The sequence below is a fragment of the Poecilia mexicana genome, unplaced genomic scaffold, assembly GCF_051168715.1.
Source record: "Poecilia mexicana isolate PSO_F unplaced genomic scaffold, ASM5116871v1 scaffold_8, whole genome shotgun sequence".
Lineage (NCBI taxonomy): Eukaryota > Metazoa > Chordata > Actinopteri > Cyprinodontiformes > Poeciliidae > Poecilia > Poecilia mexicana.
The window spans coordinates 28,301,872-28,440,988 of record NW_028263377.1 but is presented as its reverse complement, the minus strand read 5'-3'; the positions used below and the strand labels follow the sequence as shown (position 1 = coordinate 28,440,988).

The 139,117-nt window shown below is 44.1% G+C and overlaps 11 protein-coding genes and 4 long non-coding RNA genes across 21 annotated transcripts in view; 8 read left to right on the top strand and 7 right to left on the bottom strand.

The window, feature by feature from the left end:
* The window catches only part of LOC106908464 (transmembrane protease serine 9-like), an 11,171-nt gene extending 3,568 nt beyond the window's left edge, over window positions 1-7,603 (top strand). Inside the window, exons 4-10 of the mRNA XM_088007860.1 lie at window positions 50-315; window positions 3,845-3,993; window positions 4,073-4,508; window positions 4,631-4,799; window positions 5,020-5,273; window positions 5,360-5,457; window positions 6,875-7,603. Coding sequence (XP_087863986.1) covers window positions 50-315; window positions 3,845-3,993; window positions 4,073-4,508; window positions 4,631-4,799; window positions 5,020-5,273; window positions 5,360-5,457; window positions 6,875-7,213 — 1,711 coding nt within the window. The 3' untranslated portion in view covers window positions 7,214-7,603. The remainder of the gene's footprint in view (window positions 1-49; window positions 316-3,844; window positions 3,994-4,072; window positions 4,509-4,630; window positions 4,800-5,019; window positions 5,274-5,359; window positions 5,458-6,874) is intronic.
* A 392-nt stretch (window positions 7,604-7,995) lies between these two features.
* Window positions 7,996-12,514, bottom strand: LOC148158189 (uncharacterized). 2 transcript variants are annotated; one of them, XM_088007876.1, is made up of 5 exons: window positions 11,671-12,514; window positions 11,515-11,570; window positions 11,084-11,194; window positions 9,444-9,584; window positions 7,996-8,660 (listed from the first exon to the last, which is right to left on the bottom strand). In XM_088007876.1, the coding sequence occupies exons 2-5, from the start codon at window positions 11,518-11,520 to the stop codon at window positions 8,574-8,576; spliced, it is 345 nt and encodes a 114-aa protein (XP_087864002.1). In that variant the 5' UTR covers window positions 11,521-11,570; window positions 11,671-12,514; the 3' UTR covers window positions 7,996-8,573. The 2 variants fall into 2 exon arrangements, with proteins under 2 accessions (XP_087864002.1, XP_087864003.1); XM_088007877.1 differs by having other exon boundaries at window positions 11,849-12,514.
* Window positions 12,515-12,927: 413 nt separating this feature from the next.
* Window positions 12,928-14,514, bottom strand: eif1 (eukaryotic translation initiation factor 1). Its single transcript, XM_088007878.1, has 4 exons — window positions 14,316-14,514; window positions 13,723-13,886; window positions 13,523-13,624; window positions 12,928-13,362 (listed from the first exon to the last, which is right to left on the bottom strand). The coding sequence occupies exons 1-4, from the start codon at window positions 14,344-14,346 to the stop codon at window positions 13,318-13,320; spliced, it is 342 nt and encodes a 113-aa protein (XP_087864004.1). The 5' UTR covers window positions 14,347-14,514; the 3' UTR covers window positions 12,928-13,317.
* A 5,513-nt stretch (window positions 14,515-20,027) lies between these two features.
* On the top strand, window positions 20,028-29,122 carry mfsd11 (major facilitator superfamily domain containing 11). The gene is made up of 14 exons (XM_014974577.2): window positions 20,028-20,269; window positions 21,072-21,204; window positions 21,274-21,329; window positions 21,395-21,502; window positions 21,577-21,656; window positions 21,731-21,827; window positions 25,466-25,524; window positions 25,592-25,751; window positions 25,957-26,000; window positions 26,072-26,137; window positions 26,322-26,447; window positions 26,539-26,713; window positions 27,847-27,982; window positions 28,055-29,122. Exons 2-14 carry the CDS (start codon window positions 21,109-21,111, stop codon window positions 28,214-28,216), a joined length of 1,365 nt encoding a protein of 454 aa, XP_014830063.2. The 5' UTR covers window positions 20,028-20,269; window positions 21,072-21,108; the 3' UTR covers window positions 28,217-29,122.
* A 3,610-nt stretch (window positions 29,123-32,732) lies between these two features.
* On the top strand, window positions 32,733-58,983 carry LOC106909157 (uncharacterized). The gene is made up of 22 exons (XM_088007857.1): window positions 32,733-33,854; window positions 36,102-36,176; window positions 40,023-40,097; window positions 47,431-47,502; window positions 47,743-47,820; window positions 48,313-48,414; window positions 48,600-49,704; window positions 49,819-49,904; window positions 49,984-50,099; window positions 50,183-50,276; window positions 50,347-50,643; window positions 50,730-50,852; window positions 50,980-51,048; window positions 51,180-51,344; window positions 51,415-51,533; window positions 51,617-51,682; window positions 51,766-51,858; window positions 52,147-52,251; window positions 52,349-52,490; window positions 58,428-58,533; window positions 58,622-58,744; window positions 58,820-58,983. Exons 1-22 carry the CDS (start codon window positions 33,519-33,521, stop codon window positions 58,909-58,911), a joined length of 3,639 nt encoding a protein of 1,212 aa, XP_087863983.1. The 5' UTR covers window positions 32,733-33,518; the 3' UTR covers window positions 58,912-58,983.
* A 2,545-nt stretch (window positions 58,984-61,528) lies between these two features.
* On the bottom strand, window positions 61,529-62,979 carry LOC148158188 (uncharacterized). Its single transcript, XR_015763984.1, has 2 exons — window positions 62,191-62,979; window positions 61,529-61,771 (listed from the first exon to the last, which is right to left on the bottom strand). It is a non-coding gene; the product is annotated as an uncharacterized LOC148158188 (long non-coding RNA).
* A 5,300-nt stretch (window positions 62,980-68,279) lies between these two features.
* LOC148158187 (uncharacterized) lies at window positions 68,280-69,998 on the bottom strand. The gene is made up of 2 exons (XR_015763985.1): window positions 69,758-69,998; window positions 68,280-69,500 (listed from the first exon to the last, which is right to left on the bottom strand). It is a non-coding gene; the product is annotated as an uncharacterized LOC148158187 (long non-coding RNA).
* A 3,552-nt stretch (window positions 69,999-73,550) lies between these two features.
* On the bottom strand, window positions 73,551-76,569 carry ubald2 (UBA-like domain containing 2). Its single transcript, XM_088007875.1, has 3 exons — window positions 76,314-76,569; window positions 75,635-75,688; window positions 73,551-75,113 (listed from the first exon to the last, which is right to left on the bottom strand). The coding sequence occupies exons 1-3, from the start codon at window positions 76,431-76,433 to the stop codon at window positions 74,811-74,813; spliced, it is 477 nt and encodes a 158-aa protein (XP_087864001.1). The 5' UTR covers window positions 76,434-76,569; the 3' UTR covers window positions 73,551-74,810.
* A 105-nt stretch (window positions 76,570-76,674) lies between these two features.
* Window positions 76,675-82,138, top strand: foxj1a (forkhead box J1a). The gene is made up of 2 exons (XM_088007866.1): window positions 76,675-80,370; window positions 81,022-82,138. Exons 1-2 carry the CDS (start codon window positions 79,894-79,896, stop codon window positions 81,769-81,771), a joined length of 1,227 nt encoding a protein of 408 aa, XP_087863992.1. The 5' UTR covers window positions 76,675-79,893; the 3' UTR covers window positions 81,772-82,138.
* A 2,168-nt stretch (window positions 82,139-84,306) lies between these two features.
* On the top strand, window positions 84,307-89,444 carry amdhd2 (amidohydrolase domain containing 2). 5 transcript variants are annotated; one of them, XM_088007869.1, is made up of 12 exons: window positions 84,309-84,513; window positions 85,328-85,481; window positions 85,837-85,973; window positions 86,042-86,181; window positions 86,262-86,316; window positions 86,665-86,877; window positions 86,953-87,041; window positions 87,124-87,268; window positions 87,352-87,459; window positions 88,340-88,408; window positions 88,731-88,832; window positions 88,904-89,444. In XM_088007869.1, exons 2-12 carry the CDS (start codon window positions 85,399-85,401, stop codon window positions 88,981-88,983), a joined length of 1,221 nt encoding a protein of 406 aa, XP_087863995.1. In that variant the 5' UTR covers window positions 84,309-84,513; window positions 85,328-85,398; the 3' UTR covers window positions 88,984-89,444. The 5 variants fall into 5 exon arrangements, with proteins under 5 accessions (XP_087863996.1, XP_087863995.1, XP_014825389.2 ...); XM_014969903.2 differs by having other exon boundaries at window positions 84,309-84,540; XM_088007867.1 differs by lacking the exon at window positions 84,309-84,513 and adding an exon at window positions 84,552-84,953.
* Window positions 89,445-94,808: 5,364 nt separating this feature from the next.
* jmjd8 (jumonji domain containing 8) lies at window positions 94,809-98,306 on the bottom strand. Of its 2 annotated transcripts, XM_014979100.2 has the most exons (9): window positions 98,173-98,306; window positions 98,004-98,099; window positions 97,009-97,057; window positions 96,844-96,940; window positions 96,706-96,774; window positions 96,517-96,636; window positions 96,106-96,173; window positions 95,230-95,364; window positions 94,809-95,148 (listed from the first exon to the last, which is right to left on the bottom strand). In XM_014979100.2, exons 1-9 carry the CDS (start codon window positions 98,241-98,243, stop codon window positions 95,068-95,070), a joined length of 786 nt encoding a protein of 261 aa, XP_014834586.2. In that variant the 5' UTR covers window positions 98,244-98,306; the 3' UTR covers window positions 94,809-95,067. The 2 variants fall into 2 exon arrangements, with proteins under 2 accessions (XP_014834586.2, XP_087863998.1); XM_088007872.1 differs by lacking the exon at window positions 96,517-96,636.
* A 2,547-nt stretch (window positions 98,307-100,853) lies between these two features.
* Window positions 100,854-101,460, top strand: LOC148158186 (uncharacterized). Its single transcript, XR_015763986.1, has 2 exons — window positions 100,854-101,214; window positions 101,347-101,460. It is a non-coding gene; the product is annotated as an uncharacterized LOC148158186 (long non-coding RNA).
* A 9,110-nt stretch (window positions 101,461-110,570) lies between these two features.
* On the bottom strand, window positions 110,571-131,476 carry LOC106912124 (trypsin-like). Its single transcript, XM_088007871.1, has 6 exons — window positions 131,322-131,476; window positions 122,959-122,979; window positions 112,620-112,791; window positions 112,036-112,304; window positions 111,650-111,780; window positions 110,571-111,569 (listed from the first exon to the last, which is right to left on the bottom strand). The coding sequence occupies exons 1-6, from the start codon at window positions 131,470-131,472 to the stop codon at window positions 111,306-111,308; spliced, it is 1,008 nt and encodes a 335-aa protein (XP_087863997.1). The 5' UTR covers window positions 131,473-131,476; the 3' UTR covers window positions 110,571-111,305.
* Window positions 113,264-114,817, top strand: LOC148158185 (uncharacterized). Its single transcript, XR_015763983.1, has 2 exons — window positions 113,264-113,896; window positions 114,422-114,817. It is a non-coding gene; the product is annotated as an uncharacterized LOC148158185 (long non-coding RNA).
* A 1,607-nt stretch (window positions 131,477-133,083) lies between the features above and the next one.
* LOC106906759 (heat shock 70 kDa protein 1) lies at window positions 133,084-135,961 on the top strand. The gene is made up of 2 exons (XM_014972177.2): window positions 133,084-133,300; window positions 133,600-135,961. Exon 2 carries the CDS (start codon window positions 133,623-133,625, stop codon window positions 135,540-135,542), a length of 1,920 nt encoding a protein of 639 aa, XP_014827663.2. The 5' UTR covers window positions 133,084-133,300; window positions 133,600-133,622; the 3' UTR covers window positions 135,543-135,961.
* Window positions 135,962-139,117: the final 3,156 nt, after the last annotated feature.

Genomic DNA, 139,117 nt, shown 5'->3' with positions numbered 1-139,117 from the left:
GGCAAGGTTTACAGTCTTCTGTGTTTGTCTCTTCTGGCAACTCTTCCAGCAACATAGGTTCAGCAAGACTGGTTCTGGGTCTTCAGAGTCTGACAGGGACCAACCCAAACAAAGTCACGCGGACAGTAGCACAGGTTATCCGTCACCCTAGCTTCAGCATTTCCACTCTGGACAACGACATCGCCCTGATAAAGCTCTCCTCAGCCGTAACGTTCAACAACTACATCTCGCCGGTCTGCCTGGCGGCGGCGGACAGCACCTTCTACAGCGGCGTCAACTCCTGGGTCACCGGCTGGGGCAACATTGGATCTGGTGGTAGGTCTCACTACAGAACAGAGCTACTCTGTTCAACTTATGCTCAAGTTGGATATTCTTATAAAACAATCGGATGCGCCATGAAAGAACAAGCAGAAGCATAGCTGGCTGGATCCTGTAGAGCAGATTTCAAATCAGTATTTGTCAAAACATTAGAAGGTGCTGTCTCGCTCCTTTTTTACAGCTTCATCTCAATATCTGAGTAAAACTCTTGACTATTCCAACACTTAGCAAAAAATGTAACAGTGGTGATCCTAACTGACCTGAAACAGGAAACATTTAGCGTGATTTATTATCACACAGAGGGAAGCAGATTTTTTTAGTCTTTTAAACAGTGATGGTCACTTCAATGGTACCAGTGCCCAGTGGTGGGCTGTCGGGGCCAGCGGGGCCTTCTCTGCTAGCCCTAGAAAATTGAAAAGTGGAAAATGTTTTAATCATACTTAATTGTATCTATAATTTCAGTTTTATTCTACAAACAAGTTGCTTATTGGTAGTATTGAGGTTTCACTTTAATTTCCTACTTTAAAAAGTGGCTTAAATGCATCTGGCGAGCAGCTCAGCCTCAGGCCCTGCTGTACTAAGTCAGAAACGCCGAGCAACAGGCCACAGTTGGCATGACTGACAGAGTAATCAGCCAATCAGAGCTGACATACAGTGCCGGTCCGTCCCACAGGGCCAGATGTAAGTAAAGAACTTCCCCTGCTTTCCCATCGCTGTCAAGTACACCGAGAAGGACCTCTCTGCAGCAAACAGGAAGGGGCGGACGGACCACTGTCAGTCTCTTGCCTTATTTGGAAATGGGACCATTGCACTCCGGAAGTGAAGGGGGCGCTATTCCCTATACTTCCGTTTTTATTTTCTTTTGAAATCTGTGATATATTTTCACCTTTAGGAAGGAGTTTCACCCTCAGCATGTATTTGAACTTCAATCTTTTATTTACTTCATGGCAGCTCACAGTTTTTAGCAAATTCTGTAGCTTTTGGTGTACTTCTAAATCTGTTCCTTAGTCGCATCTTTTCGGTCCTGCTACTGCCTCTAGTGGCGTGGGGGTGGTAACACAACTAATCTAATTACATTACTAAATCAGAATACCACAAAGTCTTTATTATTTACTATTAATTCTGGCATTACTGGAGCAGTAAAAGATAAATTCCCTCACAAAAGAACATACCTTTTCATTTTCTTAAGGAAGTAGAGCTAACTAAATGAGATAAACAAGAACTGAAAGTGATTTCAGTTATACTTGATGGCCAAGTTGAAACTGTGGCAAATTTTAAATACCTTGAGTCATTCCTGGACAGTCAGCTCATATAGCATATATAGTATATTATAGTTGATCATGTTGTTTTTCAGGTCTCCTTATGTGTTTTGTTCCTCCCATAATTTATATATATATATATATATATATACCCTCACCCTCTGCGGGTGGTCTCTCTCTCTCTCTCTTCCTCCTTCTCTCTCTCTCTCTCTTCCTCACTCTCTCTCTCTCTTCCTCCCTCTCTCTCTCTCTCTCTTCCTCACTCTCTTTCTCTCTCTCTCTCTCCCTCCCTCTCTCTCTCTCTCTCTTCCTCCTTCTCTCTCTCTCTCTCTTCCTCACTCTCTCTCTCTCTTCCTCCCTCTCTCTCTCTCTCTCTTCCTCACTCTCTTTCTCTCTCTCTCTCTCCCTCCCTCTCTCTCTCTCTCTCTTCCTCCCTCTCTCTCTCTCTCTTCCTCACTCTCTCTCCCTCTCTCTCTCTCTCTCTCTAACAGAGGCCTGGGAGCTTGAGGTTCTCCTCCAGTATCTTGGCTGTGCCTAGAACTGCACATTTCTGGACTGAGATGTCTGATGTTGTTTCTGGGATCTGTTTGAGCCACTGCTCCAGTTTGGGGGTGACTGCCCCGAGGGCCCCGATGACCACAGGCACCACTGTGGTCTTCACCTTCCAGGCCTTCTCCAGTTCCTCTCTGAGGCCCTGGTATTTCTCCAGTTTCTCCTTTTTCCTGATGTTGTGGTCACTTGGTATTGCTACATCAATGGGCGAGATATATATATATATATATATATATATATATATATATATATATATATATATATATATATATATATATATATATATACTTCTAAAAGAACAGAGGAAAGCCATTGTGGTGGATGTAGCAATACCAAGTGACCACAACATCAGGAAAAAGGAGCATGAGAAACTGGAGAAATACCAGGGCCTCAGAGAGGAACTGGAGAAGGCCTGGAAGGTGAAGACCACAGTGGTGCCTGTGGTCATCGGGGCCCTCGGGGCAGTCACCCCCAAACTGGAACAGTGGCTCAAACAGATCCCAGGAACAACATCAGACATCTCAGTCCAGAAATGTGCAGTTCTAGGCACAGCCAAGATACTGGAGGAGAACCTCAAGCTCCCAGGCCTCTGGTAGAGGACCCGAGCTCAGAGGATGAAAGAGAGAGAGAGAGAGAGAGAGAGACCACCCGCGGAGGGTGAGAGGGGTATTTTTTTTTTTTTATATATATATATATATATTGTGATTTAATTAGCTCTACATCCTTAAGAAAATGAAAAAATATGTTCTTTATAAGATCATTTATCTTTTACGGTGCCAGTAATGCCAGAATTAATAGTAAAATAAAGACATTGTGGTATTTGGTTCAAATACCTGCTGAGAGTGAAACTCCTTCCTAAAGGTGAAAATATATCACAGATTTCAAAAGAAAATAAAAACGGAAGTATAGGGAATAGCGCCCCCTTCACTTCCGGAGTGCAATGGTCCCATTTCCAAATAAGGTATGAGACTGGCAGTGGTCCGTCCCGCCCCTTCCTGTTCGCTACAGCAAAGTCCTTCTCATCGCTGTGGTGAACTTGGTGTTTAAAAAATTCCTCCGCTTCCGCTTCAGATCCGGTTTATCAGTTGCTGACTTTTCAAAATCGTCTTTTTATAAACACTGTTTCACCGATAAAAAAAATAAATAACTACAAAAAGAAAACCCGCACCAAGCCTGGATTCATTAACAGACCAGTAAGAACTTTGTAAGGCATTTTAAAGACTATCTATGAGCGCTACGAGTGGCTAACAGCTAGCACTGAGCACAACAACCTGTGGATTTTATTTACAAGAATCTGGTGAGTGTTAATTTCTGTTACATTCTCATACAAATTTTACTTAATTTCTTTTTTTAATTGTTCACATGTCCTATTTCAGCAGTTTGGATTGATGTTGAGCTTCACGGGGGAACACAAAAGTTAAGCTAAATTGCTGGCTGTTCAGTTATTTGCGCTTTTGCTTGTGTATTTTGTTAAGCATTGATATATTGCTTGATATTTCCATTGTTGGGCTGGATTGTTGCTTTACTTTGCATATTTTAATTTATTTGTATATTATTTGGATGCATAGTTTTGCATTGTCCTGCACAACATATGTATTGTTGAGGTGTGAAGTCTATTGAAGGCCCTGACTGAAACCCCAGGCTGCCGGTGCCTTTAGGTTCACTTCTTCATCCTTCACTTTCAATAATCCTAATGTGAATCTGTGTCTCCTCAGATCCTCTTCCATCTCCTCAAAACCTCATGGAGGTGGAGATACCAGTTGTGGGCAACAGACAGTGTAAATGTAGTGGCTATGCACCGACCACCATCACTGACAACATGATCTGTGCAGGATTACTGCAGGGAGGAAAGGACTCCTGTCAGGTGATTATCTTTGCTTGTTAGAATCTGGTTTCATCCAGCAGATCATCTCATCTCCTCCAACACGTTTCTCATTTTAAAGGGAGACTCAGGAGGTCCGATGGTGAGCAAACAAGCTGGCCGCTGGATTCAGTCAGGAATTGTGAGTTTTGGCATTGGCTGTGCTAACCCAAATTACCCAGGAGTCTATGCCAGAGTCTCCCAGTATGAGAGCTGGATCAAAACCCAGATCACCACCAACCAGCCGGGCTTCATCACCTACACATCTACCGGAACCAACAGCGACCTGAGCGTCTCCTGCACTGGCGTGCCACCAATTTTGTCCCCAACCACCACCACTCCTACTACCACCACTAATACTACCACTACAACAAGCACTACAAAGCCAACAACAAAACCACTGACCACTACGGCCTCAGCAGCAATAAAACTCACAACAACCAACATCATCAAACCAACAACAAAAGCTACAAGTACCATAGCACCGTCTCCTACAACAACCACATCCATGCCCAGGCGTAAGTACTGATCACACGTAGACTGGAAAGGTTTGTGTTCAACCTTAGACTTGGAGAAACTGAGTATGAACCCATTTGATGAACCCAGAGTTTTATTGACTGTTTGACTGCTGCCTCTCCAGCTGTAGCCTGTGGCGAAGCCCCATTAAACTCCGGTTCTCCGGATGGAAGCTTGTCAACAGAAGGCGAGTGGCCGTGGATGGCGAGTTTGCAGAAAGGAGGAAAGCATGTCTGTGGAGGGACGCTGGTGTCTGAGGACAAGGTTCTGACCAATGCCGACTGCATTCCAGAGTGAGCTCCAGTAGAGGACGCTGTTCAGCCTGACCTCACTAGTTGTACCATTTTGGGTCAATTGTGTTTTATTCTTCACTGTTTAAAAATGTGTTTGAAAGCCTCAAATGTCAGCCTCTGTTGTAATGCCAATCCATTTTTTCTATGAAAAATTAGAGAAGTGCTTCTTGACCGGCTGTATTTCAGCGGTTCTTCATCTTGACTCCATTCTCTCCATCAGAGACTCTGTTGCGTCTGAATACACCGTGGTGTTGGGTCGTCTGAAGCAGAACGGATCAAACCCTTCTGAGCAGTCTGTTGCTGTGGGAAGCATCACTCGGAGCAACCTAACAGGTTCCAACATTGCATTGCTTCAGCTGTTAGCCAAACCCAAACTGACCGACTACGTCCTGCCCATCTGCCTGGACAACGGAAGAACCTTCCCACAGGGATCCACCTGCTGGGCTGCTGGCTGGAGCTCTGTGAATGGAGGAGGTGAATCAAACACACAGCTATGTTGACATCAACAATCAGACATAAACATACGGTTATTAAACTAAAGTTTCCTTTCCATCATGTAGCTGATAAAGTTCTTCTGAAGTTCCAGACCGAGATTTTAAGTTGTGGGATTGATTCAGGAAATGACACCCTATGTACCGGAGTGTTTACACAGGAACAGGTGAAAAACTTCACATTACTGTTACACATGCAGATAAAACCTTTTTAGCTCTGTTTGTTCACAAATATAACTGCAATTATAACTGATTGTTTTTAGTTTGGTCAGTTAAACTCCTCGTCTCCCAGATTAAATCCAACACAGAAGCTGTTAGAGCTGCTGATGGGGCCCCTCAGTCAGATTCTGCCCCAGGCCTCATCCAGCCTTGGACCGGTCCTGCAGGATGAGCTAAATCTGCTGCACTGAGCAGAGATGAGCAACAAACAGGAGATTTAATTCAATGCTGTTAATGTGGCTTTAGCAGCTCTAACATTTCTGTCTGTTGAGTTTTAATAAGAGTCTCAGAAACTGTTTTGGTTGCTGGAGTTTATGGGACGAGTTTCTCAGATCTCCTCGCTCATTAACTCTAAGTGGACAAAGCATCTGATACGGTTTGATTCATCATGTAACCGGAAAAAATAAAATAATATAAAACCAGCGTAAAAAGTGACTACGAGGCTAAAGCTCCTCACCTGGCTGAACCTGCATGATGAGGTTAGCGCTGGTTCGTTAGCCGCTAAGGCTCCGACCAACCAGGAACACGGACATGAACTTTACAGGGCAGACAGCGCCACACGCTGGGCAGCGTGTTGAGATGGAAACGCTGCATAATGTTTTGTTCATAAAGATAAATCATTCTCATCGCTGCTCTGAAATCATCTACAAGTTATTCCTGTGGTTCACATAGAGCTGCTCAACCAGAGCTAACACGGCGGGTTTAGACTCTTACCTTGAGGTGGAGTTCTCTAAAGAATCGTAATTCCTCACAGGGGGTTGATGTAAATATGCATACAGGTCAGCCTGAGTCCAGTTTGACTGATTAAAGGAGCGCGATCCCTGCTGAGGTCAACTTGAGATCAAGCAGCGCCGAGGCGCCGGCTGTGATTGGTCCGCTCTGCCGGCTGTAAATAATAACCTATAAACTACTTTTAGAAATACATTTTCTCCACCAGTGAATCACTCAGCAACAGAGACGCTTTCAATCTGGATTAAATTTTTTAAAAAAATTGTCTTTTTTTGGTTTATTTTTCCAAAAACAAAAGTAAGCAACACTTGGCCTGGTAGCTAGTAAAGCATGGCGGGCTGCCAGACTTATAATACCCTGGGGGAAACGTAAAGGAGTGGTTTGAATCACCAACAGATCTAACCCTGTGTCATGTCAGGCCAAACTAATAATATAGTTATTACCTACCAACCATTATTCCTCAATAAGATCCATCTAAAGTGAAACTTTAAGGTTCTTATAAGGAACCAGGGAACGATTTACAGGACACCAAAGTTTAATCAGTGTGTGGCAAAAGAAGCAGCAGCAGTCAGGAAGGTCTTACTGGCTTTCAGAAAGTAAATGTGTTTAATGACCTCTGACCTCTGGTGTTTTCAGGGCTATTCTGGCGACCCGCTCATGTGTCAGCAGGAAGGATCTTGGTTCCAGGTGGTCGTGCTCTCGTCTGCTGAAGTCTCTACCAGATATAAGCGCCAGGCTCATTTTATGTCCTTTGAGAAACTGGACCGCTTCCAGGACTTCCTGATTCGCTCTCTGGGGTCGTTTCTGACTCCAGTCATCAGAAACAACACCGCCAGCACCAACAGCACCGCCAACAGCACTGCCGCCGCTGCAACCATCCCCATGACGACGAGCAGAGCAACCCAGAACCCCTTTGCCTCGGTGCTCTGCCTGCACCTGTTCCTCCTGGCAGCGTGCCTCCACCTCCTCCCATAGACGTCCAGCTCCGCCTTTACATGATGTGACGCACAAATGAATGTAAGCTGTGGGTGCAACCAGTCAGGTTCTGGTTCTGGAGGAGCTCCATCAGCCTTTCCATCCTCAGGAAGACTTTGTTTGTCCTGAGTCATGTTTGGTTAGTTTGATGCAACAGCGTGGATCCAGAACCTGCTGACAGACGTCAGCCGGACTGAACTACCTCACCGCGCTGCGGCGGACATTTCCACCTGAAGCTGCGACGTTCCTAATGTTTACATGAATGTTTGCACTGAAATGATTGTAAGAAGCGAGCTTCATCTGATCAAATCAACGGCTGTTCCCGTTTTCTCATGCTTTGATTGCACTTTACTGTAAAACTGTATTCAGAATAAATCTGTTTTTCTCTAACCTGTGAAGACGTGTTGCTTGCTGTTCCTGTGGTTGGTTTCACCTGCTGAGGTTAAGGCAGCGCGACCTGAACAGACCACCTAACCATGACTCGCCCCAAGCTGCACGGCTTCTTCTAGTGCGGAAACATCAGATTGAGAGAGCAAAACGTTTCCCACTTGAGCTGCAGCTCCTCCAGAACCACCAGGCTGCTTCTCTTATCAATGCTCCCCTCCTCCAACCTGTCAGAGGTCAGCAACCTTCTCGTTCCTGCACCTCTGCCCCATTAAAAGTTTTATAAACAAAGGAATTAAACAAAATGTTACGTTCAGATTTCAGAACAAATTAAGTTTTACCCTAAACGCTTAAATTTGTTTAAGATTTGCAGCCCACCCAAAAAATGGAGCACACAGTTTGATGCATTATCAACATTAAATTATATTCAAAAACAAAGTATTGATGTATAAAAACAGAACTGGTCAAACCAGCCCTTCTTTTTGCTTTTAGAATAAAAAACTTTTTAATGAGTTTCATAAGGGCCACAGTGAAGAGGCCAAAGGGCCATGTGTGGCCCAGGAGCCACAGGTTGAAGACTGCTGGTCCAGGTGGGAACAGCTAAAGCTCTTTTGCTTCTTTCTTACCGACCCGTCACAAACAATCAGTAGCCGAATGGGCAACATAACAGACTGAGGCGACCCGGCAAAGTCGGGTGTGACGACTTTAGCGGAGGAGGGTCCAAACCGGCCGGGTTCCTGGTGCGGTTCCTGCTGTCGCCGCATGCTTCATCCCGTTTCAGGCTCCGCAGAAACCCAGAGAGTGGAGTGACAGCACCATCTGGTGGTCAGACTGGGTGCTGCATCCAAACACACCGGCTCAGAAAACGAGTTGGAACCACAGATGGGTCGGTGAAAACGGGTCAGGTCGGTTTGTTCAGCAAAACTGGGTCGGCTCCATGTCATTCCTCTGAGCGGGCAAGAACCGGTCCTCGGTTCTACTTGATCCGGATCTCGAAGCAGAGGCAGTTACAGGAGTCACACTCTGGAGGCTGGCAGGTGCAGGCACAGTCCATGCTGAAGCACTGAGGTCAAAGGTCAGAGGTCAGACTGACCACAGAGCACACTGGAGGGCCAGCTGTGGCCTCCACATCCATCCATCATCCATCAATCATCCATCATTCATCCATCAATCATCCATCATTCATCCATCATCCATCAATCATCCATCAATCATCCATCCATCATTCATCCATCATCCATCCATCATCCATCCATCAATCATCCATCCATCAATCATCCATCAATCATCCATCCATCAATCATCCATCATCCATCCATCAATCATCCATCAATCATCCATCCATCAATCATCCATCATCCATCAATCAATCATCCATCAATCATCCATCCATCATTCATCCATCATCCATCCATCATCCATCCATCAATCATCCATCCATCAATCATCCATCCATCAATCATCCATCAATCATCCATCCATCAATCATCCATCCATCAATCATCCATCCATCAATCATCCATCAATCATCCATCCATCATTCATCCATCATCCATCCATCATCCATCCATCAATCATCCATCCATCAATCATCCATCCATCAATCATCCATCAATCATCCATCCATCAATCATCCATCATCCATCCATCAATCATCCATCAATCATCCATCCATCAATCATCCATCATCCATCCATCAATCATCCATCCATCATTCATCCATCATCCATCCATCATCCATCCATCAATCATCCATCATCCATCCATCAATCATCCATCCATCATTCATCCATCATCCATCCATCAATCATCCATCATCCATCCATCAATCATCCATCCGTCTCACCGGAGCATTGGAACATGAGTCTGGCAGGAAGGTGCTGACGCCTGGCAGACGGCAGTCGCACATCTCAGCAAGTCTGAAGCATTGGTCGCAGACGGAGACACTGGGACAGCAGGGACAGCAGGGACAAGGGGGACAGACGTCCTGAGGCGGAAATCGCACACAGAGACCAGGGTAAACATTTAGTCCCTGGGACACCTGGTGCTCACGTTAAAGCGGTGTACGCACAAGAAATGTGTGGCAACATATTTTATGCACAAGTCGGCGTGTATAAAGATGAACTTTTCATCAAAGTCACTTTTTCCCTGTGTGAAAATTTGCAGCAGCCACACAAACTTTATCTGTGAACAATATCAAACTACAAAGTGTCAAAACTCTCATAAATCCACTGAAACCTGATGACATTCAGTTATTCAGACCAGGAATCAAACCTGATGATTTTATGACTTTAATATTTTATTGTTTAAGTGATGAAACTGAACCACATTTATCCTCAGACAATAACCTGAAAAATAAAGAAATAAACTAAAGGAAGGTAAAACTTCCCTCTGACGTGAATAATAACTTCCTCAGTTTGTCTCATGAAGATGTAACTCATCGTCTGAAAGCATCTGAGGCTCATTTCATTCTGACTGGAGAGAAAACAGGCCGACCCGGAGGCTCTGCAGCAGCAGCAGGTCCGACCCGGAGGCTCTGCAGCAGCAGCAGGTCCGACCCGGAGGCTCTGCTGCAGCAGCAGGTCCGACCCGGAGGCTCTGCTGCAGCAGCAGGTCCGACCCGGAGGCTCTGCAGCAGCAGCAGGTCCGACCCGGAGGCTTTACTCTTTACTTTGGAGGGTTTCTTATTTATTATTTTTATTTTTGTGCCCTGAAAACACCTTTTAAATAAAATATATTGTAAATAACCCCAGGGTAAGCTCCTTATTTGTTGTGTTCTTTTTTAGCGTTTATTGCCTTTATTTTGTTAGTTGACTTCTGGTTTTTGAATTTAATGCTTTTATTTTGATGGGAGAGCTTCCGCTGTTTGTGTTGTGCAGCGGCTGCGTGGCAACAGAGAGAACAGAAGAAAAGTTGCAACAGTGTCATAAATATATCTTATTATTAGCGACACCCATGACAGAGGCACAAGGTACGTTTAATTTATTAATAGGATATTTCTAATATTGATCAACTGGAATTGTGATTTTTGGTTTATACGGTATAGTTTTTGAATCGGTTGATGTTAGTAATGAAGGTTGTTTTCAGTTTTTGAAATGTTACGATTGTAAGAGGATGGTTTGTATCTTACACTGTCTATGAGAGCATGCGTACGATTTTATACATCCAGATTTTCTTTTCTAAATTTGTCCGAACTCCAAGTTTTAGTGTGAAAACTGCGCAGTGTTTCATACATGAGGCCTCAGGTGTCTAGTTAAAGTCTGATCATTCTTCATTAGCGCTGCATTGTCTGAGTCACGCTCTGCCTCCTGATCAGACCAGCTGCCGCACTTTTCAGGCTTTTACTTGTAAAACTGTCGAAAACCAAAAATTATTTTCTGGTTCAAAAACCCAATAGAACCGTATTCAGATGGTTGTTCAGGGTGTGAATATTAAAGCAGGGCACCATCAGAACCAACCCTGATCCAACGAGTCATCAGCACCAACCTTGAGGCAGTAGCGGATCCACAGCCCGACCCCCAGAACCATCATATAGAGACTGACGGCGATCAGCATCACTGCAGGGAGAGGGAGGGCGAGGCCCCAGGGCGGCAGCACCTGCAGGGCAGCCCCAAGCACATCTGTCAGTGTAGATCCACCAATATAGATCTGTTAGTATAGATCCACCAATTCTAGATCTTCAGGCCTGCTCAATCTAGACCAGGGGTGGGCAATCCTGGTCCTGGAGGGCTGGTGTCCTGTAACTCTTAGACGTCTCCCTGGTCCAACAGCTGAATCTCCTCAGTGCAGTCAGGTTCTCCAGAGTCCTGCTAACGACCTCATTGTTTGACTCAGAGATGCACCTAAAAGTTGCAGGAGACCCTCCAGGCCTGGAGCTGCCCACCCCTGCTCTAGATGTTTCTTTTCTAGATGCTGACCTGCATGCTGCGTCTTCTCCTGCGTCTGGAGCAGAACCTTCAACAGATTCCTGAGCCTGAAACAGCAATCACCGCCAGATCATCAATGTTCGATTATGTATCACTATCGACGATGCATTCAGGGTTAACATGTTTCTCCTGTTTTAGATGTTTTACCTTAAAATCAGTGAAATAACACTTTAATCGACCTCCCAATCAGAGGCCAACTTCAGCTCCAGACTCCGGAGACTGTTCGCATGAAAAAGCTAATCTAGAACCCTAAAAAGAACCGGACCTGGTCCACATGAACAGAACCGGCTCTACCGAACCTTTTCTGGAAACAATTTAAACTCACCGCTCAGAGAGAGAAACTCAAGTCTAACAGAAACCAAATAAAGTCGCTTTTCTTCTTCCTCATCCTGAAATGTCGAAGAAAAGCAGGAAGAGCGAAAACAAACGAGCGATGGCGGCATCAAAAACGTTACCATGGAGACCGACGGAAGCCTGCGAGGGACCGAAGAGGTGAGAGCGAAATTTCTTCCTTTTTTGCCCCTTCACTTTGAAGAAAAAAAGAGGGGTTTTTGAATTATTTTAAATTTAATTGGGCAATTTTTATTCAAAGGAGCAAATTTTCTAAAATGTAACCAAATCTTAAGTGTTGGAAACAATTTAATATGCAGGACTCCATGAAGAAAAAGCAAGTCAAAGTAATCTGTCAGGTAATTCATAAATGTAGCATTATTCCCCCTTAATTTACTTTTTTATAAAGCATAAACTTGTAATACATATTTATTAGGTCTGTTAAAAAAAAAGTTTTGTTTAAACCTTTATTTGAAAGGAAACCAGATGCTGGTTCTGAACACGTCCAGACAAGAACCACCATCTTTAGGCAGACTCTGGGTCACGAGGTCAACAGGCTCCAGAGCCAGAACCTCTGCTAACACAGTGCTGCCAGGATTCAATCCTATTTTTACAGCTCGAGAGAAATAACCAGCAAACAGATTCAGTACAAGTCTGGTTCTGCTGAAGCTCGTTTGTCAGGTACAGAACCAGTTTCCTTCAGGTCTGAAAACCCAGATTGGATCTTCCTGGTTCTGATAAGTTGCAGTAAGCGTGTAGAGCAGATCGGGTTTTCACTCCAGATTGATCAGAACCATCCACACAGAATCGGCTGTAAAAGCTTTATTGAAACCTTCCATCTCAGTCAGCATGGCTTTAATACTTCTGCATAAATTATTGCATTTTAGGACATGAAGCTCATCCAGAAGCACATTTAGTTAAAATCGAACCGGAAAGCGGGTCAGCACCAGAACCGCTCCATCACAGTGAACCGGCTTGGATAGCTACAACCAAACCATTTGCTGCAAACTAAAACCTTTCGGTCAATCAGACAGCTCCGACCCAACCCCCCAGGACAACACTCCACCCAGCAAATGGAGACTCATCGTTTTATTGAAACACCTTAAAGTACAAAACAAAAACGTTACATGAAGCAGCGCCTCCTTGTGGCACCTAAAAGAAAAACCAGAGGGACATGGAAGGAGGAAGTGTGTGAGGGAGGGTCGTCACCACTCATCCCTGATGTGTGGAGCTGCAGCGGTGTGTCTTTGTGAGAGCAAGACTGCCCCCTGGTGTCGCAGGGCGGTAGTGGAGGTACAGAGTCCCATGTTCTTCAGAGGTAATTCGCCCGCTGGCTAAGAGGAGCTGGTGGGGTCGCAGAGGAGGGAGGAGAGGGAGGAAGAGCAACAGCAGCACATAGGAGGGGGTTAGGGTTACAGGGGTCGCGATGGCCGTCCAGGAGAGAGGGGGGGCCGCCGGCCGCGTCTAGAAGCCGTGGACTTTGAGCTGCTCCTCCTTGGCCAGATCAATCTGGAGAGAGAGAGAGAGAGCGAGCCATGAAGACCTGAGACTAACTACCTCCGCAGAGGGGACTAGGACTAACTACCTCCGCAGAGGGGACTAGGACTAACTACCTCCGCAGAGGGGACTAGGACTAACTACCTCCGCAGAGGGGACTAGGACTAACTACCTCAATCAGGAACTGGCAGATATTCTTGCGCTGATCTCCCTGAAGTTGGATCACTTCACCATACTCCGGATGCTCGATCACTGTCCCATTGCAGGCGAACTTCTGTTAACAGAAACAAGCTGCAGGTCGGCTCACTGCACAACCAGGTAAACGTTCAGGGCAGAAACGGCTGCAGCTCCAGATGTGCTGCCACATGTTACCTTCTTGAAGGCCTTGACTAGCTTCTTCTTGTCATAGTCGGCCGAGATGCCCTGGACAGTGGTGAGGGTCTTCCTGCCGTTCCTCTGTTGGATTCTTATGTGGATGTAGTCCTCAGTCCCGGCTGGGAGGCGGTCATCACCCTTAGTTGCATCAGCAAAGGGGTCTGAAAGAACAAGACGATCAGAACCGGGTCTGGACCTGATCCAACTTCCGGAACAATAACAGACATATCCGTTTTTATGAGGGTGATCATATTTCAAACTTACTCCACAAAATCTATATATTTATACAATAACTGGCCCTATTAATTGACCCGGGGATCAGAGCGGTCCCAGTTCGGGGAGCCAACAGCCTCAATAGCGGGGACCGTTAGCTTCTTTAGGCCCAGTAATGGCGGATCTTGGTCTGAAGGCCTCAATCCCGATAGAAAATAAAACCCAACAACAAAACGTTTTTAGAGTTCTACTCTTTAACATCAAACCGCTCATATCAACTTAAGACAGAATTAAAGGAAATCAATTCAAAAAACAACAAAATCCTCAAAATCCTCCCGCCCTTCCCCCACCTTCTGCGTCGACAGAAAAGCACTCACCAAAAGTTTGGAGGTTCTGGATAGCGGACATACGATAAGATTTGCTTTCCTTTCGGATAATAACTTGGTTCTGGGGCGGTTCGGCTGCTGACTGTCTCTTTTCTCTCCTGTTCTGGTTGTTTTAGTGGGTTCTGCTCGCTGGGACGCCCGGTCGGCTCGTTCTCACCAGCTCTCACAAAATGGAGACAAGAGCTGCGAAAACAAGGCTTTATAGACACGCCCCGAAACTGACGTCAACGCGTAACTGTCGTGCGGCTCAGAAGTCCCGCCCCGAGAAGGTTTCTCCACATTACCGGAAAGATTACGTCATTTTCTGTGAACGTGAAGTCATCATCACAAGGAGGCAAAAACATACCTATTGACGACTATAAGTATAAATTACTGTAACTATTGATTACTATTACTACGGAAAACTATAAAGATTACTGGCATATAATGATCACAATAACTACTGAATTACTGATTAATCTAAGTACTGCTGGTAATACAGCATGTTTACAGAAATGGGTTTCATTGGAATATTTATGCTTAAAATAATATTCAAATGTTACTAGTTGTGGCACTTATGGCTGTTGGAAAGGAAGTGAATCTTCAGGATTCATCAAGTCATTTATGTAATATTTATATATATATATATATATATATATATATATATATATATATATATATATATATATATATATATATATACAGGAACATCTGTGCAGAATATGGACTGGAAGCCCCGAGGTCAAAGTGGGGAACACCCCCAAAGGTGGTGGAGAATGACCGAGCTAAGATCCTGTGGGACTTCCAGATCCAGACAGACAAGATGGTAATGGAGAACCAACCGGACATTGTGGTGGTGGATAAACAACAGAGGAAAGCCGTTGTGGTGGATGTAGCAATACCAAGTGACCACAACATCAGGAAAAAGGAGAAACTGGAGAAACACCAGGGCCTCAGAGAGGAACTGGAGAAGGCCTGGAAGGTGAAGACCACAGTGGTGCCTGTGGTCATCGGGGCCCTCGGGGCAGTCACCCCCAAACTGGAGCAGTGGCTCAAACAGATCCCAGGAACAACATCAGACATCTCAGTCCAGAAATGTGCAGTTCTAGGCACAGCCAAGATACTGGAGGAGAACCTCAAGCTCCCAGGCCTCTGGTAGAGGACCCGAGCTCAGAGGATGAAAGAGACCACCCACGGAGGGTGAGAGGGGAATTTTTTATATATATATATATATATATATATATATATATATATATATATATATATATATATATGTGCTGGTCATAAAATTAGAATATTGTGATAAAGTTCATTATTTTCCATAATGTCATGATAAAAATTAAATTGTCATATATTTTAGATTCATTGCACACCAACTGAAATATTTCAGGTCTTTTATTGTTTTAATTTTGATGATTTTGGCAAACAGCTCATGAAAACCCAAAATCCCTGTCTCAAAAAATTAGAATATTATGAAAAGTGTGTATTATGAAAAATATTAGGAAGGAAAAAGTGTGGCAGAAAACGCTGCACAACGAGAAGAGGTGACCGGACCCTGAGGAAGATTGTGGAGAAGGGCCGATTCCAGACCAAATTAAATTTTCATCTCCATAAAACTTTTCAGCAGATGGAAGCATGAAGCGCTCCAAAATCTTCTGATAGCTGCTGCATTGATCCTGCCCTTGATAAAACCCAGTGGACCAACACCAGCAGCTGACATGGCACCCAGACCATCACTGACTGTGGGTACTTGACACTGGACTTCTGGCATTTTGGCATTTCCTTCTCCCCAGTCTTCCTCCAGAGTCTGGCACTTTGATTTCCGAATGACATGCAAAGTTTGCTTCCATCCGAAAAAAGTACTTTGGACCACTGAACAACAGTGGTCCAAAGTGCTGCTTCTCTGTAGCCCAGGTCAGGCGCTTCTGCCGCTGTTTCTGGTTCAAAAGTGGCTTGACCTTTGACCTGGGGAATGCGGCACCTGTAGCCCATTTCCTGCACACGCCTGTGCACAGTGGCTCTGGATGTTTCTACTCCAGACTCAGTCCACTGCTTCCCCCAAGGTCTGGAATCGGCCCTTCTCCACAATCTTCCTCAGGGTCCGGTCACCTCTTCTCGTTGTGCAGCGTTTTCTGCCACACTTTTTCCTTCCTACTGACTTCCCACTGAGGTGCCTTGATATAACACTCTGCAAACAGCCGATTCGTTCAGAAATTTCTTTCCGTTTCTCACCCTCTTGCTTGAGGATGTCAGTGATGGCCTTCTGGACAGCAGTCAGGTCAGCAGTCTGACCCATGATTGCGGTTTTGAGTAACGAACCCGGCTGGGAGTTTTTAAAGGCCTCAGGAATCTTTTTCAGGTGTTTAGAGTTACTTTGTTGATTCAGATGATTATTTTTATTGCTCGTTCAGAGAACCTTTTCATAATATTCTAATTTTTTGAGACAGGGATTTTGGGTTTTCATGAGCTGTTTGCCAAAATCATCAAAATTAAAACAATAAAAGACCTGAAATATTTCAGTTGGTGTGCAATGAATCTAAAATATATGACAATTTAATTTTTATCATGACATTATGGAAAATAATGAACTTTATCACAATATTCTAATTTTATGACCAGCACCTGTATTTATTTATTTATTTATTTATTTATTTATTTATTTTTTAAGAATCTCAGAGTCCTCTGTAAACTTACTGGTCAGATCTGATTTTCTAACAGCAGATTCTATTGGTTAAAGTTTTTTATATAGGCAAATTTCCTTCTACCTTTTATCCGATTTAGGGTTAGGGTTTATATTAACAATTATATTGTTATTAATTGTTTTTGTTGTTGAAGTTCAAAAAAGTAAAAAAAGTTTAGTCATCTGCATTAAGTAAAAATAAAACCACAGATGTTCTTGCAGATAAAAACATGTATATATTTTTTAAGATATGACATTTCAAAACATAAATGTAATATTCTCAAGGAGTGTTTTTACAAGTGCTTAGTGTATTGTTAAATTTGTATGTTATTTGTAATGCAGACAAAAGGAAAATGTAGCAAATAGAGGGAAAAAGTGGACTTGAGTTACTTTGCACTAAGTTCCTTTTGTATTAAAAATAATAATTAAGGCAACGCACTAACAGTAAACAACACTTAACAATGAACATCTTGGGTCCTACTTCCGCTCTTCTGCTAAGCCCGTATCCAGGCGGACTTCGGCGAATTACCCACAATTCATTGCTGCATGTGACATATGAATTCTGGCAATGTGTTTTTTCAAAGAAAATAGTATGACAAGGCACTCATCAGTAACAAAAGAGTCTGATCTGATAAGCTGAGTAGAAAAAAGAATAGTCACAAGCTAACTGTGAGGAAAGTAAAACAAAATGTTAATAAAAGAGGAACTTCAAATCTTAAATGACATATTGGTATAAATATTGGGCTTTTGTGATGTTGCAACATTTAAACACTCTCTTAAATAAAATTATTTCACTTTAAAAATGGAGGTGATTTTTTAGAAAGCAGTATTTATGAATTAAACTTTGCCAGATGATTAAATATATCATAATTTACCTCTTCATCTTTGTTAGACTCAGTTTTATGATATTAAAACTTAAAAATGGAATAGACTTCTTGTACAAGATCCACTTCTGAAACCTTGAAAAAATGTTTATTGTCTCAAAATGCAAAAATAGATTTTTATTTTGAATTTCTTTTGCAGAAAGTCATTACAGGGAAAAATTCACACATAATTATGAAATTAATATGTTCATTTTTTGTGGAAGTGGAATACAAAGATATTTGGTTTCTATTTTTATTTTTTAAGAGATTATCATGATTTTTAAACGTTTTCTTCATAGAGGAAGAATATTGATGTCAAAGTTCCTGATGAATTTCTCGTAGATCTTTGGTCTATAAAGTCACAGCATTCATAATCAGAGATTGCATGTTGTTTTTTGTTTGCTTTGGTTTTGTTTGAGTAATGACTGAATATGTAATCATGTCTGCAGAGTTGCAGAGGAAATTGCCTTTAAGATTGAATATTAGAACATTTGAGTGTGTATTTTTATCATATGACAAAGTTCACAGAGCAAGCTGTGTCTGTTGCTAAAAAAATCAGTTTTCATATTAAAATAACTTTTGTTTGACTCCCCTGAACATGTGATTCCATCTAATTTTGATCCATATTCAACAAGTCATAACACACATTTGAACAGCAAAATATCTCTTGCAATGAATTTTGGAAGCAAAAATATGTCTACTACATTTAAAATGGATTTTTGTTGTAGTTGTACTTTTTAGCAGCACAAATATGGATGTGGAAGTTGTGACACAGAAGCCTTCTGTCCCAATTCTCATTCTTGCTGCTTGTGACCTGAACACTAGAACCCTTGTTCACTTTGACGTCATAGAGGGGCGCAGGGCGATGTCTATGATTGGAACACCTGGTCATAATAATTTTTACGTCAACAGGTTCTTCTTGTTCTTATTCCATTTTTTTTATAGTGGTTGGGCAAGCAAAGTTCAGATGTGCATCACCGCCATCTACTGGAATGGAGTGCGGATCGAGACGCTAAATATATACTACACAGATTTTAAAACTAAAATAAAACTATATATACGGTACATAGTTTTTCTATTATCTTTGTTTTAAGATACTGTAATAAGATTCAGAAGAGGAAAGTGTATTAAAAAGTTCTTGTACTTTCACTGTTTCATTCTTGAAAACAAAAACCGGATCTTCTTGCAGGATGTTTTCCCTCTTTAAATAATATCTTGCTTAACATGTATGACCACTAAGTAATCTAGATATTAATGCTATAAAGCCACCTGAGTGCTATGGTTAGCTGTACATAAAGTGTTTTTTTTTTTTCGTCGTTGTTGTTGTTTTAACTTTATTTAAATAAATGACAAGTATGCAACAAATAAACGAATTAAGTATACAAAATTATGCAGCACTAACATGAACAAACAGCCAGAGGTGTTAATTAGACAGACATACAAAGAGATAGAAATTGTCATTTTCATTGGTTGGCTCTGTTATTGTTTTCATAATTCCATATCTTGAATAAAATGAGGAAAATGTGGCGTCTTGTTAGTAGTTTCATAAATTAGCAAGTTTATTAAAGAAAACACTTAGAAAGAAACACTAAAAGCACTTAGCATTCTTTCTGGAGAATCTAGAAAAAGAAAGTAAGACATTTTCCCAACATAAGGAGCGATTCCTTAAAATCTGGTTATTAATAAACCTGCTAAACTTCTTCTGAAAAGGCAGGGCTAAGAAAGATGCATCACAGTTTCTGGAGGGCCACTAAAAAGCTATAATTAATATTTATGTCTTTTTAAAATTTTACCATATAGGGTTTGGCAGGGTAAGTTTTATGATGCAGATTAAATGACACGTCATACACCTTGTTTACAATTAAATATTTATGGGGGATCATTCAGTTTTTTAACGGCTCTAATAAAAGGTTATATATGGACGAGAAATGATCACTTCTTGAAACGACCTTCTCTTTCTTTCTCCTGTGAAAAGCAGATTTTCCCACTGATGGCTCAGTGAGGAAAATCACTGAGTGGGATAGTTAAAGTATTATTAGCGTTTTTAAACAACATTAAGGTCAGTTAGTGTTTCTTTAAAAACAGGAAGTTGTAGCTTCTTTATGACGTAGATTCCGGCTGCAGTTGAAACGTCTCCACCTGGTGGTCACTTCGGGATGAATTTAAACTGGGTTCCTGCTGGTTCGGCCGGAAGCGGCTAGCAGCATTAGCAGCATTAGCTTTTCCAGCTGCGTGTTGGTCAGCTGACTGATCATGTGACTCCCGGTCGGTCCGGTTCCCAGCTGAGAATATCTCCGTTTCTCCTCGAACTTCCCGCAGCAGGGAGGCATGAAGCTGGAGACCCAGTGAGCAGCTGCTGGGTTCAACAAGCGAGCCTGGTTCTGGTTCTGGTTCTGGTTCTGGTTCTGGTTCTGGTTCGGGCGGTGAGTCATTTCCTGCTACTTATTATTGTATCTTTAGATCACCTGACTGGAAGCCACATCCACCTTAATCATGCCAGAGAGCCGCTCTTCTTATTAAAACGACGAAAGAGAAACATCTCCAGTTTCCCATCTGGGTCATCTGAGCTGAACAGAACCTTCTGCTGTTCCGGCGGGGGGTTGGACCTCTCCGACTTTAATATGGATCAGAACATCTTTAAATATCTCCCCAGACAGAACTGATCTACTTTGATCCAGTTCGGTCTGGTGTGGGATCACGGACCAACTGCTGGTCTGTCCCTTTAATTGTGCTTTAACTAGACCAGATGATGAGAGCTGTGTCCATCAGAGCCGGTGGATTTCTGGTTAAAGCATGTTTGGTCTTTATTCAGTGAAGTTACTCAGTGGTCAGAGGATCCAGTGATTGTAGAGATACTTCAAGATAATATTTTTCAATAAAAGAAAAACTAGATTGTAGTAAAACTACTTTTTCTGTATAAAATGTAAGTAGTTCCCTGCCTACTTCTCCAGCAGAGAGCAGGTGCTCTCTGCTCGAGGAGCTGCTTCAGGTCAGAATCTGCTGCTTCCAGCTGGGCCTTCCTCCCATCTCCATCACCAGTTTCTAAAACTGTAGCTAGCAGCATCAAACTGTAGCTTTATTACGGCATGGAGAGCCTGATGCTACTTCCATCCCTAGCTTATAAGGTGAGAGCAGTGAGGCTGCAGCCCAGTTCTGGACCCACCATTCTGTTGGTTCTGTTGGTTCTGATGCAGCCTGTTTGTCTCTACTTCCTGTCCTCTGCAGGAAGTTTTCCTAATTTGGGTGTGGAAGATCCTCCAGGATGGGTCCAGACGGGAAGAAGCTGCTGAACATCGTCATCCTCGGCTTCGGCTTCATGTTCATGTTCACAGCTTTCCAGACATGTGGAAACATTGAGGTGGGTCGGTTCTGGTTCTGGTTCTGGTTCTGGATCAGCAGCTGAAGCTCCTCCTCTTTGTGTTTGCAGCAAACCGTCATCAAGAGCTTCAACAGCACCGAGTTTCATGGAAGCGGCTATACAAGGTAAGGTTCTGGTCCTGGTTCTGGTTCAGGGCCAGGTTCTGGTTCTGATGGTCTCCTCCTCCCAGCATGGCGATCATTTACGGCGTTTTCTCCGCCTCCAACCTGATGGCGCCCTCCGTGGTGACGCTCATCGGCCCGCAGGTCTCCATGTTCCTCAGTGGGATCCTGTACAGGTACCACTTCCTGCCACACACCTGAAGGTTCTGACCCGGTTCCGACGCGGTTCTGACCCATCTCCTGTCTCCAGCGGCTACATCGCCATGTTCATCCACCCACTCACCTGGAGCTTCTACACAGCCTCTGTCCTGGTGGGCGTGGCCGCCGCAGGTACAGCTGACGTCCCTCCTCGTCCTCCACGTCCTCTTCCTTGTCCTCTTCCTCTAACCTCTCTCTCTCTCCAGTCTTGTGGACGGCACAGGGAAATGTTTTGGCGATCAATTCCACCGATCGATCCATCGGGAGGAACAGTGGCATTTTCTGGTCGCTGCTCCAGTTCAGGTAAACCGGGTCTTCCAGCTGAACCAGAACCAATGCTAGCGCTTAGCTGGTTGATGCTAGTGAGGGTCTGGTTACCAAGAAAACCACAGAGAGGGTTTTACCAGAACCCTGAAGAAAAGTATTCACACCCCTTTCTCTTCCTACTTACCCTGTTCTGACCCATTTTTTACTGAGTTCTGACCCAGGGAGTTGATGGGTCGGTGTGGATCTTTCCAGCTGGAGCTTTGATCTCAGAGTTTCTCTCATGGGTGTTGTCCTTTCTCCAAGTTTTCCAGTCACTGTCAGTTTATTCTCAGTTTTTTCCATGATCAGCTTCTGATCATGGAAAATAAAAACCACCATCATCGGTCCTCGTACGGCAGATTTACCTGTGAGCGATGGCGTTCGGCTCCTACAGGTGATCCTCTCGTCTCGTTCCGAGCCTGTCGCCTGCTGATATTCACTCTTCTATTTTTGCATAGATAAGATTTTTATTTCTCATCCATCCATTTTCTTCCGCTTATCTGGGGTCGGGGTCGTGGGGGCAGCAGCTTCAGAAGGGAGGCCCAGACTTCCCTCTCCAGCCACTTCCAGCTCCTCCAGGAACCCCAAGCCGTTCCCAGGCCAGCTGAGAGACATCGTCCCTCAGTGTGTCCTGGGTCTCCCCTCCTCCCGGTGAGACGTGAACTCCTCACCAGGGAGGCGTCCAGGAGGCATCCTGACCAGATGGTTGAGCCTCAACTGGCTCGTCTCGACGTGGAGGAGCAGCGGCTCTACTCTGAGTCCCTCCCGGATGGCCGAGCTTCTCCAGCCACCCTGCGGAGGAAACCCATTTCAGCAGCTTGTATCCGTGATCTCATTCTTTCGGTCATGACCCAAAGCTCATGACCATAGATGAAGGTGGGAATGTAGATCGACCGGTAAATCAAGAGCTTCGCTTTTTGACTCGGCTCTCTCTTCACCATGACGGACCGGTGCAGCGCCCGCTTCACGGCAGACGCTGCCCCAATCCGCCTGTCGATCTCCCGCTCCCTTCTTCCCTCATTCGTGAACAAAATCCCCAGATACTTAAACTCCTCCACTTGAGGCAGGACGACCCCCCTGACCCTGAAAAGGCTCTCTATCCTTTTCCAGGTCAAGACCATGGCCTCGGATTTGGAGGCAGTGAGCCTCATCCCGGCCGCTTCACACTCGGCTGCGAACCGCTCCAGCGAGAGCTGCAGATCACGACCTGATGAAGCCAACAGGACCACATCATCCGCAAAAAGCAGAGATGCAATCCTAAGGCCACCAAAACGGATCCCCTCAACGCCTCGGCTGGTCTAGAGATTCCGTCCATGAAAGTACTGAACAGAATCGGTGACAAAGGGCAGCCTTGGCGGAGTCCAACTCTCACCGGAAACGAGCCCGACTTGCTGCCGGCAATGCGGACCAGACTCTGACACCGGTCATACAGGGATGTGACAGCCTGTATCAAAGGGCCCGATACCCCATACTCCTGGAGAATCCCCCACAGGCCCCATAGGGACACGGTCGAACGCCTTCTCCAAGTCCACAAAACACATGTAGACTGGTTGGGCGAACTCCCAGAACCCTCCAGGACCCTGCTGAGGGTGTAGAGCTGGTCCAGTGTTCCACCAGAACCACACTGCTCTTCCTGAATCCGAGGTTCGACTAACCGACGGACCCTCCTCTCCAGGACCCCTGAATAGACCTTACCAGAGAGGCTTAAGAGTGTGACCCTCTGTAATTGGAGCACACGCTCCGGTCCCCCTTTTTCAATAGGGGGACCACCACTGCAGTCTGCCAATCCAGGGGAACTGCCCCCAATGTCCATGCGATACTGCAGAGTCGCGTGAGCCAACACAACCCTACAACATCCAGAGCTTTAAGGAACTCCGGACGGATCTCATCCACCCCCGGGGCCCTGCCACCCCCGGGGCCCTGCAACCGAGGAGCTTTTTGACCACCTCCGGACCTCGTCCCCGGAGATTGGAGACCCCAAACCAGAGTCCACAGGCTCAGCTTCCTCAACAGAAGGCATGTTGGTGGGATTGAGGAGGTCTTCGAAGTATTCTGTCCACCGGCCCACAATGTCCCGAGTTGAGGTCAGCAGCAGACCATCCCCACCATAAACAGTGGTGGTGCTGCACTGCTTCCCCCTCCTGAGACGCCGGATGATGGACCAGAATCCCCTCGAAGCCGTGCGGAAGTCTTTCTCCATGGCCTCTCCAAACTCCTCCCACACCTGGGTTTTTGCCTCAGCGACCACCCGAGCCGCATGCTGCTTCACCCGCCGGTACCCATCGGCTGCTTCTGGAGTCCCACAGGCCAGAAAGACCCGATAGGACTCCTTCTTCAACGGGTTCCACCAATGGCTTCGAGGGTTGCCGCCGTGACAGGCACCAACAACCTTGCGGCCGCAGCTCCTATAAGCCGCCTCGGCAATGGAGGTACGGAACATGATCCATTCAGACTCAATGTCCCCTACCTCCCCCGGGACTTGTTCGAAGTTCTGCCGGAGATGGGAGTTAAAGCTCCGTCTCACAGGGGACTCCGCCAGATGTTCCCAACAGACCCTCACTACACGTTTGGGCCTGCCAGGTCTGACCGGCTTCCTCCCCCACCACCGGAGCCAACTCACCACCAGGTAGTGGTCAGTGGACAGTTCCGCACCTCTCTTCACCCGAGTGTCCAAGATATTCGGCCACAGATCCTATGAAACGATGACAAAATTGTTTCATAGGCTAGGCTGCAGATCATCGAACTGCAGCCTAGGGTGTCCTGGTGCCAAGTGCACATATGGACACCCTTATGACTGAACATGGTGTTCGTGATGGACAATCCGTGATGAGCACAGAAGTCCAACAACAGAACACCACTAGAGTTCAGATCGGGGGGGCCGTTCCTCCCAACCATGCCCCTCCAGGTCTCACTGTCATTGCCCACGTGAGCGTTGAAGTCCCCCAGCAAGAAAAAGGGAGTCCCCAGGAGGAGCACTCTCCAGCATCCCCTCTAAGGACTCCAAGAAGGGTTGGTAATCTGAACTGCTGTTTGGCCCTTAAGCACAGACAACAGTCAGGCTACCCTCTTTTTCACCGGGGTAAACCCCAATATGCAGGCGCCAAGATGGGGGGCAACAAGTATGCCCACTCCTGCCTGGCGCCTCTCACCGTGGGAGACTCCAGAGTGGAAGTACGTCCAGCCCCTCTCAAGGAGACTGGTTCCAGAACCAGAGCCATGTGTTGAGGTGAGGCCGACCATTTCTAGCCGAAACCTCTCAGCCTCGCACACCAGCTCCGGCTCCTTCCCCACCAGAGAGGTGACGTTCCACGTCCCAAGAGCCAGCTTCTGCAGCCGAGGATCAGACCGCCAGGGTCCCCTCCCTCAGTTGTCGCCCATAACACAGTGCGCCCGACCCCTTTGGCCCCTCTGACAGGTGGTGAGCCCATTGGAAGGAGGACCTTCCAATAGGCTTCTCTTCGGGCTGAGCCCGGCCGGGCTCCGTGGGTAAAAGCCCGGCCACCAGGTCTTGATTTTTATTTCTGTTGTTGTAAATATGCTGAGGACCTTTGAACAAGCTGAGTCTGTTATCAGTTTAGTTTCAGCTGCAGCCGCTTTGGTCCAAAAGTCTCTGATCTGATCTCCTCTGGTTGCAGCTTGTTCTTCGGGAACCTCTACATCTACTGCGCCTGGCACGGCCACGTCCACATCACAGGTAGGAGGCAGCAGCAGGCAGCGCCTGACTCACCCCGACTCACTCCGACTCATTCCGTGTCTTTTAGACAAAGACCGTCAGACCGTCTTCATCTCTCTCACCGTCATCAGTTTGGTCGGCTGCTTCCTCTTCTTCCTGATCAGGAAACCCGACCCGGACTCTTCCTCTGGTTCTGAGGCGACGGAGTCTCTACTACAGACTGAGTCCGGAGACGGGTCCACAGACAGGTGAGGTTGTCGGTGGACAGTAAAAAGTATTCACCCCCCTGGATGGTAGGCACCAGTTTCCTCTTTGGCATTGAAGACTTTCTGAAGGGAATCCTGGCAGGGGGCAAATACAGCCTGGTTTCCTGCCAGGCTGTATTTGCCCCCCACCAGGCTGATGATGCTTTGGGTTTCGAGGATCTGAGTCTTGTGTTTTCTGTCTCTGCAGTTCATCCAGACCAGATCTCTGCACTCAGGCTCTGGACGCTTTTGGTACCAACAACACACTCTTCATCATCCTCCTCTTCCTCCTCTTCCTCCTGACATCTGCTCTTTGTCTTCAGTCCAGGCCTGCAGGATCTCCGTCACCAAGGAGATGCTGCTGCTAAGCGCCTCCATTGGATACACAGGTGGGTTCTGCTGTAGGACCGTTTCTGAGACTTTTAACCGACCCAGTTGGAACCACCTGAAACCAATTGGACTCAATTTAGTTTCAAGGTTCTAAAAGTCTAATAATCCTGCAGCTCAGTGAGTTTCTGGTTCTCCCGGATTAATGATTGGGCCTAAAGAAGTTCTGGTTCTGTTCCCTCTCAGGTCTGGAGCTTACCTTCTACAGTGGTGTGTACGGAACCTGCATCGGCGCCATGACCCGGTTTGGGTCTGATGCTAAGAGTCTGATCGGCATCTCCGGGATCTGCATCGGTCTGGGAGAGATCATAGGTAAGCAGCCAGTCCGGTCCAGTTGGAGTGTCTAGTCCGGTCCAGGCTTTGCAGCGGAGCTGTTTATCCAGCAGTTTCCCTTTCCCTCCAGGAGGGGGCATCTTTGGGATGCTAAACAAGAAAAACCGGTTTGGGCGGAATCCGGTGGTTCTGCTGGGCCTCATAACGCACTTTGTGGCGTTTTTCCTGATTTTCTTGAACATCGCCAGTGACGCTCCGTTGGCGCCGGAGGGTGGCACGGATCTGGAGGCCTTCATTACTCCCAGGTAGGAACTGCTGCCCCCTGCTAGTCAGAATCATTCTATGCTTCCAGTATCTCGCTACCAGAGGGAGCAAAGTCTGCATCCAAAACATTTTCAAAAAGTTCAGCAAATAACTGGTCTCTGCTGGTCTCTATTGGTCTCTGCTGGTCTCTATTGGTCTCTGCTGGTCTCTGTTGGTCTCTGCTGGTCTCTGCTGGTCTCTATTGGTCTCTATTGGTCTCTGCTGGTCTCTGCTGGTCTCTGTTGGTCTCTGCTGGTCTCTATTGGTCTCTGCTGGTCTCTATTGGTCTCTGCTGGTCTCTGCTGGTCTCTGCTGGTCTCTATTGGTCTCTATTGGTCTCTGCTGGTCTCTGCTGGTCTCTATTGGTCTCTGCTGGTCTCTGTTGGTCTCTGTTGGTCTCTGCTGGTCTCTGCTGGTCTCTGCTGGTCTATTGGTCTCTGCTGGTCTCTGCTGGTCTCTGTTGGTCTCTGCTGGTCACCTGATCAGCTTAAGAAAATTGTTCATCCACACGAACCACTGAATTACACCATCTTGTGTTGTTTTAAGCATTACAAACCCATAGGGGGCAGTGTAGCTGAAACCTGTCAGCCAATCCCAATCCTTCAAAACAACCTTCCTGTTAGGATTTAAATATTTCATCAGGAGAGGTTGGACTAGTCTTTTTTTAAAGGTTTTGTTGGCTCTAGTTGCCTTTATTTGAAAGTAGCCCGACATGAAAGAGGGTAATGAGAGACAGGGAAGATATGCAGCAAATGTCGCCAGGCAGGGAATTGATCCTGCGACTAAGGCCTCCATTTGTGGGTCGTGTTTTCCCCCTGCGCCACCACAACACCCCAGGTTGGACTAGTTTTAAACATCAGGTTGGAATGTAAAGTTAACAAAACGCAACTGGGAATCCTGTCAAACCAGTATGTGGTTTGACAGGATTCCCAGTTAACCCTGTTAAACCAGTATGTGGTGTCATGTGGAGGTGGAGCAGAGTCGGGCCTCCATCTTGGGGAGGGATGGCTGGTGTAAAACAGCTGACTTCCAAGCGTTTTCTCTCCTTTACAACTCGACATACTGGAACAGTTTGGCTTTTGAGAAAAACCCAGTAAAAAGTTTTGGGACAAACATAAACCTCTGTGTGTTGCAGTGTTGCCGTGGCGATGATCTGCAGCTTCCTGCTGGGCCTTGGCGACAGCTGCTTCAACACGCAGCTGCTCAGCATCATCGGCTTCCTGTTCCGGGACAACAGCGCCCCCGCCTTCGCTGTCTTCAAGTTCATCCAGGTTCTGGTTCCGGCCCGGACCTCCAACTCGCTGGAACCGGACTGCCGCTAACTCTTCTTCTTCTCTCTGCAGTCCATCATGGCCGCCGTGGCCTTCTTCTACAGCAACTTCCTGCTGCTGCACTGGCAGCTCCTCATCCTCGTCGTCTTCGGCTTCCTGGGCTCCGTGTCCTTCTTCGCTGCCGAGTGGCTGGCCGAGTCCAGGAGGAGGGACTCGGACTATGGCAGCATTTGAAGCGTCCAGCAGACGCCCAGATGGACGGACACCAGGAGACGCTGTCATCCCAGATAAACTGGTTCTTTCTTTAAGCTCACCTTGCTGATTGGGGAAGGAAAACCTGGAGTGGATCAGACCTGAGGAAACTGCTGCTGTAGATGTCTGGAGACTACAGGTCACCCAGAGGAGACCGTGGACGTCCAGGTGGTCCAACCTGTCTCTGGATACATCCCTCACCTGCTTTAAGCAGAACGTGCTGCTGGTTCTGGGTTCTCTGCAGAACCTCTGAGACCAGAACCAGAACATCTCGGTTTAAATGACACACTAACTGGAGCTAGGTTTATTTAAGGGTGTCAGCATCCATCAGTCCAGATATAAATGCACACCACACTTTTCAGATTACTAAAATATAAAAAAAGAAAAATCAATCAATAGTTTTGGGAATCTTGGATCATTTTTTTCCCTTCGCATAGTTCTGGTCCCCGAAGCTTGGGTTTGGACTAGGCCAAAATGTGATGAAATGTTGTGTGAATAGTTGTAAGTAATCGGGTCAGAACCTTTGAACTGGAGTTTATTCAGAGTTTGTCCAGTTTAATCCAGTTTAGTTGAATTGATCTCAAAGGGAAATTAGAGTGTAGAAACTCAGTTTTATTGTTCATGCTAAGTTTTGAGCTCTGCCTTCGACTTCCTCTGGACCAGCACAGGAAGAACCAGTTTAACGGCACCAGAACCAGTTTTCTGCACTGGTTCCAAAACCAGCAGATAATCCAGGTTATCGCGCTCCGGCCTTCATCTGGCTGATTTCATGGTTCGTTTAATCTGAGTCAATAAGGGAAGTAATCAGTGGTGGTGATTTCATATTTATGAAATGTAGTAATTATGGATGATCAATTGTTTTTGTTGCCAATAAAATCATATCTAAAACATCAGCTGCTTTTCTGGTTACAGCAGGAACCAAAGGGTTAAAGATGGCCGACGTGAACAGAACCAGCTTCAGTTCGCTGGTTTCTGGATCTCAGCAGAAACGAGTCAGATTTTATTCTGGGTCATAAAACCAAGACAGCAGATTAAGCCGATATTTTCTGGCTGAATTGAGCCTCGATTCAGTTTCACCAAAGCAGTAGCGCTTTAGTTACCATGGCGATTTATCCTGTGCTAGCCTGCTCCTGACCAGGCTAACAGGTAGGCTAACAACCAGGCTAACCGCCAGGCTGACAGAAGATACCGTTATCAATTTAAAACTTCTCCATAGAAAACCTGATTGAGTCCAAGAGTGAAATCGAACTGCTGGTCGTTTTGTAAAGGTTCCTGTCAAACCACAGGTGACGTTTCTGTCCTTTCTGTTTGTTTTATTGCTTGACACTGTGCAATAATTAAAATACTTTACCAATATTTTTCATTTTGTTGAATTCCAAAATTCTGTAAGTACATGGATTAGTCTGTCAGCCATTTTGCCTCTGAAAGGAGCAGAATGATGGCGTCACCATTATCCTAACGGCGGCCAGCCGCTTTGACCTCAGGCTGGTTTCCATGGTTACCGCAGCACTGAGCACTGGTTCATATAAATACAAATGGGAAGAACAACCATGCTGGTTCTGGTTCTGTTGGACCTCATGGTTGGCCATGACATATCACTTAGTCAGACTCTCAGCTCCAGTCCGGACTGGAGCCAGTTTGACATGAAGAACTGAGATTCTTTGTTTCCATAGGAAACTTCCCATGGAAGAGGTCAGAGGTCACATGTGGGGTTCCCTGAGGCTCTATCAATATATACATGGTCCCACTGACTCAGGTTATAACAGGAAATAAGATCAGTGACCATGACAACGCAGATGATACACAGTTCTACATTATGTCACCAGGTGACCTTTGACCCCATCCACTCACTGAACAGACGGTGAGAACAGATAAATGTGGGGATGTGCCAAAACATTTTGAACAGAAACTGAAGTTATTAAAGAGGAATGATCTAGAATTATAGATCTACACAGCTTCAGTTATTACAGCTGGAAACTAGAGATCTGACTGACCTTTGACCTGAACCTTCAGACAGATATACAACAGAAACGGTTCCTTTTGTGGATTAAAAGTATTGTTTCTGTGATTTCATTTATTTGACTCGTTATTTATTTACTCATTTATGCCTTAAAATAAGTAATCATCATGCAAGCCTTAAACATCAAGGGGGCGGTGGTGGAGCAGCTTCACACATCTCCAAGGGTCTCACCTGGACGACCGTCTGCTCCAAACCGGTCAGGAAGGCTCACCAGGCTCTTCTGTCCTCAGGATCCTGGTGAACTTTTACTGCTGCACCACAGAGAGCATCCTGACCAACAGCACCGCAGTCTGGACCAGGAGGCGCTGCAGAGGCTGGTGAAAGCTGCCCGGCACATCCTGCCATAGAGAACATCTACAGGAAGCGGCGTCTCCACACAGACTCCTCACCCTCCTGCCCTCTGGGAGGCGCTACAGGAGCCTACGGACCAGGACCACCAGGTACCGGAACGGTTTCCTCCCCACAGCTAGTGTGATCTCACGTCAACACGTTAAATCTAAAACCCGCTGCCTTTGAGCAGCAGTAAACGAATCATTGATCAATTTGGTGTTTTGATTATTTTAACGACAGCACTTGACAAAACGTAATGTCTGTTACATTGGACTGTATGATGTGTTTATGTTTTCAGGATGTAAAGCCCTTTGAACTGCCTTGTTCCTGAAGATTGATTGATTGATTGATTGATTGATTGATTGATTGATTGATTGATTGATTGTCAGACAAAAATGACCCACTAGAAGTTTAGCTGTAGAAAAAATACCTTAAACAATATTTTTCCAACTTCAAACTTTATAACTTTTCCTAAATTGACCCCATCATTAGAAAAAGTGATTCTTTGTTTATGTTTCCATGTGGGCTGTACACCCCTCAGGTACAAGGATTGTCTGATGGGTCTTTTCTGACCCATGAATTATAAAACCATTTAAACAGCAGAAAAAAGTTCAAAGGTCACACAGAAACTGTCTCTAATACGTACACACGCACCCACACACACATCAAATAAACTGGATTGATGTATGAATTGAACTTGTATTTGACCTGCACCAGTATAACCTTCCTCGCTTTGTTGTTTGTCACCTTCTAGCACGACACAGAATAAATCACTCTTCACAATGTGACTTCTAACTGCATGCAAGTGGCCCCACAGCTGAAAAATAAAAGAAGACACAGTCAGCGTCGTGACTGAGTGGTCAGCCACCAACACCAACTGGCACAGCTCCCACTCAGAGGGTCATATTTTTCCAGCCCAACCACAAGAAAACTTTACAAATGATATTCATAGATCTTAGGTTTTCTTACAGTATTTCGTTAATTATTGAACTAGAAAAATATGACCCTAAGTAAAAGTAGTGAAGAGCTGCTTCACTCGCACCTCCTGGTGGGGGAGCAGTGAGAGCCTGAAGGACCCGTTGCATGCAGTTTCCCATCACACCACTAGGTGGTTCTAAACATTCGCATCATTAAAAATATCACCACAAATGCATATTACTATTATTATTATTTCGGGCAAAATTCAATCATCCTATCAATATACACATACACACACCTTTCTCTCTGTTACACCTGCTGCCATCCCCTCACATCACACAAGCTCCCAAACAACAAACGCAATCTCAGAAAATAAAAACACATTCATGGAGGATATAAAGGCCCTAAATCAAAGTAGATGTTTCACTGTCCAACAGGTCATAAGTTGTACGTTCATACTGTCCTACACAAGATGCTGAACATCTTATTTAATTTTGCAGGATGTTAAACATCAAACCAAAGTTATATTTCGTCACAAGATTTTATTTTTTACAACTTGCAAAACACTCCGACTAGATTTCCCACTTCAGGACGCGAAGTGACGAGTTTCTAGAAAGATCTCGATTTACTTTATGGTTTTTGAATTTCTGATGTTACATTAACCTCATTTCTGAGGTTATAATTAAATGCAGCGTTGCTAGTTTTTGTTGCTTAGCAACGGGTAACTGTGTGTTGTACGTGGAAATGTGCCGTGTAAAGCAAAAGTCAGATGGTGATTTAATTTCCGGTTAATTTTTACAAAATAAAAGAACTGCTAGAATACTCGGAAAGATCAGGTTTTTCAATCTTATTTGACGCATTTAAAGCATCTTTGATTAACTCAAATCATCAGCAGTTCAACAAAAATATCTGTTACAGTTATCTACAGGATATTTTTAAATTAGACTCACTGTTATGAACTGGCTTTTAGTCCATGTTAATCCAAATAACTATAGTTCCTGTTGACTTTTTGCTTATTTTAGCACTATGCTATATTTAACTGTACTAGTTTTATTATTATTATTATATTATAATTATTTTTTCTCTCTTCTTCTCCTTTTGTAATGTTTTATGCCCACTATGAAAAAACAAGCTTTTAATGCAGTTTGAATTTAATTGTTATTTATTCTTACATTCATTTAACTTGTAAAGTTAAATGAAAACGGTTAGAGCAGTTTTAAATGTGCTACGTAAATTACACTGACATTAGTTACGTCAGAGAATGTGGGAACTGCCTCCTGATAGCCCACGTTAGGATTACTGAACCCTACAGAACCGGTCTTCTGGCCATCTGGACCGGTTCTGGAGTCCAGAGTGACATCTTGTTTGACCATAAAAGGAGTTCACTGATTTAGAGATCTGTAAAAAAAAATAAGAAAAAAAACTCCTGATAGCCCACGTTAGGATTACTGAACCCTACAGAACCGGTCTTCTGGCCATCTGGACCGGTTCTGGAGTCCAGAGTGACATCTTGTTTGACCATAAAAGGAGTTCACTGATTTAGAGATCTGTAAAAAAAAATAAGAAAAAAAAACTCTAATAATTTGTTTTCTGTAAAATGTTTAAATAATGCTTTTCTCTAGATGAATAAACTGAAGTACTTAACCGACAATAAGTAAGGCAGAGTTGTTTGCTTTGTTTTTAAAATCATATAATTCCTCAGAAACACTTCGTTGTTTGATATGAAGTTTATTCTGAAAGGTTCGTGACGAGTTTCCGCTGAATGCTGCTAGCTTTGCATGCGGATCTTCTTTTCAGTTTAACGGATCCAGGTTGGATCAAAGTTCCGAGATTCTCCCGCAGACGGAGTCCAGAACCGCGGGGCTGCTCACTCGCACCAGAACCGGACTAGAACTACTTATACCGATCAGAACCGGCCCGTGTTCCGGTCCCAAAACCCGGGGAGGCTAAGGTCTCCTCGCCGCCGATGCTAGCGTCTCTTTAACCGTCCAGCCGTTAGGTTCCGTTGGTCAAAACATGGAGAAGAACATCAGCCTGTTCGAGCTGCTCAACCTGTCCATCGGTTCCCCTCACAAAAGTTCGGTGAACTTCAGCGCGCTCCACGCGCTGCTGCTGGAGATGCTGAAGCTGCTGGACCTGCGGGAAGCCACGACCTGCTTCAAGTTCAGCCCTCCCGGGGACCGAGTGCTCGACGCCCCGCTGGGTGCTCCGGTGAAGGTTCCGACCCACCCCTCCGTGTCGGACCAGCTGGTTCCGCCTGGTTCCGACCTACAGAAACTGACAGACTCGGTCTCCGTTCTGGACGGAACCGGAGGGGACGACTTCCGAACCTCCGGGGACGGAGTGTCACAGGTGAGGAGAACCCGGCCAGGTAATAATAATATCGATAATAATAATGATGATAACAATAATAATAATGATAATGATAATAATAATGATGATAACAATAATAATAATGATAATGATAATAATAATGACTGTCAAAGTTTTGCAAACAGTTATCTCATAAATAAGTTTGTCTCTCTACTCTAGATGAACCATGTTGTTGTTGGAGTCCTTCGCTTCCCCTTTCAGTTAACCAGGCTGTCCTGAGACTCCGCCCCTTTGGCTGCAGTGATGCTGCTCTCTGTGTGGTTCTTTATATGAACAGGTTCAAATAGCCAACAATGATAATACTGATAATTATGTGGATATTAGTAGAAAGTTTACTTTAGTAAAAATAATTTACAGATTCTGGTTGAATAAAAACTGAACAGTTTCACATCAGAGTGAAGAACTACAGCCTGGGCTGCTTTACTGGGTTGGGCTGAACCGGAACCAGAACCGGTCCGCTGCTCAGTGGTGTGAATCCTTTTCCACAGCACTGTAGTTGCCACGGTAACCCAGGATGGCTGTCTAGATCAGTGTTTTTCAACCTTTTTTGAGCCAAGGTACACTGTTTTAATTGAAAAAATCTCGAGGCACACCACCAACCAAAAATGTAAACAAAGATACTCTGTAGTCGCCTATATTATATATATAGTCATTCTTATCAGTGTCTTGAATAGGAATCAAATAAACACAAAAATGTATTTTTATCACATTTTACATTTCTTATTTCAAATTGCACGTAACATGTCCACTTCAAAAATACACCTGAACACTGCCACAACACTGTGGTCTTAAATTTAAAGAAGTTGTAGAAAACTTCAAAGTGTTGTACAAACTAATCCACAAGCAATCTTAAAGCCGGAATACAGAAGATAATTCTTATTCTGAAAGAAGCAATAATATTTGGGAAAGATTTCACTGTTACAATATGAAGATTTGCATATACAAAATGTCAATATCTGTATATTTTACCCATCTAGTGTGAAACCTGTGCATGTTTGGATGAAAACAGCTGATTTCCTGGCAGAAATTGAAGAAAGACAAAGCTCTTCCTCAACAGCTCTCAGTCTCTCTCTGGTTTTAGTTTTTATAGTAGCCAGGCTTGAGAAGCTCACTTTACACAGATATATTGTGGGAAATAGACCCATGTTCTTTCTAGCTACTGCTGAGCTTCACTGTCTTTTCCATCACCTTCGTCACAGTCTTGCTAGATACGATGCTCTCACTGCTACCTGTAACATCACTAATTCTCTTGTTTTAATGTAAAATGCTCTGTACCTACTGCCATCTAGTGGTAAGAAAATTACATGATTACGTCACTAGCCACTACTAACCATGGTTTCGTTCACACCGAGCTTAAGTGCAGCGGCTTTATTTCCCTCCTGTAGTGCCAGATCGATACTCCTCAACTTAAAAGCTGCATCATATGAGTTTGAAAACATTTCTCCGTCGTGCCTGCTGCTAGCATGTGGTTGTTCTAAATGAAAATTAACGCGTTCTTCTTTGATTTACAATTTTGACTTCTAATGATTCACTTCCAGCTAGAGAGCCCCCTGGTGGTTGAAGAAAAATACACAGAAAAGCCTCACCGGGCTACAATCCGCATGGTTCAAAGTTTAGGAAAAAAGTAGCAGCTTATAGTCCGGAAAATACGGTACCGTAGGTGAAATTGAATAATTTCCACGGCACACTAGTGTGCCGCGGAACAGTGGTTGAAAAACACTGGTCTAGATGATCCTCTGTGTCACGTCATAATTATTCCCCAGGGAAACGGACAAGGCGTTCCTGGGAGCTCCAGGGGTCAAAGGTCATAATTTCTAATGAAGGTCGATGGTGGAGCTGCTTGGTTCTGCTCCGGTTCTGCTGACCGGACCAGAACCGGAGCCAGTCTGCCCTAAGCCGCTGACAACAAACAGACGGCTCGCTCAGGTGATCTCAGAACCCACGGACCGGGTCGGACTAGGCCGGTCCCTCTGGGCGATGAAGCCCATCAGACCCCCACAGAGCCACGAGCAGCGGACCGGTACCAGCTGACCCACCGGGCCGACAAGGAAACCTGCAGGTTAATGAGTGACAGAGCTCTGGAGCTCAGAGCTAACAGAGCAGAACCGGGGTGGAGCCCAGACGGACCGGCTGAATGTTGATCATTTTAAATGAGACCCGATTAGACCCGGTCTATCAGAACCATCAGGAAGGTCCAGATTAACCCGGTTCTTTCTGTCCCTGCAGGCCTTGAATCTCATCGAGGAACTGCAGAAGAACAGAGACGATATAAAACAGAAGACGGAGCACCTGCAGTCCAAGGTGTATTCATGTGTTTATTCATGTGTTCATTTCAAACATGTTTTGTTAAAACACCGAAAACAAGCATTCACTCATAACTACAACAGATTAATGAGCTTTATGGACAAGTGAAAACTTGTTAATTCAACATAATGAAATGTGAGACACTGAATTCATCAGAAATGAGTCATTAAAACATTCATGCACCTGTTCAAGTCACTGCTAAAGAACCAACAAATAAACTATATTACATCAAAACAAAATAATTACAACCTGACTCATAGCAGAACAAGCAAATTTACAGTCTGATGACAACAATAATAATAATAATAATAATAATAATAATAATAATAATAACAGACTACAGCATCAGTAAGGACCAACTTCTTCACCAGGCTGAGGCGCCGTGGCAGACGGGACGATTGGCCTGATTGTTTCCCCCAGTTGTTTTTCCAGTATAGCCATCATGGCTGCTGGTTCAAGTTGAGCTAATCCCTTTGAGGAAGTAGCTCACCTAGTTGGTGGACAGACAGTGAGCTCAAGTCATGGCAGTGGCAGCTGCCACAAGGTGTCGCAGCTTTGGTGGTAGCTGTGTACATACATATATTGATTTGTTTGAAATAAACTTATGTATATTCATATATAATTTTGCTAGTTTGGCAGTAAGTAGTACAGAAAATATCACTGCCCTGTCCTCCTCTTTGGACTTTGTTTCACTTCAGCACTCCACCCAGGGCCTGCTTGATGCATCTCTGCAGGTTTTGGCTCTTATGATGAAGGAGCTTGGATGCACACTCTACACTGGTCCACACTTACTGAGCCTTGTAAACTACAGGCCCTTCCTGTTTGGCTCTGGATGCCTTGGATCATACAGCTTAAGCCTCTCAAACAAGGCAGAAACTAGCAGGGCTTCACAGATCTGATCGCCAACCAGTGGCACTGCTGGTTCCTCACTGAAATCCTTGATCCCATCTACTTTGTTCATTGACTGTCAGGGTCCAGTTCCAGGACAGAGATCAGTCCAGAGACCTGCTCCAAGTCAGGCAGATTAGGCTGGTGTCCAGACTTCACGCCCCTTTCGTGCTGCACAGTCTGGCTGGCACCCCACAGGTTTTCAAGAGGCCAGGGGGCCTGCAGAGGATGTTTCAGTTGATTATTTTACCCCAGGACAGCTGGGTTGCCCACACTCTGGCCTTGTGTCCACCATGTCCCTGGGGTACCATCTGTAATTCTGATCCTGTCCCTGACCAGGTCAGGATGATGACCATCTGCAACCTGGTGAGGGGACAGGTACTGCACCAGGAAATCTGGTGGCCGAGGGCGCTATAATATCTGTGAACGCCCTGATGAATCCAGGGGAATTTTATTCTGATCATGTTTTCGTTCTGGTGAAAACCGGGGTCTACCTCCAGTCTTGGACCTCTGAATACATATCTTAAGGTCATACCTTTTCACATGCTGATCACCAGGGAAGTTTTGCTTCCATAGACCTTGCAGAAGCTTATTTTCATGTCCCAATTGCTCTGCCTCATTGGCGGTTTCCTTGTTTTGCTTTCCAAGGGAAGCATTTCCAGTTCAGGGTTCTTCCATTTGGATTTCTGGTGTCTCCCAGCGAGAATTCACCGGTGTGTTGCAGAGACCCTCTGCCTGCAGGTACAAGGGTTAAGAATCCTCTCGTACCTGAACGACTGGCTCATTTGAGAAGTGACCCGGAACCAAGCGGGCCACCAAGTTGGTGCTCGATCATGTGGGGAGCCTGGGGCTGCTTTTCACATTTCGTTTGTTTTTTAATATTTTTATTAGGAGGGAAGGGGACATTACAAGCAAAATTTGAACTATTAACGACATAGTATGCCATATGGTAAACAACTTTTGTGGCATCGACAGAAAAGAACAAAACAGGTACAGAAGAGGTAAAAAGTATATAGATGAAAAAAGGCTTACAATTTACCTCCTATGAGTATTTTTATTTTTCTTACACAAGTGAACAAGACAACATGTACAAACCTACTGAAGAAAAAATAAATTAATTAATGAAAACAGAGGGAAAGAAGGAAAAAAATAAATAAAACTAAGGAAAGGTGTGGGGTGTATCACTCAATCTGGGAGAAGAGACTAAAGAGAGTGAAAGAATGTCATGAAAGGGCCCCATAAGTTATAAAATTTAGCTGAATTGCCTTTCACTGAATATCTAATTCTCTCCAATTTTAGAAAAGACATGGTGTCTTTAAGCCACTGACCGCTAGAGGGCGGTTTAGTTAGTTTCCAATGGAAAAGAAGACGGCGTCTTGCCAGTAAGGAAGTAAATGCTCAAATATCCAATTGATTAGAAGTGAACTGTTTGTAGTTTCACTGGAAGCCCAAATATGGCAACATGAGGAGAGAGTTTAATGACACTGAAAGTATCTTTGACATTGTATCAAAACTATGGAGTGATGAACAGGAATAAAAAACATGAGTTAAATTACAGGAAGGCGCACGACATTTGTCACAATTGTCAGAAACGGAGGAGAATTACGACAATCGATTTTTAGAGAGATGAACCCTGAAGAGAACTTTAAACTGTATAAGAGAAAGTCGAGCACAGATTGAACTTGAGTTAATTTTCTTAAGAGCATTATTCCACCAGTCCTCTCCCAAATTTAGACCCAGTTCGAGCTCCCAAGCCGCCTTAACCTTGGTAATGGGTGAAGAATCAAAAGACAGAATTTCATTGTAAACTTTAGAGATATATGACCTTTGAAGAGGATCCCAACTCAGAAACATCTCCCAATGCAAGTTCGGCGGCCTGGAAGGGAAACCGGGAAACAGAGCCCTGGCACAGTTTCTAATTAGAAAGTACTGGAATAGAAGAGGAGGAGGAAGATGAAATTCTGATGAAAGGTCTGCAAAGCTGCGAAAGATACCTTCTTTGTAAAAATCATTAAAACATGTCAGTCCTTTATTACCCCCTGACAAAAAGGTTGGATCTGTGAGTGCTGGTCAAAACAAGCGATTCTTCATTAAAGGAGCAAGTGTAGATGCTGAGTTAAATTTGAAGTGCCTCCTAAACTGGCACCACATTTTTAAGGATTGTTTGTAAAGCCAGAGGGGTTGGATGTAACAGGGGAAGTGAGAAGAGCAATTAGTGAGGATTGGGAGCATGATTGTGTCTCCAACTTGCACCATGGGGAGTCCAAGGATCCAAACCAAAATGAAATTTTGTGAATATGGGCTGCCCAATAATACAGCTGGAAGTTTGGGAGTGACAATCCACCACTGCAAATATGAAGTGTGGATTTGTGGATCCTGGGTGATTTTCCACACCATAGGAAGCCAGAAATAACTTGATCCAACATTTAGAAAAATGTTTTGGCAGAAACAGTGGAAGACTATTAAACAAAAATAAGAATTTGGGTAAAACATTCATTTTAATTGCATTGATTCTACCTATAAGTGAGAGAGGTAAACTAATCTTTCTCACATTTCTGTGAGGTAGACAGATAAACAGTCTGACTCCCTCACAGGAGACAATCTTCCTGGGTCAATGACTGCTTCCACTCGCTGTCCCTCACTTCTCACATCCATCAGGCTCCTCCAGAGATTCAGTGACGTAGCTGCAAAGGGTCAGCAGCATACTTACAATCTTAGTTTTATCATAAACAAATAAAATAAGGTGGGTGAGAACCTGTGTCAGAACCGGGATTAGAACCTCCCTGTTTGGACCGCAGTCAAGTCGAGTGTTTGTTCTGCAAACAAACCCTCCGCCCTGGCAGGAAATCCAAGCCGTTCTGCTGAAGTGGACTGGTGTCTGACCCAGTTAGGCCCAGTTTTTCAGAACCGTCAGGAAGGACCAGATTGACCTGACAGCTCATGTTCTCCCTGCAGGCCTCAAACATCATTGAAGACCTGCAGAGGAGCAGTGCAAATCTGAGGGAGAAGGCAGAGGAGCTGCAGCACAAGGTGAGTCAGAACCAGAGGACTTTTTTCTTCTCCGTCAGCATTTTAAAAAATCGTCATGTTCTATTTTTACCCGTCAAATTATAATCATATTAACATGGGCTACTTAGCGCATTTTTATGTGGTTTAGTTAATATTCACCTAGTTGAGCTGTGAATGCAGATCCCATCACACATGAACGCATCTAACTTTTTCTCCTGACAAAAACCACTAACTGAGGCCCCAATAACTTATAATTATATTAAACAACTCCACTTAAATTACCAGCCGCACAAATTCCTCCTGGTTCGCATCTACAGAGAAATCTGCACTAGTTCAGTCAGTTGAATCCGTCGGATCCAAACCAATCAATTGAACTTTTTTTACCCTGTGCGCGGTCCGTGCGCTTTTATGAGGATTTTTGTGTGGTTTCACTTCCCCGAAACGGACAGATGTTACGTCTGCCGCGCTTCTGAGCGCCACCCTCCTTCTGGGCGGGAGGGGAACCCCTCCAGCTCCATTTGTTAAAACCGCAGGGTAAGTTAAGTTTAATTCTTCTGCATTGGTTTGCAGCGCACTGCGCATGTTATGGTCTAATTAACCTACCTGCAAGCATGCCTAGGTGGGCCCCATATGGGGGAAAGGAGGGCTGACATATGGGTCCCATATGGGTTTGTCCGCGGGTTCCACGGTGGGCCCACATGGGTTTGGCCATTTAGGGCCCATATAGGGCCCACGTAAGCTGTGGCCCTACATGGGCAAACCCATGTGGGCCCACTGTGGAACCCGCGGACAAACCCATATGGGACCCATATGTCAGCCCTCCTTTCCCCCATATACAGTGGCGGAGCCAGAGGGGTCACCGGGGGGCCAGTGCCCCCCTGTCATCTGATGATTGACATGTAACAGCACCAGGTCATTCCTGTACATTATTTGGAATCATTCTAAGCCACCTGATGTCTAAAGAAGAAAAAATAATAATAAATATATGAAAAGAAGATGTATAAAACGTTATATAAGTCCATGTGATGACATATATAAATAGATTTATGGGTCATTGACATATAAGGATTTCCACAGAGCTAAATTAAAAATATTTAAAATATTTACATCCATTTCAATTACTAGAATATTTGAAATGTTGTGCATACAGAAATCATAATTTCACATTTAAATTAGACCTTTTCAAGGCTTTTTTATCAATATGATTTGGTTGTGGTCTTAAAAAATGTCATGTGGTGCGACCGTGATTCATCTAAAAATAAGGTATTTTCCATGATATACTAAACATTTGTTTTATAAGTTTCCATTTATTTAAGGTTTTTAGAAACAAAGTTTTTAATTTTATTTTTATTTTTCTGGCAATTATGACAGTTTTCACCCCCCAAAAACCTGCCAAATTCCATTTGTAATTGATTTGACCAATATTTTTCTTCACCATTTCATCAAAATGTGTTAAAAAAATAAATAAGTACCAGTCACTTAAGGATACTGTATTAGTGGTTAATCTTTATCTTCCAGATACTAGATATTCTATTTTGAATTCAATAAATGTACTTTTTTAATCGGTCGCACCACATGATTTATACAATAAACGTAGGCCAGGAAACTGGTCAAAATCCTTTTAAAACATGAAAATATAATTACATTCATTTACAGTACATTACAAAATAACAACACAAATAGAACACACCAGTTTAATTTGCCTAAAAATGGATGCAGTAATCAACTTTGTAGTAAACCTTTCAAACACATCCCTCATTAAATCAGAATGTACTGGAGATTGCTTTAATTTCCTAATTTTATATTAAAAAAAAACATGAAAAGACATTTTCAATCTCCCAAATGTAAGTACATTAATGAAAATATAATAATTCAGTTTAAGTTTAACCATTTTAAACAGAACCATGTATAAGTAATGGTTTCAAAACGTAAAAATTTAATGCACTTAAAAACCATCATGTTACTCTTGGGTAGAGACGCTCCGATTAAGTTTTTTCCTGCCGATTCTGATCACCCATGAGGGCTGATCACTGCCAATCACCATTACTGATCACATGGATTGACTGTTAATTTTTGGCATAAGGCAAATATAACATTTATAATCAAAACAGAAAATAGTAGGTATATTTAAATATTAATAGTTTTTTGGTGGTCGCACCACATGACACCCAAATATGGCAACTGCATACCTACTGCTAAAAGTGACACTTTTTCTGAAATTTAAGAAAAATAAACAAACCTGTTTGCTGTCTCCAGTGATTCTTGTCAGACTGTTGGATGATCCAACCTCCTGTTTTTGACTGGATTTCAAAATTTAAGTCCAAAAATGGGAATTTCTTGTTGGTCGCACCACATGATATTTTGTTAAATGACATTTTCGGACAAAGTTTGTTTAAATGTTATAATGGAATTATAACTAAAAATGCTTTGAAAATTTGTACAGGATGAAGAAAAGACTTTGAAAATCATGCCAAACAGGAAAGAAAATATATTTGAACAGATTTAATGTAATTTTAAAGACATTTTTGAAACAGTAATTGAGTTTGGACAGTCGCACCGCATGACATTTTGACCCTTCAAAGACCCCAAAAATGGCCAAAAAAGAACAGCTTTTGAAATGTTCAATAAAGTGTTTATGTGGGAGATATATTACATATTTATGGTTTCTTTTTATGAGTTTAAACCTTTTTTTAACTGTAAAAAGTAGAGCCGGACAAAAAAATTGGACCTGAGTGAAGTGGCCCCCCCACCTTCTTCAAATCAGACAAAATTGGTGTCAAACGTTTGTGCTACGTTTGTGCTGGTTTGTGCCGCTATCATTTTAAAGATATAAAGAGATGTTTCTAGAGGTCATCCAAGGTCAACCAGCCCCCCCACCTTCTTCAAATCAGGCAAAATGGGTGTCAATCAACTCGGCTACGTTTGTGCTGGTTTGTGCAGCAAAAATTTTCGTTTGTGCTGCTTTGGCTTTGAAGATATTAATGAAAGTGTAAAGGTCAAAAGGTCAACCAGCCCCCCCATTTTCTTCAAATCGGACAAAATTGGTGTCAAACGTTTGTGCTACGTTTGTGCTGGTTTGTGCAGCAAAAATTTTCGTTTGTGCCGCTATCATTTTAAAGATATAAAGAGATGTTTCTAGAGGTCATCCAAGGTCAACCAGCCCCCCCCACCTTCTTCAAATCAGGCAAAATGGGTGTCAATCAACCTGATTATTTTTGTGCTGTTTTGCTATGGCTTTGAAGATAAAAATTTAAATTTAAACTTTTTGATGTCAATGGTTTGCTTTGAAAACATTATTGAAACCTTAAATTAGGGAAGCTTCACTTATTTCATTATAACAAACTCATGATCACAATTGTTTACAAGTGACTTTTATTTATCTTGATTATCTGGCTTTACAATTCATAGCACATAATATTCAACAACATTCTACAATAAAAGATTAATTTGTTTAAAGAACACTACATTAAACCTTTATGTTGTATGTCACCGAGCACTGAAAGTTGCCCTTCTGATACAATAAATGGTATTTTTGGTGTTATCCATGTTGAAAGACCTTTATCAACTAACATAACGCCCTGTCATCTTAGTATTATGTTCAGAGAAAAAGAAGTGTTGATGATTGCTCTTGATCATAACATTAAGCTCAAAATGGCTGAGTAGATGCCAAGCACATTTGGTTTTATTCTTATTTTTTGTATTTCAAATGTACAGTTTGTCTAATGGCACCCTCTAGTGATCAGAAGCTACGATACAGGTCACCGAGATTGTTTTGAGAGGCGTTGTACCCATACACATAATATAAGAGTAGGGTAGGGTTAGACCCTATTAATCATTATTTATTTGCGTCATTATTAATCATTTTTATTTGTGTTTGTATAGTCATATGAATATGTATTGCTATTACTAAATAATTTATTAAATAAATTATGAACGGCTGTGTGGTTTGTAAAATGCTCATAATGCATCAACATCAGAATATTCTATTCCTATTCTATTGTTTTCCCCACTAAGCATATTTAAATAGACTGAACTATGTATCAATGGAAATAAAAAAATATTTAAAAAATACAATTGTTTATAAATGTAGCTTTGATAGATGTTTGAATAAGGTTTCCAGCAACAAAAAAGTGTGTTATGATCGATTAAATACATTATGTTATGTGCCTGCCAGACACATAACGCTGAGTGGAGTGGAGTACCGCTCCAAGATGGCTGCCCTAAATCTTGTCAGCGGCAATAGGCGAGAGCGGTGCATGAGGGTCTATTCTTATATTATGTCTATGGTTGTACCTACCTGTTCATTCTAAATAAGACCTAGTATGAAATGAATTTCTTCCAGGTTCAAATTTAATTATTCATGTTCATAGGTTATATATATTTAAATGAAATTCACAGTTTTCACCATGAACAGGTGTTCATTGACCTTGGATGACCTCTAGAAACTTTTCTTTTAATATCTTCAAAGCCAAAGCAGCACAAACGAAAATTTTTGCTGCACAAACCAGCACAAACGTTTGACACCAATTTTGTCTGATTTGAAGAAGGTGGGGGGGCCAACTTCACTCAGGTAAAAATTGGGCGTCACGTCTTTGAGCCTTATACCAGCCTCCTTTATACTTGTACTCATAAAAACAAGCTGACATTGATCTCCTGGATGTTCCAGTTGTGCTGCGCTGTGGTGCAACTCAAAGGCTAAAGCCCTTCATACCTGGTGATGGTAAAACACCAAGAGGTCATTTACTGATAATCCGCAAAAAAAAAGAAACCGAAGAGGGCCGACAATGTTGGGAGCAGAGGTGGCGCTGGAGGTTTTTCGTTATCCGTCAAAGAAAAAAAATCATTTTATTTCCAATTTGTAGTCAAACAAAACATTTAGTATTTCTCTTGAAATCAGGTAACATTTCACGAAATGACGTGATTAGAAGAGGCAGAACTCTGATCGTTTCCAGATCCCGCATCACTTCCTTCGGCCTGCGGGAGAAAAACCCAGCAGGAGCGGATCAGCTGCTGGTCGCTCCAGAGCCTCTGGTCCGTTAAAGCGTCCAGATCAGAGATGATTCTCTGACAGATATTGTTGTTAGTATGATTAATAATGAGCTCCGCGATGTTCTCTGTGCGTAAAGTTGAAACTGCTGCGCACCAAGTGTCAGCTTGATCACAGTCTGGACAGAACCAGCGGACTGCTCTGTTCTTATCAAGACCAGGGTGAGGAGGGAATCTGACATATTAACTCAGTTAAGTTTTTACTGGTTTTGTTTTTAAAACACCATTAATGTAAGCAGTGTAACTATATACTTTATATTTGGAGCATTTATTGTCCAGCGCACTGCGCTGGTTTCTGCCCGACGGATCTGCACTTTAATTTCTTTCCTCCCTCAGCAGTCAGCTGCTGTTCCTTAAACTACAATAAGTAGATCAACACAACTAGATCACACATTCTCTTTAGGTTTTCTCTGTGTGCTGCAAACTCATTAAATGTAAACTCATTAGAAGCCCGAGCCTTCATCAGGCAAATAATTCTGGTCCGACCAGAACTATTTTTACCTGTCAAATTACATGTCAAAACATATTAACAGACTATTTAGCCCCATTTTTATGCGGTTTAGTTAATATTCACCTAATTGAATCCAGATCCCATCACACATAAAGCAGATAAATGCATCTAACTTTTTCTCCGTAGTGACACAAACCACTGACTGAGGCTCCAATAACTTAGAATAAATTAAATTAAGTGACTCCACTTAAATTACCAACACTTCACCTGCGGTGGTCTGAACGCACAGGCTCACAAATTCGTCGCATCTGCAGAGAAATCTGCGCCGGTTCATCGATGCAGATTTCACAATGCAGATCTGTCTGATCCAAACCGAATAATTGAACTCTGCGGGATTTTTTTTTTACCCTGTGCGCGGTTCGGTGTGCTTTTGCCAGGATTATTTATTTTATTTATTTATTCTTTTGCGTGGTTTCGCTTCTCCAAAACGGACAGATGTTACATCTGCCGCTCTCCTCCTGGGTGCGGGACGGTAACATCTTCACCTCCATTTGTTAAGACGAGTTAAGTTTAATTCTTCGCAGCGGCGGAGCCGCGTCCGCTTTGGTTGTGCAGCCGCAGCGCATGGATCTAATTAACTTCTGAACCTTTATTTCCTCAAAATAAACTGGCTCCTCTTTTTACTATAAATGGATTAAAACAACGTTGCATTGTCTTTTTCTTTGTTCTGTACTGGAGTTAAAGGCGCCGTTTCAACTAAAGGTTTGTAATGATCTTCCTGACCAAGGTGTCCTGTCCATCACCCTTCAACCGCCGTCAGCTGCCGGTCAGAAAGACGCATTTAGTTCAGAGTCCATGAGATGATATGCAGAAAGGATTTTTTATCGGTTGATTTTAGTGATTCAATCTTTTCGTAAAGTCTATAATGTCTGCACATTATAGACAAGGGTGTGAGTTATAACCTGTCATATGACCAACGGGCTTCAAATTTTCCCGTCATTTAAAAAAAAAAACCCGGTTAAATACGGAAAATATTCCGCTAACGCGACCGTGGGACCCAAGTGGTAGATTGTAATAAAAAGTGCTGGAACTGTGAGCAGGGCTTTAAAAACGAGCCGATAAAAGTTAATAATTTAAAAAGGGTGCAGGGCAAGAATGTGCGGCAGAGTCAATGGATAAGTCTGTTTAAAGAAGAATGGAGTCTTAGCTGGCCCAGGGGAGGCGGTCCTCTCCGGCACTCAGACCCTTCCTGTCGCCAGCCGACCGATCCCAGCAGCAGGATCCTCCGCGGCCACGGGCGAATCTAGGCGGCGATCCAGCCACTCGTACTCCAACACCCAGTCGGCCGTTCCTCGATGGCGACCAGTTGGATGAATCTCTGCGGCAACCAGTCCTCAGGTCCCGCCGCTCTGCACCTGTGATGTGTCCAGTTCCTTCAACTGCACAGCTCCCACTTTATTACTGGCTTCCGGTCTGCACGCTGCTTACCTAATGGAGAACACCTGTGCTGCTGCGGTGGGCGTCTCCAGGTATGAAAACATGCAACATAACAACCCCCCGCCCCCCCCAAAAAAATAACCCAAATCTAATTAAAAAAAAGTAAATTACTTCAAAATATAACAAACAATTTAAACAGGAATGTAAAAAACATGAAATCAACTCAAAAAAGGAAAACAAGCCCACATTACCACACGATCTCTGGTCAGAACCTACCAGAACCACGGTTAGCAAACAGGTCTGCAACCCTAAGAGGGAAATCCAACCCACACCCTGCTAATATGGAAACGGTGTCTGCACTGGTTGATCAGCACTATCAGGAAGGTCCAGATTAACCCGAGGGTTCATGTTCTCCTGCAGGCCTTGAAGGTCATCGAGCAGCTGCAGGACAGCAAAGATCTGAAGGAGAAGACCGATGACATGCAGCACAAGGTGGGTCACAACTAGATTTAGTACCAGTAAGAACCTGGGTCAGAACCAGGGTACTTTGGTTTGCTTTGACATTAAATTCTTGAAGAAGCAAGATATATTCTGCCAAACATGGATACATTTACTGGTTTTGACCAGCTTAAACCAGTAAAACCAGTTGCTGCAGTTGTTTTCATTCCTGTTTAAATGAATAAAAATCCAGAATATTTTGATTATTCTCAGTCCTCCGCCTTCTGTGTTTAGGGTGCAGCGGAGCAGATGGAGATACAGGCAGGCCTGGAGAAGTGCTGCCAACGTCTGGACGTCCTGGACAAGGCAGTGGTGAGTCTGTAGGGCTGGACTCTCACCTGTGGGGGTGCTCTAGACAAAACTTCTGCAGATGGTCTCTGTTTCTGATTTCTACTGGAACCTGGAGGGAATGGGCTTTTAAGGCACAGACATTGTCCGTTGGAATGTTTAGGTACTTAAATAGCAAATTTTAACAAGAACAACGTCAGAGAATATTGCCTACTAGCATAAGCCAAGTGAAAGTAAAACTCACCTTCGTGTCCGTGAATATAACGAGGCGAACATCTTAACCTTTCTCCAGCTGACTTGTTGGGGCTTCGGATCGATGTTCATCATCGGCCAAGCCCTGCAGCACCTGGTGTAAAATGACATTTCCAATAGATCGGAAACAACGAGCCGCTTTTCCCCGAACGGGGAAGCTGACATGCAAACAGCCCTTTGTTGCTGAGCTGAGCAGAACCGTAACCATGAACTGGACCTGAAAGAGGTCAGAACTTCAGTCATTCTGTGTTATGGTTCCAACAGGAATCCATGCAGGAACTCTTCCAGATGTATCCGGACCCAGAGGAGCTCAACCAGTGTGTGACCTGGGTCCAGTTGGTTCAGAAGGACATGGATATAGAGAAGGTAAAGACAAGAACCGTAGAAAGGAACCAGTTCAGTGAACTGTTCGTCTCAAAGGGATTCACTTTCAGAATATCAGAAAACAACCATTTCTGGCAGTTCTGACAACAGATCTGAGAATTAGTCAGGAAGTACTGTACACTTCTGGGTTCCATTGGTGGAAGTTACCCTCAGATCTGTTTCTGCAGGACCTGGGGACTTCAGAGGCTCTGGACCAGCCCTGGTTGGAAGAACAGACTGGACCTGACCCCTCAGCGCCGTCCTCTGGTGTCCCAGTGCCATCAACTGGTGTACCGGTGCTATACTCCAGTGCCAATGAGCCGTCCTCCACTGCCCCTGAGCTGTCCTCTGGTGCCTCTGTGCAGGCCTCTGGTGTTCCAGTTCCGTCCCCAGGTGCCTCTGCACCATCTTCCCATCCCTCAGCACCGTCTTCCGGTGCCTCTGCAGCGTCTTCTGGTACCACTGTGTTGTCACCCAGTGCCTCTGCACTGCCTTCTGGTTCCTCTTCACCGTCCTCTGGTGTCTCAGTGTCGTTGTCTGGTGGTCCGCTCCACACAGATAGCTCCTCCCCGTCTGCTGCTCCATCTTTTCCAAGCATATCTGCAGAGGATCAGTCCTTGGAAGCAGCAGCAGACTCCACTCAAGCCTCCTCTGATGGGTCCGAAGGCGGGACAATCACCGGGGACCAGGGCAGGGCCACAGAACCACAACCTGTGACCTCATCTGTCCTTCCAGGGTCCACCCCAGAGACTGTACCACAGCCTGAACCACAACCTGGAGCACAGCCTGGACCACAACCTGCAGGACATCCTGGACCACAACCTGCAGCACATCCTGGACCACAACCTGCAGCACATCCTGGACCACATCCTGCAGGACATCCTGGACCACAACCTGCAGCACATCCTGGACCACATCCTGCAGGACATCCTGGACCACAACCTGCAGCACAGCCTGGACCACAACCTGCAGGACATCCTGGACCACAACCTGCAGCACAGCCTGGACCACAACCTGCAGGACATCCTGGACCACAACCTGCAGCACATCCTGGACCACATCCTGCAGGACATCCTGGACCACAACCTGAACCACAACCTACAAGGATTCGTGGGGATCTGAAGAGACTCTCAGACTCTCCTGAGAGTCGGACCCACAGCATGCAGATGGAGGAGTTTTTGAAGAACATCAGGAAGTTACAGGAGAGGGTCACCCAGCTAGAGGCCCATACAAGGATTTTGGAGGAGCAGAAGGTGGACTGGACTGGGTTGGCCCAGTTTATCAGCTCCAGAGGTAATGTCAGAAGTTAGACGAACATCTCCAGATCGTACCTGGTCAGGTATTTCACTAGGTGCCCTGCCCAGATAGACCAGGTTGTCCACAGGTGACCAGGTGTTTTCTCCTCAGGTTCTCTTGAAGTCCCTGGCAGCATGATGGATCAGGTGCAGCAGCACCAAGCTCTGATGGAGAACCTGAAGACCGAACACGAGAAGGTGAGAACCTGCTGCTCCACTCAGCCTCCCATCACTCTGTTCCGGTTCTGGTTCTGATGGGCTGACGTGTCTTCTGAAGCTGGAGCATCTGGAGGACATGTTGGGCAACCTCATGACCCAGGAGATGGGCAGCAGCATAGCAGATCATCTTGATTCAGCGATTAAAGATCTCACTCAGCAGGTGTCTGACCTCAGGTAAAGATAGAGAGGCAGGGACAGAACCCGAAACCCACCTGGTGGGACCAGGTGGTGGTCAGGTGGGCTGCTCTCCTGTGCAGGTCTTCCCTGGTCCAGGTGGAGCAGGAGGTGGAGCTCCTGAAGGAGAAGCAGGCTCAGAGTGAGGAGAGAGCTGCAGACCATCTACAGGACCAGGTCAGAGGAGAACCTCCTTCCTACCGTCCTGCACCCTTCTTCCAGTCTAACCTCTGACCTCTGCCCTCAGCTGAATGACCTGCGGGGGACGTTGGAGGACACCATTGTGTCTCTGACGTCCCAGCTGTCCAGCAGCCTCCAGCAGGAGGTGGAGCAGGAGACGGAGAAGATGGAGAAGCCGGAGGAGACGGAGGAGGAGGAAGAGGAAGAGGAGGAGGCATTCAGCGACTCGGTGGAGGTGGGCCGGAAGCTCAGCCTGCTGTTCCAGAACTATGAGCAGCTGGAAGACACGGTCAACCTGCTGGTCCAGCAGCAGCAGCAGGGCGCAGCTAGGGACGACCTGGACGAGGACCGAGACATGGGCAGGGTCAGTCAGGGACAGGGACAGTGGCGTGTCTGCCACAGGGATGCAGCCGGACCTTGATGGACGCTCTGTGTCTGTGTTTGGGTCAGAGCCTGGACCTGGTGTACGACGTCCAGAGGGCCATCCAGGAACTGCAGGCCGAGTGCGAGCGCCTGCAGGAGGCAACGAGGAGTCTGCATGAGGACAACCAGCAGAAGCAGGGACACATCGAGGTAGGCAGGCCAACACCTGGGTACTGACAAGCTGGACCACAGACATTGGGCTGACGGTGGACCAACTTTGCACACCTGGAGACGTCGTCCACCTGGAAACACTCAGTGATGGCAGCTGCTTCCACAGGAGCTCTACAAGACGGCAGAGGAGCTGCAGGTGAAGAAGGCCGACAAGCTGATGGTGGAGAGCGAGATTGTGAGTTCTGCTCCTGGTTCTGGTGACCTTGAATCTCTAGTTCCAGTGGAGATGCTGTTAGCTGCATCAGAGGCTGATGACAGGTTTACTGTCCCCCGTCCCCCTGCCTGTCCCCTCATCTGTCCCCTCAGAAAGCAGACAAGCTGGCCCTGGACAGCAAGGTGAGCCGTCTTCAGTTCGACGCAGCGACGGAGCAGCTGACCTCCATGTTCCATGAGCTGCTCAACAAGATGACGGGTCAGGAGCACGACTGGCACCAGCTGGTGGACAAGCTGTCCACCGACATGGAGTGCAAGGTACCAGTCCTCACGAGAAACCCAGCCCGGTTCTGGTCCGGTGCAGAGGTTCTGATCCGTTTGTGTGCAGCTGAACCGGATGGAGTTGGACTCAGTGAAGCTGCAGCTGGAGGAGCGCTGGCGCAGCATCCTGAAGAAGCTGCAGGCGCAGAGCGCGCCTCCGGAGGATGACGCCGCCGGCATCAGGAAGTGAGTCCGGCTGGTTCCGGTTCAGGTCCGAAGTTCCGTTCATTATGGAACAGTATGATTTGAACTGTCTCTCTGTCCCCCAGGAAGCTGCTGGAGCGGTTCCACTGCCTGTCCTGTGACCGCGTCATCATGAAGCAGACCCCCGGCCCGTGAGTCGACCCAGAAAGCCCGGATCTGTTGTCGTGGCGTCCGTCCCTTTAAAGTGACATCACAGATCTGTCTCCTTCCCCAGCATCGTGCTGACCCTGCCGACTTTCCCTCCTTTCCCCCCGCCAAAGTCCGCCCGGCCGTGGACCATGGAGCAGATCCGCCAGCACTACCACAGGTGGGTCCGGGACCAGAACCAGAACCACAGCCAGTCCGTCCCACATTCTGTCCCAGCAATAGTTTTCTATCAGGCTTGATCTGAAAAGTGCGGCCAGCGTGTCGGTCTGGCCGACTCCACCACACTTTTCAGATTTCTCTCAGTGAATTGTTTCGTCAGGTCTGACCCGGTTTGGGTCAATCTCAGAACATCAGAGAAAATGAGAGGTTAGTTTGTAGAGGGGAACAAAATGAACAGCAGGTTCTGCCACATTGGACCTTCAGAACCAGCTGTGTGTTGCGATTCCAGCCTGACGCCCGGACCCAGCCAGCGCCGGGTCCAGCTGCAGAAGAACCACGCCGACATGCTGCAGCAGCTAGACAGCATCGAGCGCCAGCGCCGCCTCCGCCAGCGGTGAGTCAGGCCACTGGTTCTGACCCGGTTCATTCCTGGATCCACAGCAGAACCTGCAGTCGGAACCAGCTCTAATCTCTTCCCGGTCTCTGTGCAGCCCCAACCGGGTCACTGAGGCGCCAGCCCGGCAAGCCCGGCCAGTCGGAGGGCCGCACGCCAGCACGTCTGCGGGTCAGCGCCGCAGCGGCCCGCAGCACCACCGACTGCCGACCCGGGCCGAGGACGAGAACCTGATGCAGGTGTGGTGGTAAATTTATTTTCCGGTTCGTCCATTAAGCTACACTAAGCGTATTCAGTCTATCCGCTCAGCTTTATTCATGCACCCGCCGCGCTCTTCACTGCCACCAGGCAGCAGCTCTGGCAGGAGGAAGGCTGCCATACCCCAGGCATCGCGCCGGTCATTTAAAGGAGTGGTTTTCAACCGCTGTGCCACGGCACACTAGTGTACCATGAGTGATCTTCAGGTGTGTGGAAATTATCCAATTTCACCTACCGTATTTTCCGATCTATAAGCTGCTACTTTTTTCCTACACCTTGAACATACGGCTTTTCTGTGGATTTTTCTTCAACCACCAGGGGGCTCTTTAGCAGGAAGTGAATCATTGGAAGTCAAAATAGTAAATCAAAGAAGAACACGCTAATTTTCATTTAGAACAAGCACATGCTGAGAGAAGGGGAAGATGGCGGAGGAGGTAGGAGCATAGAAAGTTAGCTCACCACTCACCAGAGTCGGGTTAAAAATGCCCATAACTAAACTGGAACTCGATAGATAAAACTAAGGCATGAGTTTGTTAAGCAAGAAAAGAAACCGGAAAAACTATAAAAAGCAAAACGGAACCGAAGAGCTTCCTGTAACGGAAGAAATCTCTCAACACGAAGCTAGATGCCACGGAAAAGTCCCAACGGAGAAAATGGAGGAACACGAGGACAGAGAAACGCTGCAAAATGGCGGACAGCAACTAGAAGTGATGTTAAAGTCCTTAAACAAGAGCTGTGGAAAGAGCTAGCCGCGTTCAAAGACGAACTGAAGAAAGAAATGAAGGAAGAAATAACGAATCTTCGACAAGAAATAGACCGTAAGCTGTCCGAGAATATCGGGAGCTACAGGCACAGCAAGGCAGCATAAGCGAGGCACAGACACAGATAGCGGAGATGGAGGAGAGGAAGACGGAGGCTAACGAGGTGCTAACGAAGATGGCGGAACAAACATGGCGAATGCAGGAAAAACTAACCGATCTCAAAGGGAGATCAAGGAGAAACAATATCCGAATCTTCGGTTTACCAGAAGATGTAGAAGGGAGATCCACAGTTACATTTCCGGAGCAACTTTTTAAAAAGGAGCTCGAACTTCCGGAGGGGATCGATCTCCAGATTCAACGAGCTCACCGAGCCCTCAACCCAAAACCGAGTCCAAATGCAGCACCGAGGTCAGTCATAGTTAACTTTCTACAATTCGGGACCAAAGAAATGATCCTGAAGAAAGTCTGGCAGAAAAAGGTCCAAGTGACGGGCAAACAAATCTGTTTCGACCATGACTATCCGACCGAGATTGGGTCGGCGAGGGGCCGCGGGGCGGCAGCGAGTGAAGGGGAAAGAACGGGAACGAGACGCGGCACATCGAGCGAGAGAAAAACTACGAAGCTTCCAGTGAAAATCTTAAAATGTTTTGCTTTCAGAATAAGTTGAAACTGCGGGGAAAGAGGTATGGACACAGGAAAAACCAGACCACGTTATCAAACTTGGTACTTCACCATACAGAAGAAGAGACGAGCAGAGAGAATGCTTAAAATTATTCAGGCTTTTTTTTATTATTATTTTATTTTATAAAATTTAGTTAAAAACCGACTGAGTGAGGGTGAGAGACAGAAGTTGGACATGTCTAGATGGAGTGGTACCCCACAGCATGGGAGTAGTACTAGATCTAGGGAGGGGCCCTCCGTAGAGGTGAGGATTTCCTCTCCACCCACCAACAGGGACCTGGGGAAGAGAGATACCCCATGTTAGAAAGTCCATCGGGACTTTGGTTTATGTTTGGTTAGCAAAAGTTCATGCTGGTTCTGTTTTGAGTTGCTTGGGAGCATATTTACAGGGACTGGCAAACCATAGTTATGGCTGATATCAAGATAATGTCGCTGAATGGGAATGGTTTGAATGTATTGAGTAAAAAAGAAAGGGTGTTGACAAAACTGAAAAAGGAAAAAGCACAAATTATATTCCTACAAGAGACCCATTTACCCCAAACAGAACATGAAAAATTAAAAAAATATGGCTACAGGAATTTATACTACAGTTCATATAAAGAGGGGCGTAGAAGAGGAGTTGCAATATTAATTTCGAACACAATACAATTTGATTACAAAAAGGAATTAAAAGATAAAGAAGAAAGATACATAATATTGAAAGGAAGAATAGAAAATGAATTTATAACCTTGGTAAACGTATATGCTCCCCCAGAGAGTAACAAAAACTTCTTCAAGAACCTTTTTGATTTAATAGCAGTAGAAACAGAAGGAACTCTAATTTGTGGAGGTGATTTAAATGTAGTTCTGAACCATAATATGGACACAACGAGTCACAAAAAAACTAAAATGCAGATATCAAAATTTATAAAAGTCTCATTAGAAGAAATGGGAATGACAGATATATGGAGAAGCCTACATCCATTAGGAAAGGACTTTACACATTATTCGGCTGCTCATGGAGTTCATTCAATAGATTATTTTTTAACTAAGGCAGATGACAAACACAGAGTGAAGGAAAGCAGGATAGGGGGTGGCAGACGTTTCTGACCATAATCCAATTTATTTAAAGATTTGTTTAAGTAACAGGAAACGAAATACGGGATGGAGACTGAACGTGGGAATACTGAATAGTGAACACCTGAGAGAAAAGATAAAAGCAGAAATAAAACAATATAATGAAGAAAATAATAACGGGACTGTAGACCCGACAGTTTTATGGGATGCAATGAAGGCTGTCATCAGGGGAAAGCTAATAGCTGAAACTGCGCATGATAAAAGAATTAAATTACAAACATACAGGGTGAATACAGAGAGACTTAGGGAACTAGAACAGGAATATCAGAAAACAAAAGACCCAAAGGTATACCAAGAAACAAAGATGGTAAGAAACAAAATAAACAACATACTAACAGGAGCGATTAAAAAAAGACACATTTCTGAAACAGAGTTACTATGAAGCAGGTTCAAGGGCAGCTAAACTGTTAGCTAAACGGATACGCAAACAACAAACGCTTAATGCGATATATAAAATTAGAAACCCCTACACAGGGGAACTAACAGATAATCCGGAGGAAATGGAGGGCATTTTTCGAGAATATTATGCGAAACTGTATACACAGCCTGAATTTGCACGAGGAAGAAATGAGAATCTTTTTAAATGCATTAGATTTACCAATAATTGGTAAATTACAAATGAGACACTGACAACAGCAATCACAATCGAGGAAGTAAAAGAGGCAATAAATACATTAAAAAATAATAAATCGCCAGGCAGTGATACCCGGCAGAATGGTATAAGACCTTTAGAGAAGAGTTGGCACCGATACTTACAGCCTCTTAACAAAATGCCTCCATCATGGAGTGAAGCCATCATCTCAGTCATACCAAAACAAGGAAGAGATAAGGAACACTGTAGCAACTATAGACCAATCTCATTATTAAATGTAGATTACTAGATATGCACATCCATTATTTCTAATAGATTAAATACCTTTGTAACATAATTGATAGTAGTAAGTGTTGATGCAGAAAAAGCATTTGATTTGGTAAACTGGGAATTTCTATATAAAACATTAGAACGATTTGGATTCAGCAATAAATCAATACAGTGTGTAAAGACATTATATCAACACCCCACAGCGAGAATCAAAGTAAATGGAAGCCTGACCGATAAATTCAACATACAAAGATCAACAGACAGCGGTGCTCTCTGTCACCTGCTGTTCGCCCTCTTCATAGAGCCTCTGGCACTAGCAGTACGACGATAAAAGGGAGTTAAAGTAAATGGAGACGAACACAAACTTTTTGCAGACGATGTAGTAACTTTTCTTGAACAGCCAAATGAATCTCTACCAGAGTTGATGAATCTTTGTGGAAACTATGGTTATCTTTCAGGATATAAAATTAATGTCACCAAAACACAAATTCTAACACTCCATTACATCCCAACGAAAGAAATACAGGAGTCATTTCCCATCAAATGGAATATGAAGGAAATTAAATATCTAGGGGTTAACATTACTAAAGGGTTATCTCTGCTGTACAAAGCAAATTACGATAAAATAAGCCAAGAGATGCAAAAAGATATAGACAGATGGACTACTTCCTAGATCTGAATTCAAGAATTGATATTAAAATGAATTTGCAAACAAAACTATTATTTGTTTCAGGCGTTACCAGTAGAGGTCCCTCAAAATCAATTTGTGATCTGGGACAAGATAATATGAAGATTCATTTGGGCTGGCAAAAAGCCTAGAGTTGGATATGAAACTCTTCAGCTACCAAAAGATAAGGGGGTATGGGTCTCCCAAAATGAAGACAGTACTTCTGTGCAGCCCAACTCAGGCATATTATATGCTGGTGCGCACCAGACTATGTAGCTAAGTGGAAAGATATGGAAAAAGAGTTTGGAGGGTACCCAGTTCAAAGTGTTATTGGGGATGAAGATAGGTACGAGAAAATCAAGAAATACATGGACCCAATCACAATGTTTACACTGGATTTATGGTTCAAAACATTAAAAAATGCAGGATAAAAAAAGAAATGAAAGTGCTCAGATGGGTAGCATATGATGGCGATTTCAAACCAGCAATAAATGATAAAGGGTTTAAACAATGGATAAGCAAGGGGGTCACAGGATGGTACACACTTCAGAATGATGGGGAGCTGGAGAGTTTTCAAAAAATGAAGGATAAGTATAACTTAGATAAACACGAATTTTACAGGTACCTGCAATGAAGAGATTATTATATAACAGAAATCAGGTGGGATCCCTCTGTGGAAGTGAATGGTGTGATTCAAATTGTGATAAATTCATTCAGTGGAACAAAAATTAAAATCATTTCTACTCTATATCAAAAACTGAAAATGAATAAACATTCGACTAAATACATAAAAGAAAAATCTGAAGGTACGGTTTATAGCATGGTGCGCTCATAGTCCGGAAAATACGGTAATTGGTCTTAAAAGATTTTTTTGAAAACGAATTAATTATCTGCAAATGATGCCATCTTTGAGTGTCTGCCGTAGCAGTGACTAGAGGCGTAATCATGTAATTTTATTACCACTAGATGGCAGCAGGTACAGAGCATTTTACATTAAAACAAGAGAATTGGTGATGCATGAACATTACTACATTCATGCTTCACACCACAGTGTTGTGGCTGTTCAGGTGTATTTCTGAAGTGGACATGTTAAGTGCAGTTTGAAATAAGAAATGTAAAACATGATAAAAGTACATTTTTGTGTTTATTTGATTTCTATTCAAGACACTTTGATAACAATGACTATATAATATAAGCGGCTACAGAGTATCTTTGTTTACACTTTTGGTTGGTGGTGTGCCTCTGATTTTTTTCAATTAAAACAATGTACCTTAGCTAAAAAATGGTTGAAAAACACTGATTTAAAGGAAGCTTATTGGTCCCCAAAAAACAATAAAAAGCCGGACATTATTACAACTTGATGACATATCGGACCGAACTTGAAAATTGGACATTCTGCTGCTAACACTTGGCAACAACTCAGAGGCGGAAGTGGTGCGCTAAATAACAAAACATAATTTAACGAAGCTTTGAGGTAGATAATTTGCCCCAAGAAGGGTGCCAGCAGGGGGCCCTGGCGCATGGCAGCCTGGCCTCTGTCAGACTGCCCCGGGGCAGCTGTGGCTACTATCCAGTAGCTCCACCATCAGGGGAGCAAAGACTGACTGAACGCCTCCCTGTTGCTATGGTTACACATCATGGCAACAGAGCAAGGAAAAAAAAGTTTTGGCAAAAATCAGTCCAGCTACACAGACCCCAAAGCAAGAAGGAACGGCTGTCCAACAAAAGCTAATTTTCCCCCATAAAGGCAGGAACAAAAGTTTCTTACAAACAGAAAGTAACACACCTACCCAGACTGCCACCTGAGCGACCTTTGACCTCTGGGTTCCAGGAAGCCGACATCATCGGACGAGACGGACGGATCTACAAAGGACGCTTCAGCGTCGACCAGCTGAAGAGCCCAGAAACCAAGCTGCCCAACATCGCCTCCAGAGACGGTGGGTTCTACCAAGTCTGGACCCAGCTCCGGTCTTTCTGGACCCAGTTCCGGTTCATAGTTTAGAGCTCTCTCTCTGATGGCTGCAGGTAAACTGAAGGAGAGGACCAGGAACACCCCCAAAACTCCTGCTGTATCTCCCGAGGCAGAGCCTAGCCCTCTGGCCACGCCCCCGTCTCTCAGCACCAAAAGCCTGCAGCCCAGCCAACCAGGTGAGACCTGGAGGTCCGGTTCTGGTCCGGTTGGTGTTAGCCAACGCTAACACCATGTTGTCTTCTTCTCTGCAGCCTCCAGCGGTTCTGGTCCGGACTGGGCTGTGTCGCCTCTGGGCTCCATCAGTCCACCGTCAGCAGCAGAGAGCGAGCCGCTTGGCCTGTAGGGGCGGCGCTGAGCCGAAGCGCTACTGCTATTATTTTCATATCAGTTCAGGAATAAAGCTCACTGAACACTTCTTCCCATCACTCGCTTCCTGAATTCACCCCCAGCAGAACTTGATGTGTCCAGGAGGTTCTGTTACTTATGGTGGTTCTGTGGCCACAGGTTGGTGTTCACGGCCTGGTGTTCCTGTTGGCAGAAACACCAGGCGGCAAGCCGAAAGGGTTCTACTGTGGAAGCCCAGTTCCACTCCAGTTCATGTCTGATCAGATTTTTTAACGCGACCCAGGCCACTTGCATTTCCGATCTGTATCTGAGCTTTCCAAATGTGACCTGTGATCCATCTAACCTGAATGTCATTCATACTCGACATACGTCACCATTCTGCGTCGCGAAATGGGAAAAACATAGACATAATATAAGAGTAGACCCCGCATTGGCTGCTCCGGCGCAGGAAATACGGCGGCCATCTTGGAGCGGTATACCCTCCTACTTTGCTCAACCAAAACAGCAGCAGATGCCTCAGCACTGAGGGATATTGTTGTTCTGGTCGATGGATTATTGATGTGAGGGCTCCACAGACAACATTTCACAAGTAAGATGGACATATTATTGTGTATATATTGTGATTAGAATATTACTTTACTGTATTTATGTCCACCGGCGAGATACCAGCTAATATTAGCTACAGTGCTTGGTGTAATACGGGTTCAGCCCCGCTATGAAGGCTGACTGAGATTCTGTTAATCTAAAAAAATTAATTATTCTCTAACATTGACTTAGATTATCTGACACAAGGGCCTATATTAGAAATGAAACAATATAACACATATTATAAAACTTATATTATGAGTTATAACATTCATCGGCAAAGTTTACACAGGTGGTAAAGACTATTATTTATATTCTTTCACTCTGTCAAAGTAAGATACAACCTAAATCTTCCGTTTTTGTTTTGAAAGTTTCCTAAAGATACGATGTGAGGAAGAAGAGGGAGATATCTATAAAGAGAGACGGATTCACTGCAGCACGGATGGATCTCACTGGATTTTGGACTCAATCTCAGCTGCTGAATCTCTGAAGCTAGAATTCGTCAGGTGAAAAACAGCTGATGGATAATATGCATTATCCATCGGATAATATCGGATAATGTATATTATCCATCGGATATGGATGGATAGCCTAATGTATGTTATTCAGTATTAATCATTACTTATTTGTGTTTATATGTTTATATAAATATGTATTTGTAGTGTAGTTGATTCTGTCTTGTGGGAAGTAACAGCCAGACAACAGCTGATCTGAAGGCACTTTTAATGCATTCAAATAGCAGAAAATAGTCAAAACAGGCTTTTTCTCATCACAGTGCTCCACAGCGCCTGTTTAACCATGAACAATACTATTTTCAGCACATGGATGTAGCATTTTCATTAGCAATGTTTCATGTAGCATATGAGCAGCTAAATATCTGCTAACACAGTTCTAGCACTGTTTAACAACGTTCAAGTGCTCCAAAGTACATTATTTTACAAGAACAGTAATCAAACTATTGAACACAGAAAACAAAACTTCATACCTTCTCCCACGGAATCCGAACAGAAAGAGCGCGACAGAGAGCGCGGGAAAACCTTTCACGGACTATAATGGTACAATCCGTTAATTTCTCTTCTTAAACCCCGAACTGACACTCAAAACAACAATCCATGAACTCAATATGTTTGGCAGTAAAGATAATAATTCACATTTTCATTCACAACACATTAAATTTGAATAAAAATAAAAATTTTGAAACAGGAAGTTACCCGCTGTTTTGCAATGGATCTGTCGTCTTTTCAAAATAAAAGCTGCAAGTGTTCATATGTGTTCCTACCGGAATAGCTTCTCACTTGACAATCTAGTGTAATAACGTCACACTGCTACATATTGATATTACTAAATAATTTATTAAATAAATTATAAACGGCTGTGTGCTTTGTAAAATGCATCAATACAGTATTATTATATTCCTATTCTACTGTTTTATCCACTAAGCATATTTAAATATGCTGAACTATGTATCAATGCAATTAAAAATACTTTAAAAATACAGTTATTTATAAATGTAGCTTTGATAGCAGTTTGTATAAGGTTTCCAGTAACAAAAAAGTGTGTTATAATCGAATAACCCCTAACCTAAAAATAGATCAAAGAAAAATGGGTAAATAAAAAAGGATACATGAGAAATTAATAAAACTAGAAAATAGAAAATGGGATTAATGAAAAAGGGAAATTGAAAAGTGGTTAAATAAAAAAAATAGATTAATAAAAATGGGTAAATACATAAAGGGATAAATGAAAAATGGACAAATGAAAAATTGATAAAAGGGGAAATTGAAAAATGGATAATATGAAAAATAAATAAAAAATTGGGTTAATGAAAAAGGGAAATTGAAAAGTGGTTAAATGAAAAATAGATTAATGAAAAATGGGTAAACAAAAAAGGGAAATATTTATATTGGACAAATTAAAATGGGAACATGAAAAAGGTTTAATTAATCTGGGAATAAATAAATGTATAAATGAGCAAATATAAATGGGAATAAAAATGACAATTTATCTAACTAATTTTTTTATTTCACTCATTTTTTTCATTTATTGGTTTATTTTACTCATTTGTTTATTTATTTCACCCATTTATTTATTTATTTAATTTTGGCTGAAATGGCTCTCCATACACTAATACTTCAGACTGAGATATTTAAAAATACACAAAAAGTGAAAGAATAAAACATTTATTTATTATACTGGGAACACTGGTCACAGGCTTCAGTCTGCTGGTCTCACTGGGAGAACTCAATGACTTCTGAGACGTCCTGGTACACAGACTGAAGCCAAGGATAAAAGAGAAATTATCAAAAAGTGTAATAGAAAATACATACGATATGTTTCGTATATGTTTCCTTCACATTCATAAAAAGCCATTTTCAGCATGTTGGGCTCTGACTCGTAGCATCTTTATAGCTAAATACCGACATGGAGAAGCTGAGCTGGAAACAGACTGAAGAGCAGCAGCTCCAGCTCTGATCCTGACTGACCTTTCCTCACTAAATCCTCTGGTTTCTAATGAACTTCTCCTCTAGCAGCGGTTTCTCATCAGCTCTCATTAGAAAACAGTATGAAAACGTTAGCTGCTAAGCTAACAATCAGCGGTTATTTCGGGCCAATTTAGCTACATAGGAAATATTTCTCTGTTGTTTAGAAGCGAATTTCTGGCTCCAAAGTAATTCTGATCTTTCATCCTTACCTGGGGAAGGTAATCCTAATGAATCCAGTTTGTTTCGTAAAACGGTTGAAACACACAGAACAGGACTGAAGGAGCTCCGATCCTCTGCTGCCACACACAAGATGGCGGACGCCGTTACGCAGGACTCAGCGCTCAGTGGGGGTCTACGGATTGATGTCTATGTTTCTCTCCACATTTACTGAGCTCTTCTTTTTGGCGGTTGGCAAAATACTGAGCACACTCTCTATGTGTGATGTCATTGCGCCCTCTACTGGGCATGCGGGCACTTTCAGGTTGTTTGCAGTTCACAGGAGATCACATACAAATTACATTTATTTGGAAATATGAGCGATAAAACCACACACAAAACAATCGTTCCTTCAGGCTGAAATGCGAACATGGCCTGAATTTTTTCTTACAGAGAAACTGAAATCTTTTATTTGGTGATAAAACAAACGATTCTGAGCTTTTGTTTTTGTCACCACAGGTCGGCCTGAAGTTGGTTTCAAGTTCTTGACCTGGCGCCTCACGTTAAAGCGGCGTACGCACCGAAAGTGTGCAGCACTATATTTTACGCACAAGTTGGCATGTAAGATATAAAAAATATATGCAAACTTTTGACCTGCCGTGAAAATGTGCGGCAGCCACGCAAACTTTTTCTTGTGGACAATAAGAAACTAGATGGCGCCAAATCTCACCTAAACACACTGAAACCTGACTACAGCGTTTACCATGACTTTAACATTTTATTGTTTAAACTGTGAAACTGAACCACATTTATCCTCAGACAATAACCTGAAAAGTAAAGAAACTAAATGAAGGTAAAACTTCCCTCTGAGTGAATAATAACTTCCTCAGTTTGTCTCATGAAGATGTAACTCATCGTCTGAAAGCATCTGAGGCTCATTTCATTCTGACTGGAGAGAAAACAGGCTGATCAGCAGATGGATCCACCAGGTTCGGTTCTGATCAGGAGACGATCAGGTCCATCAGCAGCTGATCCAGGTGAGCCGATGGAGGATTGATCACAGATCAGATCCATCTGATGGTCCATCAGCGTTTAGATTCATCCAGACTGATCATCCTGGATCACTATGGAAGCACATCCACCCACTATGACCCTTACAGGCACAGTAACTTTTCTCAGATTAAAAGCTACCTTCAGAAATTTGATGAGGAATTTAGTGTCGTAATCTGAGGAACCTGGACGACTGAGATGACGATGGGTCCCATGTTCAGTGAGACGATGGGTCCCATGTCCAGTCAGACGATGGGTCCCATGTCCAGTCAGACCAGGTTAACGTGCTTCGCTGCTCGTTAGTGAAACAGCACTAACGAGCCGACGGAGATGAACGGTTGTTACTAAAATGACATTTTCAGTTGATAACTTGATGGATGTTAAAACTGAGGATAATAAATCTGGACATATTTTAATCAGTCGTGTTTATCGAACTCCTGGCTCTTCCATAGATGAGTTTAGTGAGAAAGTATTAGAGACGAATGAAAGGCACAATGAAAAGTTTACTTTTATTAGTGGAGATTTTCACTTTGATTTGCTGAAATATATTGAGATACTAAAAGGACAGAATTTATCAGTGTTTGGTTGAAGTTTCTGTCCATTGATATTAAGACCAACATGAAGAACTGAGAGCCATGAACTGATAATAGTTTTAGTTCAATGTGAAAACAAAAAGTGGATTGCTGATCATTTGCCATGTTTACTGTGGTGGATATTAGTAATCAGTTGATTTTACTTATCACAAAGCAAATTACTAATCTAGTTAGAATAAAATCACCTGAGGCTGTGGAAGAAATGAAAGCAGAATTATTGAACTATAATTGGCCAAATGTTCATGTTGATAATGTTATTGAGTCATATAATATGTTTTTGGAAATATTTGTAAGAATTTATAATCGTTATTTTCCCCTGAAAGAACAAACATCAGAAATAGATCGACTCCCTGATTTGGCTTGTAAAAAGAAAAACCACTTATAAGGATTTCATCAGGAGCTTAGGAACAATATAAAATATATAAAAATAAGTTAACATCAGTGCTGAGAAAGCAAAACAGAATTATGAAAAAACACAGCAGTGATATTAAGGGTAGTTGGAATATAACTAATAGTTTTAAAAATAATAGAGATTTCTCAATATGCATTAAATAGAACAAAACCACAGTGGAAAACAAAGAGCATATTGTTGAAGCCTTCAGTCAGTATTTTGTTAATATTTAGTAAACGAGTTCCAAAGGTTAGAGATGGAAACACAATTATACATTTAATATTAATGATATTCATGTTCCTGAGACGTAGTTAAAAAATAAGAAATAAAGAGATTGTAACAATGTTAATATCATGAAAAAGATTATTTATGATATTATTAAACCTCTCACCTTTATCTGTAACAGATCATTTTAACTGGAACTTTTCTGACAAAATGAAACCAGCAAAAGTTTTTCCATTAAACTGGAGACCAGGCTGCAGGCCGTCGTCATGGCAACCGCGGTTTACCGAAATATTGGAAAAATATTCAGAAAAACTTAATAAAATAAACTGAATGAGCCGATCGACATCTAGTTTACAGATCTAGAGCTTATAGATCTAGAGTTTATAGATCAGGTGCGCTATCAGGTGGCCTGTATGGTTTCATATCAGTGGGTAAGTATTTAGTAGAGTAATAGATTACATTATGTACAGATGAATAAAGTCAAACTGAAACAGTAAAGTGTTTTCCTCAAGGCTCAGTAAATTATTTATACTTTATTTAAACGATATTTTTAATATTCCAGTATTTTGAAGTTTATAATGTTGGACGATACAAATAAATTTTTTTCTGGAAAAAAATATGGATGAAATAAAAACAGTAGAAAACATGGTTAGATTACAATAAGTTATCATTAAATGAAGAAAAAACTATGTTTTCTCTGGTAATCGGATCTATAATCATGTAAAGTTGAAAGTGATCGACTTCATGAGACATTTTTTAGGGATTATTAAACAATAAACTCAGCTGGAGCCTCTTACTGGTTTCTCTCATATTGAAGATATTAGAAATAAAGTTGCAAAACCTATTGGAATGAGTAAGATGGAGTGGAGACGATATTTCAGAGCTCCTGCAGGTTTATTAACATATTCGTTCTAATTCCACAATTGCTACTAACTGCAACCTAAATTGGGCTATCAAAGGTTCTGGACTATAAAGATATCTGTTTCAGTGGATATTTCTTGATAAATGGCGGATAAACTTCGTAAATTCAAGTACGACGGTAATGCGGCGAAGCTAACTGCTAACACCAGAGAGCATGCTCCAGAGGACGAAGACCCACAACCCAAGACCGCTGACATCCTGAGGAGAGCCAGAGACAAAGCTGATCTCCCAGGGTACAAGAACCGCCATCTTCCCGGATCCCCAGTGTGGCCAAGGCGCGGAAAGCTTTACGGGACGGAACGATGTCCGCTTCGGGTTACTTTATCCAGCAAGACTCAAAATCACATACAAAGAGGACAGCAAGGAGTTTCTGGATCCTCTGAAGGCTAGTCTTCCGTATGTCTTCTACATACGGAAGACCATCCCGGCTGCAATATCTGGGTCTGAATAGTAAGGAAAACCTTAAATGCTAAATTGGCACGACTAGTTCCAGTAGTTTTCAATTTTGAAACAATGTGCCTTTAGTTGCTTAAGCCCTAAATGTGATTTTGTTAAGCAATGTTACCTCTCTATACTGGTATGTATGTTAGTACGAGACTTTGTCATTTCTAACCTTGTTAAATCATTAAGACATAATTTGCCTTGATTAGGTTGTATTATTATTATTATTATTATTATTATTATTATTATTATTATTAGCAGATTCTTTGCTACATTGTGGTTACTGTACATATACTTATGTTCTCCTGCAGGAGCCTGAGCTTCCATACTTTTATCTTCTCTTTCTGTTGATTTTTTATTTTCTTTTACACATCCAGTTCTTTTCTGGTTGTGTTTGTTGCTGCTTTTTATAGTGGCTATGGATTTAAACCCACTTCCTTGCATTATGCTAGCAATGCAAACTTTTAGTTGTGTTTTCTGCGTTTTGATCCTTCTGTTCCCCGAGGATCTTATTGCAACTAAAAAAGCAGAGCTTCTGAATCTTAGTAAATAGTAAATCTTAGTAAATCTTTTGTAAATAGTGTACAGCAAAGCCTTACTTCTTATCTGTTCTTTTCTATTTTTCGGTTCTTACATTGTCTTGGTGATCAGCATTCATGTTACTTAAATGTTTGGGCCCATCCGTCAAATGGCCGTCACTGCCTCAACACAATGTTATCATATATATTTTTTAAATTAAAACAGTTATGAGTACTCTAACTGTAATAAGTTATAATGTCAGGGGCTTGCATAGTCCTATTAAAAATTTTTTACTGCAACTTAGACAATCAAAATGTCAGGTAGCGCAAGAAACGCACTTATCTGATTTGGAACATTTGAAATTAAATAAGTCTTGGGCCGATAAGGGTTACTACTCGTCACGTTGTTCTGGTAGGAAAAGGGGGGGTGGCTGTATTGATCCATCCATCTTTTTTGGGGGCAAAATGAATGTACGTAGCTGAAAATAGACACCAACATCGGTAGCCTACAAGGTGCTTGTTAAGCTTAAGGTTCTGTTGATATTAGCTAGTCATCTTTTAGCTAACATTACCTGCATCCAGCAGCTTTACTCAACTCAGTCGGTTAGTTTGGAGGGAAAAACTGTGAAAAGTTCTTTGCTGGTTTGCTGCCGTTGTTCTATCAGATAGCCATACGCTGTCAGTATAGCATACATGCAGTGAATAGCATGCCCGCGCATGCGCATTAAGAAGTCCGACCGTCAGTGGAGTTGTCAGTTCAGCATACGCAATAAGTTATGACGAAAATAAGTCATTAAATTGTTTATAATATGATATAATATGATAACTAGATAAATATACATGTGTTGTCATGGTTTCAAAGTGTATTTAAAGCAGGTCTGACTGCAGCTGCAGTCAACTACAACACACGCCCGTGTAAAACTCATTAACCTACTTAACCGCTAAATCAGGATGCCATACAGCTGTTAATAACAAAGTGTATGATGATCTACGTCATGATTCAATGTTGCTGATTAAATAAAATCATATGGTAATGACAGCGTATACATGTCTGAGCTAAGCGTATGACTATCTGACAACGTATGCTGATCTGACAGGACACCGTGATTCTAACACAAACCTACGTAGCTCCGCCCAGCAGCAGCGCGAGCGTCGTAGCGCTCATGTTGCGTTTAAAGGCGGCTCGGAAAAACAGGTTACAACATGTTAACAACGGATTAAACAGTTTTAACTTTGGCAGAGATGGCCAAAATAATTTCCGACAAAACATGAGAGGATATCTGCTCTGAGGCTCACCGAGTTACTAACTCAAATACATGGAGGGAATTTAAATGGAAAATTATTAGCAGATATTTCAGGACCCCTGATGTAGTTGCTAAAGTGGATCCTAAGGTACCGAGCTCGTGTTGGAGAAATTGTTGCTCAATGATTCCCAACCACACACGTTTTTTGGTCCTGCCCCAAACTCAAAACCTTTTGGGATGAGGTGTGTAGAGCTATAAACCATATTTTTTCTGGGGTTATCCCAAGGGATGTTACTGTTGCCTTACTCTGTATTATTGCTGATGGTTTACAAGGGCGGGCCAAAATGTATTTGTTAAATGTTCTTTTTACAGCAGCCCTGAAATGCATTACAATTAGGTGGATGCAATTGGAGCCGCCTTCTTACGACTTATGGGTCCAAAAAGTAAAGGAATTGCATACAATGGAAAAGATAACTTGACTTCAAAAATCTAAGTATGGCCTGTGCTGGGGACCTGCAGAGGCCCTGTTGGTTTAGTTAACCCTAATGGATTTGTCTTTTGGCCCATGTCGATTGGTTATCTCTTCCAGAGTTCATTCTTATTTAAATGGTGTACAATGATGAGTCTATAAACATGATGCTGTGGCTGCAAGTTGTTATTCCAAGATGTTTGTTATATGGAAAACTTCATATTGTCAACATTTGTATTATGAACCACTGAAGTATGTGTAACGGGTGGTAAGTCAATCAGGCAATCAGGTTTCGATGAAATCTTTTTTTTTATTCTGGAGAAGAAGAGTAAAACAATAAATCAACCTCCTCTTCTAATCTCCTTGCACTCCAGCCCACAGCAGCGCAGAACAACGCTGTGAGGGAAAAGGGGGATGCTATGAGGGCGGACCGAGCTACGGAAGCCCAGGAGACACAAACGAGGCAAAGTGTAGAAAGGCGACCCCCGCAGGCAAAACAACAAATAATAACTAAATAAGATAAAATTCACATATTCTCAATATAAAATGAATTACAAATTATAATTTAAAAAAAAGGTACATTTGTAACTCTGTTACATATCGTTGTACTTTCCTCTGCTGAAAAATTAAAATTAATAAAAATCTAAGTAAAAAAAAACAAAAACTATTGGAATATTGTTTAAAATAAAAGATTTAATAAATGCTAAAGGCTTGCATATATTTTCCTCTGGTTTTGTATTGCTCAGAAATCTGAGAAAATGCAAGTTAAAACAAATCGATATTTTAGTTAAGTTACAACAAAAGCTATAAGGCTTATTAATTAAGTGGGATATCATGAACCAACTAACAAATTCTTTATTCAAAGTAATACTTTAAAGTTTAAAGGTATTGTGGGTGTGTATATATATAAAAAAAATAATAAATTCCCCTCTCACCCTCCGCGGGTGGTCTTTTTCATCCATGGGCGTAGGTTTGGGTAGGGACGGTAGGGACATGTCCCGACCAATATTCACGGGATATGAAAAAGTCCCGACCAATTTTTGCCATATTGGCTCAAAGAACGTGGATCTACGATCTTTGATTAGCAGCAACAGGCGGTGCGCGGAACGGAAGCTTCTTAGTTTGACATTTATTATGAGCCTCCGAGACCGAGTCGGAACGGTGCTGTCGGGGGGATGGGGGGGAGGGGGAGTCAGTTGATTCGTCGGACGTTCTTTGATTAGCTGCAAAAGGCGGCGGCTAGCTGGGCACACGCGTCTCCTTCTGAGTCTCCGAGACCATGTCGCCACCAAAAAAGAAAAGGACAGACATTAGAAGTTATTTCGCTACGTCGGCTGTAAGTACAGTGAGTGGACCCATAAGTTAGATATCTATCACGCAACGCATTTGTTGTAAAGTCCGGTGTTTAGTAAGGTCAGCACTGAATGTGAGGTAGAATAGGTCTGTTAATTATGTAATATTTTTTCTTTTTTCTTTTATTATTGATTTCTTCTTATCTGCAATTGTGTTTGCTGTATCCAGAGGATATTTCTTTTGATCTTACTTGTAAAGTTTGCTGAATTTTGTAAAGGAAAAAGTAAAGTGTTCTTGAACTGATCTGCTGAGTATGACTGTATCTGGTTGTATACACAAGATGTATGATATGGTTATGGTTGGGGGGAGGGGTTATTAAGCCAATGTGGTTTCCCCCCCCTTCTCAAAAATGTTCGGTGCTCTTCGGCATTTCACTGTGCTGCGGGGGGGGGGGGGGGGGTGTCAAGGTCCCTACCAAGGTCCCCACCAAAACTTAGACCGAACCTACGCCCTTGCTTTCATCCTCTGAGCTCGGGTCCTCTACCAGAGGCCTGGGAGCTTCAGGTTCTCCTCCAGTATCTTGGCTGTGCCTAGAACTGCACATTTCTGGACTGAGATGTCTGATGTTGTTCCTGGGATCTGTTTGAGCCACTGCTCCAGTTTGGGGGTGACTGCCCCGAGGGCCCCGATGACCACAGGCACCACTGTGGTCTTCACCTTCCAGGCCTTCTCCAGTTCCTCTCTGAGGCCCTGGTGTTTCTCCAGTTTCTCCTTTTTTCTGATGTTGTGGTCACTTGGTATTGCTACATCCACCACAACGGCTTTCCTCTGTTCTTTATCCACCACCACAATGTCCGGTTGGTTCTCCATTACCATCTTGTCTGTCTGGATCTGGAAGTCCCACAGGATCTTAGCTCGGTCATTCTCCACCACCTTTGGGGGTGTTCCCCACTTTGACCTCGGGGCTTCCAGTCCATATTCTGCACAGATGTTCCTGTACACTATGCCCGCCACTTGGTTATGTCGTTCCATGTACGCTTTCCCTGCCAGCATCTTGCACCCTGCTGTTATGTGCTGGACTGTCTCAGAGGCCTCCTTGCACAACCTACACCTTGGGTCTTGTCTGGTGACAAGACTGAATTCGTTCCCGAATGACATCCCAATGTCAGTGCTGTAGATCCTGGTGGTGTGGATCAGTGAGTCGATGTCTCGCTCGCTCTTGGCGTACAGCTTGATGTCATCCATGTAGAGGAGGTGACTGATTGTGGCCCCATTCTTGAGTCGGTATCCGTAGCCAGTCTTGTTGATGATTTGGCTAAGGGGGTTCAGGCCTATGCAGAACAGCAGTGGGGACAGAGCGTCTCCTTGGTATATGCCACATTTGATGGACACTTGTGCAAGCGGTTTGCAGTTGGCTTCAAGGGTGGTTTTCCACAGCCCCATCGAGTTTGCAATGAAGGCTCTTACAGTCCTATTGATGTTGTACATCTCTAAGCATTCAATGATCCAGGTATGTGGCATTGAGTCATTGGCTTTCTTGTAATCAATCCAAGCGGTGCACAGGTTGGTGTGTCGGGTTTTGCAGTCTCGGGCGACTGTGTGGTCTACAAGGAGTTGGTGTTTGGCTCCTCTGCTATTAATGCCGATGCCCTTCTGTGCCGTGCTCATGTATTTATCCATGTGTCCGCTTATCTTAGCCGCTATGATGCCTGACATGAGCTTCCATGTTGTAGAGAGACAGGTTATTGGCCTATAGTTGGATGGGACTGAACCCTTTGAGGGATCCTTCTGGATCAGGATTGTGCGCCCTTCAGTTAACCATTCAGGGTGAGTCCCATTTTGTAGCAGCTGGTTCAGTTGAGCTGCCAGTCGCTCATGGAGGGCAGTGAGTTTCTTTAGCCAGTAGGCATGGATCATGTCAGGCCCTGGTGCTGTCCAGTTTTTCATACCTGAGACATCTTTCTTCTTGGGTCTCATGGTTGCTCTTATAGCCGAGCATTTCAAGGATCACTGATGCTGAGTTGTATATCAGCTCATTGATATATGAGCTGATATACAGCTCATATATCTGTATATCAGATATATGATATACATATACATAGTACCATCACAACGGCTGAGTGATGGTACTTCACTCAGCCGTTGTAATTGGCGTCGGGGTTGCCTGGTGTTCATTCGGGCCACAATTCTTTCTCTCAGGTCAGTTGCTGTCTCGTTCAGCTTTGATAGTTCGTTCATTACTGGGGCTGCATACCCAGTCTCGGGGTGGGGAGTTGTAAACTCCCCCCTGACTTTCCATCCGGGCTCCTCCCTCTTGCCGTAGCATTTGTGTTGTATCTCGTCAATCTCAAGTTGTGATAGCAGTTGCCGTTTGCGGATGTTGGAACACTGAGCTACTAGTTGTTTGGCAGTCATTGTAGACTGTGGGTGTCGAAGTAACCATTCCACCCTCAGTCTTTGCATGTAGCCCCTCTGACTAGGGTTACTTGAGTAGTAGCATTCCAACAGATCCATGTTTTCGTCTCTCGCCCATTTCCGTCTTGTTCCAGTAGCCCATTTTTCATCAAGGTGCTCTGGTTCCCCAGCACCTGACGCAGACCTTGTTTGGCCGGGCGACGTCTGAGCCGGCATGTTATGCATATCAATGTCTCTCATGGTATGAGGTAGGCTATATAGCTCCAAGGGTCTTGCCTAGGGAACCACACTGCATAGCTCAATTGCACTGTTGTAACTTGCCCCAGCCTGGATTCGAACCCCGGTCGGTAGACTGGTGTTTTACCCACTGTGCTATACAGTCAGCTATATATATATATATGTATATATATATATAAAAGGTAACACTTTATTTGAAGGGGTGTGCATAAGACTGACATAACATAACATCTGTCATGAACATGAAGAAGTCTTGATGAATGGAGGAACCATCATGGGAGGACAAGCCCCTACATGGGATGTGCCACCGACAAATAACTGAAGTGGCTGATATCAGGAAATCCTACCAATGGCTGGAGAAAGCTGGACTCAAGGACAGCACAGAGGCCCTCATCCTGGCTGCCCAGGAACAGGCCCTAAACACCAGAGCAATAGAAGCTCAGATCTACCACACCAGACAAGACCCAAGGTGTAGGTTGTGCAAGGAGGCCTCTGAGACAGTCCAGCACACAACAGCAGGGTGCAAGATGCTGGCAGGGAAAGCGTACATGGAACGACATAACCAAGTGGCGGGCATAGTGTACAGGAACATCTGTGCAGAATATGGACTGGAAGCCCCGAGATCAAAGTGGGGAACACCCCCAAAGGTGGTGGAGAATGACCGAGCTAAGATCCTGTGGGACTTCCAGATCCAGACAGACAAGATGGTAATGGCGAACCAACCGGACATTGTGGTGGTGGATAAAGAACAGAGGAAAGCCGTTGTGGTGGATGTAGCAATACCAAGTGACCACAACATCAGGAAAAAGGAGAAACTGGAGAAACACCAGGGCCTCAGAGAGGAACTGGAGAAGGCCTGGAAGGTGAAGACCACAGTGGTGCCTGTGGTCATCGGGGCCCTCGGGGCAGTCACCCCCAAACTGGAGCAGTGGCTCAAACAGATCCCAGGAACAACATCAGACATCTCAGTCCAGAAATGTGCAGTTCTAGGCACAGCCAAGATACTGGAGGAGAACCTGAAGCTCCCAGGCCTCTGTTAGAGAGAGAGAGAGAGGGAGAGAGAGTGAGGAAGAGAGAGAGAGAGAGAGGGAGGAAGGAAGAGAGAGAGAGAGAGAGAGAGGGAGGGAGAGAGAGAGAGAGAAAGAGAGTGAGGAAGAGAGAGAGAGAGAGAGGGAGGAAGAGAGAGAGAGAGTGAGGAAGAGAGAGAGAGAGAGAGAGAGAAGGAGGAAGAGAGAGAGAGAGAGAGAGACTGCAGAGGCTGAGAAGGGAATTTTATTTTAAAACTGAAGACGACCTTCCATGTGACTGGCAGCTGGTGGCGGCCATGTTTTTCTGTTTCATATTGCTAAGATGTTTGCTACCATTTATCAGAGCAAAAATATTCTGTTGAAAGCTAACTACATGCTAGCACTTTGAAAGCTAACTACATGCTAGCACTTTGAAAGCTAACTACATGCTAGCACTTTGAAAGCTAACTACATGCTAGCACTTTGAAAGCTATCTACATGCTAGCACTTTGAAAGCTAACTACATGCTAGCACTTTGAAAGCTAACTACATGCTAGCACTTTGAAAGCTAACTACATGCATTTTTATTTCATAGATCCAGCTCAAATGTTTTTATTTTTTAAAACTTTATTGTTAAGCTTTTTTCTTGTCAGAGATCAAACAGTTTCCAATAAACATTTGAAGTTTTTAAATCTTATAAAAATTCACTATAAAGTTTCTCTTTGACACTCAGATTTGCTCCATAAAACACAGGAAAGTCACCAAAGATAACCTGGCCTGGATGGTTCTGGTTCTGGCCCGGATGGATCTTCACACCAGATCAGAATGTCTTTTAAAGTCCAACAGCAGAATTACGGAAACTCAGGAAGTCCAAACTAAATGAAGGTTTGGATAAATTTGTCTGCATGGTGACAGAACCAGGCGGGTTCAGGAGTTCTGACCCGACCCAGAAACTAAAACCTGGTAGAACCCCAGCTTCATTTAAAGGGCCAGTCTGCTGTTTTCAGCCAAAGATCCGGGCCAGAACAGAACCGAACCCGTTCTGGTTCTGGATCCTTCTGGTTATTCTTTAAGTTTAAATGAAATTTGAAGTTTTTTAGATCTGGAAGCAAAGATGAAAAAAATTCTGATTTATTGATAATCTGCTGATAGTTGATGATAAAAACTCCTTTAAGGAGGCCGTGACCCGGTTCCATGACCCGGTTCTGGAATTTGGCCTCAAGTCCAAGAAGAGTCAGGAGATCGCTAGCAGAAAAGGTTTCGCTAGCGAACCGATTTGGTTCCGGAACCGACCTGGAACCAATTTGTGGGTCGGTTCCAGGCGGAGTCAAGTTTGACCCGGAAGTGAAAAATCAACCGGAACAGAAAGGAGCTGTGAAGGAGGCGTGTTCTGGTTCTGGTTCCGGTTCAGTTTGCAGCAGAGAAACATTCAGGACACTCAGAGGTCCAGGTCTCAGGAATGTTCCTCTGACCTCTGACTCCGTCATGGCCAAACTTCAGCACAGAGGAGAACTGGAGCGGTTCTGAACATCTGGACCCTAACGGCTCCCAGTCGTTGAGCGAACAAAGGTTTGGTTCTGCGTCCGACCCGGGTCCAGGATAGCAGAACCACGTCGGGTTCTGATGGATCCGCTTTCAGAAAGTTTAAAGTTAGGAAAAAAACGGAAATAAAAATCAATTTGAAGCAGAACCGGATCGGTTTCCCTCCAGGCAGAACCCGGCCGGACCCGGACCTGGTGCCGGGTATTCAGACCTCATGGCTCCGGGTTCTGAGTCCAGCGTGCCGGGTCAGAATCCTCACAGAACCATCTGTGAATCCGTCTCCATCCAACAGAGACTGACCCGACCGGAACCGACCCGGCCCGGTCCTCATCTTGGGCCGTGGAGCGCCGACATGGCAGCCGGCTGCTGGGGACCGCCGGGCGCGGCGCCGGGGGGCCACAGGGCCGCCGGGTGGCGGTGCAGGTGGAGGTGCCCTTGATGGTGACCTGTGGGGGAGGGGGGGGGCAGCCAGGGGGGTTGGTGGGCGGGGGGGGAGGCGGCCCACATGGGGGGGGGCTGTGGGGGCGAGGCGGCCTGGGGGGGGCAGTCTGATGCCCGCAGCCTGGAGAACATGGCGATGGCGTCCGGGAAGTTAGGGGGCGTGGCCGGCGTGTTCCTGGGCGTCACCGTCTGTGGGAGGAGACAAACCGTTACACGCTGCTGCCCCTCCCCCACCTGCTGCTGCCCCTCCCCCACCTGCTGCTGGCCCTCCCCTATGGCCCCTCCCCCAACTGCTGCTGCCCCTCCCCTATGGCCCCTCCCCCACCTGCTGCTGCCCCTGCCCCACCTGCTGCTGCCCCTCCTCTATGGCCCCTCCCCCACCTGCTGCTGCCCCTGCCCCACCTGCTGCTGCCCCTCCCCTATGGCCCCTCCCCCAACTGCTGCTTCCCCTCCCCTACGGCCCCTCCCCCACCTGTTGCTGCCCCTCCCCCACCTACTGCTGCCGACCCATAAGTCAGACTTGTTTTAAATGATGACGACATCTGAAGTCGGTTCTGTAGAACCGAACCGGTCCAATTGAAGGTTCTGCTTGTTTGGTACCATGCATGGTTCTGTTCCAGGTTTCCAAAAAGAACCAGCAACTCTGACCGGTTTTGGTCCAATCCGAATGGTTGGGTTCTGGTTCTGGAGGGGATAAAGCAGCTTCTTACCATCTGGTGCTGACCCGGAACGTTGGCCTCCTGGAAGAAGGAGCTCAGCGCCGTCTGCAGACACAGCAACACAGCAACATCAACATGGACCCAGAACCGGGTCAGAACCAGCACAACATTCCCCTTCACACCTCTGACCTCTGACCTCAGGACCAGCAGCTGAACCTGAAGGCTCAGAACCTTCTGGTTCAGCTGGAAGTGTCCATCTGGAGGTCAAAGGTCCTTCAGGTGAGTCACATGTTCAACCAACAACTGAACTGTTCTTCCCTCTGATTCGTATCAGATCCGAACAGTCAGTGAACGGCTCAGTCTAACAACTGAAACGGTTCCTCCCCGCCCGGATCCAACTTTCGTTTTGACTGGAGGTAAATCGGTGAATCTTTCCGGGCTAATCTGGTTCTCAGGCGGTTCCGGATGTCGGAAAACTGTTCCTGCCATAAATCCCGGATCATCCAGCCTGGAATGACTCACTTGCAGAATGTAAACAAAGGCAGCCATTGGTGGGAACACCGCGTCCTTTCAGTGGCTAATGTTAGCATGAGCAGCAGCGTGGTCCGAACCCGAACTGCAGAACCGATCATGTGTTAGTCATTCTTGTCGGTCCGCTCCGAAACCTGAACCCACTCCCGCTGGTCGCGCGACAGGAAGTGGGCTTAAAACCCCCGCTAGATGGACTCACCTCGAACTGCCAGTGGGCCGCCTGGAGGAGCTGCTTGGCCTGATCGGCGGCGCATCCGGCCGCCAACACGAACTGGTTGATCATCACCTGGTGCCTCAGCTCCTCCATGTTCATCGACATGGCGGCTCCCGCCTGTCAGAAAGCCAAACTGGCGAGAAACCCGTCGGTGAACCGGGACAAACCGCAGCGACGCCCCGCAGCTCGCTGGCCGTCCGCGTCCTGCCGTGGCCCGAAGCAGCAACAACAAAGAACTGCTCGCTGCTGATTGGTCCGGAGCGCAAGAAGCTGGAACAGGGAGGCGCTGATTGGCTGTCACAGTAAACCCTTTTCTCGCCCTCATTACAGGGTGACAAAATTCATGGGCGGCGTCAAGAAATCTGATCGGAATTATGAAGCGACCCGCCCGGTTGGGTGACCCGGTGGAACTACAGACGGTCCCTCCTTCGGTCCGTTAAAGTGACGTCGTGTGTAGTGGATGAAATCATTGAGCTGATTGGCTCAATGATTTCATCATTGAGCCAATGATGAAAACACACAGCGTAAACACACAGAGAAGTGTGTGTGTTTACGCTAAAACACACACTTCTCTGAATCTTCTCTAAGATCAAACCTTAGATTTCAGTTTATTCCTCAATGTAAAATTCAGATTATGATCAGATTACTTTATGCACAAAAAGTAAAACTGGAACATTGTATAGCTTAGACTCTTGAACCGATCACTTTCTATAAATGCCTCACCATTACTCTGTTTTATTGGGACAAAATATGAGACCAATTTTCCTGTGCCATTTTTCAAAATGGTAAAGACAAAAGAACATTTGATTCAAGAAAGCAGATGGAAGCAATCGTTAGCATTAGCGGTTTAAAGAAATGGAACCTCAGGCGGACCAGAGTTTATCCTCTTAGTCAAACCGGAAGACGAAACCCAAAGCTTTCTGGAAGAGACACAGAGCAAACTTCACACTCTGTCCTAACGTCATCATTAAGCTACCATACCATCACCAATGTTAGCAGGAAGCTAGCATATCATCACCAACATTAGCAGGAAGCTAGCATATCAGCACCAACGTTAGCAGGAAGCTAGCATAGCATCACCAACATTAGCAGGAAGCTAGCATATCAGCACCAACGTTAGCAGGAAGCTAGCATACCATCACCAATGTTAGAAGGATGCTAGCATATCATCACTAATGTTAGCAGGAAGCTAGCATATCAGTATCAACGTTAGCAGGAAGATAGCATGCCATCACCAACATTAGCAGGAAGCTAGCATATCAGCACCAACGTTAGCAGGAAGCTAGCATATCATCACTAACGTTAGCAGGAAGCTAGCATAGCATCACCAACATTAGCAGGAAGCTAGCATATCAGCACCAACGTTAGCAGGAAGCTAGCATGCCATCACCAACATTGCAGTTCACCCATTTTCCCTTATGTGCTCCACCCAGGAGTCGACCCGACCAGAACTGCTCAGTGTTATTACCTTGAGAAATAATTAGATTTTGTTAAGTGTAAAACAGGCTTTTAAAGGATGAAATGTTACAGGTCATGCATGTGGAATAGATACAGAGTGACATTCACCGTCCAGCGCTGGGTTCCACTCTGCTCACTTTAGAGGTGACACCAAGTGAAGCAAAGATTGTTGTGCAAGTTCTGCTTTCATCTCGTCATTCTGCTCCCTCTCTAAGGTATTGGCCTCTTTAATCGGGTTTTGTTGATGTGTGACTGACACCAGTCTTAAATGTTATAGTTATGTAAGTAGCAGCTGTGTATGTGAGCAGATAAAACTGAGAGGAAAGACACAGAATAATTTTATCCATAACACCATCATACACAAGAAGCTAGCATACCATCCCCAAAACAAACAGGAAGCTAGCACACTGCCACTGTTTGTGGAACGCTGTCAAACAGAGCATAGGAAAGAATAACAACCCAATTAATTTTCAGTGAATTCAGAAACTGTGCATGGAGAGACAGTTGGTACCATTGATCCTCCCAGCATCAAGGTTCAAGTCCTGCCAATGGACCATCAGTCTGGAGTTAAAAGCTTCTGGCTGCTGCCATTTCTGGATGGATTTCAGTAAAGATGGCCGCTGTAGTTCTCTGTTTACAGCAGTAAAGATGGCCGCCGTCTCTGTATGAATTGTAAAGTTGCAGAGAGCGACAGCACGGTCAGCACATGAAGGAAACAAACAAACAAATAAGCAGGAAGCTCAGCTAACAGTGACCGTTAGTGGACTGTTGGCTGCAGCTTCTGACCCGGTCATGTTTGGAGTTGGACCAGGAGTGATGGGTTGGGATGTGATGCGTTCACTGACTCAGACTGCTTTCAGTTCATTATCATCATTTTCAGCCATTGTTTATTTTTACCGTCTGCCTTCGTCTTCTTCTGCTGCTGCTGAATTTGCCGCATGTCTCATGTTGATGATGTAACAGTCGTCTAAATGCGAGTCGGCCGTTCTGCCTGCAGACGCTTTGAAAACTATCGGGTTTAGTTCCACATCTGGAGGAGGAACAGATCGGGTTTATTGTGAGAAAAGATGGGATCTGGTTGCGTTGTGCTTTGGCAGCTGGCAGTTCTCCTCACTCCAAAGCTCTCCAGGTTTCAAACATGCAGATGATCTGCAGCTTCCCGCCGCCCGGCTGTCATGCTGCCTCTAAGCAGCCAATCAGAGCCCAGCTGCTGAGCCATGCCGCCATGTTGAGCTTTTCCAGCTGAGAAATTAGTTCAAAGCTTTGAAAACTGACAGAAAGGCAGATGATGAATTATTAATACGTTATGTCTGAGTTTCTGGTCCAGTCAGACTCTAGTCTGTGTTCCCAGCTCCAGCTGGGCCCCCTGGAGAGGCCCCGGGCCTCAGGTTGGGAACCTCCCCGGTCAGCTGCAGAGTGGTTAGAAAGGCAGCACCATGGAAACCGGCCGGCCAATGGGTGAGTGGGAAGCTGTTTACTGGGGGGTGTCCCGTTACCATGGTTCCGGGACAAACCTCCGTCAGCAGGTATTAAACTGGCGCCCGGCGGAGCCCCGAGCGGCGGACACACACGCACAGAGGAGCGCAGACTGAAGGTGTCCGGGTTTAAAGTTCACCAAACTGTTTTCTTTGGGATCTAAAGGTTTCTCTTCAAGGTGAGTTTCTGGATCCATTGGATGCTTCTGGTTCCGAAGGCCTGAAATATCCAAACTGATACTTTTACTGACTGTTATTTAGAGCCAAAGTGGTTTTATTAATTATTAATGCCATAAAAGAGGCTGCTGGGAAGAGACTGGCGGAGATCAGGACATAACGGGTAAAATGTCATGAGAAAAACCAAATGAGCAGATAATGTAAGTTAAGTCACATTTTCATATTTTCACCATTTTATTAGTATCATCAGTAGTTCCTAGTAGTTTCTAGTAGTTTCCAGCCGTTAGCAGCAGAGGAAACGCAGAGGTCGCTGCGCCAGCGCAAAGATATGCGTCAAACTGGCATGCAGTCATTAAAACAGAAATGTTTGTCTTCTTCACTTTTAGCGGCCAGGTTGCCTCGAGGATCGAGTCGGGTAGCAGAACCGAGCCCTGTGTGGAGCAGGACGGGGAGCCATGCTGTCTCTGAGCCCGGTGGGCCCCGAGGAGCAGCGGAGCTGCGGGGGCTGCTGCGGGTCGCCCTGTAGCTGCGGCCTGGATGACAGCCTGACCAACCTGCAGTGGCTGCAGGAGTTCTCCATCCTGGGGGCTCCGGGACCGCAGCAGGGCCAGCAGCAGCTGGGCCCCGGCGGCCCGGCCTCGCCCCTGGCCGGAGACCCGGCCTCCTGCAGCGGGTCACCGCTGACTCCCGGGAAGCCCACCGCGGCGGCCTTCAGCCGGATGCGGACCCCGCCGGGTCTCGCGGCGCGCGGCCACTGCCCGGCCGAGGTGGATTACCGCAGCAACCCGGACATCAAGCCGCCGTTCTCCTACGCCACGCTGATCTGCATGGCGATGCAGGCCAGCCAGCGCAGCAAGCTCACCCTGGCCTCCATCTACCAGTGGATCACCGACAACTTCTGCTACTACCGGCACGCGGACCCCACCTGGCAGGTAGCTGCATGACGTCACACACACCTCACACAATCTGGACTGTATGCAGGCCGACAGGCAGGATGTACCTGGAGGGGGGTGGGAGTTTATCTGGAGTCACACCGGAAGCTGATAACAGCGACCCCTGCTGGCCTAGAGGCCTTCTTGTTTGAGCCCTGGGCGATAGCCTCACAACCCCCCAACAGGGTCAGCTGATCAATTATTCAGTTAAGCTGAACCCTAATAGATAATAACAGATAACAAATAATAATAGCTGATAACAAATGATAACACATAATAGATAACAGATGATGACAAATAATATTATACTAATATTATCTGTCATCATCTGTGTTAACAGATGATGACAGATAATTATTTAGGGAAAAGAACATGAGTAAGGTGCTAGTCAAAGAGTCTCTGTCATAGTTTTCCCCTCTGCGAAACGTCCTAGTCAAAGTCCTCCTCTCAGTAGGATGTCCTAGTCAAAGTCCTCCCTGGCAGCAGGTTTCCGGGTAGGTTCTGCCTCCCTGGGAATGATTGACACGCCATTGGCTCAGCAGCTCTGACGTCTTGCAGAATTTTGTTGTTGTTGGGCAGACAATATTTAACAGAGGTCAGAGGTCGCCTTCCGGGTGTTTTCCTGCCCTGACTCAGAATGTCTCCCTGCAGAACTCCATCCGCCACAACCTGTCGCTCAACAAGTGCTTCATCAAAGTCCCCCGCCGCAAAGACGAGCCGGGTAAGGGCGGCTTCTGGCGCATCGACCCACCCTACGCCGAGCGCCTGCTCAGCGGCGCCCACCGGACCCGACGCACGCCGCCGTTCCGGATCCACCTGCTACCACCGACCGAGGAGCGCCGGAACCCCCGCCTGTCTGAGCGCGACCCGCCGGGCCCCCGGCCCCTGGCGCCCGGCCGCCGCGGCACCAAGAGGAAGCCAGTGCTGGCATCCCAGAGCGGTGCCTCCGAGGCTACCCGGCACTGCAGCTCCCCGCTGCTCTTCGTGGACGAGCAGAGGGAGGCCGGGCCCCTGAAGGGCCCCTTTGACTGGGACGGCCTGTTGGACTCGGCCCTCCGGGGGGAGCTGAGTTTGGATGGGGGCGACTCTCTGAGCCCCATCATGGCCGCTGCCGACCCTCCTACACCCAAGAGTGGCAACGACTTGGACGAGGAGACCTTCCTAGCAACCGCTTTCCTGGAGACACCCTGGCCGGAGGACGAGGACCGCGGCGACTTCCTGAGCGGCTCCACCGTCAACCTGGACCAACTGTTTGACCTGGGAGAGCCGCTAGCCCTGGATGCTAGCAGCCGGATGGAGCCTCTAGCCCTGGATGCTAGCAGCCGGCTGGAGCCACTAGCAATGGATGCTAGCAGCCAGATGGACCCGCTAGCCCTGGATGCTAGCAACTGTCTCATCTGAAGAAAGGGTCAGTGACTAAAATGGCTCGGAAGCTTCAGGGAAGCGCCTCTTCCCGTCCTGTAGACTCTTGTCCATGCCTGGTTCCTGGAAACGCCTCTAGGGAAGCAGGAGACAGATGAAACAGAGTCCAATGATAAAAAACTAAATGAACAATATTTCTATAGTAAATCTGTAGTTTATAGTGTTGTAGTGAAATTTGTTCCGACATGTTTTGTTATCAGTTTGTTATGAATGGGTTCATGTTCATAGTTCAATATTTGAAAATTCTGATCTATGTTTCAGGTACCAACATGAACTAGTTCTCATTCAGTGGCTCATAAACTGTATTTTAATACAAATTTATAAATAAAGTCCATTTAAATAAAAACCTGCTGCTGTCATAAGGAAGCAGAAAAACTCAGGACTTCAGCCGGAATCTCGTTCCTGAAAGATTCCAGGTTTTCCTAAAATCCTGGCTAAAGTTCCACAAACAGCTGAGAGACTCTGAGATGAGGACAGACTTGATCTGTGCTGCTGGACTTTACTTTCAGGGTCAGAGGTCACAGTGTAACAGCCTGACCACGTAGCAGACAACAAGTTTAATTCACAGACGGATCCTGAGAGGGTCGGACTCGGAGCTCCATGTTGGTTGGCCTGTCTCCGTGTGGCAGCAGGAGTCGGCTAAGGTGCTACGCTAGCTATGCTATGTTGCGCTAGCTGTGTTAGCGTAGTTATCAGAGGAAACACCCCGGAGTCAGCAAGGTGATGCTTGGCTAGCAGGAGTGTGTTTCCTCAGATTCCAGAGTTTTCCAGAGTGTCATGGTGTCCAGCCTGATGTCTTCCTGCCATCATGGTGCCTCCGTCTGCTGTTTCCTCTTCCCTTATTGGCTCAGCGGGGGGTCCAGCCCCTCCCTTACCAGTGATGAGGTAACACTGACCTCATAACGCCGTCATGGTAACCTGAAGCAGGTGTTGCTCTGCAGGTAAGACGATCCTGCGGCTGAAATGCGACGCTGCAAACTGAAAGCTCTGAACGCCTGAGACCAGCAGGAAAGTGTTCATCCCTCTCTGGAGTCCAGATGTATGTAAACTTCTGGTCCACTATGATGAAGGGAGGCTGGATCATCCAGAACCTTTTGGTTGAGCAGAGGTCCAGTTAGCTCATACTAGTTCTGGTTCTGGTTCTGGCTCAGCAGCCCGGCCCAGAGCACTGCACTGCTACCACCGTGTCTACCTGTAGGTTCTGCTGGTAGTATCGGGTCCAGAACCGCGCCTCAGATCTGTTTTGTCCAACAGGTCGGGTTCAGAGGAAGCATTTGGATCAGAACCTCCGGCTCTAATTGGTGATCCAGTAACCTGGCGCTGCGAGAATCATTGACCACAAACCGACCTCCCAGAACCTCCCAGAACCTCTGGGCCCGGCCCGTTGGCGGCGCTGCCCCCTACTCGGACCGGACCGGCAATCATTAACCTGCAGGAATGCAGGGAGGAGACTGGACCCGGCCAGAACCTCCAGAACCTCCAGCAGGAAGATTCAGCCAAGCACAGCACCGGTTCTGTTAATGATGGACCCGACCAACCTGCTCCTCCGGCAGAACCAGAACCAGCAGAACCTCCTGTGGTTGTTTCTGGTTGGTTCTGGTTCTGCTGGGTCAGCTGCTGCCAGAGTCTTCCTCCTGATTGGCTCCCACTCGGCCTGGTCGCCATGGACACTGGCCGGATGGGGGAAGAATCTGGGTTTACTGGGAACACCGGCTTTAATGTGGACTAGGAGGACTGGAGGGAGGGTAAAGGGGGGGGGGGGGGGGGCTGAGCCACCTCCGAGTCCGCCAGGACTCGTCAGCAGAACTGGTTCGGTTCTGGTTCGGTTTAGTCTCCAGCTGTCAGCGAGTTCTGGTCCAACAGTAGAAAACGCAGGGACTCCTTCTGTATGCTGTGTGGCGCCCCCTAGTGGATGTGTTTGTGATAAACAGACTGAGGCGAAAATAAAAATGTCCGAAATAAACGGAGAAGGTGAGTTGAGATGATTTCAAACTGATTTCTGATTGGTGCAGAATCTGGAACAGCATCCGAGCCTTTTGGTTCAGTTACACTGATAAATATAACATTTGATATTCGAACTGAATGAATCCGAGAAGATAAGAATATAAGAAGCTTTGCACAAGATACAGAAACAATATTTCATGTGAAATAATTGATTCGATTTGGTGGATTATAGTTTAGTTTGTCACTTAAAACATGTTCAAGGAATAATTGAGTGAAAAACCAAAATATAATTAAATATACAATATGTAACAAAGAGCAGTGAAACTGAATACATATTTGAACGTCCTTTATTAATTCCACATTTTCTACCCGAACTGTCTTAAATATATATTATTTTGAAGTAATTGTTTCTTTTTCTTTTTTCTTTTTTTGTAATGTAGCAGGTGATATAATAAAAACAAATATTCGGATGCAGATTTCAGACTTGACTAAAACATAAATTCATGTTTTATTTTCTTCAGATCTTCAGCAGGAGATGAGCTCTGAAGCTGACTCTTCGCTTCCGGTCAGCTGACTCTTCGCTTCCGGTCAGCTGACCTGCAGCTGTGTTCTGTCACATGACTGCAACACTTACTCTGCTGACCCTTCCAGCTCCAGTTAGACCAGTAAATCCCCGAGCATCTCCAGGTTCTTACTGGGATTTCTGGAGAACATTTGTCTCTGCTCTTTCCAGGTCCAGAAGTCCGAACCGGACCACGACCGGGCCTGTTTCCGGGGGTTAGTCTATGCCGAAGGAACCTCCAGGTAGGATGACCAGTGGAGCTCTGAACCGGTTTCTGTGAGAAGGTCAGAAACCGGAGTCATACCGGATTCTTCCAGAAATGGACGGGTTTTAAACGCAGTCCGGCGCAGAGACGCAACAGTGGCAGAAACAAGTCGGGGGTCAAAGTTCGCATCAGCAGAGAAGCTAAGACAAGAGTCCGCCATGATGGCTGCTTCACGGGAAAAGCTCCATAAAACAAGGAGGTCGCTGGCTCTGGTACCGGTTCTGGAATCCAACAGAACCTAGAGATTAACCCCTCTGGATCAGGCAGAACCAGACAGCCTGTGTAGATGGTTCGGGGTCCAGCTGAACGGGTTCTGGTTCTGATTGGCCCGGGGTCGGTCCAGGGTGGAACAACAGGCTGTGTGGCTGAGTGCGGACCTGGACAGAATCGGTACCTTCCTGCTGGTTGCGACCCGTTTCGTCATGAACAGAATCGGTGCTGTCAGGTTCTTGAGACGTTTGAGTTTGATTTATGTGTTTATGTGAACCGAGTCTTTAGGTTCTGGTCCAATGTTGGGAACCGGGTTCCTGTCCAACTCCGCGCTCCTTTGATGCTGAAGCCATTTTATTTTTATTCATCTTTAATGTTAAAAAATGGAGAACATATTAAAAAACTTCCGGTTCTGACTGAAGTCCGTAATTTGGTTTTATTCTTAATATTTTATTTTATTCCTCCACTGGTTGTCTTCTACAGTTTTTATGTAAGCTGTTTTTGTTGTTTTTAACGTCCTTTAATAATAATAAAAAAAGCTTTCGCTTCCTTAGAGCGGAGCGTCTGATTGGCCGAGCCGCCGGCAGGGCGGAGCGTCTGATTGGCCGAGCCACCTGGCGCCAACATGCCGTCCAACAAGTCCGTGTCCGACGCTCCCATCATCCAGTTCACCAACTGCAGAATCCTGAGAGAGCACAAGCTGCAGAGGTACTGGCAGGGTCAAAGGTCAAAGCAACATAACCTGCTTAGCTTGGTGTCAGGTATATCTGAGCTGAACTGGCTAAATATAATATAATATACCTGATCACTCTGTCAGCACCTGCTAGAGGAGGGGGTTGCTACGATACTTCCTGATTCAGGAAACTGAAAAGGTTTTATTTAAGACAAGCCGACTGATAATTATCTGGGATTGAAGTAAAAGGTCATAAACGAGCTCCAACACTAAATTTATTCAAAACCTCAAACTTCTTCATTGTTTTAATGAGCTTTTCTCTGTTATTGGAAATGTTAGTATATTTTGAAAGCGGAGGATGGGTTACCTGGGCGTCCTTTGTCTCTGCAGGGAGGACCTGTGGGTCCGGGACGGGAAGATCCTGGACCCGGAGAAGCTGTTCTTTGACGAGCAGGGCTACGCCGACCGCCGCCTCGACTGCGGAGGCGCCATCGTCGCCCCGGGCTTCATCGACGTCCAGATCAACGGTGAGGGACGCGTCCCTCAAGAGGACGGCCGGGGGACGGACGCTCAGACGTCTTCTCTCATCCCGCAGGAGGCTACGGCGTGGACTTCTCCCAGCCCTGCGAAGACGTCTCCGCCGGAGTGTCTCTGGTGGCCAAGAAGATCCTGGAACACGGCGTGACGTCCTTCTGTCCCACCCTGGTCACGTCTCCACCCGCTGTCTACCACCAGGTGGCGTCCTCCTCTGGACTGGAGGACCTGAAGGTCCAACAGGTCCTGCTGCTGGGTTTAACATCCTGAATGTGTTTCAGGTTCTGCCTCAGATCAACGTTCACAATGGAGGACCTGAAGGAGCTGGAGTCCTGGGTAAGACCAGAGGGCAAAGTTCAGTTCTTGTTTTTGGCGTCTTCTGGGTCCGACCGGCACCAAGTAGAGCAGAACCTTCTGAACAGTGTGGCAGGATTTTATGTCAGGTCCACAGAGACAGAAACCAGTGGAATTTCCTGCCGGTCTTCAAGGTTGGTCTCCAGCACAGAGAACATCTCAGAACACCAGTTTTTAGGGATTCAGGTCTGACTTTAACTAGGCCATACTAACCTACAAAACCCATGATGAGCAGAAATGAACCTGCCTCCAGTCAGGCTGTTGGACCCCAGGGCGATCCATGTTGTCTCCTGCTTGTCCAGCCTGTCTCCCATGTCCCCCGGTGTCCAGGGTTCCACCTGGAGGGTCCGTTCATCAGCTCGGAGAAGCGGGGCGCCCACCCGGAGCGGTTCTTGAGGACGTTCCGGTCTGGAGGGACGGACGACCTGATGGAGACCTATGGCAGCCTGGACAACGTTGCCATGGTGACGCTGGCCCCCGAGCTGCCCCACAGCCAATCAGTGGTCAGCACGCTGCGGCAGAAAGGCGTCACTGTGTCTCTAGGTGGTTCTCCCTGACCACACGGTTCTGGTTCTGGTGAGTCGGGTCAGCTGTGTGACGTAGAGACGCTGTTTGCAGGACATTCAGTGGCCAACCTGTCCCAGGCGGAGGACGCCGTGCGCCACGGGGCCTCCTTCATCACCCACCTGTTCAACGCCATGCTGCCGGTGAGTCCCAGCAGAACCGGGGCGGGTCAGGACCTATCTCGGTCAAGAGGTGCTGACCCAGCCCTCTCTCTACCCGGTCCAGTTTCACCACCGCGACCCGGGCATCGTGGGTCTCCTGACCAGCGACCAGATCCCGGCAGGTCGCACTGTGTTCTACGGGATGATCGCTGATGGGATCCACACCAATCCGGCCGCCCTGCGCATTGCCCATCGGGCGCACCCGTCAGGTCTGTTCCGGGACGTTCTGACCTGACCCGAACCAGTAAGTGTAAATGTCCAGGATGTCTCTGAGGATGTGTGTGTCCCTCAGGGCTGGTGCTGGTGACAGACGCCATCACGGCAATGGGCCTCCCTCCGGGCCGCCACACGCTGGGCCAGCAGGTCGTCCAGATCCAGGGACTGCACGCCTACGTGGCAGGTCTGCGTCTCCCTCGCCGCCGCCAGTGACTGCTGAGCAGGGGAAAAGTATTTGACCCCTATGGATTCCTCCTGCTAAGATGTTTCATTTTATTGATTAAAGTCGAGGACAACTTGAGTTTTAAAATGATTTAGGGAATATTGATCTAACTTCAAAAGTGGCCTAGTCAAAGTCTGGATATAAATCAGACTGAGATGGTATATCATGACCTTAATCAGGTTGATCCAGCCCTCCCATTTGTCTGAAATCAGTCCAGCAGGGCAGGTCAAAGGTCATCCATGGTGATGTTAGTCAGCTGTCAGATTCTGTTTTCAAGGGATGAATATTTTTTTCACAAATTAGTTGGGTTTAGGAGTTTTTTCTTTAATAAGTAAAGTTATCAGGTTAAAGCTGTTATCTTTGTCCCGTTAAAGTTAGTTTCACCTGAAACCAAATTATTTTCCTTTTATGATCAATAAAAGGCTTCTGAATCTGAGCATTTCCATTTTACGAAGCAGCAGCAGAAATCTGAAAGGGGGTGAAATACACAGCAACGTGTAGCATTGCTGTGTATTTCTAATTATTCTCAGCTGATCCTGTGGGATTAATGTGAGTTAGCTGATTAATCTCCTGGACAAGCCCCCAAAACCGTCACAGTACAGGATCAGCATGAAAACCTGGACTGGACTGGACAGATTACCATAAAGTACCGGACCAGCGTGGAAAGACTAAATCTCTGGTTAATGTGAAACCCGGACCTGTCAGCAAGCTGTCTGCTGATTGGATGATGTGTCAGTTAAACTGGCATATGCGTAAACTCTGTGGCTCAAGGGGAGGTCAGAGGTCAGGGGGCAGAGTGGATATGTACATCAGCAGGTGATCACAAGTCTGTGTGTTTCAGGCACCAAGACGCTGAGCGGCAGCATCGCCACCATGGACATGTGCGTTCGCCACTTCAAGCAGGCTGCAGGTCAGTTCGCCGCCACTTCCTGTTTCCGTGTTGTTGCTGGTTCTGTTGCAATACCAGGCTGCTGTACTGGGTTACAGGTACTGGTCCATTTGTGCTCATCTTTTCTTTTAAAAATGTGCTGAACCGGATCCATTGTTCTGGTATGTGATGAATGGAGCAATACCACAGCATGATACCTGCACTACCATGCTTCACAGTCTCTGCAGGCCCTGAGACGCTCCTCCACCAGAGCCATGGGGTCGGGTTGAGCTCCAGCTGCTGGTTCTACAGAACCTGCTGGTTGACTCTGCCCCCTCTGACTCCGCCTCTTTGTCGCCCCCAGGCTGCAGCGTGGAGGACGCCCTGGAGGCGGCGGCGCTGCATCCGGCCCGGTTGCTCGGTATCAGCCACAGAAAGGGCAGCCTGCACTACGGCGCCGACGCAGGTCCTTTTCTCCCTCTGGACGGTTCTGGAGGTTCTGGAGCCGCTCTAACTGTGTTTGTCTCCATGTCATAGACCTGGTTCTGCTAGACGACGGGCTTCGGGTCAGAACCACCTACATCTCTGGAGAGGAGGTCTGGAGGGCAGAACTATAGAAGAACCTGTGTGCCTTCAGATTGCTGCTTCTTGTTTTATAAAGAACATGGTTCTGGTTCTGGACCAGTACAGTCTGTGGTTCTGTTGCCAGCGGTTCTCCACCTGTTGTGGCCAATATGGCGTCCAGAAAATAAAAAATAAGAACTTTCTCAACTTTATTTTCATTAAGCTTTATTTAGAAAGGTTGTCTTATAAATAATTCTCAATGTTTCATTTTACAGACTAATTTAAAATTTAGTCTGTAAATAATAAAGATTCAGATAATTTTGAATCTTGATGTTGACCAATAGGGGAGAAGCTGACTGTGAAGCCCCGCCCACTGGACTCCTGCTCCACTTCCTTTTCTCAATTTATAACTTCACATGTGAAGATCCAGAACCAGCTGCTGTGTATTTATATCTGCCTTTATATTTTAAAAGGTTCACACTATGCTGGAAAATAAAACGTGTCCTTACTCTTACATGTCATTATATCAATATTTTATTCAATTCATTATTCTGTAAGGTAATTTTATTTATATAGCATATTTTCAGTAACGAGGCAACTCAAAGTGCTTTACATGAATTAAAAGAAAATGCAATCAAAATAAAAACCAAAGGAAAAAGCAAAAGAAGAATCATTTGATCCAAAGGATATAAACTAGATACTCCTGACTGGGTTGATAAGTGTAAGTAAGTATCTTCTGGTCTAATTCCCTTTCTGGCTGGAAGAACAGGAGTTAATTATATATATTTGTGTTAATTATATCAGCTGTATTATTTCAGCTGATGTAAAACTAAAATATGAAGTTTGTTGCAACAGATACAATAAATAAGTTGACAGAAAAGGCAGCGATGAAAAATCCTTTTTTAATATGTTTAATATTCTCTATAAAAATGTCCACATCCTAAAAATCAAAACTTTATTTTCTTCAAACAAAAAATCACTTGGCATTTAGATGTGCCCTCTAGTGGTCAGGAGCGGAACTGCATGTCGGCGCATGAGCAGTTCTTTCTCTATTGACGAATATTAGCACAGATATATCACATTTTCACCTCATATTTCTGTTTAACCAGAAATATGATTAAGCATATATTTAATCATATTAAATATATTTGACATAATAAATATAGAAATATAGGAAATGTATCGGTGTTTCCTATATAGGAAACAACATATTGCGTTTCCTATTTATTATCATTTGACATTATTTTTTACATTTATTTGACAGGGTTTCCCCCAGTGAACCTGTCAGCCTGGCGGTTGGGTTAAAAGATGTTAAGCTGACAGCAGAAACAACAATAAGGGCCGCCCACCACGGCTGTGGTCCTTCTCTCATGAGGTGGGACGTCGGCTGCACTGATAGACATTATTTTAAGGCGGTGTTTTTTGTTTTTAAAAAGTGATCCATAGAGCAATCGTTCATGCATAGAGTACTCCAAAATTGTACTCCAATCAGAGTAGCATACCTTAAACACATTTAATTAAGCAAGTGTAAAAGGTATTTGGTAAACTGCTCAAGTGCTGAGTAACTGATCATAACACCTGATTTAATATTCAAAATGTGTCCTCAGACAGCCAAAAGTATAAATGTTATGTGAAAATTATGGTATTTTAAATAATATTGCCAGAATAATTTATACAAAAGAGGAGTTAGGTTTGGAGGCTGGTTCTCACCAAGGTAGTCAGTGTTTGTTGAAACATACACAAAAAAACAGCAATATTTCATCATTTGATATAATAAGTGAGCCAAAGAGCCACTTGTGTCTCCAGAGATCCAGGCTGCAGATCCCTGGCAGATGGAAAGTCTGATCCTATACAGCAGATAAAAGTGCAGCACTATAATTTTTAATTCATTGTTAAAGTAAAATTGTGAAAGTTAAAAAAATTCACCACTGAGTTTTAACATAATTCATTTATTTAGTATAACTTCTTTGGTTCCCCGTTGGCCCCCATCTAGATCCGCCCCTGGGCTGCAGGTCTGGGTCTGGTGCATAAATGACCACTGAACAATGAATTCATAAAATATATAAACATTTCAAAATAAAACATACAGAAAGCTCTAACAAACCTTTTAGGAAATATTTATGCATTTACTGTTAATCTATTTAGATGATTTTCTTTAAATGACCATTAGTATTATTTTGGCTGATATTATTATTCATTAAATAAGCAAATAATCAAACCAGTATAGTCGACTAAAAGCACAATAAGAAACTTAATCATAGCAAAATGTTCTGCACCATATCAGCCTCAGGAGATGATGCAGGGACGAAGAGTCACTGATGTCAGGTTCTTCGGGTTCTTTAGGTTCTTCGGGTTCTTTAGGTTCTTCGGGTTCTTTAGGTTCTTCGGGTTCTTTAGGTTCTTCGGGTTCTTTAGGTTCTTCAGGTTCTTCAGGTTCTTCGGGTTCTTTAGGTTCTTCGGGTTCTTTAGGTTCTTCGGGTTCTTTAGGTTCTTCGGAATCTTCAGGTTCTTTAGGTTCTTCAGGTTCTTCAGGTTCTTCGGGTTCTTTAGGTTCTTCGGGTTCTTTAGGTTCTTCGGGTTCTTTAGGTTCTTCGGGTTCTTTAGGTTCTTCAGGTTCTTCAGGTTCTTCAGGTTCTTCGGGTTCTTTAGGTTCTTCGGGTTCTTTAGGTTCTTCGGAATCTTCAGGTTCTTTAGGTTCTTCGGGTTCTTTAGGTTCTTCAGGTTCTTCAGGTTCTTCGGGTTCTTTAGGTTCTTCGGGTTCTTTAGGTTCTTCGGGTTCTTTAGGTTCTTCGGAATCTTCAGGTTCTTTAGGTTCTTCGGGTTCTTTAGGTTCTTCAGGTTCTTCAGGTTCTTCGGGTTCTTTAGGTTCTTCGGGTTCTTCAGGTTCTTCGGGTTCTTCGGGTTCTTTAGGTTCTTCGGGTTCTTTAGGTTCTTCAGGTTCTTTAGGTTCTTCGGGTTCTTTAGGTTCTTCAGGTTCTTTAGGTTCTTCGGGTTCTTTAGGTTCTTCAGGTTCTTTAGGTTCTTCGGGTTCTTTAGGTTCTTCGGAATCTTCAGGTTCTTTAGGTTCTTCGGGTTCTTTAGGTTCTTCGGGTTCTTTAGGTTCTTCGGGTTCTTTAGGTTCTTCGGGTTCTTCAGGTTCTTTAGGTTCTTCGGGTTCTTTAGGTTCTTCGGGTTCTTCGGGTTCTTTAGGTTCTTCGGGTTCTTTAGGTTCTTCGGGTTCTTTAGGTTCTTCGGGTTCTTTAGGTTCTTCGGGTTCTTTAGGTTCTTTAGGTTCTTCGGGTTCCTTAGGTTCTTCGGGTTCTTCAGGTTCTTTAGGTTCTTCGGGTTCTTTAGGTTCTTTAGGTTCTTCGGCTTCTTCGGGTTCTTCGGCTTCTTCGGGTTCTTCAGGTTCTTTAGGTTCTTTAGGTTCTTCGGGTTCTTTAGGTTCTTCGGGTTCTTTAGGTTGTTCAGGTTCTTCGGGTTCTTTAGGTTCTTCGGGTTCTTTAGGTTGTTCAGGTTCTTCGGGTTCTTCAGGTTCTTCGGGTTCTTTAGGTTCTTCGGGTTCTTCGGGTTCTTTAGGTTCTTCGGGTTCTTTAGGTTCTTCGGGTTCTTTAGGTTCTTCAGGTTCTTCGGGTTCTTTAGGTTCTTCGGGTTCTTTAGGTTCTTCAGGTTCTTCGGGTTCTTTAGGTTCTTCGGGTTCTTTAGGTTCTTCGGGTTCTTTGGGTTCTTCGGGTTCTTTAGGTTCTTCAGGTTCTTCGGGTTCTTTAGGTTCTTCAGGTTCTTCGGGTTCTTCGGGTTCTTTAGGTTCTTCGGGTTCTTCAGGTTCTTTGGGTTCTTTAGGTTCTTCAGGTTCTTCGGGTTCTTTAGGTTCTTCGGGTTCTTTAGGTTCTTCGGGTTCTTTAGGTTCTTCGGGTTCTTCGGGTTCTTTAGGTTCTTCGGGTTCTTTAGGTTCTTCAGGTTCTTCGGGTTCTTTAGGTTCTTCGGGTTCTTTAGGTTCTTCGGGTTCTTTAGGTTCTTCAGGTTCTTCGGGTTCTTCAGGTTCGATTTGCCTTTTCCTTCTCACTTCTGCATGTTTACGAGAGGTTTTGCTTCTAAGGAGGTGGAGAATCGGGTCGAGGACGTTTTAAAAAGATCTGGGTTGACAGCAGCTCACTGCGGCTGCGTAGTGTCCGTCTCTAGGCAACCGTGACAACACGGTCCGTAGCATTCTGGGGTCCTTTAGCTCCCGCCACGAGAATTTAGCTGACCTTAATATTTCCTGTTTTATTTTGGTCATTATTGTTACACTTAGTGACAATGTGTGTGACAGGCCTGTCTATCGGACATTTATAGAAATCCGGAACAAATCGCGTCCCGTTTCGGTTCAATACGGGACGCAACATTTAACAGCTAAATACGGAACGATTCCGTATTTTACGGGATCAGAGTGGCAGCCCTAGTTGTCAGTAAATGTAAAAATATTACTGGGTAATGTTGAAGATTTTAGGTTATAATATATCTTAAGAAACTCTCTGGCTCAATCTTCTTCTTATGGATCCCAGGTTCTCCCGGCGGGCCGCGTGCAGCCACACAGAAAACAACGAGTGACGTCATAGAATCGCAGAGTTTAATCCAATAGAAGACAACGCATAAAATTACAACAGAAACTGCAGAACAACAGAGACATACATTAATTTACCTGAGACGAATGGAAAAGAATAAAGAAAGAAAGAAAGAAAGAAAGAAAGAAAGAAAGAAAGAAAGAAAGAAAGAAAGAAAGAGAGAAAGAAAGGAAGAAAGAAAGAAAGAGAGGAAGAAAAGCAAATACGTCTTTGGAGAATTGCAAGAGCAAAATCTAATGTGTTACTCCTGTGTACAAAGTTTTATAGTAAAGGCGTATTCTTGGCTTTTAATTTATTCAAATAAGGCGTATCTTTGTTCATCCAACCAGGAGCTGTCTCTGACCCTCTCTAAAGTTAGAAACTCCCTGCAATTTGTTTCCAAATTCAAAGGCCATTTGTCCCCTTGGTCTAAACAAAGTGAGAGCAGAGACTCTCCTGAACTCCTGCTGTTTTATGGCTTTTCACCGATCAGTGTGAAAAGCTGGAACTTCTCCTGATTGTTTTCCCACACAGACAAAGGGCAGATCAACAGATCTTAGCAAACCATCTGCTGTAACTACAGGTAAAATAAAGGTCAATAGGGCAGAGTAAGTTATTAATCTGAAAACTATAATTAGGCTATTTCAATCAAGACATGTTAAGTTTTAAAACTAACATATTCTAAATTTATTTTCTTAACAGTAATTACCCAGTAATATTTTTATTACTGGGTAATTACCCGGGTAGACAGAGGGCTGGGTCAGCACCTCCTGACCAAGCCAGGTTCTGACCCGCCCCGGTTCTGCTGGGACTCACCGGCAGCATGGCGTTGAACAGGTGGGTGATGAATATAATTATTTATGTTACATATATTATATGTTACAAGAAAACATCAGCAGTGAAACTATTAAACCCACAGCTAGTCTTAAAAACAACAAATCACAAAAATACTATGAAAATTAATATCAATTATTTGCACTTCTGTCTAATCCAAACTAAGTCAGCGGCTCCATCGGGCCCCCAGGGCTTCAGGGGCCATAAATGCTGATATTTTAACACAGATACATAAATGTAACATTTATTTATCGAGATTATCAATGCTGCTGAATTTGATTTAATGGTTTCAGCATAAATTAAAATGTTTTAAATTGTTTAACATTTAAATGTAAGATTTTAAGGAGCTGGTAAGTTTACTTTGTAAAAGTTCAAAGAACAATATTTATAGTTAGATTGTTTTGTTACCATAGCAACAATCTGATGCTGAGTTTAATCTTTGAGTTTGAGCTGTTTGCTCCACCGGCTCAAAAATCAGTAAACAGTTTCACTTTTTCAGTTTTTTTATTTCTAACTTCCTGTTCACCTGAAAAGAAAAAAAAATCAGCAACCTGCTGAAGTTTTCTTTAATTCTTAAACATGTTATTTTCCAGAATCAATCATTCCCATTTTCTGGTTTTAAATGTAAACATTAATTAGATTTTTAAAAGCCGAAAAAGCATAAATTCTCCAGGACAAGTCAGTTTGAATCCCTGGAGTAAATCCTGAATCCGGTTTCTGTCAGGTTTTCCTTCCTGCCGGCACTCAGCCCAGGAAGGTAGAGATGAAGACACTGGTGTCCAAGTTGAGGGTGGCGTGCCACCAGCGGTCCGGAAAATACAGAACCTGACGGACCAGAGAGGAATCGGTTAGCACTGACAGAAAAACCCCGAAGGAAAACTTTTGGATAAACCGAGGCCAGCTGACCTCTCCGGGTCCGACCGTGCACTCCAGCGGTGCCTCGGCCTGCGGCAGGTCGGGGTAGGTGTCGGTCAGCCAGGACAGGGTGGTGCGGTTCGGGTGGAAACGAGGCTCCCGGTCCGGCGGGTAGAGGAACCAGCGCTGCGGTGCCGAGGAAACGACAACGGGACTTTACTTGATCCAGTCCAGAAAATGTTTATCAAACGATAAGTGTAATGACTGGGTCATCGTTGTCATGAATTTGTAGATTTTCATAGAACAGCTCCTGGTTTCCAGTTGAAATGATGACTGGTTGCCATGGCAACATTAACCGAGACTGAGATGAGAAGCAATAAATCAGTCTGCTTAGCTTTAATGCTAACGATATGGGTTAGCATTGATCTACTACTACTATGTTGTGTTAACATGCTAATGCTGGCATAACACTAATGAGCATGCTAACACCTCATACCAGTGTGCTAATGCTAACAGTAGCTAATATTTTTTCAGACTTTGTGAACAAAATCATCACACATGTTGGGTCCTCACTCAGATAGAAGATTTCACTGCTCGGCATTAAGATAGCAACATGAAGAGTTAGCTTCAGCTAAAGGCTAATGCTAAGGGCTAATCCAGTGATATTTGGCCCCAGAACAGAAGCTTCTCACATGTTTCCACTGTTTGGTTCATTGTCTGATTCTGACAGAATATTTCAGTGTTAGCATGAACATGAGTATGCTAATGTTAGCATACTCATGCTAACGTTTTGGACTAGGTATAGTGCTGCCCAGTAGAACCTGAGAGGTTCTTCCTGCATCTCAACCTGGCAGGTTCTGATGTAAGCCTGGTTCAGGAGACAAACCGGAACCAGAACCCAGTCAGAACCAGAACCGGTTCTGTTACCTTCCTTCCATAGATGACCTCAGAGAATCCCGGTCCGTGCCAGTGGAACGGGACTCCAGTTCCTGGACCTGTGGGCCAAACAGGAAGCGGCTCTGATCAGAACCTCATCAGAACCTCTGGACCAGAAACTAAAATAAAATAAATGAACAAAATACATAAAAACATAAACTACTTGTTTATTAAAACGGATTCAGACTAAAGGTTCTGATCCGGTTCTGCTGTCAGTAATGGACCAGTGGTTCTGATCCAGCAGATCGGACAGAACCCCGGAGGTTCTGGAGAGGAGCTGATGGTTCTGACGGATTCAGGATGATTTGGACCGTTTGTTATGGACTGATGAGTCCAAAAGGCAGTTTGTGGGCTGTTTGCGGCCCGAAGCAGGTCCGGTCCGGTCCGGTTGGTCCCACTGACCGGCAATGCCGAAGCTGTAGGCGGCGCTGCGGCCCGGCAGGAAGTATGGCGGCGCCTGGTACCGGTCCAGAAGGTTCTGCCACTCCGTCAGGTTGTTGTCTCCAAAGAAGTACAGTGTCTCTGCAGTGGACAGGAACCGGGTCAGAACCGGGACTGGGACCGGGTCAGAACCAGGCGGGTCCGACTCACCGCTGCCCAGGGCGGCGGCGTCCTGCGGCCTCAGCAGCCGATCCACGTAGTCCTGGAAGGCGACGTCCACTGACAGGAGAGAGAGAGTTAGCCAGGGTCAGGGGTCAGAGGTCGGCCCGGTTCAGACTCGGTTCTGACCTTTCCTGTAGGAGTGGGTGTTGGCCGTGCTCAGCCTGACGGTCAGGGAACCGTACCGCTGCAGTAAACCGGACCTGGAGCACAGATCCTGGAACCGCTGGGGACGAAATGCCAGATAAAAATATGATCTTCATCATCATCGTCATCATCACCCCCTCTCGGTACCGTGTTGTCGGTCACGCCTCTGATGATGACGGGTCGGCTGAAGGCGAACCTGCGAACAGAACCAGTGGCTCAATCTGGACTCCGGGTTCTGGAGACTTTAACAGAACCAGCTCAGGATCAATCGGGTCGGCTCGGTTCTGCTGAAGGCAAAACCCAAACTGCTCAGTTAGCATCTAGCATTAAGGTTCTAATGAAGCATCGGAACCAGATCTGGACCTCAGCGGTAGCATCAGGTGTCCCAACTATCTGTGCTGCCCATCAATCCGTCCTACCTTGTGGCGCACATCGATGCTCCCACAATCTGCTGACTCAGCAGATTTCTTATCCTACCTATGGAAGTTTCATTTCATGTGTTTTATTTTATTGCAGATTACGGTAAGTTTTATTTCATTTATTTTATTCCTGGCTTTCATTGAGCTGCTGTATCACTTCATGTTTTTAGTTTACATGACAGCAGCTTGTAAATATATTTATGGCTGTAGTTTGCCGTCTGCAATGTTGTTATTATAAACAAGTCATTGTTTGGCGGTTAATCTGGACAAAATACGTGGTTTGGTGGCTATTTTGTCCCTATACTTTAAGATATTTTAGCTTAATTATACTCTTTTTTTGTCAAACCTTGGTAAATAGATGCTGATTGAAGCTGTAATAGCGGTGTAATATTAGTGTATATTAACCATATCATTCCAGTTCGGTGACACGTTGCGGCTGCAAAAACAGTTACAGTGATCTGAATTTGTCTGTCTGATTATTGCTTTAATGTCCTAAAAAATTTAAACTTTATTAATAAATAAACAGGAGAACAAACAATACTACATTATATTATTTTAAAATAAATGAGTTCTCTTTTATTCATCTTTTTTTCAAATTACTTGTTTACTTGTAAATTTTGTTGTTTATTTTTAACTTTTAAATATATGTTCCCAGTTTTATTTAATCCAGGGTTTATTTTTAATGAATTAATTGGTCAATTCCTCTCCATTCGGTTCGGTTACCTCTCCAGGAACTGCTGCTGAGAAAGTTCCGACCCATCCAGAACCTCGATGGAGCAGCCGCCTTCATCCTCCAGGCCGGAACCTTCCGGCTGGGACCTGCGCAATACAGCGAGCCGTTATTAGCGAGTCGACCCGAACCGAGCCCGGCGTCCCGGTTCTATGGACCCACCATCCTCCGTCCTCCGCTCCCGCGGTCCAGACCAGCCACGCAGCCACAAACTGGACCGCTCCGAACCCCATCCAGCTTCTAACCGGCAGGTAGCCGCGGCTAATGAACTTCCGCGTTAGCAGCCAATCACAAAGGGTCACATAAGTTCGACCCATGGCGCATTCATGGACATCAGGAGAAAACCAGAATCCCTCAGTTCCAGGGTAACTGGGTTTTTCGAGCTCATAAACTGGACTCTGAACGAACTTCCGACAGGGATTAAAGATATTTTTAGTAATATAGATAAGAGGCATAGGTCAGTATTGTAGTACTCAGTCTCGAGAGCATTTTTGGTGGTCTCGTCTCGGACTCGGGCTCTGAGGACTTAGGATTTTAGTTCAAGATCAGTCAAGACCGCAACTGTGGAAATATCATTAAACTTACAGCATACTGTCCAGTTTATTTGCTAACATGTTTCAGTGGATTCAAAACGCACCGATTAAAATCCAAGCAATAACGTGACTTTCCAATTATGTGTTTGTTACTCTTCCCACCTTTCACTCGCTCGCGGCTCTGAGACATGCGCAGTGGTTTCCTCTGAGCGGCAGAAGATGTCGGTCTAATGGTCATTAATAGAATAGCGCTGCATAAATCATAAGAAATCCGATGGACACAGCTCAGTCAGCAGCGTTTCGCTTTCACAGACGGTGGAGACAACGTCTTACTTTTTTCATCACTTAGAAAAGTAGCTCAAAGAAAGATAAGCTCCGTTGACATGATGTTAGCAAAGCTAGCTGTATAGAGACACATAAGCATTTGTGATGAAAAATAAGTTTTGATAGAAATGATTCCAGGGAATCCAAATCAGGGTCAGACAGACAGGGGGTCGAAGCCAGAAGGTCCAAAACCAGTGGTGGGGGTCAGGATTGGGGACAGGAGAGGCAACTAGGCAGAAGGAAGAGACAGACAGGTTAGTTACTGGGCAGTTAGCTCAAGTTACTACTTGAGCTAAGATATTTAAAAATATCTTACCTCAAGTAAAAGAGGATAAAAGAGAAATATAGCAGCAGCTGGGGCTCAAGGTGATGATGATCAGGTATGAATGGTCACAGCTCAGCAGCAGCTGTGACACTGCTGGTCACACTGGGAGAACTCAATGACTTCTGAGACGTCCTGGTTCACAGGCTGAAGCCAAGGATAAAAGAGAAATTATCCAAAATAGAAACTACATATATGTTTCCTTCACATTCATAAAAAGCCATTTTCAGCATGTTGGGCTCTGACTCGTAGCATCTTTATAGCTAAATACCGACATGGAGAAGCTGAGCTGGAAACAGACTGAAGAGCAGCAGCTCCAGCTCTGATCCTGACTGACCTTTCCTCACTAAATCCTCTGGTTTCTAATGAACTTCTCCTCTAGCAGCGGTTTCTCATCAGCTCTCATTAGAAAACAGTATGAAAACGTTAGCTGCTAAGCTAACAATCAGCGGTTATTTCGGGCCAATTTAGCTACATAGGAAATATTTCTCTGTTGTTTAGAAGCGAATTTCTGGCTCCAAAGTAATTCTGATCTTTCATCCTTACCTGGGGAAGGTAATCCTAATGAATCCAGTTTGTTTCGTAAAACGGTTGAAACACACAGAACAGGACTGAAGGAGCTCCGATCCTCTGCTGCCACACACAAGATGGCGGACGCCGTTACGCAGGACTCAGCGCTCAGTGAGGGGTCTACGGATTGATGTCTATGGTCCCTACTTTGCTCAACCAAAACAGCAGAAGATGCCTCAGCACTGAGGGATATTGTTGTTCTGATCGATGGATTATTGATGTGAGGGCTCCACAGACAACATTTCACAAGTAAGATGGACATATTATTGTGTATATATTGTGATTAGAATATTACTTTACTGTATTTATGTCCACCGGCGAGATACCAGCTAATATTAGCTACAGTGCTTGGTGTAATACGGGTTCAGCCCCGCTATGAAGGCTGACTGAGATTCTGTTAATCTAAAGAAATTAATTATTCATTGGCTAAGATTATCTGACACAAGAGATTAAACAATGTAACATATATTATAAAACTTATATTATGAGTTATAACATTCACCGGCAAAGTTTACACAGGTGGTAAAGACTATTATTTATATTCTTTCACTCTGTCAAAAGTAAGATACATCCTAAATCTTCTGTTTTTGTTTTGAAGGTTTCCTAAAGACACGATGTGAGGAAGAAGAGGGAGAAATCTATGAAGAGAGACGGATTCACTGCAGCATGGATGGATCTCACTGGATTTTGGACTAGTCGGCTGAAAAACACACACACACACACACACACACACATATATATATATAATTCACTATTAATCATTATTTATTTGTGCCATTATTAATCTTTATTTATTAGTATTTGTATAGTTATATAAATATGTATTGATATTACTAAATAATTTATTAAATAAACTATGAACGGCTGTGTGCTTTGCATGGGCGTAGGTTTGGGTAGGGACGGTAGGGACATGTCCCGACCAATATTCACGGGATATGAAAAAGTCCCGACCAATTTTTGCCATATTGGCTCAAAGAACGTGGATCTACGATCTTTGATTAGCAGCAACAGGCGGTGCGCGGAACGGAAGCTTCTTAGTTTGACATTTATTATGAGCCTCCGAGACCGAGTCGGAACGGTGCTGTCGGGGGGGGGGGGGGGGGGAGTCAGTTGAATCGTCGGACGTTCTTTGATTAGCTGCAAAAGGCGGCGGCTAGCTGGGCACACGCGTCTCCTTCTGAGTCTCCGAGACCATGTCGCCACCAAAAAAGAAAAGGACAGACATTAGAAGTTATTTCGCTACGTCGGCTGTAAGTACAGTGAGTGGACCCATAAGTTAGATATCTATCACGCAACGCATTTGTTGTAAAGTCCGGTGTTTAGTAAGGTCAGCACTGAATGTGAGGTAGAATAGGTCTGTTAATTATGTAATATTTTTTCACATAGGATGCTCAGACAGCAGAGCAAGGGGCAGAGCAGAACGATGGAGAGGTGGCTGGAGCTTCAGGGCTCCAGGTGAGGTGTTAGTTCTCAGATATGAAATATACTGTGAAATTATCTCAGTAAATATGGCATTTGAAGTGTTAGTCTTAAATTAAGTTAAGCTAGTGTGAATACAAACCAGGTTACGCTTTGTTTGCTCTATAGGAGGCTGTCAGTGTGAGTGCCAGTGACCAGGGAGTATCCAGAGGATATTTCTTTTGATCTTACTTGTAAAGTTTGCTGAATTTTGTAAAGGAAAAAGTAAAGTGTTCTTGAACTGATCTGCTGAGTATGACTGTATCTGGTTGTATACACAAGATGTATGATATGGTTATGGTTGGGGGGAGGGGTTATTAAGCCAATGTGGTTTCCCCCCCCTTCTCAAAAATGTTCGGTGCTCTTCGGCATTTCACTGTGCTGCGGGGGGGGGGGGGGTCAAGGTCCCCACCAAAACTTAGACCAAACCTACGCCCTTGGTGCTTTGTAATATGCTCTTCATACATCGATATCAGAATATTCCATTCCTATTCTATTGTTATAGCCACTAAGCATATTTAAATATGATGAACTATGTATTAAAAACACTTGAAAAATACAATTGTTTTTAAATGTAGCTTTGATAGATGTTTGAATATGGTTTACAGTAACAAAAAGTGTGTTATGATCATTAAATGCGCTGATACGTCATTGTGCTGCTAAACACATAACGCTGAGTGGAGTGGTGGACCGCTCCAAGATGGCCGCCCTAAATCTCGTCAGCGACAATAGGCGAGAGCGGTGACGCTCAAGATGGCGGAGTGGGGAGACGCTCTCTACCGAGATCTGCACAAAAATTCATAAAACGCGGTAAAGCCCTGACTATATGAACAATAGCACTATTGATTTTCTACAAGCAACATACATAATAGTTATAACAGAATGCCGAACCAGAAAGGAGCGAAAAGAGGTCTAGAAACATCCAAGTCCAGGCTTGTGTCTGAGACGGCTAACGAGGCTAATGAGGCTAACGCTACAACCGGTAACGCGTCATTTGATAACTGCCACAACTACGCAGCTGCCCCCTTAACTTTGACATTGAATGAGGAGGAAATTGCCGACTTTCCTGCCCTACCTGTTACTCCTCTGAAATCGCCAGCACCGAAGAAGGTGATGTATGAACGCAGCAACCCGGAGCCTTCTGCTACAGATGAGATCATATCCAGTCTGTCTGCGCTGATAAACGCCCGTTCTGACAACCTAGAGAGCATGGTGGAGGAGAACACGCTGAAGATTGAGGGTCTCAAAAAGACTATTGGCTTTATATGCGCTGAAATGAATGATGTGAAGGTGAAAGTGAATAACCTGGAAAAAAGAGTTACAAGAGAAGGAGGTCGGGTGGATAACTACCAGCAGAGGCTTGCTGAGTTGGAAAGATATTCCAGGAGGTGGAATCTCAAACTACAAGGAGCTGAAGAAACAGAGAAAGAAGACATACGAAGAAAAGTGATAGAAATCTGCCAGTCAGTTCTACCAGAACATAAACCCAAGCTGCCCGATGCCATCGACACTGTGCACCGTCTTGGAGCCAAACGTACAGGAAGAGCCAAACCTAGAGGGATCATCATTCAGTTCACCTCCAGAGTCCTCAGGGATGCAACATGGAAAGCAGCCAAGACATCTTCGTACCTGAAGGACAACCAACTGAGATTCACTGAGGACCTGAACAAGGATGACAGAGAACGACGCAATAAACTTTGGCCCTTGATAGACAAAGCCCGAAAGGAAGGTAAACCAGGTTACTTCGTTGGAGGTCGTGGCTTTATCAGCGGATTAGAAGTCTTCCCTCCTTCATACTCAACGAATCCTTAGAAATGATAATTTCACCTTTTCATTTACACGTTGAGTTTGATCTACACTCTGCTTTCACTTCTCGTTCCTTTTTAACATTATATATTCTCCTTTAGTCAATATATAACTTAGTTATGAAGACTTACCTTGTTCTTGTTGTAAGATCCTAAAATACTATAGTTAAACCAAAATAGATAGCAAAGTGCTACATTTCCTTTGTTTCTCTTGTATTGTAAATATTTAGTCAGGCTTCTTACAGCTTTACTACGTAAAGTGTGCAGCTATCGATCCCCTGTCTTTGTGAACACAACTTTATCTTTAAAAGTTTAGATCTTGTTCTTTATTCTTTGTTATTCTTTCTAAATAACTTTGTCCGTTTCATTTGTATCTCTCAATGCCAGGGGGTTGAGACAAACAGGTAAACGCAAAGCATTATTCTTATTTGCCAAACAATTTAAAACAGTTTTTTTTTCTTCAAGAGAGTCATTCTACATCTTCTGACGGTAATTTCTGGAAATCCCAGTGGGGAAATAAAATGTGGTTATCTCACGGATCTGAGCGCTCCGCTGGTGTCGCCACACTTAAAAATAATTTTTCTGGATCTGTATTACAAACTGATTGCGACACTCTAGGTCACTACATCTGCTCAGTAATTGAATGCCTTAACAATACCTTTACTGTAGTTAATATATACGGTTATAATAATATAACGGAAAACAACAAACTATTCCAGGGGTCCCCAAACTACGGCCCGCGGGCCGGATCCGGCCCGCCTCCTCATTTGGTCCGGCCCCCTGAACAATACCAGAGAGCATTCAGTGTTGTTTTTCATATATATGTGGATTTTTCTCCAACCACCAGGGGGGGCTCTTGAGCAGATGTGAAACTTAGTTTCCCTCAATGGAATATATATACTAGTCAGTACCAGTCACCGTTTCGCTCACGGTTTTTTTCCATTTGCATTCTGGGTAAAAATCTATCTACAAACACGAATATGTCGTCGGCAGTAATCCAGCCCCCCCCCCCCCCCCCCAAACAAAAGTTTTCTAAGGTTTCTTTCTCGAATAACTAAGAACGGCCCCCGACCAGAAAAGGGAACAGTTATGTGGCCCTCGCAGAAAAAGTTTGGGGACCCCTGAACTATTCGAATCATTAGAAGACAGATTTACTTTTTGGCTTTCCAAATACCCAAACTCAATCATTTTAATTGGTGGGGACTTTAACATTGCCTTAGACGATACGATCGACAGATGGCCTCATTCAGACCTCATTCAGTACCAATTTAAAAAATTTGATGGAGAAATTTAATGTTGTAGATATATGGAGAGAAAAATTCCCAGATGACAAAATCTTTACATGGAGCAATAAAATAGGTTCCAGACAATCCCGGATAGATTTTTGGCTTATTTCCAAATGTATTAATAAAGACAATATCGCTGTTAACATACTTGCCACCCCTCTTACTGATCATAGAGCTAATCGCATTAGCATCCAAATTTACACTCCAGATAATACACCTTACAAATGTGCTTACTGGAAACTAAATAACTCCTTGCTAAAGCATGAAGTAGTTAAAGCTCATATTAATAAATTAATTACATATTATTGGAATAAGGCTAACAAGGAAGGGTCTTTCTGCAACAATTGGGAACTTTTCAAATTTGAAATTGGCAAATTTTTGAGACATTATGGAAGTCAGATTTCTAAATTAAAGAAAGCTGAAGAGGAAGAAGTCACAAGCAAGATCACCTCCTATTACCTAAAATCCCCAGAAGAAGTTTCAGAGGAAGATAAATTAAGTTTAATAGAAAATCAGAACAAACTGGATGCCGTGTATAAACACAAGGCTGAAGGCGCCTTCATCAGATCCAGAAACGATGGCTGGAAGAAGGAGAACAAAATTCTGCTTACTTTTTTAGGCTTGAAAAATATTATTAAACTATTTACCAACTAAATATCAATGACATTATCTCAAACAATCCTAAAGAAATTGCAACTTTTTGTGCCAAATTTTACTCTAATTTATGCAGCTCAAAATATAATAAAGAGATTTCAGCATCATTTCTTAACAATATTAAAAATTTACAAACTATTGATGTAGAAGATAAAAACTACTGTGACAGCCCATTAACTGTGGAGGAAATTTCTAAGTGCATCAATGCACTGAAGGCCAATAAATCCCCCGGCACAGATGGTTTATCTGCTGAGTTTTATCAGTCGTTCTCTAATCATAAAGCTCCATTTCTCTACAGGTATTTCTAGAAAGTATAGAGAACAACACTCTGACTCGAGGCCTAATAACACTCATTCCAAAACCAAACAAAGACCCACTCTGTATTGATAATTGGAGACCTATAAGTCTACTCAATAATGATTGTAAGATTATGGCTTCAATACTTACTAACAGAGTTAAAGAGGTTTTGGACACAGTTATTGATGAGACCCAATCAGGCTTTATGAGGAACAGACACTGACAACATCAGACTAGTTCTAGACTTACTTGATTATTCATACTTGGTGCCTGATGAAAGTTTTATTCTTTTCCTTGATTTCTATAAGGCCTTTGACACAATTGAACATCAATTCATCTTTCAGTCTTTAAAAAGACTTGGTTTTGGACGTTTTTTTGTAACGCAGTCAAAACATTATACTCCAATAGCAGTAGTGTTATTAAATTGCCAAACGGCTCCACCCCTAGATTTGACCTAAAACGTGGCATTCGTCAAGGATGTCCCGTTTCACCATATTTATTCTTACTTTGCTCTCAAATCCTTACAACTCATATCTCCAATAGTGCCGTACAAGGAATCGGCACAGCTAATAAAGAGCTCATAATCAGCCAGCTGGCTGATGACACCACACTATTTTTAAGGAATGCAAACCAGATCCTCTGGCCTTAGAGGTGATTAATTCTTTTTCCAAGGCCTCTGGTTTATTTTTACATTTAAAAAAATGTGAATTGCTACCGATTAAGGATTGTCATGCTAATGATATTTGCAATATTCCTGTTAAACAAGAAGTTTCTTATTTAGGAATCTTAATCTCTAAAGACCAGAAGTTAAGATGCTCCTCTAATTTAATACCAATTATACAGAAAACCAAAAATAAACTGAACCAGTGGCTTCAGAGGGATTTATCTCTAAGAGGAAGAGTATTGATTTCTAAAGCTGAAGGATTATCCCGACTGACTTATGCTGCTCTCCCCTTACATTTAGACAACAAAATCTGTAGAGATATTGATCGTATGCTTCTTAATGTTATATGGAAAAATCATATCAAAAAAACTGTTATTATGAATAATTATGAATCAGGTGGACTTAACTTTCTGGATTTCTCTACCCTAAATAACACATTTAAAACTAAACACTTCCTTAAGAATCCAGCCTCTATCTGGAACCTTATACCAGAACACATTTTCTCGCGCTTTGGTGGCTTCAACTTCATTTTACATTGTAATTACAGTGTTGAGAAACTTCCTGTAAAACTCTCATCTTTCCATAAGCAGGTGCTCTTAGCCTGGACGCTCAGTTATAAACTTCTCACCTCACAAATACCTCATCTGGAACAACAGAGACATTTTGTTTAAAAATAGGTCACTCTATCTTGAAACTTGGGTTCAAAATGGAATTTCACTGGTGGCTCAGCTGATTAATAAAGAAGGACGATTAATCAGTTACAATGAATTCTGCTCAATATATAATTTTCCAGTTAGTATCCAGGAATTCTCCATGGTGGTTAATGCTGTACCTTTGGGCACCTTAATGTTTAAAAACACTAATTATTCTCTGTCTGTTCCACCTGGTATCCCTGATCCAGCCGAATCATCTGTGGGAAAAATCTGTTTTCACTGGAGTTTAGGAAAAGCAATGAGAGAATACGCAGGTTGTTCCAAGAACTTATTGTTTCTCGTCCAGCCATAACATTTTACTGGAGCCGTTATATCCCAGATATTCACTGGAAAACAGTTTGGATGATCCCCCATAAATATTTCATTGTAAACAAGGTGAAGGAAGTGTCATTTAAAGTTCTCCATAAAATTTACCCTGCTAAACACTATATGGTAAAATATAAAAGCGACATAAACACTAATTGCAGTTCCTGTGAGGGTCATCCAGAAACCTTGACGCATCTCTTTTGGCTCTGCCCTTTTACACAAAGGTTTTGGTCAGAATTTAGCAGGTTTATTAATGACCATATTTTAAAGAATTTTTCCTTATGCTGGGAAAATGTTTTATTTTGTTTCTATAGATTTCATAGAAAGGATGCTAATCATTTCTTTATAATAAACTTACTAATACTCTTTGCTAAATTTTATATTCATAAATGCAAATTTGCTAATAAAACACCTTGTTTCTCTTTTTTCATTAAAGATATGGGTCTATATATCAAATCAATAACAGACTCTACAAATGAAAAGGCTCAAAGGACAATCAATATGTACGTCTTTGCATGTTCTTATCTCATCACCCCTGGCTGTTGTATTGTGTTGTATAATTCATTATGTTGTTTTGATGTATATTAATTTCATTTGAATAAAGTTCTTTGAAAAAAAAAATAGGCAAGAGCGGTGCATGATCATAGACATAATATAAGCATAGACGCCTCATGGACCGCTCCGGCGCAGGAAATACGGCGGCCATCTTGGAGCGGTATACCCTCCTACTTTGCTCAATCAAAACAGCAGAAGATGCCTCAGCACTGAGGGATATTGTTGTTCGGATGGATGGATTATTGATGTGAGGGCTCCACAGACAACATTTCACAAGTAAGATGGACATATTATTGTGTATATATTGTGATTAGAATATTACTTTACTGTATTTATGTCCACCGGCGAGATACCAGCTAATATTAGCTACAGTGCTTGGTGTAATACGGGTTCAGCCCCGCTATGAAGGCTGACTGAGATTCTGTTAATCTAAAAAAATTAATTATTCTCTAACATTGGCTTAGATTATCTGACACAAGGGCCTATATTAGAAATTACGGAGCCCCCCAGGGGACATGGGGAATTTTTTTTCTTTTGCGTTCCCTCGCAAAACTTTTGCGTTCCCTCGCAATAATCTACTGATCAGTTCTTGCGGCATAATTGATACTATAAGCCTTTTTTTACGGTGGAAGCCGTACTTTCTGCTTTAATACAAGCTTATAAGGTTTTTCCATGGACTATTGAGTTATTATCGCGGGGTAATCAGTCATCTGATTGTGTCTCTATTGTGTTCGTGTCTGAATGGTTTAAAGCGCTGCTTTCAGTGCCGTTCCATCTGAGCCTTAACAGACATAAACATGCAGTAAATAAATCGATTTTCAATCAGTTTTTTGCACCAAAGCGTTAATAATAATAAACACGTTTTCACTGAGGCTCTATAAGAGCAATATGAATGAAATAAGTAATTATTGATATGACAGGAGCAGCGGCTTTGACACCTGGTGGTGGGCGTGTCGATGTGGGAGTGACTGTCATGAAGTATGAATGGGAAGGTGACGCTGCTGGCTCTGTGTGTATGAGGCAGCGGTGAGCTGGGGGGTCAGTCCTCGCAAAGTTTGGAGCATAATAAAAATTTAAAAAATCGATAATTGTGACAGAACAAAGAAGAGGTTAGGAGTTGATTGATACACGGACAGATGAGATTCCCCGAGTTAATCCAGTGCGGCCGTCTACCACCATTAGTTTGCTGTGTTTTATAATAATAAAACGTGTTTATTATTATTAACGCTTTGGTGCAAAAAACTGATTGAAAATCGATTTATTTACTGCATGTTTATGTCTGTTAAGGCTCAGATGGAACGGCACAATAAGCAGCCCTTTAAACCATTCAGACACGAACACAATAGAGACACAATCAGATGACTGATGACCCGCGATAATAACTCAATAGTCCATGGAAAAACCTTATAAGCTTGTATTAAAGCAGAAAGTACGGCTTCCACCGTAAAAAAGGCTTATAATATCAATTATGCCGCATGAACTGATCAGTAGATTATTGCGAGGGAACGCAAAAGAAAAAAAATTCCCCATGTCCCCTGGGGGGCTCCGTAAGAAATGAAACAATATAACACATATTATACAACTTATATTATGTGTTATAACATTCACCGGTAAAGTTTACACAGGTGGTAAAGACTATTATTTATATTCTTTCACTCTGTCAAAGTAAGATACATCCTAAATCTTCCGTTTTTGTTTTGAAGGTTTCCTAAAGACACGATGTGAGGAAGAAGAGGGAGAAATCTATAAAGAGAGACGGATTCACTGCAGCATGGATGGATCTCACTGGATTTTGGACTAGTCGGCTGAAAAACATATTATACATATAAACATATATATATATATATATATATATATATATATATATATATATATATATATATATATATATATATATATATATAATGTAATGTCGAACCAACCGGACATTGTGGTGGTGGATAAACAACAGAGGAAAGCCGTTGTGGTGGATGTAGCAATACCAAGTGACCACAACATCAGGAAAAAGGAGAAACTGGAGAAATACCAGGGCCTCAGAGAGGAACTGGAGAAGGCCTGGAAGGTGAAGACCACAGTGGTGCCTGTGGTCATCGGGGCCCTCGGGGCAGTCACCCCCAAACTGGAGCAGTGGCTCAAACAGATCCCAGGAACAACATCAGACATCTCAGTCCAGAAATGTGCAGTTCTAGGCACAGCCAAGATACTGGAGGAGAACCTCAAGCTCCCAGGCCTCTGGTAGAGGACCCGAGCTCAGAGGATGAAAGAGACCACCCACGGAGGGTGAGAGGGGAATTTTTTTTTTTTTTTATATATATATATATATATATATATATATATATATATATATATATATATATATATATAATTTTTTTTATTTTAATTTATATATATATATATATATATATATATATATATATATAATTTTTTTTATTTTAATTTATATATATATATATATATATATATATATATATAATTTTTTTATTTTAATTTATATATATATATATATATATATATATATATAGCTGACTGTATAGCTCAGTGGGTAAGACACCAGTCTACCACCTGGGAGACCGGGGTTCGAATCCAGGTTGGGGCAAGTTACAACAGTGCAATTGAGCTATGCAGTGTGGGTCCCTAGGCAAGACCCTTGGAGCTATATAGCCTACCTCATACCATGAGAGACATTGATAAGCATGACATGCCGGCTCAGACGTCACCCGGCCAAACAAGGTCTGCGTCAGGTGCTGGGGAACCAGAGCACCTTGATGAAAAATGGGCTACTGGAACAAGACGGAAATGGGCGAGAGACGAAAACATGGATCTGTTGGAATGCTACTACTCAAGTAACCCTAGTCAGAGGGGTTACATGCAAAGACTGAGGGTGGAATGGTTACTTCGACACCCACAGTCTACAATGACTGCCAAACAACTAGTAGCTCAGTGTTCCAACATCCGCAAACGGCAACTGCTATCACAACTTGAGATTGACGAGATACAACACAAATGCTACGGCATAAGGGAGGAGCCCAAAGGTAAGGTCAGGTATTATGTCTATGTGCATGATGGTCTATGGTTGGACAATTTGTTTCCTTTATTAAGAACTTGGCACCCAGAAAGTCCAATATCAGAGAAATACCAGAGAAAAGCTGATCCCTGAGAATTTTTATCAAGACACAAACATGAAAACTTCCTCATTTAATAATAAATCACAGTAAAGGTTTACAAACAAAAATAATTCCAACACACACAAAAATAATCAGAAATAAAAACTTCATCAGTTACATCATGTAAAATTTGTGCAAACCATTCAACAGCAAAACAATTAAACCATTTTCTGACTGAATCCTGCTGAGTTTGGAGCCAAGAAACAGAAAATAACAATTAAATTCGACACTTTATTATCATGTAAACCGTAAAGATTTAATAAAATCTAATTTTTCTGTCTTTAATTTTAATCTCAGTTCTGATGATCAGGACAGGAAGGAGTTAAAGCTTCTTATTGTTTTTAATTATATTTAAAACTTTATTATGAATACTTTCGTCACTATGGTAAAGGTTACCCTAACCCTATACAAATATTTAAATTAATTATTTAAAGATTAAATTGGGGTTTAAAAGTTTAGATGAAAAGTTTGGATTCATTTTATTTTATGAGAATCAAAATAAGCCCCCTACATTTTAAACAAATTTTTGGTGATTTTTATGACATTAATGACTCTCAATGTTAAGAATTTTCCATAAATAAAGAATTGTTTCTGTTTATAGCAGTTTTGTTAATAATCAGCCGTCACCGCTCCGGTTCTGGACCTCAGGACAGGAGCAGAGCGAGGCTGAGCATGGGGACGGCCAGCAGCGACGCGGCCAGCGGGCGAGCAGCGGCGGCGGTGCCCTGGAAGCTGACATATCCCGGCTGCTCGCCGCTCACCTGGCTGTTGATCCAGGTCTGGTAGTTGGAAACTCGGGTGTAAACTCCCGGAAAGCCGGCCAGGGCGCAGCCCCGCCCAAAGCTCACCACGCCGGCCTGGACCCACACCGTCCCGTCTTTGGTGACCAGAGGACCGCCGGAGTCTCCCTGCGCCACAGAAACGACTTCAGGTCAGAAAGCTTCCAGCGTGACCTTTAACCCCTTAGAGGGATTAACAGGTGACTCACCTGGCAGGAGTCCTTCCCTCCGCTGGATAGACCGGCACAGAGCATGTTGTTTGTTAACTGGCTGTAGGAGGCGCTGCATTTGCTGTTGGACACGATGGGAACGTCCACTTCCTGCAATGTCTGAGGAGTGCCTGCAGGGGGAGACAACGGACCAATCAATGATCAGATTTTTTCTGATCCACCTGATATGTGAGGCTAAAGCAGAACAAAAAACGGGTTTTCCACTCCACTGTGAAAAAGTTCACGAGCCATCATCTGACCCAGGTGTGTTGAACCAGGGAGAGAGTGGAACCGTGTAGAACCCCCAGAGGGCGCCACCGCTCCAAAGCCTGGCTGTTCTTAGCATCATCGTTGCCTTCAGCGAAGCGACAGGAAGTGAATCTTACTGCCGCCCTCGCTGAGGGTCCCCCAGCCGGTGACCCAGCAGTCCAGTCCGGACGGGAAGACGCTGCCATCGGCGGCCAGGCAGACGGGCTGGACGTAGTCGGTGAAGGTCACGGCGGCGGACAGCTGCACCAAGGCCACATCGTTGTCGTTTGTGTTGGAGTTGTAGTCCGGATGGACGATGATCCGTCCCGCGTTGAGGGTCACCACGTTAGCGGAGGACGTCTGACTCTGAAGGCCGAGGAAGACGGTCACGCCCGACGTGCTGGTGCTGAATGAAACAGGCAACACTTTGTTTATAGGCGAACTCCGAACCCAACGCTGGATACTTCCTCCAAGAACTTCTCATTTATGACTCAAATATCAAAAACATCCCCAACAAGAAAACTGTCAGTTCAGGATCGGAGCCTCCGAGTGTCTAAAGGCCGCCTGGTTCTTTGTAAATCTGCTGTTGTTGGCTGGTTAACAACCAGTGTTTCTGTATGTCCCACAGTTTTCAATAAAAAAAAAAAAACGTAGCTCACTTTTTGTTCAGCTGCTGTCCCTGGTGCTGAACAGGAAGTGATGTCACATGAGCAGACCTCACCTGTCAAAGCAGTGCGCGGCAGAGAGAACCCACTGGCTGTTGATGAGGGATCCTCCACACAGCGCCCCCCGGATGTTCAGCCGGGCCTGCCACGGCCAAGCCCCGGCCGCCGCGTCCTGGCCGCCCACGATCCTCGTGCCGCTCTTCGTGTTGAGCAGTGCTTTGCCGCAAACTGCAGAGACACGTTGGAGCGATCAGGCCACCGGAAACGTTAGCTGCTCTCACCTAAACATCCACCATCACCAACTGAGTAGTTAGCAGAAGCTAATGCTAAAGCAGCAGCTAATCACTCCAAGTGTCATTTCACCTCCAAGGTCAAGTGCTCTGAATCTAGAACTAGAGCGCATAGTTGGACTGATGATACTGTAAATTACAGAACCAGTAAACTCTGCTAAATTAAGAGCTCTGCTTCCATGTCACCTTTTTAATCGGAGTCCCACTGTAGATGAGGAGCTAAACAGTCTCAATTTATTACATCAAGGTCAAAGTACTCTACGCCGCTTCCTGTAGGGCTTGGCCTCCAGGAAGTGATTGTTGTTTAGTCGTTGAGTTTTGCTAACTCAGGTTTAGCCGGTCAGATTAGAAACTGTCTGGAACAAACCGCTGAACTGTGTTAGTTAGCCTGTTATAACATGAAGAAACAGGGGCTCATTTTATTATTTATATGTTATTTGTTGAATTATAAACTAAGCTCCAAACTTAATATTTAGCTTGATAGCTAAACATTTAGTCTGAAGCTAAATATTTTGTTAAATATTTTGCTATAAATATTTAGCTCTAAGCTCAAACCAATTAGCTAAATGTAGCTAACTACTTTTGTATCTCTACATTTGGAAATAAATATTTAGTTTGAAACTGACATCTACAAGTGAATGAATAACAGTTAAAACTCCATTGTTTTTTATTATGAAAGGATAAATAAGTCAGATCATTGCTGTGAGTTTGTCAGCGTTCCTCAGCAGCGTATCGGTAGTTCAAGATGATTTTTTTGTTTTTTGGCCACTTGCTCAAAATGTGGAGAGGAAAAGGAACTGCTGGCTGAAAGAGTTCAAAATAAGAGCATGGATATAAACGGCCAATGGGGTATATGCCACGGACTTCCGTTTTACCACTTCCGCATTTTTTTGCCACATGGTTCCGGTCCACAGGTACGTTAACTCCTCAGTCGCTGAAGGACTATTAATGATGCCTGTATAATTATTCAGACGTCCTGAAACGCTCCAACAACAACAAAGGATTTAAGCTGGATGTGTCAAAACTTCACAATAACTTCAAAGGTAAGTTAATAAATCGTTTGTATTCACCATTATGCCTCATGTCTGACGTAGCTAACAGGGACAAGCTTACAAAGGTGCTATGTAAACGTTCAGTGGTTTGATTATCTGTGCAGTGTGGAATCTACATATCTATGCTTTATAGATAGATATAGATATATATCTATATAAACATATATAGATCTGTCTATATTGTGTCCAGCTATCAGTCGAAGCTGAAGTTAGCTTCCGAATGTAGCATCTAATTCGGAAAATAACTAAAGGGCGATTACACTTAATTTTTCACTATCTTGAGCTTTTTTAATGTGTTCTACTTTAAAAACTACAACACCTAGTCATTTCAAACCTAACTAGATTATTCTGTACTAACAGAATAAATAAAACATTTGTGAAACCTTCTGATTGATTTGTGGAATTTGTAAAATATCAATAATAGATTCCAGAACGCATTAGATCTGAATTATTAAAGTGGCATTATTTGTTATTTTAACTTCTCGTTTTATTTCTTTTTTTAAATCTTTATTATAGTTGGAGTTGGACAGAGTTCTGTTTGATGGCTTCCTGGAGGGAGAGATTGGCTCAGCTAATGTTACCAACAACTTTTCTCCTGCTATTAACGTTTTTGTTTTTCTTTATATAGAAAGTATTTCTATCAGTTGCTTTTTCCATTTTGTTTACAGTATTTGCTCTATTTTTTATTTTTACCTTAATGCTTACCTGGTCAGGTGAGGTGGAAATGTACATCCTGTTGATTACTGACAAATGTCAGAACCACCTGGACTGAGCTGGTTAGTCAGATCAATCTGAATCTTTATTTCTCATTAAAACAACTTCTTGTAATTTTAAGACATTGTTATAAAATTGCATCTTTATTCTGCTGTAACGATGACTGCATTCTTGCAATTAAAAAATCTTGTATCCTGACCGTTACGCTCCTTCATACAACTCACAGAACAGAGGATTGAAATAAAGGCACTTTTTGAAAATATTTTCTGTGATTTTATTATAGGAATTGAGGGCAGGAGGAATCGATTAAAATCTAATTTGGTATGAAAAAAATCTTGTAAGTCATATCGTCCAGCCTTATTCACTATATATTTTTTTTATTATTTTTTTTAAACATCCAACAACAACAGGGCATTGACCACAGGGACAAAGCAAACATGACATTCTTCTTTTTTTTTCTTTCCCCTTCCCTTCTTTCCCTTTCCCCTTTTTTCTACCCTACCCCCTTATTCCCTCTACCCTTCCCTTCTTATCCCCATCCTGCTGCAACAAAAAGATAGAAAAATAAGTAAATAAAACAACAACAATAATAATAGATTAAAAAAAAAACACACAAGCAAGGAACCCGGGAGACGGCTCAAAGACGTGGGCAACATGCAAACAGGCGTCTATACAACCATGGGTACACAAACCGAGTCAGGACATGGACATTCAAAACTGCACAGGTGGACGAACACTGTCAATAGCCAGAACCACAAGGAACCATTGAGGCCGCCGGGCCGGGCTGGGCCGGGGCACAGACACACACATCAGAGCCAGCATCTGCATGGCCCTCAGGCTCGAGGGAGGGCATCTAGTCTCTCAAAATAAGATAATAGAGGGGCCCAGGTTTTATAAAAGTTTTGGATCGAACCTCTGACACAAAATTTGATCTTCTCTAACTTAAGGAACAGGGTCAGATCTTTCAACCAGAGAGAAGCCTTGGGTGGGTGTTCTGATTTCCACACTAAAAGTATTCTTCTTCGGGCGAGGAGAGTTGAAAAAGCCAATACATTTTTAAAATCATGTGTTAATGATATACCCTCCCCTGGAACTCCAAAAATTGCCAATTCGGCACTGGGTTGGATGCCTATTTCAAAAGCTTCAGATAGGATCTGAAAAATTGTAGACCAGAAGTTACGCAGTTTGTTACAGGACCAGAACATGTGTGTTAAATTTGCCTTGGCTATATGGCAACGAGCACAGGTTTCACTGACTGCAGAATAAATCCTTGAGAGTCTGGCTCTGCTGTAGTGAACCCTATGAAGAACCTTGAACTGGATGAGTCCAAGTCGAGCGCATGATGTTGACCCATTAACTCTATGTAATGCGAGATTCCAAGTCTCATCAGAGATGTGTATTCCAAGTTCTTCTGACCATTCTGCTCTGATCTCGAGCTTTACTGCGTTGAGTGATGAAATGCTATTATAAATTTTGGAGATGAGACCTCTACAATGCGTAGGGGTTTGCAAGAGGATGTCCATTCCTCCCATTGGAGGTAAGATGGGAAAGCAAGGACTGATGTTACGAACAAAGTCTCGAATCTGGAGATATCGGAATAAGGAGGAATGAAACTAAATTTAGAGGAAATGGCATCAAAGGTGGCGAAAATACCATTTATATAAAGGTCACTAAATTTACTTAAGCCTGCTCTCTGCCATTGAGCAAAGACAGGATCCAACATGGATGGCAGGAAAACATGGTTATCACATATGGGGCTGTAGATAGAGAAGTTTGTCATATTGAAGTGTTGTCTGAATTGTGACCATATTTTTAGAGTGGAGATTACAACTGGACAAGAGGAGTGTTGCTTAGGGGAGAGAGGGAGCTTTGAGGTAATTAATGCAGGGAGTGATGATGGCATGCATTCAGTTCTAATTGGCACCAGTCGACATCCGGTTGTTGGAGCAAACAAACTACTTTTTGTAGGTTTGCTGCCCAGTAGTAATACAACAGGTTAGGTAGAGCCAAACCCCCCACTTCCCTTTGTCTCTGAAGGAAACGCCTGCTGATTCTGGGATGTTTATTGCTCCACATGAACGAAGACAGCTGTTTATCAATAAGTCTGAAGAATAATTTTGGGAGAAACAACGGAATACTCTGAAAGAGGTACATAAATCTTGGCAAGATGTTCATTTTAATACATGCAACTTTGCCAGCTAGGGATAAGTTTAGGATGCTCCACTTCTGGAGGTCGTGCTTAAGATTATTGAGCAGAGGAGTGACGTTATTTTCAAACAGATCCGAAAAAGAACGCGTCACATTGATTCCCAAATATTTGAATCCTGTTCTAGAGAGAGGGAAGGGCAAGTCCTTATTCAGTATATTAAGTTATATGACTAACTACATATTAATTTTTACATTTCTTTGCTGGTATTACCTAAAAGTGTTGCATTTTAACATCTCACTTGAATTTCTGATCAACATGTAAATACTTGATATAACATAAAAACTGAGAAATGGGAAAAAAGGTTTGTAAAATGTAGATTCAGTTTTATTGTAGGTACAAACAGGATAACAAAATGAACAGTGAATATGTAATATACTTTCTAGCAGCTAAGCAGACATCAGACCTGTTTGCCTTTACTGGTGATGAAAACTCGTCAGGAGAGGAAGAGGAGAGAGGAAGAGGAGAGAGGAAGAGCGGCTCAGCCCCGTCCAGGATGACCATCAGGGTAGCCAACAAAGTCTGCAGGTAGATTTTTGCATATCTGGTGCTCCAGTTATCATAGTTTAACCAAGTACTGTAAAAAAAAAAGTTGGTCCACGTTGTGATGATCCGTGGACTGATGGACGCCGTCAGCAGGTCCAGGTGCTTGGATCCAATGGAAAGGTAATCGGCACTGTGATCATGGCTCAGAAACACGAGGTGTTGCAATGCAAACCTGAAAAGTTAAAAACAAAAAACTAATAAATCCTCAGCTGTTTTTGAGAGTTTTGCTTGAAAATAAATTGACAATATCTCAGGAAATTAAACGTTTAAGTGAAATAGTTCTGGTATCACAAAGAAACTGCAAAACATGTTTCAGAGGTGCAACAACACTGAAGTCACTGAGTAAGAGTGAACTAAAATACTACTTAGAAATGCATGTTAAAATCTGAATACTCTTGAAAGTGTGCAGCTGAAATTAATTTAAACTACTAGCAGGCAAAGCACAGTGTTCACCTGATATCTGTACCAACAGTAATACAAAAAATGATGCATAGAGGCATTAGTTCATAAAAGTCAAGGCAAACCTAAATTTACCATTTTAAAAACAAAAAGCAGCAGGAGGATGTAACTTCATAACTTCATTTTCTAAGCAGAATCTCAGAGGAAAAAAAGAGAAATTACGTTGGGTAAAGCAAGAAGAGATGATAGCAGCCAAGTGGAAAAATTCCCTTGGCTGCCTAGCAGGTAGATGTCTACCTTTGCAGTTAGACATTGTTAAGGAAGAAAATCTAAAATAGTTAACTTTGGAAAAAAGTTGGCTCTCTCTTCCTTTAGATCCCAGGTCCTCTCGGCGGGCCACGTGTAGCCACAAGGAAAACAACAATGCGTGTTGACGTCACAGAATTACAGAATTTAATCCAATATAAGACAATGCATAAACTTAGAAGTAAGACAATGCACAAACTTACACCAGAAACTGCAGAACAACGGAGACATACATTCATTTACCTCATAGACTTGGGAAAGAAGGAAAGAAAGCAAAGACGTCTTTGGAGAGTTGCAAGAGCAAATCTGATCTGTTACTTCTGTGTAGAAAGTTTTATCCTCTTGTATTTAATTTATTCAAATAAGGCGTACCTTTGCTCCTCCAACCAGGAGCTATCTCTGACCCTCTATCTGAAGCCAGAAACCCCTGCCGTGTTTACGGCCTTTCACAGATGAGTGTGAAAAGCTACAACTTCCACTGTATTGTTTTCCCACAGACAAAAGGCAGTTCAAACGATCCTAGCAAACCATCTGCTGGAACTACAGGTAAAATAAAGGTCAAAGAGCCAGAATACGTTACTAATTTCAAAACCACAATTAGGCCATTTGAATCAAGACATGTTAAGTTTTAAAACTAGCTTATTTTAAATTTATTTTCTCAACAACATCTACCTAACAGCAAAGGTAGATGTCATATTTTTGGGATTCGGGAAATACGTGATTTGTACCATTTGTGCTGTGGGTTTTTCATGTGGATCGGTGAAAGTTAAACGGCTGTAAAGCGAAGGTTTTGGACCTTAATCTGACCGACTACCTGTGTGGTTTGGATCGGGCTGAAGCGTTGCTGCTCGGTATCGGAGGGGCTCCGACTGCATGTTAAATGTATACTGCTCAAAAAAATAAAGGGAACATTTCACTTTAATTTTGTGTGTGGCTCCAAATCCAGGCCTCCATTGGTTAATAAATTTGATTTCCATTGATGATTTTTGTGTGATTTTGTTGTCAGCACATTCAACTTTGTACAGAACAAAGTATTCAATGAGAATATTTCATTCATTCAGATCTAGGATGTGTTATTTGAGTGTTCCCTTTATTTTTTTTAGCAGTGTATTTTATATACAGTCATATGAAAAAGTTTGGGCACCCCTATTATTTATTTTTATCTCTAAATATTTGGACGTTTGCAGCAGCTATTCCAGTTTGATAACCAGTAACTTATGGACAGTAACATTTCAGCATTGAAATGAGGTTTATTGGACTGAAAAAAAAGTGCAGTTTGCATTAAAACAAAATGTGACAGGTGCAAAAGTACGAGCACCTCAACAGAAAAGTGGCATTAATATTTAGTAGATCCTCCTTTTGCAAACAGCGTCTAGCCGCTTCCTGTAGCTTTTAATGAGTTCCTGGATCCTGATGAAGGTATTTTTGACCATTCCTCTTTACAATTCCAGTTCAGTTAAGTGTGATGGCCGCCGAGCATGGACAGCCCCTTCAAATCATCCCACAGACGCTCAATGACCTTCAGGTCTGGACTGGGATGGCCATCCAGAACATTGTAATTGTTCCTCTGCATGAATGCCTGAGTAGATTTGGATCATCGTCCTGCTGAAATATCCCAGCATAACTTCAACTGTGCAACTGATTCTAGAACATTATTCTCAAGAATCTGCTGATACTGAGTGGAATCCATGCGACCCTCAACTTTAACAAGATTCCCAGAGCCGGTTCTGGCCATGCAGCCCAAAGCATCATGGAACCTCCACCAAATGTTACAGTGGGTAGCAAGTGTTTGCCATGCATAAGGCCTTTTTTATGACCCAACAACCCAATCTTTGTTTCATCAGTCCACAGGACCTTATTCCAAATGAAGCTGGCTTTTGCAGACCTCAAGCGGCTGTTTGTGGCGTTCTTGCAGAAAAGGCTTCTGTCACATCGCTCTCACATACAGCTTCTCCTTGTGCAAAGTGAAACCATCTGCAGCAAGACGATGCTGCAGGTCTTTGGAGCTGGTCTGTGGGTTGTCCTGGACTCTTCTCACCACTCTTCTTCTCTGCCTCTGATATTGTTCTTGGTCTGCCACTTCTGGGCTTAACCAGACCTGTCCCAGTGGTCTTCCATTTCCTTACTGTGCTCCTCACAGTGGAAACTGACAGATGAAATCTCAGACAACTTTTTCTATCCTTCCCCTAAACGACTATGCTGAACAATCTTTGTTTGAGGTGCCCATGATGCCTCTCATCGGAGGAGCTTCAAATAGCAGAACATCTTCCATTTGGCCACATTAAATACCTTTTCTCATGATTGGCTACACCTGGCTATGAAGTTCAAAGCTTAATGTTACCAAACCAATGTTGTGTTTCAGTAAGTCAGTGAAAAGTGGTTAGGAGGATTCAAATCAATAAAATGATGAGGGTACCCAAAGTTTTGCACCTGTCAAAGTTTGTTTTGATGCATATTGGACATTTTCTGTTAGACCAATAAACCTCATTTCAATACTGAAATATTAGAGATATCAAACTGCTGCAAACAGCCAAATATTTAGAAATAAAAATGATTAAGATTAATAGGGGTGCCCAAACTTTTTCATATGACTGTAAATGTCATATAAACAAAAGCTAAGGAGTTGCCTAAAAATAATGTCATACTCCGTATAACACAAACGCATCAACACACATATTGACTGACCTTGTGCCGAATCGCTGCCTCTGTTCTCAGCCTGTTCCCGTAGCAGTAGATTTCCTCTGGCATTATTTTCCTCCAACAAATTATTCCAGTGAACGAAGCGTACAGCTTCCTTTTAACCTCCGTCTTCCCATTTCTGACGCTGGATCTTCAATATCCTCAAGCTTTGAAATAGCAGGCAGCTACAAACCGTGTGTTAGCTGTAGTGGCTAAGTTTTGGCTACAGTCCGCTGTCGCCTTGATATCAGCAGGAAAATTAAAAAACTAAGCACTGGATGGTACTGGCTAATTACTGGAAACAACGGCACACAACAAAACTCGATTGTTGTACCAGTAGCTCGCAGATATTTTAAGTTTTGCGTCTTTTTCATGGTACAGATTTTGCAGCTTTGGCTAAAAGCAACAGGAGCAAGCAGGACCCGGAACCAACCTATGTGGCATAAATTCAAACAGAAATATGTCACCACCTCTCGTGGCATATATCCCATTACCTGAGAAATTCGTTGAGCAAAACTTCAGTCCACATGTTGAACTTTACTCAGCTGAAAGTGTACAAATCAGCCGAGGAAATGAGTGTTTTACAAGTTTTCTGGAAAATTTTTATAGGAATTTCAAAGTTAGCAAAAATGCTGACATCTTAAGCTGAGAATTTGAGCTGCAATCATTAGCATTAGCATTAGCAGTCGTGTTTCCACCACTGGAATAATAAATAAAATGTCAGCAACTGGTTTTAAACTTTAGATCTCCAGTTCTCAACTGCTGAACTAATGAACCGCAGGAAAACCTCTGCAGATCTTCCTCCTCATCCTCTTCATCTTCATACACCCCAGCTGTCCTAACCTTTTCAGCCATTCCTCCAGTCCTGATTAAAGGTTTTTCATCTCATTAATCTGTTTCATTCCTCTTTCTCGCCTCTTTTCATTTTTCTAACTTACCCGACTTATTTCTTCATCCAGTCTCCGTTGCAGCTGTTCTCGTCCCATTCATTCCCCCATCAGGTGTCCCAACTATCTGTGCTGCCCATCAATCCGTCCTACCTTGTGGCGCACATCGATGCTCCCACAATCTGCTGACTCAGCAGATTTCTTATCCTACCTATGGAAGTTTCATTTCATGTGTTTTATTTTATTGCAGATTACGGTAAGTTTTATTTCATTTATTTTATTCCTGGCTTTCATTGAGCTGCTGTATCACTTCATGTTTTTAGTTTACATGACAGCAGCTTGTAAATATATTTATGGCTGTAGTTTGCCGTCTGCAATGTTGTTACTATAAACAAGTCATTGTTTGGCGGTTAATCTGGACAAAATACGTGGTTTGGTGGCTATTTTGTCCCTATACTTTAAGATATTTTAGCTTAATTATACTCTTTTTTTGTCAAACCTTGGTAAATAGATGTTAGTAGCTGATTGAAGCTGTAATAGCGGTGTAATATTAGTGTATATTAACCATATCATTCCAGTTCCTGTGCAGTTCGGTGACACGTTGCGGCTGCTGCTGCTAACAGACGTGATAAAACGGACCTAACAGTTACAGTGATCTGAATTTGTCTGTCTTGAATTTAATCCAATAAAAACCTGTTTCTGATACAGTTTTGTTCTCTGTATTTTAACAGGATATTCTAATAAAGGGTTAGTGCAAACATCTACAGCTTTTCATTTTCAGCGGGTAGGATATTCTGATGAAGGAAGTGATCTTCTTGTGGCTTCGTCGCATATATGAATTGTTCCAATGCTAAGCTAACCATAACTGCTAAGCTTCCACTTCAGCCACTCAAATAATCCAATATATTTAACATTAACAACCTGCTGTAGTTTGAAAAGATGATGGTAGCAGCTTTAGACGGGCAGCATGGACAGATAGACTTAGCCATCTATCTGTGCTATGGTAGGAAAATCTGACGAGGTAGCACAGATGGTCAGAACTCCTGGTTTACACCTGCTGCTGCTGTGCTGAGCTGCACAGGTGTGTTAGAATCTTTGCACAGTTTCCCCCCCAAACTAACCGTCTGACGAGGTAGCATCACTTCAAGCTCCAATAGATTTTGGCTCATTTTTTTCCTGGTCATTCGGAACCAGGCAGGACTTAAACTGGAATCTGGATTCTAGTTTCAGAAGATTTTCAGTTCTTCATAATAATTACAACTCTGGGGATTTCTTTAACAAACTCAGATTTCAGAAGGAATGAGATGAAAACTCACCATTAAGCTGTGCGTTGCTTCCTGTGGGAGAAAACGCAGATAGTTAGTCACGGTTCTGACTGGACCGGTTCCTACCGGACCGGTTCTTCCTCCAGGTGAGGCCGGGGGAATTTTCAAGAACAAAACAGGAATTCAACTTATTTAATTCCAGGTAAACAGGAGCAGTCATCACACAGCTTCATTTAGATTAATGTTGTTATTGTCTGACTAGACAGTAGAGACATGAAACCGATATTAAATGTAATTGGTTTGATTGTAATTTGTTTATTTCAGTGAATAAAACATGATTCAAAAAGGAAGAACTGGAAACATTCAGGCTGCTTTACTGTGTTCCAGTTGAAACGACTGCTCTTTATTTCCTCTAACTAAAAACCAGTTTTCTGTTTTATCAGATCTTTGCCGGTTCCTTTGTGTTTTATTTCTTTTCATGTTTGAGTTTCAGGAAGTTTTTCTTCAGTCCTGGTTTCTCCTGATCTCTTCCCTCCAGCTGTTCCTCGTTGCTCAGAAACCTGTGAACTCGTCTCCCTTCCTCTCCCTCAACAAGTTTAAACTTTTTATCAAACTGGTTTTCATAGACCTGGACTCTCAGGTCTGGATTCTCAGGTCTGGATTCTGGACTCTCAGGTCTGGACTCTCAGGTCTGGACTCTCAGGTCTGGACTCTGGACTCTCAGGTCTGGACTCTGGACTCTCAGGTCTGGACTCTGGACTCTCAGGTCTGGACTCTCAGGTCTGGACTCTGGACTCTCAGGTCTGGACTCTCAGGTCTGGACTCTGGACTCTCAGGTCTGGACTCTCAGGTCTGGATTCTGGACTCTCAGGTCTGGACTCTCAGGTCTGGATTCTGGACTCTCAGGTCTGGACTCTCAGGTCTGGACTCTCAGGTCTGGACTCTGGACTCTCAGGTCTGGACTCTCAGGTCTGGACTCTGGACTCTCAGGTCTGGACTCTGGACTCTCAGGTCTGGACTCTCAGGTCTGGACTCTGGACTCTCAGGTCTGGACTCTGGACTCTCAGGTCTGGACTCTCAGGTCTGGACTCTGGACTCTCAGGTCTGGACTCTCAGGTCTGGATTCTGGACTCTCAGGTCTGGACTCTCAGGTCTGGACTCTCAGGTCTGGACTCTCAGGTCTGGACTCTGGACTCTCAGGTCTGGACTCTCAGGTCTGGACTCTGGACTCTCAGGTCTGGACTCTCAGGTCTGGACTCTGGACTCTCAGGTCTGGACTCTCAGGTCTGGATTCTGGACTCTCAGGTCTGGACTCTCAGGTCTGGACTCTGGACTCTCAGGTCTGGACTCTCAGGTCTGGACTCTCAGGTCTGGACTCTGGACTCTCAGGTCTGGACTCTCAGGTCTGGACTCTGGACTCTCAGGTCTGGACTCTCAGGTCTGGATTCTGGACTCTCAGGTCTGGACTCTCAGGTCTGGACTCTCAGGTCTGGACTCTGGACTCTCAGGTCTGGACTCTCAGGTCTGGATTCTGGACTCTCAGGTCTGGACTCTCAGGTCTGGACTCTCAGGTCTGGACTCTGGACTCTCAGGTCTGGACTCTGGACTCTCAGGTCTGGACTCTCAGGTCTGGACTCTCAGGTCTGGACACTCAGGTCTGGACTCTCAGGTCTGGACTCTCAGGTCTGGATTCTGGACTCTCAGGTCTGGACTCTCAGGTCTGGACTCTCAGGTCTGGATTCTGGACTCTCAGGTCTGGACTCTCAGGTCTGGACTCTCAGGTCTGGACTCTGGACTCTCAGGTCTGGACTCTGGACTCTCAGGTCTGGACTCTCAGGTCTGGACTCTGGACTCTCAGGTCTGGACTCTCAGGTCTGGATTCTGGACTCTCAGGTCTGGACTCTCAGGTCTGGACTCTGGACTCTCAGGTCTGGACTCTCAGGTCTGGACTCTCAGGTCTGGACTCTGGACTCTCAGGTCTGGACTCTCAGGTCTGGATTCTGGACTCTCAGGTCTGGACTCTCAGGTCTGGACTCTCAGGTCTGGACTCTGGACTCTCAGGTCTGGACTCTGGACTCTCAGGTCTGGACTCTCAGGTCTGGACTCTCAGGTCTGGACACTCAGGTCTGGACTCTCAGGTCTGGACTCTCAGGTCTGGATTCTGGACTCTCAGGTCTGGACTCTCAGGTCTGGACTCTCAGGTCTGGACTCTGGACTCTCAGGTCTGGACTCTCAGGTCTGGACTCTGGACTCTCAGGTCTGGACTCTGGACTCTCAGGTCTGGACTCTCAGGTCTGGATTCTGGACTCTCAGGTCTGGACTCTCAGGTCTGGACTCTCAGGTCTGGACTCGGCAGAGTGAAGCTGGAAGCTTCCATGCTGGTTTGTGGCTGAGATCACAGGGTTGAACTGGTTTTACTGGTTTCAGCTGGTGAACAGTCTGTCATCACCTCATTTAGTGTTTCAGGTATTTTTACATCTAAAACGTCGTGGAACAAGATTTCCCAGAATCCACTCTGTCGCCGGCAGACAGAGTGCTGAGAATAATTCGGACATGTTCAGGTCCAACAGCGCATGATACCAACAGCTGGCTGCTTCTCCTCACTGTTATCGGACATAAAATAAAAAGTTATTTTAATAATAATCTGTGAGGAATTCTGGTAAAGAAACGACGGTTTACAAACTGAGAAGAACTGGGGCCAGTTGGGTTTGTGTGTTTGGGAAACATTTTGCTTTATTTCTGCACTGCTTGGTTGTTGCTTTGTTCTCTTTTTACTGAGCCAACAAGGTCAAAGTTCACCGGAAGGAGAAAGCATGGAGGCTTTCAGGTTCAGAACAATCCTGCTAGTGGACCAATTAAAGTTTTCCAGCCTTTCACACCTCAGGACACGAGATTAAAACATGTTATTATTAGAAAGGCGTTGACATCATCAACACTGAGCTGAATGGAGGGAAGGGCCGCTGACGCACCGACCCGGCTGCTCATCAGAGGCCAACAGTCTGACTGCAGGTCGCCACCTGCTGCAGCCAACCCGACCTGACCGGACTCAGGCCGTGGAGCCACTAGAGGCCTCGGGTCTGCGGGTTTGAGGGAAGAACCGGGTCCAGTGGTTCAGACACAAACAGTGAAGCAGCTTTAAGAAGCAAACAGGAAATGTGGTAGATTTCCAGAGTCTGTTAAAAACGGAGACGTTTTGCATCGATCCAATGACAGCCGGCTAGAGGCGGCTTCAGGGACGAATCTAAAGGCGAGTCCAGAACCGTTCGGATCATCGCTGACCTGCGGTCCGACTCCTCCTGAACCCGTCTGACAAACCAGTTGGTGTACAAACCTGTTGATCCAGAACCAGCAGTCTGAGAAGGACACAGACTATGCCAAGAATCATCCCCACCCGTAACCTTTAACCTTTGCTCCTTAAATTGGGCCACCAGGAACCTCCCAGCTCTTAAGCGACAAACCCGGCGAGGAGAGGTAAGACGTTGGTCTGGTTTCCCTCTCTGGTTCAGACTTGATGGTCCCAGTGTTTGGACCATCAGGATCTAACAACTTCCTTCTGCTGGCCTTCAGAGGACGGCGATCGTCTCACCGTGTGGAGCAGGTTGAAACTGCTCCCTCCTAGTTTCACTAGTTATTTTCTCTCTGGCTCAGCGATCAACAGAAAAGGAGGATTATTTGTGGATGGAGAAGATTTTCCAGCTGTTTCTAAGGTCTGGACCGTTTTTTGTAGAAGGTCCCGTATCCTGCCTTCTTTAGGGTTATCTCACGGTGAAGAGTGAAGGTAGAACAATGTTATGAGGAAGCGTCCTTTCAGCAAACCGCTGCCAAATACTAAACCACACTAAGCATTTCTGTGGTTTTTATTTCTACTTCCTTTATTGAAATTACTTGCACCAGTTGCTTCCACAATGTTAGTGCACTCAGTTGTTATGTAGAAAGTAATTCTGGTTTCTGAACTGCTTTAAGCAAACGGCGGTGGAAACCGACTGGCTAGCCGCTAAAGCCCCTTTTGCACCGCACAGCTGGACCCGGGCCGATCGTTTTTGCATTAGCACTTCCAGCCCGGTACCGCCGGGCTCCCTGGAACCCCGAGAGCTGCGGTTCCAACCGGGCCGGTGTTCTGTCAGATCAGCATACGTTGTCAGATAGTCATACAGCATATGGCTATCTGATAGAACAAAGGCAATAGAGACAAAGAACGAAGTAAATCTGCCATTTATCTAAGAAAAAAATAATGATTAATGGGCTCTTTGCACCTCAGCTTCCGCGTTCGGGGTAAAGCGGCTCGATTGTTTCCGATCCAATACAAATATCATTTACATGAGGTGCTTGCAGGGCTTGGCCAAGGTTTGTACATCGATCCGAAGCCCCAACAAGTCAGCTGGAGAAAGGTATTAAGATGTTCGCCTCGTTATACATTCACTGACACGAAGGTGAGTTTTACTTAAACTTTGTGGCTAACATTAACGTTAGCTTATGCTAGTAGGCAATATTCTCGGACATTGTTCTTGTAAAATGTGCTATTTAAGTATCTAAACATTCTAACGGACAATGTATTTATCTTATTTTCAAGTATATTATGTGTGTTTATTGTCGTTAGTGTCACAGACTAACGGGGAGGTTACGGTTCGGGCTTTTTACTAACGAAGCCTGACGGAGCTCAACAAGCCTCATAGCTTGACAGTAGCGCAGCTCTGGTGTCAGAGATCTGGTTCAGCTGTTCAGGTTCAAAGTTGCTGCTTTTAGAAAAATATGACCGTGTTGCTTCATGTCTCCGTGTTATTTCGTTTTATTACCTTTGCATGTTTCTTGTGAAGAGCTCAGATAGGACGGTGTTTACAGCAGTATGTACAGGCGGATCAGTTGCTCGGCTGTCTGGCTCTGGTCTGCTCTCTCGTTCCCATAAACTCTTTCAGGCTGAATACAGAAGTGACTCCATGGAAATAACTCAGGGAGGCTCCTTTATTTACCATCCGTATCCCCGGTAGTTTTAGGCTGATCCGGAGTGAAGTGAAGGCTGCAAACTTTGCTGTGCGGCGTTAGCTGGTAGCGGCAGATATTTACAAGCCATCTTCTTAATTCAGGATCGCTTGGAAATTAATAAAAACTTAAAAGCCCATTATATTAGGAAGACAATGTTAATAGTATTGTTTTTTTGCATCTGAAATACGACTTAGTCTTTTCTACCAGTCATGGTAACTCAAAGCGGAAAAAAGTGAGCCGCATTAGCTCCTGGAGATGTGACGTCAACGCCTTAGGTGCAAAGAGCCCATTTGTAGGTCCCCCCCACTATTGTTAGAATAATGGTTCAGTCCAAAGTGTAGCAGGAGCAACAGCTGCTGATCGGCTCAGGCTCCGCTGGAGCCGCTAAGGGAGGAGCTAGCTGTTAGCTGTGGCTCTGCAGCGCTAACAAAAAACCCTCCGGTAAGTAAATACTTACAGCAAAAGACATTTAACACGTTATATTTACTTTCACTGCTCAATAGGAAGAAACACATTGACAATAAACAGTTCGTTATTTCATTACTTTGGCTGAATCCTGATAAACTGTCACCTTACGCCTTGGAAATCAAAACTAGCTAAACTGCTATATTGCTTTCATAGACTTAGCTCGTTTTTCTGTAGAAGGCAGCCAATATTTCAGTTACATTTAGCTCTATCTCTTTAATAAGAGATAGAGCTAAGTTTGAAACGGGTTTGAAACGGGAGCGGCTGAGCGTTAGCATTAGCCGACAGACAAGTATGGGAGCCGAGAGCAGAGGGGCGACTGGAGCTGGCAGTAAAACAAAATAAAGTGTTATAATTTAAATAACACAAAATAACACATGACCTGTATTGAGAACGACTGCAATAAATCAATATTTGTGAGGAATTTTATTAAGTGCATTTACTTATCAAAACTTGTTTTTATTTAGAGCCTTAAGTTTTGGTAAAGGTGCAGCAGAGATTAGATCTGTGAACCAAACTCATATCTAAACATTTTTTAATCTTAGTTTCACTTCTACGGGTCTGAACAGGCTTACTGAGAAAAACACTTTTGTTATTCATTGCTACTTACTAGTCATTTCTGATGGTGCAGCTTGAACACACACAAAAAATTAAACCACATTTCACTGTAACTTTGCTGACCTCCCAAAATTGCTCTTAAAAAATTTCCCTGTTTATGGTTCCCCCCAATAATGAGATGGGATTTACGCCCTTGGGTTTACGTGACGTATCCTGCTGAATGCAAAACGACCAGGGCCATAGCACCAATAGGACCGGGTCGAACCGAGCCGGGCCGGACCCTGCAGTGCAAAAAGGGCTTAAATGTGCGCTACTAGTAGCTGAAACCCTCCTGGGCCCCGTGGGTCCTCAGAGTCTGACGCCAACCTTCATTCTCAGATTAAGTTTTGAAAGCTGACGGATTCCTGCCTGGAATAATCCTGAATTCAGGTTTGAAAATTAAACTCTTGGTTTTTGCTTTACGTGTTTTTAATTCCTTTAAAGTTGTTCACTTTTAAACTGCCATCATCAGATAAATCATTCCTAAATCTCTGATTTGAGGAGTTTAAAATAAGCTGGTTAAAGTTCATTTTGTTATTTTAACATTTTGTTGTGATGATAATTATACTTTTAGGTTCTCTTGTCATGCGTACCGTTTACATCCTGTGATAAAAAGTGAACCTGTACTGTATGAACATATTTACAAAACAGAATGTTGAGGACAACTTTAACATTTTTAGTAGAGGTGTGCCGATCGATCAGTCACCGATCATAATCGGGCCGATTTTCGTGAAAAAGTGCATGATCGGTGATCGGCGATCATTGGCTCTTGTTGCCGATACCGATCATCTCATTTCCAACCTGCCTGTGCAGCTGGTCTCCTCTTTCCTTCACTCTGCGCAAACGCGCAGCAACAAATCCTAAGCGATGTGGAACTATAACCACTGAGTGAATGGGGAAGTTTGCGTGTTGCGGCGGAAAATTGAAGCAGGTCAAAATGCATCAACACAACGAAGCTAATACGACATAAAAACAATGAGATACTTGACGGAGTTTGGCTACATCGAGGCTCACTGCAGTAAAAAAGACATACGGAGGATCAGACAGCAGGTAAAGCAGCGCACAGCTACAAACACTCACCTGGATTAGCATGACGGTCAGAAAGCTAAACAAATAACCCGCAAAATTATTTAAGTCTTCGAGCTGCGATGTCAGACTCTGGTTCTGCTCTCCTGTTGAACCGCTGCTACGCTACAGGTAATAATATCTGACAGACGGAGCTTCGCTTCTGCTCCACCTGGTGGTGACTCTCACACCGAACCTGCTTAAAGCTGCAGCATCTAACTTAAAAAATAAGTTTTACCTACGTATTAAAACTTTGCTGTCCTAACATGAGACAGATAATCTCTGAATCTCCTCCCTGATCTGCATAATTACTCCGCTCAGTCAGAAACAGCCAATCAGAGCTAGCAGTAACCAGCTAGCCGCCATGCTAACAGGAAGTTTTCATTCAGTAACTGGATTGTTTATTGTAATGGATCCTGTTTTTGCCTTTGAATGTTAAGTTTTATACTTGAATTTTTTTGGCAATGTTGAGAGGTTTTATTTTGGCTCTTTTCATTATTTAGCCTCTTCAGAGCCTTCATATGTTTTCAGTCTGTTAAAGATAGTTTTATCAATAGCAGTACAATTTGCACAATGCCTGTTTTGTTTAGTTTTCTTCTTGAAAAAAGTTATTAAAAACAAGTTTTTGTCTAAATTAAGGTGAATTCATGGTTCTTTTTTCCACATAATGTAACCGGTAGGGTTTATGACAAAAAATAAATAAATAATAATTATGTGATCGGTATCGGTGATCGGTATCGGTGTATCGCCAGGAAAAAACCTGATCGGCACATCCCTAATTTTTAGACATACAAATACAAAGATATTCTGAAAAAAGCGACAGGAAAAGTTTCCCATCTGTATGTAAAAATACAAACAATCTCCAACATAAAGTTAAAAAAGGTAAAAGAAAAGGTTGGAGCCAAAACCTTGTTACTAAATGATGTTGAACAGATACGGTGACATCAGAGTCAAAGTTCAGGGCAAACATTTGAACTTTTTATTTTGATACATTGATTACATGTCAAAATGTCCCTGGATCAAGATTTACTAAGGATTAATACTTTCTGGGAGACAGAAGTAAAAAATATAAGTTTTAGTTTTATACTGTTATAAAAAGTATCATATAGAACAATTATGCTAACCTTTATTCAAACTGCTTAATGCTAAGAGTTTTTAGATTATCGTACATCAAACTTAATGTTATTTTTAACAGCTGCTGTTTAAATGTTAATAAATCCAGAATGATGTCAGAAACTCAGCAGGAACACGACCCATTTAAAGCTGACCAGGTTTCTGCTCTGAACCGTCGTCCAGGTGAGACTCACCTGCAGCCCAGAGGGTCAGCAGCAGCAGGACTCTGGAGGAAGACGACCCGACCTTCATCATGAAGAGACTCTGGAGCTTCAGCTCTGAAGATGAAGAAACGCTGCTCTGAACCGACCCGACTGCTGATGGAGCAACACCTCTCACCCTCATATACACACACAGAGACACACACCCTGATACGCACACACACACATGCACACACCCACACTGCAAACACAACAAGCGCCTCCAGACATGGAAGTCCTTCCACACTGGCAAATGTTATTTATTTAATGTATTATATATTTTATTCATTTTTATTTATTTGTTTTTTTATTTAAACCATTTATGTATTTTTATTTTATTTACTAGGGATGGTTCAGGAAGCAGATGAAGAGCATGCAGCGCCCCCTTCTGGTTTTATATGCAGAGAAAGATGCAGCAGAAAATTCCAAGTTAGATTGAAGTGAATGAAACCAGATAATCCAGATGCTTCTGGTTGTTCCTCATTATTACTCTTCACTGACTCACCAGTCATATAGAGACATTTAACATTTAATTGTTTTAACAAAATAAACTTTAAATCATCAAAACTCAACAGATTTTCTCACTGCTTTCTGAAGCCACTGAGGGCGTCACACATGAACATCAAGCTGCGGGTCAAAGGTCAGCTACCTGAGCTTCCGGGTTTCAGAGGTCAGGCTGCCGACCAACAGAGGCTGAACGTCAGCTTCTGGACCGCATCGCGGAAAGGTGAGTCCAGGTGAGTCCAGGTGAGACCACCTGGACCAGGTGAGACCAGATGAGACCAGGTGAGACCACCTGGACCAGGTGAGTCCAGGTGAGACCACCTGGACCAGGTGAGACCAGGTGCAGCTCTGTTCACAAACCATCCAGAGTCTAAAAGTAGCTCACAGTGACATCATCTGAAGCCAGAAATAAATCGGTGAATGTGGAGCTCGATTGGGGAAGATGGAGGACAGGAAGCAGAGACAGCAGCTCCGTCTGCCTTTACGTCCCCATTTTGCCAGGCGATGAGGTGACCTCACTGATCAATCATCAGTCTCTTCATTGATCAGACTGCAGTTCTTGGCTGAACTCTCCGTCAACAGTCATGATGATGACGTCAGTTCCTCCATAGCGGTGAACTGCATTCCCTTTGCTGCCATCTACTGGACAGAAGTAGAACAGAAATGGTGGTTTCTAGTTTAACTGATTCTACTCATTTCTCAGAAATGTTTCCTTATATTTTTATTTCAGTTTAAGTATTTTCTTTCGCTCCATTAAAAGCTGGAGAACATAATGAATCTACATGCAGGAAATGCTTCATTTTCCATAAACTCCCCTAATAAACTGATCTGATATTTCTAGCTAAAGTTTCAATCATAAGACAACTTTTTCCTTAACTCTTGTGTGTGTGAAAACTGAGGCAAACATAGAGGACTATGGCAAAAGACAAGTTTTACGTGTGTGGGGTCGGTTGGACCCCATTTCTACATACAAGGGTTGAAAGAGATCCGATCCCAGTTTAACTGAACCTGCAGAGTCCCAGTCCTGCAGCGGCTCCAAGTCCTCCGAGTCTCCTTCAGTCTAAAACCTGAAATATCCAACAGATTGAATAAACCTTCGGCCTTCAGGAGGATTTCTGCGCTTTATTAAAACAACATGTTGATATTTTTGCTCTAATATTGTCTCCGTCATTCCCACTCTGGGAGCTTCTGGAAATGTTGTGAATTCATCGGGCTTTTCTGTCACTTTCTGACATTTTCTCCGAGCGACCAGAAGCTGGGAGAAACTTCTAGCGGGTGACGTCATGACGCACGCGCTCTGTGATTGGCCGAAGGCTGGAGAAGCGACGAGAAGTGAGTGAGGGGGTATAAAGAGCGGTGAGGGTAAAGCTGGGGCAGTTAGAGATTCAGAGACCTTTAGAGAGCATCAGAAGATCCAGCAGAGGAGAAAGAAGCATCACAGCGCTCTGCGCAGGAAACTCTGGACGACAGTAAGTTCTCACTTTTCTTCTTCTCTGCTCCCGCAGTAACTACAGTCGGAATTCATGCTCTTATTAACTGGTGGAGGGACAGAGAAACGCACTTTGTAGAGTGTAGTCAAAGACAGAAACATGCCGAACAGATTTGTGGAGCAAATGATGATTGAACATCGCTGAACGCAGCTTTACAGAAGCGTCGGATTGGAGCAAAACCTGCTACAAAGTCCAGTAAAAACCTAAAGTGTAGCATATGAAGTGTTTCTGAGAGGGAATAATCCTCCTTCTCCTCCTGTGTGTCTCTGCTGGTTTAGGCCTGAAAGGAAACCCAGCCAAGATGTGTGCAGCTAAAAACGTGGCCATCGGCATCGACCTGGGCACCACCTACTCCTGCGTGGGGGTTTTCCAGCACGGAAAAGTGGAAATCGTCGCCAACGACCAGGGCAACAGGACCACCCCCAGCTACGTGGCCTTCACCGACACCGAGAGGCTGATCGGGGACGCGGCCAAGAACCAGGTGGCCCTGAACCCCAGCAACACGGTGTTTGACGCCAAGAGGCTGATCGGCAGAAAGTTTGAAGAGCCGGTGGTGCAGGCCGACATGAAGCACTGGCCCTTCAAGGTGCTTTCAGAAGGAGGCAGACCCAAAATTCAGGTGGAGTACAAAGGGGAGAACAAAGCCTTCTTCCCCGAAGAGATCTCCTCCATGGTTCTGGTGAAGATGAAGGAGATCGCCGAGGCCTACCTGGGCCACAAGGTGTCCAACGCCGTGGTCACGGTCCCCGCCTACTTCAACGACTCCCAGCGACAGGCCACCAAAGACGCAGGCGTCATCGCGGGACTCAACGTCCTGAGGATCATCAACGAGCCCACGGCGGCCGCCATCGCGTACGGTCTGGACAAAGGCAAGTCGGGAGAGAGAAACGTCCTGATCTTTGACCTGGGCGGAGGCACCTTCGACGTGTCCGTCCTGACCATCGAGGACGGCATCTTTGAGGTGAAGGCCACGGCCGGAGACACTCACCTGGGAGGAGAGGACTTTGACAACCGCATGGTCAACCACTTTGTGGAGGAATTCAAGAGGAAACACAAGAAGGACATCAGCCAGAACAAGAGAGCCTTGAGGAGGCTGCGCACAGCTTGCGAGAGGGCCAAGAGGACCCTGTCCTCCAGCTCCCAGGCCAGCATCGAGATCGACTCTCTGTTCGAGGGCGTGGACCTGTACACCTCCATCACCAGGGCTCGCTTTGAGGAGCTGTGCTCCGACCTGTTCAGGGGAACCTTGGAGCCCGTGGAGAAGGCCCTGAGGGACGCCAAGATGGACAAGGGCCAGATCCACGACGTGGTCCTGGTGGGAGGCTCCACCCGAATCCCCAAGATCCAGAAGCTGCTGCAGGACTTCTTCAACGGCCGGGAGCTGAACAAGAGCATCAACCCGGACGAGGCGGTGGCTTACGGCGCCGCCGTCCAGGCAGCCATCCTGACGGGCGACACGTCGGGGAACGTCCAGGACCTGCTGCTGCTGGACGTGGCTCCTCTGTCCCTGGGGATCGAGACCGCCGGAGGAGTGATGACGGCCCTGATCAAACGCAACACCACCGTCCCCACCAAGCAGACCCAGGTGTTCAGCACCTACTCCGACAACCAGCCCGGGGTCCTGATCCAGGTCTACGAAGGGGAGAGGGCCATGACCAAGGACAACAATCTGCTGGGCAGGTTTGAGCTGACGGGAATCCCGCCCGCTCCACGAGGGGTCCCGCAGATCGAGGTCACCTTCGACGTGGACGCCAACGGCATCCTGAACGTGTCCGCGGTGGACAAAAGCACCGGCAAAGAGAACAAGATCACCATCACCAACGACAAGGGCCGACTGACCAAAGAGGAGATCGAGAGGATGGTGCAGGACGCCGAGAAGTACAAAGCTGAGGACGAGCTGCAGAGGGACAAGATAGCTGCCAAGAACTCCCTGGAGTCCTACGCTTTCACCATGAAGAGCAGCGTGGAGGACGAGAGCTTGAAGGGCAAGATCAGCCAGGAGGACAAGAAGAAGGTGGTGGACAAGTGCGAGGAGACCATCAGCTGGCTGGAGAACAACCAGCTGGCTGAGAAAGACGAGTACCAACACCAGCAGAAGGAGCTGGAGAAGGTGTGCAACCCCATCATCAGCAAGTTGTACCAGGGAGGGAGGCCCACTGGGAGCTGCAGAGAGCAGGCAGGAGCCCACAGCCAGGGGCCCACTGTGGAGGAGGTGGACTGAAGGACGACTGGAGGTTTAATATAGTAAAAGTCAAAACTGTTTACCTTGTTCTGTTCATGAAACTTGAATATATTTTTGCTCTTTGCTTTTTTTCTATTGCTTTATGTTAATAAACTGATTGAATGTCATTTTCTGGTGTCTTTGCTTTCACCTTTTTCTCACCTTGATGTTTTTCTTCCTGTTTCTAAATATAATTTGCATCTGAATGTATTTTTCATCTTAAAGGTGAGAAAAACTATTCCAGATTGTTTATTGTTGTGAAATATGTTTTAAACACTAATTTCAGATGTTCTTGTGTCTTCATCATGATCACAATTGAGCTGCAAAAACTTTGAGTTATGATCATTAAATTTGTAAATATTTTACAGTGTAAATATGTTTTTTCTTTGCTGGACAGTAAAATAAAAGATTAAACCAAATTTTCTGATCAATGGTTTTATTTTCTGGGGTTCTGGTCAAAGTAAAACAAATGAAACCAGCTTCATATTTTGTCCACATCTAAACTCCTGAGAATCTGAAGAACATTTCTTCACTAAATGCTGAGAAGATGAGCCCATAAAGCCCTAGGCCTTATGGGGCCCCTTGTCTTGTCGTCCTTGTGTCAGACCAGGGCCTTATGGGGCCCTTCCTCCTCTAACAGCTAATCCCCTCCAGTTATTCTTAGACATTCAGACTGTGGCTGAATGTATAAAACACTCCACTGGGTGCCAGTCATTTCAGGAGTTGAGTTTTCTGCTAGATGTTTCACCTTTTACTTCTGCTGCTGGAACATTCTGAGCAGGTGCATCCTGTTCTGCTTGTCTGACTGGCAAACAAGGTTATTTATTTTATCATCAGCTGAAATATTTCAAACTATAATGAGAATACAAGTTTCTAAAGGGTTAACACAGTGCAGCAATATGAAACATCTGATGTTCAAAATATCTAAAACGCACTCAAAGCATGAATATACTTGATTATTACATTTTTATTTCTCCACACTGTGACCCGGTCCGCACCCAGTCCCAGCACCAGGGGGAGCTAACAACTTAAAAACCCAAGGAACAATCCAGTTCAAGATATTTTCTTCTAACTCACCTCAGTGGTGGATTCCAGATCAAGTCTCTCTTTTCGATAAAAAACTGGATCCAATAATTGTCTTTAAAAGTCACCAGGTAAAGGGCCACATTTGGCTCTGGAAGCCACAGATTGGGCCCCACTTGCTGTGTTACGACATGTTAGCAACAGATTAGACAGTTGTAGCGGCTGAAAAAAAGGACAGAAGGCACAGATATGGGAAGTGCAGAAGCCTCTGTTGTATCAAATAAAGATGGGAATAACAGACAGTTGGCCACTCTGAGGTAAAAATAAAAATAAAAACAGCTTCCAGTCCACGGGGAGCACAGCTGACTCTGTGGGCAGGCAGTGAGCTGACAATGCTGGGCCTGCATCAGAGTGAGATGAAGAGCAGAGCCAGAAGTCAGTTCCTAGACCATTAAATTTAATCGAACATAAAGACACACAAAAGGAAACATGTGAAACCTTCTTACAGCCCATAAATGTTCTGATCAGCTTGGTTCTGAAGGACATTCGCTCTGCATCCCAAATTCAAACATCCAGAAACAATTCAGCTGGGAGGAAACGGCTGAGCTCAGATATTCTGGACCAGGAAACAAACTGGTTTGGTTCCAGTTCAGATCAAACTGGGCCAGAATGGAAACAAGATGCTGATGAAATCCTGACGGGATGAAGAAGAAAAAACTCTGAAAATGTTTAAAACTCAAGGGCAGCCTTGGCGGAGTCCAACTCTCACTGGAAAAGAGCCCAACTTACTTGAACGCCTTCTCCAAGTCCACAAAACACATGTAGACCGGTTGGGTGAACTCCCAGGACCCTCCAGGACCCTGCTGAGGGTGTAGAGCTGGTCCAGTGTTCCACAATCAGAACCAGAACCACACTCCTCTTCCTGAAGCCATATAATATTGCAGAGTCGCGTGAGCCAACACAACCCTACGCATCCAGAGCCTTAAGGAACCCAGGACAATTCTCATCCACCCCGGGGCCCTGCCAACCCGGGGCCCTGCCACCCCGGGGCCCTGCCACCCCGGGGCCCTGCCACCCCGGGGCCCTGCCACCGAGGAGCTTCCTAACCACCTCGGCGACCTCGTGCCCGACCCAGAGTCCCCAGGCTCAGCTTCCTCAACAGAAGCCATGTTGGTGGGATTGAGGAGGTCTTCGAAGTTTTCCGCCCACCGACCCACAATGTCCCAAGTCGAGGTCAGCAGCACCACCATCCCCACTATAAACAGTGTTGGTGCTGCACTGCTTCCCCCTCCTGAGACACCGGATGGTGGACCAGAATCGCCTCGAAGCCGTGCGGAAGTCTTTCTCCATGGCCTCTCCAAACTCCTCCCACACCCGAGTTTTTGCCTCAGCGGCCACCCGAGCAGCATGCCGCTTCGCCCGCCGGTACCCATCGGCTGCTTCTGGAGTCCCACAGGCCAAAACGGCCCTGTCATGATATGTGGAGGTGGAATGGTCAGGGAGACACGATGGACCCAGGTTGTTGAATAATGATGATGGTTTTAATGAAGAATAAACACAATAATCCAAGCAGCACAAGTGAGCAACGGCAATGACTTACACACTGGTAGCAACTGGTATCAGACTGAAGACAATAGACACGACAAACGACAGAATTGACAAGGACCTGACAGGCAAACACCCATTAACAGGTGGGGTTAAATACACCAGGGAGGAATCAAGAGACAACTGGAGACGATCGGGGGGTAGGCGGGACAACACAGAGACTCAACTGAACACAGAAACCTAAATTAACACAGAAAAAAACGAATCCTCACAGGCCCGATGGGACTCCTCCTTCAGCCTCACAGCATCCCTCAACGAAGGTGTCCACCAACGGGTACAAAGTTCTGCCGGAGATGGGAGTTAAAGCTCCATCTTACAGGAGACTCTGAAGCAGAACTTCACAACCCGTTTGGGCCTGCCAGGTCTGACCGACAGATTGATGGGCAGCAGATAAACAGAAAACAGGTGTATCCGTGCTACCCATCAGTCTGCCCTACCTTGTAGTGATACGCACATCGATGCTACGTCACAATCTGCTGACTCAGCAGATTTCTTATCCTATTGTTTGGCAGTTAATCTGGACAAAATACGTGGTTTGGTGGCTATTTTGTCCTTATACTTTAAGATATTTTAGCTTAATTATACTCTTTTTTTGTCAAACCTTGGTAAATAGATGTTAGTAGCTGATTGAAGCTGTAATAGCGGTGTAATATTAGTGTATATTAACCATATCATTCCAGTTCCTGTGCAGTTCGGTGACACGTTGCGGCTGCTGCTGCTAACAGACGTGATAAAACGGACCTAACAGTTACAGTGATCTGAATTTGTCTGTCTTGAATTTAATCCAATAAAAACCTGTTTCTGATACAGTTTTGTTCTCTGTATTTTAACAGGATATTCTAATAAAGGGTTAGTGCAAACATCTACAGCTTTTCATTTTCAGCGGGTAGGATATTCTGATGAAGGAAGTGATCTTCTTGTGGCTTCGTCGCATATATGAATTGTTC

What these genes read in the sequence shown, in the direction of transcription:
- LOC106909157 (XM_088007857.1), top strand. Translation starts at nt 33,519, where the DNA reads ATGGAGAAGAACATCAGCCTGTTCGAGCTGCTCAACCTGTCCATCGGT. An exon ending in CAGAGGAGCTGCAGCACAAG is followed by an intron (nt 40,098 to 47,430) that starts GTGAGTCAGAAC and finishes GTTCTCCTGCAG; the next exon opens with GCCTTGAAGGTCATCGAGCA. An exon ending in AGGACCGAGACATGGGCAGG is followed by an intron (nt 50,644 to 50,729) that starts GTCAGTCAGGGA and finishes TGTTTGGGTCAG; the next exon opens with AGCCTGGACCTGGTGTACGA.
- ubald2 (XM_088007875.1), bottom strand. Translation starts at nt 76,433, where the DNA reads ATGTCGATGAACATGGAGGAGCTGAGGCACCAGGTGATGATCAACCAG. An exon ending in CGGCCCACTGGCAGTTCGAG is followed by an intron (nt 75,689 to 76,313) that starts GTGAGTCCATCT and finishes CTGTGTCTGCAG; the next exon opens with ACGGCGCTGAGCTCCTTCTT. An exon ending in TTCCGGGTCAGCACCAGATG is followed by an intron (nt 75,114 to 75,634) that starts GTAAGAAGCTGC and finishes CTCCTCCCACAG; the next exon opens with ACGGTGACGCCCAGGAACAC.
- eif1 (XM_088007878.1), bottom strand. Translation starts at nt 14,346, where the DNA reads ATGTCCGCTATCCAGAACCTCCAAACTTTTG. An exon ending in TAGTCAAGGCCTTCAAGAAG is followed by an intron (nt 13,625 to 13,722) that starts GTAACATGTGGC and finishes TTCTGTTAACAG; the next exon opens with AAGTTCGCCTGCAATGGGAC. An exon ending in TCTGCCAGTTCCTGATTGAG is followed by an intron (nt 13,363 to 13,522) that starts GTAGTTAGTCCT and finishes CTCTCTCTCCAG; the next exon opens with ATTGATCTGGCCAAGGAGGA.
- LOC106912124 (XM_088007871.1), bottom strand. Translation starts at nt 131,472, where the DNA reads ATGAGGGTGAGAGGTGTTGCTCCATCAGCAGTCGGGTCGGTTCAGAGC. An exon ending in GCTGACCCTCTGGGCTGCAG is followed by an intron (nt 122,980 to 131,321) that starts GTGAGTCTCACC and finishes TTTCTCCCACAG; the next exon opens with GAAGCAACGCACAGCTTAAT. An exon ending in GACCCTCAGCGAGGGCGGCA is followed by an intron (nt 111,781 to 112,035) that starts GTAAGATTCACT and finishes CTCCCCCTGCAG; the next exon opens with GCACTCCTCAGACATTGCAG.
- jmjd8 (XM_014979100.2), bottom strand. Translation starts at nt 98,243, where the DNA reads ATGGGGTTCGGAGCGGTCCAGTTTGTGGCTGCGTGGCTGGTCTGGACC. An exon ending in CAGCAGCAGTTCCTGGAGAG is followed by an intron (nt 97,058 to 98,003) that starts GTAACCGAACCG and finishes TTCTGTTCGCAG; the next exon opens with GTTCGCCTTCAGCCGACCCG. An exon ending in CACCCACTCCTACAGGAAAG is followed by an intron (nt 96,775 to 96,843) that starts GTCAGAACCGAG and finishes CTCTCCTGTCAG; the next exon opens with TGGACGTCGCCTTCCAGGAC.
- LOC148158189 (XM_088007876.1), bottom strand. An exon ending in GGATCCGCTACTGCCTCAAG is followed by an intron (nt 9,585 to 11,083) that starts GTTGGTGCTGAT and finishes TTTCCGCCTCAG; the next exon opens with GACGTCTGTCCCCCTTGTCC. An exon ending in ACTCATGTTCCAATGCTCCG is followed by an intron (nt 8,661 to 9,443) that starts GTGAGACGGATG and finishes CTTTGACCTCAG; the next exon opens with TGCTTCAGCATGGACTGTGC.
- mfsd11 (XM_014974577.2), top strand. Translation starts at nt 21,109, where the DNA reads ATGGGTCCAGACGGGAAGAAGCTGCTGAACATCGTCATCCTCGGCTTC. An exon ending in AGACATGTGGAAACATTGAG is followed by an intron (nt 21,205 to 21,273) that starts GTGGGTCGGTTC and finishes TTGTGTTTGCAG; the next exon opens with CAAACCGTCATCAAGAGCTT. An exon ending in GAGGCCTTCATTACTCCCAG is followed by an intron (nt 26,714 to 27,846) that starts GTAGGAACTGCT and finishes TGTGTGTTGCAG; the next exon opens with TGTTGCCGTGGCGATGATCT.
- foxj1a (XM_088007866.1), top strand. Translation starts at nt 79,894, where the DNA reads ATGCTGTCTCTGAGCCCGGTGGGCCCCGAGGAGCAGCGGAGCTGCGGG. An exon ending in ACGCGGACCCCACCTGGCAG is followed by an intron (nt 80,371 to 81,021) that starts GTAGCTGCATGA and finishes GTCTCCCTGCAG; the next exon opens with AACTCCATCCGCCACAACCT.
- amdhd2 (XM_088007869.1), top strand. Translation starts at nt 85,399, where the DNA reads ATGCCGTCCAACAAGTCCGTGTCCGACGCTCCCATCATCCAGTTCACC. An exon ending in CATCGACGTCCAGATCAACG is followed by an intron (nt 85,974 to 86,041) that starts GTGAGGGACGCG and finishes CTCATCCCGCAG; the next exon opens with GAGGCTACGGCGTGGACTTC. An exon ending in CACCCGCTGTCTACCACCAG is followed by an intron (nt 86,182 to 86,261) that starts GTGGCGTCCTCC and finishes AATGTGTTTCAG; the next exon opens with GTTCTGCCTCAGATCAACGT.
- LOC106906759 (XM_014972177.2), top strand. Translation starts at nt 133,623, where the DNA reads ATGTGTGCAGCTAAAAACGTGGCCATCGGCATCGACCTGGGCACCACC.